Source organism: Caretta caretta, chromosome 6, assembly GCF_965140235.1.
Source record: "Caretta caretta isolate rCarCar2 chromosome 6, rCarCar1.hap1, whole genome shotgun sequence".
In the NCBI taxonomy this organism is placed as follows: domain Eukaryota; kingdom Metazoa; phylum Chordata; order Testudines; family Cheloniidae; genus Caretta; species Caretta caretta.
Genome location: NC_134211.1, coordinates 110,785,431 through 110,895,169, shown reverse-complemented (window position 1 = coordinate 110,895,169; position 109,739 = coordinate 110,785,431). Strand labels below are relative to the sequence as shown.

General features: G+C 40.1%; 1 protein-coding gene across 6 annotated transcripts; it reads right to left on the bottom strand.

The window, feature by feature from the left end:
• Positions 1-680: 680 nt before the first annotated feature.
• Positions 681-89,595, bottom strand: TRAF3 (TNF receptor associated factor 3). 6 transcript variants are annotated; one of them, XM_048853909.2, is made up of 12 exons: positions 89,487-89,595; positions 55,318-55,431; positions 47,424-47,679; positions 45,007-45,058; positions 40,373-40,477; positions 39,370-39,537; positions 33,504-33,584; positions 30,213-30,287; positions 28,228-28,320; positions 21,477-21,617; positions 9,802-9,976; positions 681-8,408 (listed from the first exon to the last, which is right to left on the bottom strand). In XM_048853909.2, exons 3-12 carry the CDS (start codon positions 47,660-47,662, stop codon positions 7,837-7,839), a joined length of 1,701 nt encoding a protein of 566 aa, XP_048709866.1. In that variant the 5' UTR covers positions 47,663-47,679; positions 55,318-55,431; positions 89,487-89,595; the 3' UTR covers positions 681-7,836. The 6 variants fall into 6 exon arrangements, with proteins under 6 accessions (XP_048709866.1, XP_048709867.1, XP_074985988.1 ...); XM_048853910.2 differs by lacking the exon at positions 55,318-55,431 and adding an exon at positions 88,963-89,027 and having other exon boundaries at positions 89,487-89,591; XM_075129887.1 differs by lacking the exon at positions 89,487-89,595 and adding an exon at positions 88,963-89,475.
• Between the last annotated feature and the right edge of the window lie 20,144 nt (positions 89,596-109,739).

The following is a 109,739-nucleotide window of genomic DNA, read 5'->3' as shown; positions in this document are numbered from 1 at the left end:
ATGAGGGGAACGGAGAAATCTGGAGGTCAGGAGATAGAAAGAGAAAGAGAAGGAGGATAGAAGGAGAAAGAGCTAATTGCAGTTTGAGAAGTTTGCATGGTTGACAAAAAAAAAACATGCTTTACCCCTCACTGTTGGTAATCACAATAATTCCCTTTATCATTCAACTGAAACTCAAATGTAAATGAACAACAACATAACTTGCATGATTTTGAGAGTGCATGTAACTTTGTGTAGACTATCTAAATGTGTTACAATATTTCCAACATGCCTGTAGGGGGTCTCTCTGCTTTTCTTTTGGTTTCAACTTTAGAACTCAAAAAATGCAGTAACTTTATTGGAGGAAAAATAATTTACAGTTTTTGGAAATTCAAGCCACACTCTCTCCCTTCAGTATTCTCCTGGGGAGGCAGTTTCATATGAATGCATGAAAACCCATCTTAATTGCTTCTACTCTACTGGTGACAATGCCGTTGTTTTGATGTCAGACTGAACACTAATTTCCTACTTTATTTTACTTATGACTCATCAGGTGGAAGTTAGTATGTTATAAAAATCCAAAGCAAAGGATCTTGTGGGAGAAGAAGGTAAATGTTGTAACAATAATGTGATACAGGTCTATTAGCTATATGTATGCATGGAGCCCTAAGTAGTCATCATATAAATGAATACAAAGAAGGTGAAAGGTTACATTTTTACTCTGTAAGTAAGCTCAAGCCATTCAAATTCCAATACACCATCTCGTTTTAAAAAAATACGATTTCCTACTTAGATTTATTTTTCCTTTAATAACAGATAGTTTAGCATTTCATAGTTTTGCATTCTACACTCTTATACACACTGTCCTTGTATTAGCATTAAAACACAAAAGACATAGCAAGACCTCCAAACACAAATAAATACCAAAAAACACAGTATACAACAAACTGAAGTACAACATCGAATAATGCTATTGGAAAATTAAGACATGTTGCTTCATTATTATTATTATTATTATTATTATTAACAACATGGTTATTGCTGAGCAATAAATTATACATTTTTAAAGTCTGTCCCCACCCCCCGCCCCCTTAAAAAAAAAGTACGAATACCACTGGTTACCAGATCACTTGCACTGTATCCTTACAGCTATTGATAATTAAGACAGGCAGAATATACACAATCAAATGAGGTTGGCCTTCTTTGGTCTTTGTTTTTGGATTGTAAAACTGAACATAACAGGTGTACCATTCACTGAAGAGTATGAGATAAAATGTAAATTACACAAGTTTTATAAACATTAATTTGTACACTATTCTTGATTACTCATGTATTTTCCACAGATATTTCTTAAGAGAATTTCTTGGAAATGTCAGCTTTTAGCTTTTCTAATTTGTATGTTGTTTCGTGTGTTTTAAAGGTTATCCTACTTGTCTGAGAGGAATGGACCTACCTACAACCCATCGCTTCTGAATGGGATATTAACATCCCCTAATCACTAATAAATTATTGGAGTTTTATATCTCATAAGAAATCCTGAACTTTATTCCCCTATAAAACTGAAAAGTTATATAACCCCTAACACAACAGCTACAAGGAAAATAAATGTGTGGATCATATGGTGCATCAGCAATGATAGAAGCCTGAACTTTTCCATTCCACAAGTGCAGATTATACAACTCGCTGCCAGTGAGACAGGTCATAGTTGGAAAATGTATCCTTTCAAAAATGAGCTATAACTGAATTTAAAGCTCAGAACACTCTATGCAGGAGAATGACCTTTACGTATGGCAATGCTGGTTTATCTCAGTAACCCTTAGACAGAGTCAAATTTTCTCACTGCGCATCCCACTGCTAGCAATGGTGCGAGTGGACACTGGCATTGCTAAGAAGTTAAAAAGTCCTCGTGGAACTGGCAACCAAATTAACAGTTTAGTTCCAAAGGACCAAAAGGTAAAAAAAACACCACGAACAACAAACCCTTGCTTAAGTGGGTTGATGAACCAAAACCACAGAGTTGGAATCCAGATCTGAATTTACATAAATCCTGGGATATTGGATCAGGTGTAGCTCTGTGAAATTTAGATGTTATTTGAACCCTAAGGAACTAATCCTAACTTGGAGAAACCGTGGCCTAATATAGACACTAAGATCATGAGATGGAAGACAAACGCTACAGTCTTGCCAATAAATTAGAAGAGAAATAGGATTAAACAGATCCCTTGTGTGCTGTCTCTCTTAACTCTAACAGAATTTAAGGGATGCCTCTGAATTTGCACCCAAAATTTCTCCTTGACCTTCCTCCATTTGCCACTGTCTTGAGACTCAGATTAAAAGGCAGGAAGTAACAGTGAAACCCTCAATTTCGTTGCTCAGCTAAACTGATTGAGAAAGGGTCACAGTAAAGGTTGACATAACCAAAATAAATCCACTTAAACGGTTTTTGGTCCCCCTGCCTACTTGAGCCCTTAAAATCTATTCCCCAAAATGAGGGCACCATAAAAAGAACAATTGAAAAGTACTGTGTTTGGTGACACGTGGGCTGTCACGTGCATGCCCCCAAATCATGACAGCTCGTATGTTTAATTCTAGCCCTTACAGTCTTGACTGTGGGTCTTTAAAATAAGTCACTTTGTTTTTCAGTTTCTTTAAGGGATAAACACATGAAAAGGTGAGGTCCAGTGGTCTGAACATAGTACTAGGAGACAGGAACCTCTAATCTAATCTTGGCTCCAACACAAGTTCCTTTTGTGGCTCTGGGCAAAGTCATTCAACCTCTCTAACTCAGTTTTCCTGTCTATAATACGTGAATGCTTCTTGTGAGGATTAGTTCTTGTTTGTAAAATACTTTGTAAATGAAAAGCACTATGTATTATACAGTAAGCACTAAGAATCATGATCAAATAGACCAAAGTCCAGGGTAGATTTTTTTTTTTGAAGTTTCCATGATTTCTAGGTCAACAGAAGTTGAGAGGTATTGATTGAAGTAAACCGCAGGAATCCCAGGAAGAGGTGGGCAGAGGACTAGCTGTTTTTCCATGTTCTTACCTTCACGAATAAAAAATAAACAATCTTTTGCCCCACCTCTTCCGTCTGAGCTGCCCAGCACCAACTATTTCTTTTTTAAAAAAAAACCCTGAATCTCCTGATTAGCTGAGTGAAAGGAAGGGTGTGTGAACTAGACGCCACTCCCTGGAGCATCCATATAAAGTTTTCAGAAGGATCCAGCAAGCTACCCACTTCCCACGAGACAAAGCAGATTTTGTGTGCAGTGTGCTGAGTCTTCATACCTGGAGTGTGGGAATCCAGGGCTTGCTACTATCCATGAGTCTCCCTTAACAGCAGCAAAAAATATTTGCACCAGTCGACCAAGACTGATTTGGGGGCTGGGGTTATTTTGACCACTTCTATATGGTCAAACAATTCTTTGCCTGATGACAAACCCGGAATATATATAACATTGTAACAGTGAAAACTAAGATACTAGGTTTGTAACTAAAATTCATTAGCTAAGATTATTTTTCTCCCTCCACCTATTAATATATTTGCATAGTTAAACATCAAGGCATCAAGACTGCAGTAACATTTGATATAGTCAGGAGGTGCAGAATACTTCTCTATCATTGCCTACAGGCTTTTCTGTCTTGCACCACAGAGCACCAATGTTATTAGAAACTGCATTGTTGGTGAAATGCCTATTCAGCATGATGGACTATAGTTAACAAATAGGTGGGTTTTAAACTCAGTCGCAACATGCCATAACCAGGGCAAGTTGGTAGCAACTTGAGCAGTACAATCGTACCCTAACATTCATGGGTTCAGTATTTTAAAACTACAACACACACAGATCTCCATTACCTTGCATTTGAGAGATTCATCAGGCACATTTCATATCTTCAACTTTCCTTTTCCAAATTGGAAAACCAATTTGGAAGAGGAATTAAACTGCATTTTATCTTTCTTTCTTTTTTTTTTTTTAAAAAGATAACTAGCATGTTACCCATTACATTTCATTATCACTGAAGTTAAGCTACCCTTTTCTGTTTTCCTATTGCACATTCTCTTTGAGAAGAACAAATTTACAGTAAAAGGCTGAAATCAACATTGCATATAAAAAGTCAGCAGTTGACTTAAGTTGTGAAGGCGTACATGTAGACAACAGCTAAACAAGATCCCTTTAAGATCAACGGAGAAGTAATGCAAACGCGGTCATGTATAAGGATCACAGATTGGTCTTTAAACGCTGAAATAGTTTCATCCTGTTTGGAATGAGACTTTTTTTTTAAAACAACAAATGCATGCATACTGTATGTATAGCATACAACAGCCAATTTCTGGTAGACTTAAATCTTTTTGCTAAATTCTGTTGATGGTAATGATTAGCACTGTAACTCAAATACCATGGACCCTCCACTGCGTTCATGCAACTCTACTGAGGCTCATGGGTTTCAAAGGTGTGATCTGTGGGCAGAATATAGCCCTATGAGTCATTTTTATAGATAGTCCCCAGAAAAGTTCTGAAATATCTGGGAGGAAAAAAAACCTGAATGTTCAGGGGAAAAAAATGTTTAATAAATTTACCAGACTCACAGGGCAGTAAAGCACAAGGAATCTTTGCCCAAAATTTGAATGCCATTCCATGACCTTATTTCTCTAAGTTCTACATACTTTCACTGCTGGGAAGCTGAGGGAACCCACTTGCATATACAGCAAAAATCTCTCAGTCCAGGGATATCTGGCGAGTTCTGCAGATATGGGGATACTGTAATTGATGTACTCCACAGCAGGATATAGTTAAATTTTGCAGAATTAAGGGGAGCAAACTGGAAATTCTGTGGCAGCTTCACATCATTTTTAAAAATGAAAATACAGTTAGTATCAGCTTCCATGTTGATTATCTTGATATTAAAATCAATGCCAAAAGATTTTTGTATTGACAATACATTACTGCATTACAGAAGCTGTCAGAATGAAGCTGGAGGTTTTGGCAGCTGGGACTTCTGGCATCTGAGTAAGCATGGAATGAAGTTTGGAGAACTATGGATTAAATTCATTAGTTGATGTTTCTGGTAAAATAACCAGCAAACAATTATTGTTGACATTTAAATTTTCATCAAGAGGTTTCAGAGTTAACATCATACTGAAATGAATTGGTGATTCAGACATCCTAGAATTATTATAAGCTGTATGCAGACTTAAGAAGATTACACTATAAATTTACACTTGTTCTTATTTCATTTTTTGTTTACGATCTTGAATTCAGGAGCATAATTCTGCTGCAAGACCTGGAGTCTGTAACTAGAAAATTGCAAAACACACAGGGGCCTGATTATAATACAACTCTCACCTAAATCAGTCTCAGAGTCAAACAGGATAGAAACTGTTCTTATGTGACCACACATTTTCATTTAAATTTCACAATACATATATTAGCAATGGGAGCAGAGCCCTTTGGACATTTCCACTTGGGAATCCTGTTTTCAGTAAAATTCTGTGATGCACATACACAAAAGCTCAGCTGCCTACATTCATGACTATTAGAATGGTATGCAAGTTGAGTGAACCTTTGATCTAAAGCATAAGTGATGGGTTTACTTAGGCTGCCTGCATAAAACTGCAAGTGCCATATAGATCTTCTGCAGGAAGTCCTCCTTCTGTGCCACAAGTAAAACATTAGCACATGCCTCCTTACAATAGCCTGCACCTGTTGTCACCTATGTACCATAAAAGGAATATAGTACCTAGACAGTAGAAGGCAAGAACAGGAAGACTGATTGCTATGGAATGTTTTGGATGCCAAGAAGCAGGCAGTATTCTAGCAGGTGCCTGGAAAACCCATGAAGACCACTTAGCATGCACTGTATATTTGTAACAGGAAAGTACTTCTTGCAGGCACAGTTTGTGAAGGCACAGCCATAAAAGACAATGGCAACAGAGACAAGCTGAACTACAAAGGCATGAATTCAACTGAGCCCTAGGTAAATATTGTGTCTACTCCCCCAAAAGTGGAAAACTGAATGGGTACAACCCTGACAGTCAAGAGGACCAGCACAATTCCTTCTCATATGCACAAAGGTGTACTAATTTGCTTCTCACATTAGTTCTAAGCAGCACTCAGATTTTAAAGTAGCACCCAGATGACTGGTATATAGTTAAGCTATGCCACTGGACTCTCTACTTCCAGACTAACAAGCAGAAGTAGATAAACGCAGTGGGTTGCAATCAGCATGTTTCAGGGCTGGGAAATGCTTGCTGCTGAAGTTCAGGCAGTGATAACAAAGAAACCTGTGTATTTCCCGGTTAGGATGTTTGTCAGTCTGCCGTGAACAGACAACAATTAGCGTATACATTAATATCCATTCAGAATTCTCAGATTAGTCAATTTAAAGTGCTGCCACCTTCCATACACAGGATTGGGAGGAAGCATGATTTCTTCCTTCATGTTAGCCTAGGGGCACTGTCAAAGTCCAAGCTCCATAGGAGCAGTGTGCATACAAATTTGGGACCTGAACATGATGGATTCCATAGAAGCTCTCGCAGCCAAACCTGGACTTTGGCTTCTATTCTGCATGTTGCAAATTATCTAAGGGCTCTGAAGACAAGGCTACACATTTTGCCTGAAGTCCAGTTAAAACCACCATTTCGGGTATTATAATTAATCTAAATACAAAGCTATGGTTTATAAGCAGCACATCACATTTAAGGCACATGTATGCATGCAAGCCACCATCATCTTTCCGTTGCTTTCTGATCATATATCCTTAATAAGATGCAATGATCGTTAGTATAGAATGAACTTAGAGGATCATGACTGGCTGTTTTTCTGCACTAATCCTCTTCCCCCACACTGAAAATATTAGGTGTTGCACATTTATGCTGTCAGCAATATATATAGCTTGATTGGAAAGCATGAGGCAGAACTTTAAAAGCGTACAGGATTCCGTTTAGAACTCCAAAGTTCAACAAATGCCCTATTTTAGGGTGAAAACAATTATAAATCTGATAATGATGCACAGCATCCATGAGTGATTTTTCCTTAATTTTGAAATAGTGTCATTAACTACGACATATATTGTAGGTTTACATTTCTAAAGAGAAATAACATCAATAGTTGAATAATTTCTTTTTTTATCACAAGTGATAACCAGTGTTTGATATCTTCTATTTTTCTTCCAAGAAATATCAGTCTATCAACTGCTTTAAAATAAAATGTTTTCTGTAACAATTATTAATATAACTTTAAATAAAAATATGATTCTGATTTAGATACTTTCAAGAAGACCTGGATATTTTTCCAAGGTCTTCTGACAAAGTAATTATTAAAACAGAGACCAGATGAGGCCTTAAAAAGACAATATACTGTATTTCAGACACGATTGCACTTAGTTTTTCAAAGTAATTATATCATAGTTGCAACATTACTTCATCATTTCTTCTTTTACTTAACATGCTGACAGTTTCCAGCTAATCCACATGTGAACTTTTTTGTATTCTAGTCTAAATGAAGAAAAGTCAGGTAATTTATTCAGCACATACTTTACATGTCTTTTCACCTCCAATTGACTAGATGGATAAGTTAAATAAAAAAGCCTCTCCGACTGTAATAATTATCCTCATGAGGGATTAATAATTCTTCAGAGTTTAAGTGTTATGAGTTCTATTAGAAAATATACCATGGTATGATTTCTGAATGTGTTGCTACTTTCGCCATTGGACCCTAAGAAGTTATGCCTTCAAACTCTTCCTTCTGTTCCACAAGGTGGTCCTTTGTGCTTTAGGACCTCTGATTGAAGACAAACTGATAGAAAACCCCCAAATGGAGTTGTCTTCTGTTTAATCTGCCTCCCCATTTGTGTGTCAGGGGTCTGGTAGATCCGAAGTATCCACTATGACTTTAATAAAAATAGTATCATCTTTAATATACGTTCCATTTTCTAGAACTGTTTGAGCCACAAAGACTGGGCAGCCAGATGCAATGTTCATTTCTCCAGTAGGCTTCTTGAAACTACTGCTGTTTGGGTCTGGCTTGAAAGCATCTCCTAAGTGACGTCGAGAAGGTCCCTGATCCATTAGCATCAGAGTCACTTTCTGTTTAAATGGCCAAGGAAGTAAGGCATCATATTCTCCACGCATTATGACGAAAAACAATGACAAGTGCGTCCCTTTTCCCATGCCATCTCCATTAAGGTAAACTCTGGCACACATCTTATAGCCAAAGTATCCAGTATAAAAAGGCTGGCTGTATAAGGACAGAGTCTTCCCCATGACAGCCTCTTGTTTCCGACGTTTATAATCTCGAATTTTCCAAATTAATACTCCATTGTAACTGGCCGTTTCTAACACTTGGAATCGGAGGTCCATGTCAGCCAACCGAATATCATGAACACTCAGCATTTGATCGTGTCTACTTAGCTGCGTCTCTAGTACGGCTAGTAGAAAATGGAGAGGGGGTTTGTGAGAAGAAAAGAATAATTTAACTTTTTTAAAAAAAATATAGAGAATTAATAATCAATAGCACAAAATAAATAAGTCTCACAATACTATAATAGTATGGGGTAAAACAGTATAAAGTTAAGAATCAACTGACATTTAGCCACATACAATAATTTCCACTGCCAGCAAGCAGTGATATTAATTGGAAGCGATATTTTACTGTATTATAGAGGAAGTTGGGAACTGCACTACACTTGATAGAAATGTCAAGCACTCAAAACATCCAGCATAAATATTGTTCATATCACAATGCGATACAGCCAAAGCTAAAAAACAAAATCTGACATTTTTGCCTAATCAGCCGTTTACCAAGGGTCTGATAATATTAACTGTAGATTTATCACTGTGGAAACCTTTGAAAATGATGACTGAACTCGTGATTCCATTTAAATGTAGAAGAACCTTGGGTTGTTTCAGAATCTTCATCTTTGCCTGATCCTTCATCAGGGATCAGCAGCAAATGTATTATGAGTAAAAGCTGAAAATTCAAGCTATGTCCTATTATGGATAAACAGTTTTCTGCATTACATGGTACTAAGTACTCCCTCCTCCCCAAGGTTTTGTTGTTTGTTCATTTTTTAATGTGTCCTTTCTTCCCCTCTCATGGAACATAATAGTCATCACTATTCCTTTGTATTTTACACTCTGGCAACGATAACAAAAATAGGCAGTATGGATTAGTAGAGGTACTTACATGAGGGAGTTTTTTGCTAAAATTATCTTTACATAGTAATTTGTCTTTGAACCAAACAATATTGCCTGAACCCTTAAGAATGGTCTACACTGTACTGCTAACTTGTGGTTTTCATCACCTTGTTCAATGTGTGAGGCAATGACCTTATTATTCAAATAGATCTCACTGTTTTCTTTACATCAAACATTCCTCTGTACTAGACATAAAAGACTGTACACTGACATCTGGAAGCATATTTTCAAGTGAATAAAAATAACTGATCTGTTCACTGGGACAATATTACCCCAGAAAGACTTGTCAATACACTGAAAATATTTTATTAAGAAGCTACTGGAATCTATTAGCTTTCTAAGACCAGCTGAGGAAATATTTGCAATTAACTTTCAGTGTAATCAATACTATGTTCAAGAGAACAAAGTAAGATAGGAAAGAAGTCTAAGGTATAGCTAGGAGGGAAAGTGTCATGTCATTAACAAAAAGATTACACACCTAATTTCCTTTTCAAGAAACTGAAGGATCAGCGTTACCAATGTTTTCAAAGGAAAATCACAAAGGGAGTTACATTCAAAATAGCTCATTTGGCTTTTTTACAGTAGCTGCTGGGCAATACTTTACTTCATTGTGCTTACACTCACCTGTATTTCGAGCTCCTTGTCCTGCAGTTTTATCAACACTTTCCAGTTCACTCACTCTATTCTGGAGGGACTCCACACTGCTCTTCATGATGTCTGCCTCCTCCCAATTCTGTCGGAAGGGGCGGATCTCTTTATCCAGTTCTTTCAATTTCTCTGCTTGATTGTCTATCACTCGCTTTATGAAACAGTAAAATTTAGTTAAAAGAAAACACAACTACCAGGAAAAGCTGGAAATAATGAAGGTTATACAACAATTGTGGTCTGTGACAAAAACCATTTAAAATAAACTCACATCACTTAAATGAACCTTAGTGGTAGCATAATCTAGAGAAACAAGGACGGGACTAAAATAGGAACAGTTTTACTACTGGCTCTGCCCCACTGATCTTCTGGGTAGCTTTGGTTATGACACAACCTCTCAGTTTCCACCAAGCGTGAACAGAGATAACTAATTCACCAGGGTGTTGTGACAAATGAATGTCTGAACAGCACTTTGAAATGAGAAAGTCCTCTGGATGTGCTATTATTATTTTTAGAGCACTGTCAGGATCTCCAGTAAAAATAAGATTTAGGAAAAAGTTAGAAAATTAGTATTTTGGTCTTTGATTACAGAAGCTTGCTTCAATATAAGGTCTTATAATGAAGATTTTATTCATTGTTGAGTTTAATTTGGGTGGGATTTTCAAAAGCATCTAAGTGATTTAAGAGCCAAAAGTCAGTAAAACTCATGCTTCTGGTCACTCAAGCACCCTTTGCTCCTAAATTTAAACAGGCCATGAATCCTGAAGGTGCTCCTTGGTTCAGATTTTTACAGTTATTCATAATTTTAAAAAGCCATGAGGTTTTTGTTCAAGAGAAGTGCAGAAAATCTTCTCATCTCTCAAGCAGGCACACTCATCTCATTTCTCAATACTCTATTTTAATAAAAAAATTAAGCAAGGAAAGAAGAGCACACCCACCAGATTGCTTCAAATCTAATACAAAAAATATGGAATGTTTTATACTGTCACGGCTAATTTAGAACAGCAGGAATTTTAGCCAGAACCATGTATTCAATTATAGAGTTCAAATGATACTGAAAGTATTTGAAACAAGAAACTGCTTTGGCTACCAGCTACAGTTAAATTCCAGATCTGACTTGACGGTTTCATATAATCTATCAGAGTTTATTAAACATCCCCAGCAAATTTCAAAACGTTTCACTTCTACTTTTTTTTTTTTTTTTTTTTGCACTTTAAATATAAAGACAAGTTCAGTTTATTTTTGTGTCTACCTTCTGGGCAGATAACCAAGCATTCAATGTTCTTTGTGGTGATAACCTTAATGTCCCACACTTCATTCACTTCCCTTTTTGGAAGTTTATTTTAACCACTCAGTTTCAATACATACTGGAAATCTGTAATGATTAAATGAATGCTTCAAATTTGACAGTCAGCTAGTAGAATTATTATATTCTATAGGTGTGTTTTATCCTGCTATAGCTAAGAAATACTAAGCTATGTAGTACGTTTCAAGAATAACCGTAACTTTTTTTTTTTACACTGATGCTTCAAAATAAGTATGTATTAATCTTGAAATGATGACTATGTGAAGCAAAGCTCTGTACTAAATCAAATGTGTGGATTTGTGCTCCCATCAAATAGATTAATGTTACTGTGCGTAGTGATACTAATCATAAACTACAAATACAAAAAAAATTATTTCACCCTCTCTTCTGGGGCAAAAGACCACAGAGGGGAATAAAACAGAGAACAGCCTTGAGATGTATCTGTAAAAGGGAGCACACCATGAGATGACCTAACCCAATTGTATAAGAGGATATCAACAAACAGACCAGGAGTTCACAGATTCAGAAGCACACACAAATTTAAAGTATACCCATAAGTTGACTCTTGACTTGTATTCATGGCACTAGAGTTAGACTGCAAGCTCACTGGGGCAGCGGCCATCTTTTTGTTGTATGTTGTACAGTGCCTCACACAATGGGGCCCTGATCTCTGACTGGCACCAATAGGCACAATACAAAGAAAAATAATTTTCAGATGAACCAGGAAGTGCCACTATGGGAAAAATACAGAAAAAAGTATAGGCAAGGTTTTTCCTGGGAACAATGGTGCCAATATGGGAGAAAATGATCCAACTATTGCTTTTTGGGGAACAACTTTTTCTCTACCAAGCCATATTTAATATGCTATTCTTGACCACAATGCATCCAAGTTTACAAAGAGAGTTTTGTTTATTGCCAGAGTGTGTTATATTTTATCCCTCACAATTGTTCAGGATAATTCCAAATACAGTACATGGAAATAGGTCTGTAATCTATTGAAAAGGAGGCTCTGGGATCTTTTGCCTCTCCCCCTGCAGACAGGCAGAGGATTTTCACACTGGGAATACTGACAAACTAAACCTGAATTTAATGCAGCAGTGGAGAATTGTATTTTCTCTAATTATGTCATTAGTCAGCATGCAGATGTCTCACATTGTACTCAAAAATTTTCAAGCAGATATGAATTTTCTATATATGACTTTCTATTTCAACCACTAACTTCTCCAAATTATTAGCACACACAGCTCTATGTCTTCATTAAGCCACACATGCCTTTTCTGAATACTGAAGTTGATGATTTTTAATTTTCTGTAGGTAGATCATTTGTTATAGATATTTTATCCATTTATAAAAATCTTATACATTATTTCTGGACCAGTCCTGGCTACTAAAACTAAGCATCCTTCAGAACTTAAACAGTAGGACTCCAAAAGGATCTTAACAGATTTCATGAAGGAGGAAAGAGACATGTTTTCAGTCAGACAAGGTGGGTGAGGTAATATCTTTTATTGGACCAACTTCGGCTGGCAAGAGAGAGAAGCTTTCAAGCTACACAGAGCTCTTCCTCTGGTCTGGGAACCGTCCTTACTGAGAGTGTCACAGCTAACTACAAGGTCCAACAGATTGTTTAGCATAAGTAATTAGCACATATTCTGAGGGACCATTCAAGGTGAAATGGTGTGTTAACACCCCGGTAATTACAGGACAAAAAGTGGGATTAGTGGGTTACGGACTGTTGTAATAAGCCATAAATCCAGCGTCTGTATTAAGACCATGATTTTTAGTGTCTAGCAAAGTTCTGAATTTAAGCTCCCAGTCAATCATATCAAGGAGCAATAATTGGTTCCTTCATGGTAATTCTTCTTTTCCTTCTCAGTTCTACCATACTATGCTAAAAGATACTACAGCAATTCCCTCATAGAAGAAAGGTGTAAATCAATAAAGTAGTGCCTGTGTACTGAACAACTAGGATCCATCGTTACTGCTCAAAGTGAATAACTTCTTCTTCTTCAAGAAGTGTCCCGATGGGTGCTCCACTGTAGGTGAATCCCGAGCAGTATTCCCGATGGAAGGCTGCGGTTTTGGAGTCGAGACTGTTATAGATAACAATACTGTGGAGCCGAAGATACCATTGGAAGCTAAGTCTCTAGTAATTGCATATTGTTCTGCCACAGTATGGAGGAAATGCCCAAGTCACTGCCTGGCAGATTTCTGGGATGGGAACATTCTTAAGGAAGGTGATAGAGGTGAAAACCGATCTCACAGAATGTGTATGGATTCCGGATGGAGGTATCGAATTGCAAGCACGATAGCAAGAATTAATACAGTATGAGACCCATTTGGAAAGTCTCAGTGATATCACTGCACCTTTTGACCTGTCCACAATTGAGAGGAAGAGCTCAATAGATTTCTTGAAGGCCTTTGTCCTGTCCAAATAAAAGGCCAAGGCTCTTCTAATATCACGCGTATACAGGAGAGCCTACCTGTTGTCACGGTGAGGCTTTGGGTAAAATGTGGGAAGGTGAATGAACTGGTTCACGTGGAAAGAGGAGGTAAACTTGGGGAGGAACTTTGGGTGCGGCCTCAGCTTGACATTGTCTTTAGAACCCTGCGCGGAAACAAAATTTGTATGTGCAAATACAAATACGGTCTGCGGATATCCACATCCACGGATGCAGATATCCACAGACTTCCAGGGCTCTAGTTATCTTTAAAGAAAATTGTGACGTGGCGGTATGCCATTAATGCCGCTATTTGCGCTGTTCTCTGTGACGGTTACCAGGAACGCTGTCTTAATTGATAGATGCGGAGGAGAACAAGTGATCACAGGTTCAAAGGGCTGTCTAGTTAGGCTCTTTAGATTTTGATTTAGGTCCCATGTGGGGTGCCTGGTTTATGGGAATAGGTTTCCTATGCCATTGAGAAATCTGTGTCACTGGATGGGCGAAAATGAAGGATCCATCTATATGTTGGCGGCAGGCTGGTGGCGGGTCTCGTCTGTCTCTGTCTTGAGGTAGCTTAGAGATAGCCCCATCCTCTTGAGGCCTAGTATGTAGTCCAGCACAAAGGGGAGGGAGGAAGATACTGGGATGATTTATTTGGAATTACACCAAACCTGGAATTTCCCCCCATTTTTGTAGGTAAGTGCGGCAGGTAGCTGACTTTCTCCCGCGTAATAACACTTCTTGCACCTTTTTACAGCAGCAATTGTGCGTGTGTTGGAATCATGACGAAGCCAAGACTTGAGCCACAGAAACCGTAGGCTGGGACGGAGGATTTGTCCATCGTTCTGTGAGAGGAGGTAAGGAGTGGGCTGAAGAGGGATTGGTGGACATATTGTTAGCTGTGCCAGGTATTGGTACCACATCTGTCTCAGCCAGGTGGGAGCAATCAGTATAACTTTTGCTTTTACTCTCTATTTTTTAAACAAGATTTTCAGCATCAGAGGAAATGGAGGAAAAGTGTATAGAAGGTCTCTGAGCCATGGGAGAAGAAGAGCGTCTCCTAAGGAGTGTTTTCCGAGACCGGGCTTGGAGCAATAGAGTGGGAATTTCCTGTTCAGGTAAGTGGCAATCAAGTCTACTGTTGGGGTTCCCTAGTGATGAAATATGCAGTGGAGTACTGTTGGGTTCATTTCCCACTTGTGGTCATGTGAGAACTTGCAGCTGAGACTATCTGCTGTTATATTTTGTACTCCTGACAGGTAAGTGGCTGAAATGACAATATTGTGATAAATCCACCAATTCCATAGCTTTAGTGTTTCCATGAACAGGGAGGATGATCTGGTGCCCCCTTGTTGATTTATATATATAAAACATGCACGCTATGTTGTCTGTCATGATTTTCATGTAAGTGTCCTTTATCAGTGGAAGAAAGTGTGCATGAGCATTTCTGACCGCTCTTAGTTCTAAGAGGTTGATATGGAGAGTCCATTCAATGGGGGACCATTTGCTCTGAAGCTTGTGGTTGTTCAGATGGACTATCTATTATGGATGTGTCCACTGTCAAAAGCAATGTTGCATTTGTGGGCTGGCTTGAACTGTCTCTATGAGAGTGGTCAGGGTGTGAAATCTGTGTCACAGGAGGAATGCTCTCGCTTGTACTGCATCAAGATTGGTCCCTACAAACGCCAACCGCTGTACTGGAATCAAGATCAATCTTTTGCATAGATTTGCAAACCCAATTGTGTGAATATATCCACGATCCTATAGGTGGCCCATAGGACGCTGAAGGAGCGGGCTCTGAGGGGACAGTTGTCCAAGTAAGGGTAAATCACGATCCCCACGGTGCATAGATGAGCCGCTACTACAGAAAGGACCTTGGAGAATACTCTAGGTGTGGATGAGAGGCCGAAGGGAAGTACTCTGTACTGGTAATGGTCCTGACCAAGGGTAAACCTGAGGAATCGTCTATGGATGGCTGGATCAATATATGGAAGTAGGTGTCCTAGAGGTCGAGGGTCAAGAACCAGTCTTCCTGCTCTAGAGATGGAATAATTACTGCAAGTGTGACCATCTTGAATTTTTATGCCTTTAGGTAACTAGTTTAGTGTTCTTAGATCTAGTATGGCTCTCCAACCTCCTTTTCTTTTGGGAATTAGGAAATATTGGAAATAAAAGCCTTTGTCTCTGAAGCATACAGGAATTGGTTCTATGACTCCTAAGCATAGTAGGTGATCTATTTCCTCTCTTTACAGTCTCGTGAAAAAGGTCCCTGAAGAGGGATGGTGAGGGAGGGTGGTGACGTGGATAGAGTAACCTTGGAAATGATCTCCAAGACCCATCTGTTGGAAGTTAGTATTCCCAGTGTTGGAGGAAAAGAGCGAGGTGACATCAAAAGGGATGTGAAAGCTTGGTAGGCTGCAGCTGAAGTTGTGGGGAGTGGTCTCTAAGGCCCTCAACCAAGGCATTCAAACTGGTGTTTTGAGGTCTAGGGCTGAGATGCTAAGGATTGAGTGGTGATGGTTTATGTCTTTGAATCCTAGGCTTCTATATCGCTGTGGCTCATAGTAACGCTGTGGTGGCAGGTATTGGGGCGGTCAGGATCTATAGGATGATGGAGGACTGAATTTCTATTTCTGTCCTGGTGTGTAGATCCCTAGTGAGCACAGTGTGGCCTAGAGTCCTTAAGAGTATGGAGTGAGGCATTGGTCTAGTCTTTAAAACGTTTGGAGCCCACAAAAGGGAGGTCCTCGACCATCATTTGTACCTCTTTCGGCAGTCCTGAGAGCGTAATCACGACGCCCATCACATCGCCACCACCGTCGATACCAAGAGGACTGCTGTTTCCGCAGCATCTAGTGTGGTCTGGAGCACTGTTCTTGTTACTAACTGACCCTCATGTATGATTGCTTGAAAAACTGTTTCCATTGTGCTTCTAGCAAATGGTCAATAAATGTATTAAGCTTAGCATAGTTGATGTGGTTGTACTTCCCCATTAAGGCTTGATAATTTGCAATCCTGAATGGCAAAGTTGCTGAGGAGTATCCCTTCCTACCAAATAAATCAACTCTTTTCCAGTCTCTGTCATAATGAGTGGATTTAGTATGATGCTGTTGGCCATGGGAATTCACAATATCCACAATGATGGAGTTAGGTGGAGGGTGTGAAAAAAGGAATTCTGCATCCTTGGAGGACACACAGCACTTTTTATTAGCCCTTTTACATGTTTGTGCGGTAGAGGTTGGCATTTGGCAAATGACCTTTGCAGGATCTAGAAGTGCCTCATTGACTGGGAGGGCAAGTCTTCAGGAGGAAAAGGAGGTGTGCAGTATATCCACTAACTTATAGTGGGTATCTTTCACTTCCACCAGCGGAATCTTGCTGGAGGATTCTCTGCTCCTTGAAGTCTTTAAACCAGGATTTGAGGACTTCAATAGCTCAGACATAGGTGAGAGGTTTATCGCAGAAGTGGGCGGGTGAGATTCTGTGGCCTGCGTTGTGCAGGAGGTCGGACTAGATGATCATAATGGTCCCTTCTGACCTTAATATCTATGAATCTGTAGTGTGTCTACCACTCTTTTTGTGGGATCTTGAAATAGTTTAAAATTATCCACCATGGATGGTGGAGGAGGCATCACCACCTCGTTTGGGGAGAAGGAGGAGATATTCATTGGTGGTGTAACCTCCTCCTCTAGCCTGGCCTCTTGCTCCTCAAAAGTTTCTTGAGGTTCTGGGGCTCTAGATACAGAAGCTGAAGAAGACAGTCTTATCAATTCTTGGTAGGAAACACCAAATGTCCAAGAAGTAGGATGCCTGTGGGCTGCCCATGGGTCCCAGTATGGCCACTGGGGTGATGGAAAGGGCATGGGTGGTGGTTCCCAGGGGCAGCCATACCAGGAGAATTGAGGCTCAGAACAAGGGTATAATGGGGAGTGCCCTGGTTGATGCAGAGATGGCCCACAGTGTGAAGGCTGTGAGAGGATATCACCTTGGTCACTATCTGAATCCTCGCTGTATAGCGGCGGAGTAGACAAGGAGACTGGAATTGAACACCCCATCACTGGTGGTGACTGCAGGGATCAAGATGGGCTTGCTACCAGGGCCCTGAGACCAAGCAGCAGGGACTCTGGAGTCTCAGCCACCATGACATCACTAGAAAAAGGAAACTCCCATGGCACCGCAGTGTGATTCGTACTGACAGGGCTCATCTGTGTTGACTCACTGGTGCCGACTTGCTGGTACAGAGAAAATTGGTAGAGATCTTGAGCGAGATGATCGGCCCAGCAGGGGTTATTTGAAAGTAGTTGGCACCGTAGGTTTTTCCACTTTAGTACCATCGTCACAGAGATGGTATGGTCTTTGCTCTTGCCTTTGACTGGCAATACTGCTGCTTCAGAGCCTGTGCCCTTTAGGTCTTTAGGCTTATAGGCAGTGTCTGCACCAAAGGACCCATCTGACCTATGGTACCGTGTTTCAGAGCTGTTTGTGCCACCAGTGCAGAGGTGACCAATCATGCCATGGATCTCCTCTGGCTGGTCAAGAGCTCAGTTTGAAGGCTTGCAGCCCTCTTTCTGGAGACTTTGCGAGGGTAGTCAGAAGATTTCCTCCTCGTCTCTCTCTCAGAAGTTGAAGAGTCCGGGGACGACCTTTACCATGGAGGAGATTCAGGACTGGGGTCAGATGTCAATTTAAGAGCACCGTCCATGAGGAGGGGTTTCAACTTTAATTCCCAGTTCTTTTGGGATATAACCTTCAATTGTTGGCAGAAGGTGCACTTCTACGGAATGTGAGCCTTTCTGAGGCTCCGAACGCCGCAATAGTGTCCATCTGTAACTGGTACTGCTCCCTACAGGAGAGGCATTGCTTAAACACAGGAGAACTGGGCATGCCCCTTACTGAGGGCAATTCCCAGACAGGGGAAAAAGGGGGAAAACAGGGATAAGGAAATTTTATTTTTTTTAATGGGGGCGGGGGGGAGGAGGGGGAAGAGAACCTAACAGAAACCCAAAAAGCTAAGGAAAAAAAAATGGAAACTCTAGTAGGAGCTAGAAAAGTGAACTCAAACTCTGAGGAAAGAGAAAGTGGACTGCTATGTGCTCTGTCTCTGACCATGGGCGGTTGAGAAGGAACCGAGGACAGTTCGCCCCTCCAGCACGAGTTAGCCTTGAGGCAGAGCACGAGGGAGTGAGAGTGCATGTATGGGCCAAACAAACACTGCTATCTAAAATCTGTGACCAAAGGTGCAGGGACGCAGACACACCTACAGTGGAACACCCATATGGACACTACTGGAAGTAGTTTAAAGTTCTAGAAAGACTTGGCTTTTCTAGAGCATTACCATCCATTGATAATGGAGATTTAAAACACAGGCTGCTTCCATGAAATGGTGGCTGAGAAAATAGTTTGTGACTCCTTTGCAAGCTGATGAAACCGAATCAAAGAAAGTATTAAAATTTACCTTGGAGAACAGTACAGAGAAAATTAGACTGAACCAAAAGGTCCTAAGTGCTGAGATTCCTGCCAGCACCCAGATGCCTTTTGATGCTTTTATGCTCAGAAGAACTGTTAAGAATGCTGTTGCCAAAGTGACTTGCAGAGCAGACAACAATACCAACTGTAATCAATGAAACACAGCTGTTCCCAATACCAAGGAAGGTTGAATGGCAACTAATACTGATATCATACTGAAAGTTATCAGTACACGTAGGACTCAAATGCTGAACAATTAATGCCTGTCCAAACACAGATTGCATAGTACTACACTATAAGTATTTGTGGCTTTGGTACTTCAATGGCTGCTCAACACAGTCTGGAAGAATAGCTCACAACAGGTAATTAACGCTTTTAGCTCCTATTGGATGACAGAGACTGGCCAAAGAATTCATAAGAAATCAAACTAGGATATATTCATAGACTGCCCTTGCAGATTTGATGGAGACCAGGATTTCAGCACGTGGGAGAAATCAGACTGAAGTAACATTAAGCCACTATTTGACTTGGAATAATGAAGGCGATAGGACAAGTAAAGCGAGGTGTGGGGGGGGGAGGGGGGAGAACTCTTCAATCTCCCTCTACCTCCAAAGAGCCATCTATTTGATTTGGATTAAAATGGATTTCTTTAAAACACAAACCCCTTCTAAACAGAACCAGACCAGTGCCATGGCTTGAGCAAGTTTGAAAAATTACAATAAGTTGCCAAGACCTCATTAAACATTGCTATACCTTTTCCTATATTTCCTTTCCCATCCTTACCCATTAAGAGAGAACTGCATGTAAAAAGACTTTCACTTTCAAGATAACCTACCTCATGCTAGAGCAGTGGTTCTCAAACTTTTGTATTGGTGACCCCTTTCACAGAACAAGCCTCTGAATGCAACCTCCCCCCCCATAAATTAAAAACACTTTTTTTATATTTAGCATGATTATAAATGCTGAAGGTGAAGCGGGGCTTGGGGTGGAGGCTGACAGCGCACAACCCCCCCATGTAATAATCTCATGATCCTCTGAGGGGTCCCGACTCCCGTTTGAGAACCACTGTGCTACAGTCATGCAGCAGTGAATACAGAGGCACACATACATTTAAAGCACACCAATAAGTCGATTCTTCACATTTATTCACGGCACTAGAGTTAGATTGCAAGCTTGTTGGGGGCAAGCATCGTATTTTTGTTATATGTTTTTACAGCGCTTTGCACAATGGGGTCCTGATCTCTGACTGGGGTCCGTAGACACAATACAAAGAAATACAATAATAATTTTCCAATGCACCAGGAAATGCCAAGATAGGAAAAATACAGAAAAAGTATGCCACTACCCTGAATTACTTCCACAGTGTTGGAATGCAATATTGCAAGCATGCCACCATATCTTTGGCCACCACCTAAGCAGAGACAGGCAGCATCACTACTTGAACAGGAGAGGCCAAGATACAGGTGTTGTGGGAGGTAGTGCTGATGTTTCAAATAGACGGGACATCTAGATGGTACTGAAGCAATGTCCCCAGCATAGTGGTTTAGGGACACTGTCCTGTTGGACATGCCAACTTTTGGAAGAGACATAAAACTGAACCCCCGTGATATTCTTGTTTGGGTATTTACATTCTGCCTACAATACCTACATTTCTCTTGGAACATCAACTGGATATGACACTTATCTACATTCTTTTGAAAACTGATATATACTACTGGAGTGTGCAGTTAAAGCTGCTATGTTCCACTCTAGAGATGGATGTGTCAGAATGTTGTTTGCAACAGTGCCTTTATACAATAGCTTATAAAGGGATCCTTGGGGGTGAAAAAGGTACTATTTTCTCTGAAAGAATCATGGACGAAGTCACAAGATATATGAGAGAAAAACATCTACTCAAACGCAGTGCACAGACTTGCGCTGACTGTATAGGGGTGAATTTCACCCATAATGAATATCTTCTTAAGTACCAGTAAGGAGAAAGGAAATACAGAGTGAGCATAGGACAGTTTAAAGGGATTTAACTGGCCTTGCTTCAAGTTTGGCAGTGGTCTGTTAAGCAGATTTTTGATTTACATAGCAGCAAAAAGTAATTAAATTCTTAGGATTACAATTGCTTCTCTGACCAAGTGTTATTTAGCTTTAAACTATTCTTTTTAAAAATTAGGCTTTTCATGCAATACAGTTTTTTTTGAAGTGGAGTAGTCAATTTAACGTTTTAGTGAAAACTTTTAAAACCCATCAAGAGATTTACATATGAAAAACCAGCTACTGAGCAGGAAAAAAGGTATATTTCAAAACTTTATTTTATAATATTGTAAATGCCTCCTTTTGAGTGAAACTTTTTTTTTTAATTAGAACACCTCACTTTGCAAGCGTAAAGGCACAGAACAGAAGCTACTGTAATTGTTGTTTTAATGGGGAGAGTCTAAAATTCTTACCTGTAAATGAAGTATTTTAGATTCATTATTCCGCAGCATTTCCTTCTGTCTTTCAATTTCTATTTCAAAGCTACAAATCTGATTATGTAAAGTTTGTATACTCTTGTTCTTTTCCAAACTTTCATTCTGGAGCATGGCCACCTGGAAAAAATTCTACAATTACTCCTGCCAAAACTTGTGAAAAATACCTACAACTTCATTTTTTAAAACTGTCCTAGAGATTTCCCCTTAAGCTCAGAAGAGAGATCCTAGCAAAATCTCTCTCTATGGCTAAAATACTACCAGGAAAATCTGAAGTTTCTAATAATTTTTTCCCCACTCCCACAGTGTTGTACTGATACAACCTGGCCTAATAAATGAGAAAAGGCGATATGCAAAAGCAGCAATAAATCTTACTTCTAAACACAACTGTTTATGTGGGTCACTATTTAATAGGTCAGCGTCCAGGCTTACGCCTCACTCCTCGACATGGAGGTGGTTAGACATACAGAGGAAGCAACCTATTTAGTTCCAGATTGGGGTTGGCGATGCTAATATTGCTTAAAGAGAAATGCCAAAGAAAAGTAGCACTGAAAAGGCCTATTTAGGAAGGAGGAAGATTAGTAAATTCTACTCTCTCAATCTAAGTTCTAATTTAAATGAGCTCACTAACTATGGTAATTGTGTAGCAATGGATGGTTGTGTACTAAAGAAAGGTGGTCAAAGCAGCTTAACTAATATTACTGTAGATAGAATCTGTTCAGTCCAGAGCAAACCCAAAAGAGTCTACTAGCACCCAAAGAGACAAAGAGGATGCACAGAGTGTTAGTGATGATATTCTTTTTCTGTATGGGCACACCTTTTCATAAATAATATTTGTTTGTGACTGGTTTTCATTTTAAGCCATCAGCCATGTTATTGGAATACTGTGTGGAACATCTATCAGGAGCCACAAGGAGCGTATAAAAGAGTGTAAGCAATCTATTCATCACTCGTTTTGTTGCTTGCATGTGTTACACTTTTACACAATTTCCTTCTGTCAAGAAGTATGCATGAGCTATAGTAGACAGTCAAGGTGGGTGAGGTAAATTCCTGGGACCAACATGGCTACAATTACACTGCATATATTATCTATATGTTATTCAACAGTACAACAAAGTATCTGACATCTAGACAATGTTGGACTCATTACATCTCAGCATTGCTTCTGATAGACAGACAATACAAAACACCATTTTTGATCCAATTAAATAAATGTGGAAGTTCCTCTTTCAGACTAATTATTTTACACCGCATTCAAACAATAAAACTAAAAAACCCCAAGACAACCTCTAGTGCTTCTCAGGTTCAGACACCCTTGACTTAAACCATAAGGTGGCCATGACTCTTGGTGCCCCACCACTTCTGCTGTTTTAAAACCTTGTTTCAGTATTTTCCGCTGATGTCACTTCACTGCCAGGCCCAGAGTCAAGAACTAGATCTTTACAAGGCAAGATAAGAAAAAATGATTTCCATTCCCACAAAATGGAACAGTCGCTGAAGACCCATACAAATTAACAGTGCTCAACAGCACTGAAATCTTAAGGGGACAAGATCCCACCCAAAAGGTATGCATGTTGGAACGAGATCCTGTACCACATTTCTACAAGGACACAAGAAGGCCTAGTAGAAATAAGGCATGAAGCGGATTTTTTCTCCTTACATTACAGAGAGAGAAAACTGCCAGTCACTGAAGGAAAGCATGCCCAGTGTACTGGCGATAGTTTTCAAGAACACTTTAACCATGTGAAAGTTTGCCTTCCACATAAATCAGACCTTCTGGGTAGCTACTCTAATTTGTGCATCCAACTTTTCCTTAATGAATCAGAGTTCTTTACTTAATAGTGACATTTCCATTCCCTTTCTTTCATTATTTCCTCTCCATACTCCCTGATCACAAGCCTGTTGCACTTGTGCTGCTGGTATTATATTTCCATTTTTATGTACGTTACAGATTTTCCCTGTCTTGTACTGAGATTTCCCATACAGTTTACAGGGCCATATCCTGCAGTCCTTAGTCAGACAAACCTCTCATTACACCAAATGTAATCTGAAAGTAACTCATGCATGAACGGAGATAAATAAATATACAGGATTCAAATTTCATTTGGCTTGTGCCTTTTGAATTTGAGTATATCAATTTTAAAATAAGGGAGCACAAAAAGAAACAAACCTATTATCAGTATTTTACGTACTGTACCTGAAATCAAGAATCATGAATTTCCTTCACTTACTAGTCATGTTTCAATGTTACAGTGCACACTATTTTGCTGTCTTGCAAAAGCATTTAATAAATTAAGGTATTATTTTATTATTTCAGAATTCTATTCTGGGAACCCAATTCACGCTCCCAAATAAAAAATGAAAACATTTCTCATTCCTTACAAGATTGGATTAGTTATCTCCACATTTAGATCACATGACACAGCTTTTGTATTTAAGCATACATAGCAGGATTTATTAGAGAAGCTACAAAATTTGAATTGAGTCACGATTCCCAGCATCCAAAAATTCCAGGGTATTCTGATTCAGGCTTCTAGTTTGTCCCACTACAAAGAAAGACTCAGATCATGAAATTCAGATTCCCTACTACCAAACTTTTGATTTAAATTTGTTTAATCTCTTTACTTTTTGTCAACAGCAATATTCACTTACTGAGGTGATCATTTAGCAAATGCTTTGGAAGGGACTATATACAGCAAGCCTGAAGGTTTTCAGTTTGTACACCACTTAGGTGTTCTGTGTCATCAAAGAATCATCCTGAATGGGAGCAGTTAACTTTTTATTTCCTTCCATTCAAATCCAGTTAAGTACAAAGGATGAAATTCTGGCCTCTCTGAACTCAGTGGCTAAACTTCCATTGGCTTCAATGAGGCCAGGATTTCACCTATATTCTTCAGCAGAAGTTCCTTCTCTGCCCTAATGCATTCAGTGCCATGAGTTAGTGTCCTCTCCTTCCAGTTAAAGTAAGTCACAATCCATTTTATTACACCTCTTGACAATAAAATCACTGACACGTGATATGTGGTTAGCTATTCTGGTAACTTGGCACTGTCCTGGGATTTCCAGTGATTCAACTCATTTATTATGTATAGGAAGAAGTTTACAAAGCAGGAAGTGCAAAAAGACAATAGTGATAAGCAATTATGTCCTAAGACTGAAAAAAAATTGCACGGAGGCATTTATTTTCTTACCACTAAAAAAAAAAAAGATACAGAATTGCTCAACCGTTTTTAAATGATACAGCACATATCAGGGCAATTGCAATTCTTTTAAAGTGCAGTATGGAAAATAAGAAAAATATACTGTAAGTCACAGGGAAGAGGCTCTCTTTAATTATGTAAAATAAATTTTATAGCTTGACTCAAATTAGCAAAAAAGGAAATAAGAATATGAACCTGTATTTGTTAAAGCTGAAACATTTACAGCACCTACACTACCACTAAATTATGGGAATTTCTTCCTAGATTTGAAGGTGATGGTAAACTGAGATGATGTTCTCCTCTCCAGTGAAACTAAAATTTACACACAGAAATATACCTGAATCAAAGCACACTAGAATCCTCCTGCGCAAAAGAAATTGTTTTCTAGTTGGGCTCTGAAGAAAAATGCTAGCACAACAGGGAAATTGCTCTCCACATAGTTCAGTGAACTCTGGCAAATAAACTTCTGTAGACTGACTAAAGTCACAGGCTTACATCTCCATTTGCCAGTGGGCTCTCATCTGGATTGCTTTCACCTTTCTCTTACTTTAATATATGCCTTCACATAATTCACTCCCACTCAAAGAAAGGCTAAAGAGGCTCCGGACTTTTCTACTTTTAGGTTTAGGAGAATTTGTTCAGAAACATCGGATTTAAAAAAAAAAAAAAAAAAAAAAAAAGGAGTACTTGTGGCACATTAGAGACTAACAAATTTATTTGAGCATAAGCTTTCGTGAGCTACAGCTCACTTCATTGGATGCATACAGTGGAAAATAAAGTGGGGAGATTTATATACATAGAGAACATGAAATCATGGGTGTTACCATACACACTGTAACGAGAGTGATCATTTAAGGTGAGATATTACCAGCAGGAGAGCGGGGGCGGGGGGGCCTTTTGCAGTGATAATTAAGGTGGGCCATTTCCAGCAGTTGACAAGAACGTCTGAGGAACAGTGGGAGGGTGGAATAAACATGGGGAAATAGTTTTACTTTGTGTAATGACCCATCCACTCCCAGTCTCTATTCAAGCCTAAGTTAATTCTATCCAGTTTGCAAATTAATTCCAATTCAGCAGTCTCTCGTTGGAGTCTGTTTTTGACGTTTTTAGGTCTGTAATCAAGTGACCAAAGAGACTGAAGTGTTCTCCAACTGGTTTTTGGATGTTATAATTCTTGACGTCTGATTTGTGTCCATTTATTCTTTTACGTAGAGACTGTCCATGGCAGAGGGGCATTGCTGGCACATGATGGCATATATCACATTGGTAGATATGAAGGTGAACGAGCCTCTGACAGTGTGGCTGATGTGATTAGGCTCTATGATAGTGACCCCTGAATAGGTATGTGGACACAGCGGTCAATGGGCTTTGTTGCAAGGATAGGTTCCTGGTTAATGGCTCTGTTGTGTGGTTGCTGGTGAGTATTTGCTTCAGGCTGGGGGGCTGTCTGTAAGCAAGGATTGGCCTGTCTCCCAAGGTCTGTGAGAGTGATGGGTCGTCCTTCAGGATAGGCTGTAGATCATTGATGATGCGTTGGAGAGGTTTTAGTTGGGGGCTGAAGGTGATGGCTAGTGGCGTTTTCTTATTTTCTTTGTTGGGCCTGTCCTGTAGTAGGTGACTTCTTGGTACTCCAAACTACAATCCATTGGTGATCTTCCTGAAAACACCATCCTGGCCACTATGGATGTAGAAGCAGTCTACACCAATTTTCCACACAAAGATGGACTACAAGCCGTCAGAAACAGTATCCCCGATAATGTCACGGCAAACCTGGTGGCTGAACTTTGTGACTTTGTCCTCACCCATAACTATTTCACATTTGGGGACAATGTATACCTTCAAATCAGCGGCACTGCTATGGGTACGCGCACGGCCCCACAGTATGCCAACATTTTTATGGTGGACTTAGAACAACGCTTCCTCAGCTCTCATCCCCTAATGCCCCTACTCTACTTGCGCTACCTACATTGATGACATCTTCATCATCTGGACCCATGGAAAAGAAACCCTTGAGGAATTCCACCATGATTTCAACAATTTCCATCCCACCATCAACCTCAGCCTGGACCAGTCCACACAAGAGATCCACTTCCTGGACACTACGGTGCTAATAAGCGATGGTCACATAAACACCACCCTATACTGGAAACCTACCGACTGCTATTCCTACCTACATGCCTCCAGCTTTTATCCAGACCACACCACACGATCCATTGTCTACAGCCAAGCTCTATGATACATCTGCATTTGCTCCAACCCCTCAGACAGAGACAAACACCTACAAGATCTCTATCAAGCATTCTTACAACCACAATACCCACCTGCTGAAGTGAAGAAACAGATTGACAGAGCCAGAAGAGTACCCAAAAGTCACCTACTACAGGACAGGCCCAACAAAGAAAATAAGAGAACGCCACTAGCCATCACCTTCAGCCCCCAACTAAAACCTCTCCAACGCTCTCCTGCTGGTAATATCTCACCTTAAGTGATCAGTCTCGTTACAGTGTGTATGGTAACACCCATTGCTTCATGTTTTCTATGTATATAAATCTCCCCACTATATTTTCCACTGAATGCATCCGATGAAGTGAGCTGTAGCTTACGAAAGCTTATGCTCAAATAAATTTGTTAGTTGCTAAGGTGCCACAAGTACTCCTTTTCTTTTTGCGGATACAGACTAACATGGCTGCTACTCTGAAACCATCGGATTAAAAGTAATTCAGTATTTGGTTAAGCCATCAAAATAATGTTTTTATTTAAAACACTGACCCTCTTAAGACCTGTCACTTTAAAATGGGTTGCCTCATTTCACTATTGATTGGGTGCAGCATTGACACATATTTTGAAGTCAAAGCCTACGAAAGGCCTGCTTTAAATGCTCTAAATTAAGTCATTCAAAGGACTTGAAGCTGTTAGTGAGGTGATCTGCCGCACCTTGTCTCCCAATAAATTCCCCTAAGTCCCCAAAACTCTTTTAAAGACAAGAGTTCCAAGGGAGCATTGCACAATGAGAACTTAGTTAGATCCAGCATCAGAACAGAAACCAGCCTGCCTGAGAGTAACACAGAATGTCAATTAATAAAAGTCTCTTCAGGCCAAGAAGCTTGGAGAGCTCTTGATAAATTTAAAATAAAAATGAAGCCGGTTCAGTATGTGGAGTTTTCCAGGATCTGATCTCCAGAAAAATACACAGGTAGATGCAGCTCCTAACATTGCAGTACTTTTCCTAACCGTCTCTTTCATAAGAAAAAGGGATTGAAGGAGAAATTTAATGTCAGCTGGTTTGATAACTTAAATATTAAAATACTAAATTCATAGCAACACGTGAATAAAAATTACATATTTATTCGTGAAGCCAATTTTCTTCTTTTATTGTAATAAAATTGATGTTACACTGACTCATTTTACCGCTTTTTGAGCCTACTAGTGGTTTAGCTGTATTTCCAAACAGCTTCTGAACAAAAGTGTTTTCCTCTATTTTTATAGAATTTAAAAAAATTAATGAAAATTAAAGTGAGTAGAAGATATACCTTATTTTCTAGAGAATTACTCCATTCTTTCAATAAATTTACATGCTGCACTGCTGAGCTGGCTTCATGTGCTTTAATTTGCTGATTTGTTCCCTGTGACAACAAAGAATTTATACATTTTAGCCAATTTCACTTTTTTAAAAAAACCAATAATATAACACAAGACTATAAAACCAGCACTACATATATTTTGGTACACAGATGTACTTTATAAAAAATATAAATAGAGTGGAAATCTACTTGGGAACTTATGAAAGAAGTGAGAGATACATTTAAAAACAAGTGTTTTATCCAACTGCTGTATATTTCCATTGTACTTATTTATCAGAGGAAACAAAAGTGGAGAAAAGATTTACAAAATGAATTGTTTAGAACCATCTCTAGAAACTTTTATAATAAATAAATCAGAAAACAAGTCACATAACTCAAACATCTGATTCCACAAATATAGCTTTAACCATTTTATAAATTACTGTAAAGTTTCCATTGATGTGAATATGAAAGAAAAACAGTTAAGGTACATTTATCATCACTGGAAACTGCCAACTTTGTAGAATCTGTCAACTAAAATAGTTTACAGTGGCTAATTTGCCATTATAGAAAGTTAGCAAGACACATCCATTGTTGCTTTATGATGTTCAGATTTCCTGCCCCCTCACAATCTGCAAATGTTGGTACAAATAACCACTGTAAGTTTACAAAACACACATAGATAATATACAGAGTACATAAGATGCAGATCATGTTACCTTCTACTTCACGCTATACTTCAGCAAATATTTTGCAAAACATTTTATATCTGTTTAGATGTTAGATATGTTGCAAGCAACTGGAAAAGTTTCAATGATCTTCAATGTATATACTCTATATAAAATATTCAAAAATATATATGTGGATATATGTACATATATACACACATATACATACATAAAAAGAATGAACAGTGATACGTAAGACATAACAGTGGGCAGTGCTACATCATTAATTATTTCTACAGTTGAGAGAGGAACTGTACTTTTTGTGTTTAAATTGTTGAATGCTTTCTTTTTTACACTGGCAGAATATTAAGGGACTGATCAAAAGTCCTTTGATGTTAATGGGAAAAGACTCTCTGACTTCAATGAGACTTAAAACAGGCCTTGAGATATCAATGGGAAAGAAGGTTTATAGGAGTGTTGCACAGAGATTGCACATGTACACAAAAATCTAGTTTCATAGGTCACAGTGAGCTTCAAAATTATGGCATTTAATTTGATAAATTCCGTTTTTCCTGTCAGCAGCTTTTAAATTTTTACTGTAAAACTGTCAGAATTCGCTGACACTCTCAGATGCATGGTATGAAAAGTAAGATATTGCAAATATGGAAATAACAGTGTTGAAACTACACAAAGTTTTTTCTTACTTTGTGGTGACTTCTAGGATTTAATCTACAATTTTTATTAATTCTATGCTGCGATTTGACCATGCACCTATAGGCATACACACACATATATACATATGTATATATGAATGTACATAAAACAAACATTCTAAGTGGGCCAACCTATTTTTAATCACATCATATATATTCACAGGCGCAAACAGAAGAAATTAAATTTAATTTGGGAAAAAATTAAATAACTTCCATAGAACAGCTGAAATTACTAGACAGCTTGTGGAGAGAAAAAAAATGACTATTTTTCTCTTATTTCAAAGAAGAGAAAAGTTAAAGTTTTTAATGTAATATCATCTTCTGATCTCAGACATCTGTAACTGGCTAACTGAAATCCCAAGATATCGCCAGTATGTGTATGTGCTTTTTATAATTTTATATATATAAAAATATATGCAAAAACGAACACCTGCTGCATAGTCTTAATCACTCATGCAACTGGATGAATGTTTCTTAACCAAGAGTAGAGAAGTCCAGAACTTTCACGTCAAAATGTTAAATTTTCTTATTGCAGACTTTCATCAATTGGGAAGTATAATTGTTATATACTGACCTGAAAAGTGCAGCCATAACGCTTAAAACTACAGGTACTTGGGGCATTAATACATTCTGACAAATGTGCATTCAACTGCAATAGGAAAAAAATGTGAGTTTTGGCAGAAAACGTTTGCATGATAATGCTCAGAACATATAAAGGGCACAGATTATCAGATTTGTATTGTGTGCCATTTGTAAAACATACAGTACATGTGTGCATATTATCTCCACTCTTACTCAGAGTGCATAAACTGTATATACACATGTAACCACACGCACATGCCAATACAATATACAGAGACACATTTAATATACAGTGAAACATCCACTGAAGACCATTCCTGTAGGCAACCCATTAAAAAAAAATGCCACTTTAAAGAAACCCAAGGCTTTCCATACATTTTTGTTTGACTTTAATTAAAGGTCAATCTTTACTTGACAAATGATTTTTGCTGGTCTGTTGGGTAGTCACTTAAGACCAGTTTCACTGTAGTAACATACGCCTTTTCTAACTCTAGTTTCATTAGGAACAGATTGTCAAAACATGACATGCAATTCTCAATATCAGAATTTAAAATAAAACAAAACTAAACAATGAAGACTGTAAACAAATACTGCATGAAACAGACAAATACTTTATACCAGGGTGCAGTTGAGTCACATTTATAATGCAGTACACAGGATTCAATGCTTTAAAATAGGAAAAGGCCTGTATTTTGCACAGATCCAATATTCTGAATGATAAACACAGAAAATAATTTGTCCTTTAAAATAAAATCACAGAAGTATATACACAGAGCCATAATGAAATGCAGCCGTTTTTAGGGGACAGGGCAGCAGAATGATGCAAACAGCCTAAGAGCTGGAATGAAGGGCCATTTTGTAAAGGACACCATGACAAACCTCATCTCTTCTGACAAGTGCCTTAAGATCTTTATTTCCATACAGAGCAGAGAGGACCTAGGGGCCAGATCCTCACCTGGTGTAAACTCTTATACCTCCACTGAGTTCAAGATATTTAAAAAGACCTGCACACAGTAAGCCCTCTGGTCCTCAATTCATCCACCTCCAGAAAAAGGCCTGAACTGATCCTGCCTGCATATGAAACTGTGGTGCTAAAGAAACAAGGGTTTTCAAATCTAATTTTGAGATGCTTAACTCATCCCCCCCTGGCATATGCAACATCTACTTTGTTTTAACAACTTGCTGTAGAAATTCACAATGAAAGTTCAAAAGAAACATTTCAGAAAAAAAAAATAAAAATCAGGTAAGAAAAAGTACATGTGCTATACAAGATTTCGGGGGGGGGGGGGGGGGCACGGCTTCTTTCACCTCCTCAGAACTAAGGACTGTGTCAACCAGTAACCATTCACACATATTAAGAGTTGCGATTATTCTATAAGATATCATTTTCACTTTTTGTACGCTATTGAGAATGAGAAAGTCGTGTATTGTGCCAAACTGTTAGGCAGGCATTTGCCTATATCACCTTAGAATGATGCAGGGCAAGATGGCAGCTGGTTAAAATCCAACCCTACCAACAACTTTTAGAATCCAATTCCTCCAACCCTTCGCATCAAGACTTGTGCTTATTGATGTGAGTTGACCTATTGTTTTTAATGGGACAATTCACAGTAGTAAGGACTTCATTCTTAAGTCCCTCACTACTCAGGACAGCAATTAAGCATTTCTTATTGACTTCAGTAGGATTTAAGAACATGTATAGGTGTTGTTATGAGAAGGAGTGCTTTCCTGAATCAGGATCTCAATTGGTTAATATATACTGGCAGAACTGAGCCCCAAAGGTGGCTCTCCACTTATATTATTAGACAGATGCCTAGATCATCTTCTCAAGAGCATAATGTTTATTAATAATGCACAAGGCCTAGTATACATTTTAGATTGCACATTCCTTGGGGCAGACAGAGTTGGAAAGTACCTGGCACGCTTTGGGCACTAAATATGATTACTCACTTACTGTAACACTAAAATGATGTATTCCTATGTCAGGAGAACATACTCCATTAGATTTTTTGGGTTATCAGTGAAAAAAAGATACCTCAAAAATGAGTTTAAAAAAAATGACAATATTTTAAGGAGTGCTGGAGACAAATATGTGCTCCCCATTCTAGATCATACAAAAGGATTTATTTTTAGAAAAATATGCACATCAGCCTTTACAGATACTACTAATACTGGATCAAATAAAGGAATACATTCAAACACCACAAGATACAAAAGAAATTTACCGGCTCAAAATATTAACTGAATTTTCTACATATGTTAGAAGCTTTAGTAGCCTGTTGCACCTGATCACAGGACATGCCATACTGGAACAGACCAATGGTCCATTTACACTATAGCAATAGCAAACGTCAAGAGGAAATTTCTTCTTTATCTCAGTTACTGGTAAATTTTACCATAAAGCAGTAATTTTATCCCAATCGTATGAAATACAGACACTAAATATTAAATCCTTTCTTGAATAAGATTAAACTATTTACTTAACATTTATCCTGTGGCAGTGAGTTTCACAGTGTTTCCTTTTAGATGATTTAAACTTGGTGCCTCTTTATTTAATCAAAAGTGCCCTCTTGTCCTCGTATTGAGTATACATTTAGCTGACTAAGCATCAGCTAAATCGGTTTAACTGAAATATTTCTAAAGCATCTATACCACCATGACATCTAAGTGTCAGGCCCTTTATTCTCCTTTGCGAATTTAACAGTCCTAACAATATTTTTAATCTCTTGCATGGACCAACTCCACACAACAGCTGTTCAATATCTGCTATGATCTTTTCTGAGATGAGGACACCAAAATCAAAACAGCATTTAAGGTCAGGATGTACCTCTGGTTTATATGCTATATGATGTCTAATGTCAGTATATGCTACTATATTTTAGATTTATCATTCTATTTCAATATTGAGACTTGAAGAATACATGCTGCCTAACACTACCCAAAAGTTCTGCTCTACTGGCCTCAATAAGTGCTTCTAACTCAGTTTTCATTAAGAGAGATAAAAGCTAATCTTTTTTGACAAACCATGTGTAATAAATACAGAAAATTAAGGAAGTAATTTCTGAAATATAATTTCCTAAGAAATCACTAAAAAAATTATTAAAAAATTATCACACTTAACTGTAGTGGTAGATAAGCCTTTTCTTTAGATCTCACATCGTAATAAGGAAATGGCTTCTGGCAAAATTCTTGCGAGATCTTACTAACAACAAAGTTCTAAGGTGAACACTGTTGAACAGGGATTTATTTAATTTTTAGCACAACTCTGGGCATGACTTCTTACCTCCCTTCTCAAGAGTGATGTAACACTGCATTTATGAGGACATGAAACCGCGACAGAGGGACAGTCTGTATCTTCATGTTTCTAAAAGAAAAGAAAAAAGGCAAATTACAATTTATACTTTATCAATATTTAAAATTACAAACCATTTTATAACAGGACTTGCCTGAAAAAAGAAGTAACTTACCATGCTGTAATTAAAAATATATATTCACATGGTGCTATACAGTGAGCAGTACAGTTAACATGGCTACTTCGTGTTTGTACAATGTATGGAAAGAACAAACACAGATGTTACGTTTTCAGTTGATATGTATTTCTCAACTGTTTTTGATTCAGAAAAATAAGGGATTTATCATATTTTCCTGTGGAAAGAAGAGCAGTTTACATCACCCTTTATCAATAAAACCTCAATAAAATCAAAGTTCTCTATCCCACGAAGCATGTAGGGGAGTGCACATTATTGGAAAAGAGGATAATTGCCAAGACGATATTCCTTCCAATACCACCATACAGTGCATTGGAAAGCTCTTCAGATGTTTATCATAGAATATCAGTGTTGGAAGGGACCTCAGGAGGTCATCTAGTCCAACCCTCTGCTCAAAGCAGGACCAGACCCCAACTAAATCATCCCAGCCAGGGCTTTGTCAAGCCTGACCTTGAAAACTTCTAAGGAAGGAGATTCCACCACCTCCCTAGGTGCCCATTCCAGTGCTTCACCACCCTCCTAGTGAAAAAGTTTTCCCTAATATCCAACCTAAACCTCCCCCACGGCAACTTGAGACCATTACTCCTTCTTCTGTCATCTGCTACCACTGAGAACAGTCTAGATCCATCCTCTTTGGAACCCCCTTTCAGGTAGTTGAAAGCAGCTATCAAATCCCACCTCATTCTTCTCTTCTGCAGAATGAACAATCCCAGTTCCCTCAGCCTCTCCTCATAAGTCATGTTCTTCAGCCCCCTAATCATTTCTGTTGCCCTCCACTGGACTCTTGCCAATTTTTCCACATCCTTCTTGTACTGTCGAATAGAGGAGAATGATCACGTCCCTCGATCTGCTGGCACTTCCCCTACTTATTCAGCGCAAAATGCCGTTAGCCTTCTTGGCAACAAGGGCACACTGTTGACGCATACCCAGCTTCTTGTCCACTGTAACTCCGAGGTCCTTTTCTGCAGAACTGCTGCCTAGTCATTTGGTCCCTAGTCTGTAGTAGTTCATGGGAGTCTTCTGTCCCAAGTGCAGGACTCTGCACTTGTCCTTGTTGAACCTCATCAGATTTCTTTTGGCCCAAACCTCTAATTTGTCTAGGTCCCTCTGTATCCTATCCCTACCCTCCAACATATCCACCTCTCCTCCCAGTTTAGTGTCATCTGCAAACTTGCTGAGGGTGCAGCCCACGCCATCCTCCAGAACATTAATGAAGATATTGAACAAAACCATCCCCAGGACAGACCCTTGGGGCACTCTGTTTGATACCGGCTGCCAACTAGACATGGAGCCATTGATCACTACCCATTGAGCCCGACGATCTAGCCAGGTTTCTATCCACCTTACAGTCCTTTCATCCAGCCCATACTTCTTTAACTTGCTGACAAGAATACTTTATGCTTTATACTTATTTATGCTTCTGAATGTCAGAGAACCCTGTAAATCCATATACTGGTATTCACTCTTTTGATTATCCTTTAATTTTGAGTCTCTTTACCATTTGATACTGAATTCTTGCACTATACATCAAAATACTTAAGCTTATTTAAAGCTCCTTTTGATCAAACCACAGTGCATTTTTTGTGTTCATCTCCTAATTCACTATGTCAGACAGGTCTGAAAGACTAAGGGATAGACTGAAAGTTTACTCGTAGCCCACAGTAAAGGGCACCATGTAAATCACTGACAATTCTCTGGTTTCCCCCCTTGCTTCAGGAGGTGAGTAATCCGCTACTGGTTCATGGCCCAAATCTGTGCTCCCTGAAAGCAATGAGAGTCTTTCCAATGACTTCAACATGCATTTGATTTTGGCCCCTATTCCAGGAGTAGAATACTACTACTTCCATTCTGACCAGAAGAGCTCATTCCTCATCCCTAGGCACCCACTCTCCATGGAAGCTGCTCTCAACTCTTCCATATGATGTGAGATGCAGGTTGCACATAATCTTGCCTTAAATCAGGCTAGGATAACAAGGTTTTCAGAATAGCAAAAGCAGCATGCAAACCCATTTTATAACAATTTTAAAAATTCTCTTTTTCTGTATAATACTTTGATTCTTTAATAATAAAATACAATTTTCACTTCTGTTTTTGCTTTGAAGAATGAGCATTTTGTCTGCCAGAAAGACACACTGGACCGTGGAATACATTGCATTGTACCAAAAGCTTTATGTTTGCTTCAAATAAAATGAAATAAAATTGCATTTAGAAATGAATTCACCTAGAGAGATAAAGCATTGCAGTATAGACTAGACAAATACTTGTGCTTTTTAAAATTTTAATTGCAAGTCCATATCACTATCTAAATAGTCTGTCAGCCATAAAGGGGATTTCCTACGCTGCAGAGCAGGCAGATTCTATGAAGACATGAACCACACATGAAACAAGAAAAATTATTTTTGTTTCCATTTGCATACCTTTGGTTTTTTTCTTTGTACAGCCTCGAAAAAATGTTTGTGCTGCTTTTCATTTTCTGTTCAAGTCCCTGAAATGCCTGCCTGACTTATTAATGTGCTTAAAAACCTGATGGTCTGCACAGGCCAACAGAGATGAACTTAAGCTCAGGGTGAGCAGATGGACTACACAAAGCAAATCTTTCTTTCATCTAACTGAGTGGTCTGGTTACAACCAGACTAAGTCTTGGTACTCAAGTATAGTCAGGTAATATTCCAAAATAAACCCAAATTTATCAGCATTTGTATAATCTCACACACTACATTCTTCCAGGCTTTTAAAAGAATGTAGGCATTGTTGTTTTATGGCATGATCAGTGGCTGATCTCTGCTCCTCCAGGATATTAATGCTGTGGCTATTGTTGCGCCCCTGAAACACCAAAACCACTATGATTGGAAGCTGGTCCTATGTTGCAAATTATTAGTTTCATTAATATTTTGAATATAGGAACACCTAACACTTTTGATTTGCTGATCTGCTACAACAAGCAGGCATTGGTCTAACTCTACAAAGGTTCCTGCTCTCCCCTTTTTATGCTTCAGTGCTTCAGGAAACGTTTTTGCCTTCCCCTACACTAATCACAGAGCATTTGCTTGCCATCTATAACACCACTTGCTACATCCGAAAACTCTTGTCACTCTCCTTTAACCTTACAGGGCCTTTCAATTCTCCAGGATAAGCACTTAAAGTTTTAATTTGAGATCTACAGATTGTTAAAATAAAATGTTGGCTGAAAAGCAAGGGAAGATTTTTCCCATTTGTTCAATTAGCTTGTCCTACCATCTGTGATTAGACCAAATTGGAAACTAAACCTTAGTGACCATAGGCTCTCATGGGGACAAGACACTTCTCAGGGATATCTCAATGTCCAGGACAGTAGCAGCTGGTACAGGCATAAGAACTGTACTTACAAACTTGCTCTTGTTAAGAAGTTCATAAAGAAGCAAAATATGAAAAGGACTGGCTAATACCTCAGATTTTTACTACATGTAAAACCGGGGTTCTCAAACTGGGGGTCAGGACCCCTCGGGGAGGTCACGAGGTTATTACATGGGGGGGTCGAGAGCTGTCAGCCTCCACCCCAAACCCCGCTTTGCCTCCAGCATTTACAATGGTGTTAAATATATTTAAAAGTGTTTTTAGTTTACAAGGGGGAGGGAGGTCGCACTCAGAGGCTTGCTATGTGAAAGGGGTCACCAGTATAAAAGTTTGGGAACCACTGATGTAAAATTAGACCTCTCCGTATACAACTTTATTTAGTATGAAGTGCATTCCCTTTGTGGGCCCTGAAAAAATACTATGGTCTCTGATGAAGTTACACTTTTAAGAATGCTCTCATTTTATCGAGTTTTTGGGAAAATACTTGCTCAAAATTTTTTCCTTTTTTCCCCTGGAACTACAGAAAACAGTATGTGTAAATCAAAAGTAACTGTTGGTCTTGTTAAAGATAGGAATTAAAATATAAAAATACAGTTCTTGAAAGATTCAAGTCTAATAACATAATTATAGACAAAAATGCATAACTAAGTTGTTTCAGGAAATGCACCAAGAGAAGCTGAGAAACTTCTGCTTCTGTTATTCAAATCTCACTTTCATAAGACTAGACCTTTTAATTTTTCTGCTCCCTGAATAAAAAATATGAGATATTCAGGAACCCAGTCTGGATTTGGTATGAACATATTTAAAGAATCACTAAGATTTACTCTACAGACACAATACTTAACCCCTAAAAATTAAGTGCAGAATGGCTTTAGACATTTCAATTTGGCCATATCCCCAACAATTCAAGCCTAAAGATAGCAGACTTTCAAGTTTTCCCGTAACAGTTTTGAGAGCTGAGTGAACAGAAGGAATGACCAGTTGTATAAAAATAAGATTGCACTGCCACAGCTTACAGGAACCCCTTAAATGTACTGGACAGATACGGAAAGATAGCTGTACCAAAGATGAACCTAGGCAGTCACTGCGGGGTAGACCCCCGAGTATTTTAGAAAGTCATCTACTGGTTCATATCACTTACTAAATCTGGACAAACATGTGGGAGAAAGGCAGATGTTGTATATACACAATAGAGATTCTGATGCCTTTCTCCCAGATTTTATTTATATATTTGTCTCCGTATAGTAATGCCTACAGTGTTAGAGGCTAAGATGCCTCTATACAAATCATATTAAATAAATCACCAATGCCTCCTGTTAACATACATATATTTGCTTTGTATTTTCACAAATACACCCTTGTGAGCTTTGTCGTCATCTAACAGTAATAGCTAAGAACATAATTACTAGAAAGTGGAAAGTTCTAGCCATTCACTAAGAGGTCCAGGGAGCTGTAGACATGGAAACATTGCACAAATATATTAAAAATAAACACAGTGAATATATATCAGAGTGGGGCTCAATATCATAAGATGCAGGAGTGCGATAACATACATACAAATCCAAGCCACTGAACCACCACAAATTCTGCCCCACTTGACCATAATGGTAGCCCCAATCTCTATCCTATAGTTCTATCCCACTTATAACACACTGCTTACCAGACACCCTACTCTTGGGCCAAAAATAATAATAATGCTTTCTAAATATGACTGCATATGGTACATGATATGCAGAGACAGTAGGTATTATTGAATTTGATGTTATGTTCATTTTCTTCCTTCTTCCTTGCCAGCTTATACAAGAGTATCTAATTCCCTGGCACAACTGCAAAGGTGACGTAAAGCTGTTCTGGATGACACAGGCACCAAACAAAGGAAAAATGGTAATGTGCTATTCCTCTGAAACACATACTCCTGCTTGACGGTATATTGTTAGGATGGTAGATTTGCACAATATACCAATTTAAATAGGATGGAATAGAAGAATGTATGCCAAAAAATTACTGTAATGTAGCAGTTATTCCCTGCATCATGTGAAGACTGTACTTTAGAAAAAAACAGTTTTTGGTTTTTTTTTAATTTCTGGTGTTCAAATGTTTCCTGTTCAATTTAATTTACACTTGGGTTGTGACAACTTCCTCGACAGCAAATATATCTTCACAGTTAGAATATTTTCCTTTTGAATTGAAAAGTGCTGAAGCAAATTTTGCCTTATACAAGACTGAAAGCCCAATACCTCTGATGGTTGCTGAAAAAGAAACGTGAAAATTGGTCATTCTACATTACATGTAATTTACTGATTTTAGTGATGGAAGAAAACACTGCACCTGTAATGTAATCATTGGGACTTGGCTTTTACAGTATTTACATGTAGTCTCCCGATATTTACAGGTCTTTTCTACATGGTCTGGCAAGTCCTTCCGCAGTATTTTCTCCTTGCAATCAGCACGGTGGCATGAAAGTTCTTCAAACTGACAGTCATTTCTCAAATGCGTCTGTAAGATAAAACAATCAAGTTAATGAAATTTTACATGTTTCTTCTCATCATACCCATGAAAGATAACTCTCCCAAAATAAACTCAGGACCAGAGTCTAATCTTAGATGTGCACCGTGCTGTACCTCAGAACATCTGCTAACGCTGTTGTGCATGTCTACACAGTAATGGATTTACTGAGATACGTATTTCTGAAGTTAGAATCTGACCCTCAGATGACTGCTATGTTATGTCTTGAAGAGCCAAAATTTCAGATTATCTTAGATATTCAGAAGTACCAGAAGCATCACAATTTCAAGTATAAGTGGAATAACCTTTATATTAGAGGCCCAAAACTGGTAACAATGAAATATCAAGCAGGAATTCAAACTCAAAAAGAAAATATATGAAATAGCAAAAAAATAGCACAGTGAAAAACCACATACATATCAGCCTTCCAGGTCTGCAAAGCTACTGCATGTTACAGGTTTTCCAAATGAGAATGTGACATTTGCTCTTATAAAATCTGAACATTATAGCCAAACTTTTCCAAACGGAGAGTCTAAAGTTTAGGCACCTAAATAAGTAGCCTGATTTTCATAGATACTAAGAACACAGGACTCCGGCTGAAGGATTTTTAGGCAGCCCAAACCAAAAATTTTGGTCTATGACGAAGATTCTTGACAGATCAATTAAAAGTAGAGCTTCAAAAACACAATTTATGATAACTTCTATAAACAGTCAGATTAGCTCACATCACTGATTAATCAGGAACTAGGTGGATTAAAGTTGACTTCTGTAGATTTTCCCATTCTTTAATTTGAAAGAAAGCTTGTGATGGCATCACAGTGCTTACCAGTAGTTGTGCCAGCATTAGTAGTTCATTGCAGCCTTTGTTTTCATTTCTGCAATATATCTGAAGGGCAAGAAGCTCTCTCCTACAGCAGTTATCCTTAAATACCTGTAATTTGAAGCCACTTTGCTTTAGAGATTTAAAAACAGTTTAAGAACATAACTTCAAATAAAGTGAAAATACTTTTAAAAACAATTCCACAATAGCAATATTAGTTCATTCAGGCTCGGAGTGCAGGGAGCTGACTGACACTGTAAACCAGAAAAAAAACCACACAATTCACAGACTGTGAGGCAACCTAACAAAGAAAAAAAAATAGGGCCTGCCTCTTTTTTTTTTTTTAAATTCTTTCTGGTATATAAAGAGGACTGAAAGCCTTCCTCTACTCCCACTTTTTGAGTTTTAAATATTTTTCTATTTATCATATTGGACCAATTTTTGTTGGAGAGAGATACAAGAGCTCTGTGTAAGCTTGAAAGCTTGTCTCTCTCACCCACAGAAGCTATTTTTTTAATGGGAAATTAAGTCACTCAAGGCTGGGGGAAAGACTAGGGGTAAAACAAATTTTCGCAAATGAGGAAAGAACTTAGTGATTAAAACAGAATAAAAGAGAGCCTCCTATATGTAGTAACAAAGCATACATCAGAGCACAGCATGCCCAGCAATAAAAATAGATATGCCAAGACAGTGATCAGATAGCTCCCAGTTAGAAAGACCACAAAGGATTGAACTGAGTTGTAGAAAACTGAAGAGAGAGAACAGCAATAATCAGACAATCGTGAAGCAATGTCTAAACTTTTTGGCAGGTACTTATCTATTTAGATATTTACGTGTCTCCAAACCATAGTATCCAAATAAACAATCTTATTTTTTCTTCCTTCCTATTTTATTGAAGATATAGCTTCATTAGTGTGTCCATATATAGAACATATGAGGCTTTGTTAAAATTAAAGAGATGACTTTTGCATTTAGTTCTTAACACAGCGATGTCAGTGGTCTTTCCTGTCTTTTAGAGATATGAGTTCCACAGTTTAGGTTGGCTCCTGTGAAAGGTCAGTATCTTGCACTTGCAAGCCTCTACTTATTGGGCAACAGTTTCATATTCCCAGTGGAACACAGCTGTTGTTGGGGGTCATGGAGGGAGAGGTGACATCTCAGATAGCAGGAACAAGTCCATCAAGGGCTTTGAACATCCATAGAGACTGTGAAGTGACATCTGTGTTCACTTGGAAGACAAGGCAGAAAGAAAGCATCAGAGCAACACGCTCACAGCAATCTGAATTGATAAGAGAAGTTGCTATACTGTATGCCATGGAGACTATTTTTAAAAAAGAACAGAAAACAGGGTGTGGCTTCATTCCTAGATACAAGTTGCAATAAAGCAGGTCTGGAGATCATGAATACACGGATAATTATGGCTAGTTCTGAGTCCAATAGAAAAGAGTACAATCTTTTAATCAGTTGCAGTTTGCCAACACCTCTGGCTACTTTTCTGGGAAAGCAAGCTTATAATGCTGTCAGCACTGCAGAGATAACATACAGTAGAACTTCAAAGTTACGAACACCAGAATTATAAACTGATCAGTCAACCCCACCCCTCATTTGGAACTGGAAGTACACAATCAAGCAGCAGCAGAGACAAGACCGAAAAAAAAAAAAAAAAAAAAGAGCAGCAAATACAGTACAGAGCTGTGTTAAACATCAACTACTAAAAAAAATAAAGCCAAAGCTGCATTTTTCTTCTGCATAGTAAAGTTTCAAAGCTGTATTAAGTCAACGTTCAGTTGTAAACTTTTGAAAGGGCAACCATAACATTTTGTTCAGAGTGCTGAACATTTCAGAGTTATGAACAACCTCCATTCTCGAGTGTTTCTAACTCTGAGGTTCTACTGTAGTTGCATGAAAATTATTTTGCCTATTGCAACAGTAATAAAATTAAAGCAAAATTCTGATCACAGAATCTTCACTGCGGTAGTTAGAGGAAGCAGAAAGAGTTTTGTATGCTTTTCGGACACCAAGTTAAGTTTAATGAGCTGGCACTTTTTCCTCACACAAATAATCTATGTAACATGGATTTTTGCAATTTTTTTTTTCAAAATAATTCATAAACAATTTAATTTGATTTAACTGGGAATTGGTCCTGCTTCGAGCAGGGGGTTGGACTAGATGACCTTCTGGGGTCCCTTCCAACCCTTATATTCTATGATTCTATGATGCTAAAGAGGCTGCAGTTTTGCATATCATAATAAAGATAATGGAATGAGATTTTTGAATAATTTTACAAGGTGTTTCGACAGTTCTGTAAAAGCCTTTGGGCTGCTCCATTTTGTGAAAAGCAGAAGTTAGCGTGGAATTTCAGTTTTACAGAAAATAGTCAACTGACTTGCACAGTAAGTCTGGTATGTGTTCAATAATCCACATTCTCCTTAGTTTCCTCCTCCTGTGCTGGTAGGAAAAGTTGAAGGTATTTGAGGTTTCCCAGCATATATTGCCAGGTGTCTGTCTGTCTGGGGTTTTTTAGGCGGGAGAGATAACGGGGAATGTTACATTAAGGTGATGACCTGGCTGGACATTTTTATTATTATTATAAATCATCTGTCTGACAGCAGCAACTACCCAGAACAGCCCCACTGTGCTTGGCACTGTTCAGAGAAGTAACAGATGACAATCCCTGCCCCAGACACCTCATAATCTCTATGATACACAAAACAGAATGACTGTAGGGATGAGGTAACAAGACGAACAGAGTCTAACACAAAAGCTATTTTAAAAATAAAAAATAAAAATCTGATTTAACTTATAAATACAGAAAATTGGATATAGATGTCATTAAATAGGAGGAAAGCCACTGCGGAAGACCTAAACCTAAGTGTAACAGATGTGTTTCTACTAAGGGGTCGCAGTGGTAGGAAGATACCCTGTATAGTTAGCTACACTGCCTACAACACAGCACTCCACAGAGCTCTCTGCTTCCTGGAAGAGAACAATTTTGTGAAAAGGCTACGGAGAGATTGATATACCCAACATCTCTCTCGAGAGTAAGGGAGTATCTACATCAGTATAGAACTCATCTCAAAGCTTTGATAATCAAGGTGTCAGAACCGAGTAAATGGTCATTACTATCTAAAAAGAACGTTCTTTACACTGATGAAACATTACATAGTCAAGACCCTGTTTAAAGTGTGGGTGAAAAAAATGGAAAAAAGGATGTCAATGAAATAACCTTCTTAACCGTGCATGTAAAGGAGTGGTCTCCAACCTTTTTATGCACAAGATCACTTTTTGAATTTAAGATCAACCCAGGATCTACCCCGCCCCTTCCCCAGGGCCCCGTCCCATCACTCCATTCCTTGCTCCCTCCATCACTCACTGTCCCCCACCCTCATTCACTTTCACCGGGCTGGAACAGAGGTGCAGGAGGGGGCTCTGGGCTGAGCCTGGGACAGGGAATTGGAGTGCAGGAATGAGGAATACAAGGTCTGGGAGGGAGTTTGGGTGCAAGGGTCATATGGTCACACTGCACCTAATCTCACAGAATCCACTGGACATTTCATGAGTTTTACTTTTTATTAGTGTCATTTGTGATTTACAGATCCAAAATCCTTCAGGGATTGTCACAAATTAGTGTAACATTCTCAACTGTGGGGTATGCATTGGCTGAGCCTGGGGCACAGTGTTGGGTTGCAGGAGAGGGTGAGGGGGGTGGGCTCTGGGGGGGAGTTTGGTGCAGAAGGGGGCTCCGAGATGGTTCAGGGGCTTGGGGTCCAGGAGGGGGTGGGGGGTGAGGGGTGTGGGCTCTGGGAGGTAGCTTGGGTGCAAGAGGGAGCTCTGAGCTGTGGCAGAGTGTTGGGGTGAAGGAGGGAGTTTGGATTCAGGAGGGGGCTCCGGGCTGGGGCAGGGCCTTGGGGTGTGGGAGGGGCTGTGAGGTGCAGGCTCCGGCAGGGAGGCACTTAACACAGGCAGCTCCCGGTAGGCGGCGCAGCGGGGCTCAGGCAGGCTGCTTGCTTGCCGTGGCCCCATGCTGCTCCTGGAAGCGGCTGGCTGCTGGCACTTCTCTGGCACCTGGGGGACGCGGGGGAGGGGGGGTCTCCGTGTGTTGTCCCCAGCACTGTCCCTGCAGCTTGGTTCCCGGACAATGGGAGCTGCGGGGGCGGTGCTTGCAAGAGTGGGCAGCGCACAGAGACCCACTGCCCCTTTCCCCTCCAGGGGTCAGAGAGACATGCCAGCAGCCAGCCGCTTCTGGGAGCAGAGTGGGGCCACAGCAGACAGGCAACCTGCCTGATTGAACTGAGCTCCTCGACTGATTCACCTGCAGTGGCACTCAGGCAAGCTTGGAGGAACTCAGGGCCGTTCGGTCAGGATTGGAGGAAACTTAGCTGCCCAGAGATCGCAATCTAATGGCAGAGCCTCCAAGATCAACCAGTCGATCGTGATCGACAGGCATAAAGGCTTCCAATCCTGTATGGTTACTACTTTGTCATGCTATAAGACATACTAGGTTCAAATTGCACAATAACATTTTTCCCCAAGAAACAGTACTAAAACACTTTAAAAAGGATTCTGTAAAGCAGAAAAACATTTTAAATAAATCATAGCAACTGAATATTAGGAATAAGAGACTATTTTAACAACAATACCTTATCTTTAACTATGTTCTCTTGACACGCTGTACATTTTGGACTAGAAGAACTGGAGAGAGAAAATAGACAAATTATTTTCTATTCCACTTTGAATCTTCTGTATTTATCAGATTTTAGATTGGTGCTAGTAAATCAAAGGCGTCTTGTTTAATTATAATTGCTCCAAGTATTTAAAAAGGTTAATGATTAAGAAGGTATGGCTCAATGAAAGTTAGTATAGAATCAAATGGAACAACAAATGCTGCTAACATTAAAGAAAACAAAATATAAAGTAATCCTTCAAGAGAATTTGAAAACTGAGTAAACAGTTAAATTCAGGTTCCACTTACAATGGAAAATTCATTTTTAACGAATAAAAAAACCCTTATTTAATAGCAGCATAAAATGAAGTACAGACTTCGTCTGCCAGGATTTTTCCATCTTTAAAAAGCACCAAATAATACTTTCTTGCCTTGAATATAGTCATTTTAAACATCTACTTATTTCTTCATAAAATACAAAGAGCAATTTAGATGTGTTTATACACCATAAATTATGGGAACAATATGAACAGCCATAATGGATGAAACCATTGGTCCATTCAGCCTGGGGACTGTACCTGGCATTCCAGAGGAAGGGGGAAAAAAAACAAAAAAACCCCACACCATAATGTTTCCAGCCAATTGTTCAATGCTTTACATGGAAAAAATAACATCTGTTCCTAGCTTCTACAGCACACCTGATCCAGCAGCTCTGGTTACCTCTCAGTATTTCAGCATGCATACACAAAGATTATTAGTGTCTATTATATACCTAGCTCTTTTTAAAAATCCAGGCATAATTTGACTCAACCTCCTATGTCAGTGATTTCTACAGCATGATTATATAGGCCATGAAATATTATTTCAAGGAAACCTAAGTTTACCTCATATCCCTCCCCCCACCCCGTCACGTCTCCCACTAATCTTCCCTCGATTATTAATCCCTATTCCTTCCCTTAGTTGCCTTTATTTGTGTTTGGATTGTAATCTCTTGTATAACAGCTAAATTATTCTATTTTTATAAAGTGACTTATACAGTATAAATAAGTTATTGCTGTTGTTAATATTATGGGTCACTGTAAAGGAATGACTGATCAACTGTCGCCGTCATTCACAGGTTGAATATTCCAATCAAATCCCACCCCGTCCCAATTAACTAATCCTACTCCTTGTTATTGCACATGGTATGTAAATCTCAACATGCTTCAGAGTATCTTCATTGCCTCACGGCTTCAATAGCCTCAATATTTTTCTTAAGGCAAAGAGAACAAAATTGGAGTCGGTATTCCACGAGGGTGTATACTGTGTGATACAATTTCATCATTTTCTAGCTTTTATTGAACTCACTCAAGCATCCTATTTGCTCTTTTAAACTACTGCTGCATCCTGAGCAGATAGTTTCACTGAAGTTTCTCCTCAGATGACCCTGAGAGTGCACAGCTCACTAGCATATAATCCGTGTGTTCTTAGCTGTATGTTGACAGTGGATGTGAAATATTTGTAACTAATACCTCTTATTAACCACAGACGACTGCTTCCTAAAAATGTATATTCAGAAAAATTACTAGATTTCTTGGCACAAACAGCAATTTATCAGAAAATAATATACGTATCACAACAACTCTATTTTTCCTATTATAAATGTGATGCACTGAATAGGAGAGAGAAAAGGATGTGTTACTTAAACATATCTAACTCCACTAGCCTTGCACACTCAACCTCTGAAACAATGCTATATTTCCACAATGAAATATAGTCTGTTGCATACACAGAGCCAGAATGGTTATGGGGAATAAGTAGAGGGAAGAAAATTCCCAAATTTTGTCTCTGCTCTGTTCCTGATGAAGGAGGTGGTCTGGGGAAAGTCACTTCTTTCCTCTGCTGCAAGTTTCCCCATCAATAAAAAGAGATATTATTAAATATCTACTCCACAGGTGTGCAGCTTGGATTAAAGTTTGTGCAATATTTTGAACATGCTAAGTGCTATGCATTTATTGTTATTTCAAAACTCAAACTAATGTGTACCGAATACTATCAGCAGCAATGTATCAGAGCTGAGATTCAAATGAAACGTATTGAAATTGCCAGGTACTACTAAAAAGCTAGATTTTTATTATTATTTTTTTTTTTTTACTTTTTAAAGAGAACAGCTGCATTTTTATTCTCATGTTACCATGAATAGTTGCATAACTCAGCATTCTCATGAAAAAATAAATTAATGGAAAATTAATTAGATATTTTGCATTCTTCATCTCAGGCCCTATAATCTTCAAATTGCTCAAAAATTTTTTACATTCAAGACAAGATGGAAAAATAGACATTTGTTTAACCTGTTTCAGAAGGTCAGAATTTTTCAATCATATTAACATTTTTAACATACTAAGAAACACACACCTTAACAATGCATTAATGCAGGTTTCACAGAATCTGTGTCCACATTCCGTCTGTTTAGGATTGCACAATATGAGATGACACTTTTCACATTTATACTTGTCCTCCACTGTATTTACGAATTTCTCTTTGTAACCACCTTGTTCTGGAACGTAAATTGATCCAGGAGCGTGATCAGGGTTCGCCCTTTGTTGTACCATTTCTACAGACACAGGGGGTTCTGTCTTTTTACTCGTGTCCATATTGTAATAGGTAATTTCTGTGAAAGAGAAAAAAGCATAAGCCATAGTGCTCTACAGCTCTAACAGTAACTCATCAGTGCATATATGCATAAACACACTTTCATCTTTCTACAAACATTTGCAATAGCTGTAAAAAAGGGATTAGCTTCCCTATACAAATTTACATATACAAATATAAAACTGCAGGTGCACATATGAACATAGATAGGCAAAGTTAGCATATTTGCATCATATATTAAAATATGGTAAATTTGTAAAAGTATTGTTCTTTTTTCAAGGGCTCTAAAAGGCCAAGAGCCAAATACGGGTGCTGCGAGCAAAACCTTAATTACCCGTGGAAAACACGCTGGGGTTGGGGCAGAGGGAGTGGTGAAAAACACACACTCCTCCTTTCACTCTGCCAGAAAGGTCCCTGGTACCTGCACTGCTAGGCCACAAGCACCACTACTGGCTGCCGCAAGAAGCAGCAGATGCAGGCTGCCTGTGCCCTCAGTTTAAGAGTTTAGGGACAGTGGGTCTACAACGTGCATAGAACCACTTGGCCACACCCTTGGCCCATCAACATCACTCCTCTGTGATGAGCAGCACCTGATCACAGCAGAGCTCTGCATCACACAGCACAGGAGACGTGGAGTTGACTCCTCCGCTGTTCTGGCGTTTCTGTTGCATTTTAGGCCTGGCGCACTGGCACAGTGCAAGCCAGAATTTGTCTGAATACAGGTGAAACCCCATATTTTTACTATCTCAAACACCTTCAAGTTTTTCAACCTGCATTTCCAGGGAAAGAGATCAGGTGGTACAAATCCACTCCCCAGAGGAAACAGGTCCACATAACATGACTGCTCTGTTAATGCAGCGGAACTCGGCACAATTGGCCTGTTCAGGAAAGAATTAACACAGCTGAAGATTGAATTACCGTATCTATTATGGCAGAGATTGTGATACTTTAAGTACACCGTGTACAAAGAATTGGCAGAACCACAGAAGAGAGAATACATTTATTCAATTTAAAAATACTTTAAATAGTTTCCCAACCTATCTTGTGCACCAAAAATCAAGAGATGTTAATGGAGAACCTAGGCAAATACAGGAAACAGTATAACTGGGAGTTAGAATTAAATATGTACCCATAAGAGAGTACCTGCTTATTTATAGGAATAATGTATACACGGTTATCAACATGGAATCTTTCTACCATGCAGAATCAGAAGGTAACTAGCATCTGAAATATAAATGAGCGTTTGGTAAAAGTAAATGGGTATCTCCTAACCCAATTCTCCTCTCTTATGTACTAGTGTATCTCCACCAACTACAATGGCAGTAATATACCTTCAACTCCAAATATACCACACACTGAAAACAATCCCATAAAAACAAAATGCACTTATACCTGCACATGCTATTTATGATTTCCTAGTTCCTTTTGTTAAATATGATATTTATATTTATGATTAAACAAAGGCTCCTTGTGGTCCATTTTAGAATTTACAACCTCACAACCCACATGGCAACAGTGCAGCATCAAACACCTACATAAAACTTCATTGAAGAATTAAGCAGGAGATTGCTTATTGGAGAAAGAGCTCTTATTCAAATACTAGTTTCTAGAATAACTGGAGTAAAAATAAACCAGATGAAGTCTGCTGCACTGAAGTGTTCTTCAGAGATCAGAGGGCCTGGTGTCTTGGTAAAACATGATTTGAAGAAGTATCAAGGAGGAAAAAGAGACGGTGTGTGTTGGATGAGAACTAGAACTCCATGGAGAGCAAACCTGGATTGCCCAACACAGCAAACAGAGCTGTAATCAAGCCAACAGATCAACAAGGCCTGGACAAGGGTCTCAACAGCAGGCATAATGAAGAATGAGCAGATTGTAGTGATACTGAAAAGGAAAGTGCCAGAACTCCATGATGGTGGTTATGGGGATGAGACGAAGAAGAAAGTCAGAGGTAACAGGTTCAGAATCTGAGACAAGAAGGTTAGAAGAGCTTTCAAGATGAGAAAGAAGTTCCGTTTTGGAGACTGTTTTTGATTAGTGAGCAGTACAGCTGAAGATGCACTGCTGGACAGAGGGGGGTGATCGTGTGAATTGAGGACCTATCTGTCTGGAGGTGGTTGCTGAAACCATGCAAGAGGATGAGATCACCAAGAGATAAAAAGAGGAGAGGGTTGAACCCCGGAGAGTGTTTAAAGAAGGACCTGAATGCGCGAAGGAGTTGGGAAAAGGAGCCACTAAAGTTGATACTGAAGGAGCAGTTCTCCAGTTAGGAGGCCCAGGAGAACAGAGCTCCACAAACAGGAGCAGTAGAATGGTAAAGAAAAACAATAGAGAACAGGCAATCAGGCTTTAATAGACAAAAAATGGCATCCCAATGAAGGGAAGAAATAAAACTAAATGAAGATGTTCTAAAACCTAAATAGTACTTTTGCTTCACAAAGAACTGAGCAATTAGCCACAACAAGGGGGGGAGGAGAGGGGGAAGAGGTAATACTCAAAATTCAACAGGAAATGCATACTGAACATAGAACAAGCAGCAGGTGACAGACAGTTTCATAGAGATATGAATCTGCTTGAAGGTTGGACTGTCAGCTGGCAAATGAGACTTCATACTGATATATCTACACAACGCCCCACAGGACTCCACTTTCTGAAATGACATATATTGGACATCTCTTCAAACAAAATTAATAGTGTCTTCCTCGGTAACTCTCCTGACAGCAAGATCTTTTTTGTTTTATTTTTTTCAAGAAAGTTTGTCATACATGAAAAGCTAAAAAAGTGAGCTGTAGCTCACGAAAGCTTATGCTCAAATAAATTGGTTAGTCCCTAAGGTGCCACAAGTACTCCTTTTCTTTTTAAAAAAATTTACAGCATCTGGTAGCCAACTGGGTGAAGAATTCTCTTCTCTAACACACCAAACTAGAAAATTCTTACAAAGAAAAACACAGTCGAAACCATCCACAAAGCAACACAGAACGGATTTAAAAGCACATCAACAAACACTTTATTATACTGTAAGGGCCATATTTCAAAAGGGCAGGGAATTCATATGAATACTTCACATTAGGTGCTCAAACTGACTAACTGCATGCATGGGGATACTTTCACCTGCATATGCATTAACTAAGTGCATATGCAATTAGAGGTAAACACAAATGTGGGTAATACAGAGATCTCAGCTTTTGAAAATTTGGCACTACATTTTTGTTTATACACCACTACAGATCATGGTACCTTTTTCCATTTGGGCGAACTTTAACAGAAGTTATACCCACTATGCAAATTTCAAATTTTTCAAATGAGATCTAAATTTAAGACACAAGGTTCCATCTAGGAAAGTTACTATTGCACCCACAGTATGCAAAGCAGCCGACTTCCAGAAAACAGAACCCCTGAAGCTAAGAGCAACAACAGACTAACTGATATCTCAGTTTTCCTGTGCACCTTATCACCCAACTGAAGTGACAGCTGTTTCAGGAACAAATCCTTAAGGTTTCAAATAGCAGATCTCCATTAGAAAAAACAAACTGGAATCCTGTAGCATGCCTGTGGACAGTATTTTTCAGAAACTAAAATAGAGCCGCTTGTCATTCTATGGCTAATCCCATTTTGCTCACTACAGTTCTGGTGCAAGTTCAATACGCTAATGATTTTCATTTTTGTCCCCATCACAGATTTTACATTTTGCAGATACCTGCAGCTATCATGATAGTATCAGCTAAATCAACATGAAAAGGTGATGTACAAGTAAAACCTTTAGGAGTGGGAGGCTCTTACTTAACTCACAAGGGCAAGTATAATTTTAAATCAGGATTAAAGATCTGGGCAGACACGACTCCAACCTTTGAGCAGCTGAGCTTAAATGACAACATAAATCCAGGGTGCCAAACTAGATTTTAAAATTTATATATGAATGTAGCTTGTACCAAGACCTGTTGGTTACCGACTAGGACAACAGCACAGAATAACCTGGGACTTCAACTCATGCTACTCATTGTGAGGTCAAATCATTAATAAAACCACCACCATGCCAGATGAAGTACTCAGTCTGGCATGTATAGCTGAGCTAGTCTGGATGACTCAGGTGGCTCAGTTTTGGAGGTGATCATTAGTGTCTCCGAAAGGGAGGGCAAACTCCCAATAAAACCTCAAAGATCCAATACTATGGTTCTTGTTCAATAAACCATTTAACACGAGTGTCATCATTATCTATTACCCAGCCTCTAACTTCTCTTTTTGGGGAAAATAATTAAGAAGATAAGTAGTGGAGAAACTTTCCAATCTTTTAACCTCAGACAATCAGGTTTCAGACCAGGACAAGTATGGAAACAGCAATACAAGATGTCTCTGCTAGCTCTGTTACATTTTTCAGCAATCTTTGATACAATCAACTACAAGGTGCTATGTACGTCTCTGCTGGATTTGGCAGAGGTGGAAGTAATTGCCTTAGAATAGTTCAGCTTTTTCCTCTCATAGAAATGGAAGACTGCTCTTTCTCTTTGGGGGCTCACCAGGCCCTATCTTGTCATTCCTCTGATTCAACATGAAGATGAAGCCTTCGGAGGAAGATGAAACATGGGCTACAGTGTCTTCAGTGTGCTGAAGAACTAGACTCTGTTCTTGCTTGAACTTAACACATTTAGCGTTGTTTAACCTTAGGTTTTAAAAAATATGTAGACAACCTATAAAGGCTCACAAAAGTTAGGCATATTCTATAATGCAGGGGGGTTCTCAACCTCTCTCTTTCTGAGGCCCCACTCAACATCCTATAAAAACTCCCCGGCCCACCTGCCATAACAACTGTTTTTCTGTATATAAAAGATAGGGCCAGCATTAGGGGATAGCAAACAGGGCAGTTTCCTAGGGCCCCACGCCACAGGGGACCCCCACTAAGCCACATTGCTCAGGCTTCGGCTTCAACCCGAGGGATGAGGTTCAGGGCCCTGGGTTCAGACCCATGTGGCGGGGCTTCGGCTTTCCGCCTTGGGCCCCAGTGAGTCTAATGCTGGCCCTATTTGGCAGACCCCCTGAAGCTTGCTCACGGCCCCACATAGGCCCCAGACCCCTGGTTGAGAACCACTGCTATAATGGACTTTGACTCCTATTGTATAAATCCATAACTACAGCGCTTTCCAAAAACAAAACAAAAAAAAGGAAAGTGCAGCTTTCAATCTGTAACTTTTAATCATTTAATGTTCTAATTTGGGGGATTCTACCTCAAAGCTAATTGCTAAGCAATACCATTTTATTGCTTTACTGTGTATCCTAGGGCCAGCTTCAGAATCCTTAAATTGAACCTGCCTTAGCAAACATCTAGCACTGACTTCATGCTTATCTGTGCAAGGGTTGAACTGCAGATTATTGAAATATAAAAAAAAAGAAAAGAAAATGAGTGGAGAGAACAAAACTATCTTCCTGAACATACAAAAGAAATATCCTTTTATAATTTAATTCAAGCCTATATTAGCATCAGTGACTAGAAACTGGAAGCAAAAGTTAATCTGCTGACATAAGTGTGTTCCAGGAGCTGGAAAGCACGGGGATTCCCAAACAAGGAACAAATGGGTAAAATAAGGAAAACAGTTCTCACCCGTAAAACGAAAGAGATATTAACAGTATATATATTTTTTAAAAAGGTATAAAAGTAATATCTGTTTAAAAGATCAGAAGAGATGATCAACGTGGAGGCAGAGTTATTTACAAACAAATTTACCTTCCATCTTTGAACAAAACAATATCTAAGAGCAATTCTGTAATTCTCATTTGAGCTAAGACGCCTATATTGGGAATTATAACAAGATTAAGACATGCAGACCTCTCGGGGGGCCAAATCCTGCAGAGGGTCAAGTGTAGAATAGGATACTTCGGTAACAAAAGAAGACAGTTAGATTTTGAACAGAAATCTTTCTATGCAGCAATAATCTATACAAAATGTTTGTGCATCACCTCTAGCAATATTAAAAATATTTTTCAATGTAAAAATATTCATTCTGCATTCACATCAATACTAAGTTTTAATAATTTTCCTTATCCTCAATATACAGAGCCTCTTAATCATGAAATCTTTAAGTAACAGTGTATACCTATGACAATCTCTCTCAAAAATATTATCCTATTACAGTTCCTCCTGAAGGCTTCAATAAAGATTGGGGAGCCAGTGTTTTAGGCACTGTATAAGAATAAAGTTATTTGCAGAGTGCAGTGAATAATAGAAATATTGCAGATACATGTAGATCTAAAAGTCCTGGTCTTACTACTCATGTCCTTTTAAACTGTAACAGGAGGTACATGCAATGCCCAAACATCTTATTAAACTGTGTAAGGAAACCATGATTAGTTGCACTAAATATGAAGAGTTATATTTCCAATATTTAAAGGAAATGTGAATGGTTTCTCTTAACTAACCTGCGATCAGTTGTAAATGGTTACAAAAGAAGAAGAAATTTAAAAAAAACCACAAACATATTAGTTCCAGTTTCCCTTTCCAAATAACTACTATGTACTCCCATCTGAGATAGGGTCATAATATATATATGAAAACAGAAAAATAAAAAGGTATGTAAGGGATAACATGATGCAACACAACGTACAAATCCTAGAGTGTGTTGTCCTGGATACTACTATTATTATAATGAACAATTTTATTATATATACTTTCGTCTTGAATAAAAATAGTCCCTCAGACAAGTTTCTAGTTGTTGATTAGATGTTAAGTGGTATTATATTGTCATAAATATAAAGTAAAGGGTAAACACCTTTAAATCCCTCCCAGCCAGAGGAAAAACCCTTTCACCTGTAAATGGTTAAGAAGCTAAAGATAACCTCGCTGGCACCTGACCAAAATGAACAATGAGGAGACAAGACACTTTCAAAGCTGGAAAGTATGGGGGAAAACAAAGGGTTCTCTCTGTCTGTGTTGCTTTTGCTGGGACCAGAGCAGAAATGCAGGTCAGAGCTCCTGTAAAGGGTTAATAAGCAATCTAGTTAGATATGCGTTAGATTCTGTTTAAATAGCCGATAAAATAAGTTGTGCTGAATGGAATGTATATTCCTGTTTTTGTGTCTTTTTGTCACTTAAGGTTTTGCCTAAAGGCATTCTCTATTTTTTAAATCTGATTACCCTGTAAGGTATTTACCATCCTGGTTTTACAGAGGTGATTTTTTTTTACTTTTTCTTCAATTAAAATTCTTCTTTTAAGAACCTGATTGCTTTTTCGTTGTTCTTAAGATCCAAGGGTTTGGGTCTGTGTTCACCTATGCAAATTGGTGAGGATTTTTATCAAGCCTTCCCCAGGAAAGGGGGTGTAGGGCTTGGGGGGATTTTGGTGGGAAAGACATTTCCAAGTGGGCTCTTTCCCGGTTATATTTGTTAGACGCTTGGTGGTGGCAGCAATAAAGTCCAGGGACAAAAGGTAAAATAGTTTGAACCTTGGGGAATTTTTAACTTAAGCTGGTAAAACTAACCTTAGGGGGTTTTTCATGCAGATGTTTTTTCATGCAGGGTTTTTCATTTCATCTGTATCCTAGAGTTCAGAGTGGGGAAGGAACCTTGACATGTATAAAATGCGTTATCTGCCATGACAGGATTTTTCTTGCATACCCTGACAAGAGCTCATGTACCCCGGTTTGAAAATTACAGAATACAGTAGCATACCTGTATATCCAAACAGGAAAAGGACATCTAAGCTTGGACAGGGAGCAAAAGACAACAACAGAAAAATGAGCAGTGAAGCAGTATCCCTTCAAACAATGATGTGGATCCCTTCATCTACAAAAGAAGCAGAACACACACCAGCTTAACTTCAAATCAAAATAGGTTGTTTACTGTGTTTGATTATCTAATCATCTGAGAGTATTCTGAAAAATAGACTGCTAGATGTTTCTAGCCTTTTAATTTTGTTGACAGATGTCAGTCATATCAGTCTTTAAGAATTACTCTTAGATTGCTTTAGTACCAGGTTACCGTGAGCAAGCTAAGACATTTCTAACTTAAATTTCAGAATTCCTTATTTTATCAGTTATTTTTGTTGTTTTGTATTTCACTGTCATACAGGGCTTTAAGGGCACCTCATCCACATTTTTATTAAATAGAACCCCACAATCTCAGAAGCCTAACTAAATAGGACACTACATATTTTACAAACAGAGGTATTCACAGGGCAGAATGTGCATTATAATCAATGACAACTGATTACAGTGACAAAGTGACAGGAACATTTCATTCAGAGAGATGCTTCCACCACTCTAATCAGTTCAGTACATACAACAGAATACATATGTTTTGCTTAGCGTTTTCCCTCTAGAATCGTCAATCACAAGTGAGGAATTTTTGTATTATAAAGATTTCTTACTATAGATGTCTATTCCTAGGATATCCTACCACCATTACAAAACATACACAATAAAAGATTCTGCCGTGCACCATTCCTACCCATCAACCAAATGACATTCAACTGGAAATCCCACAATTTAGTGGAAAAAAAGACAGAGAACAATGTAAGAATCTTGTTTTGTAGCATAAATATATCTAGTTGATGATGGACACATCAGAGGGAAAGAGTTCCAAAGCCAAAGGATCCTTCACTTAGGTGGTCATATTCTTGTTTAAAAAACCTTTAAGCAAACATCACACACAAATCAGAATCAGGAATTAAAACCAGGGACAACAGTAAGAGTATTCAAGCTGCAGCAAACAACTGCCATGTCATGGCATACAGTCTTCTAAACAATCTGAGATCATTGTTCTATCTTGCTATAATATTTACAGAACCTCAAATATTGTCCATCAGGTGGACCAGAATCTCATACTAAACATACAGTTTTGAAAGTGCATGTTCTTTTCAAAGCTATCAACACAGTTGCATTAAATGTGTCAGTTGGGACAATGTACTTACACATTAACTAACAACTACATACAAATAAATGAAAAGGAGCATTTTCTCTACCCTTGCATTCCAAGTATTAATGGGAAAAAGACAAAAGTTCAGTTTTTAAGACAAAAATACACTGATATTTTTTAAATACTCATTAAAATCCACTCATTAAAATCCACAGCAAAACTCCTATTCCCTTGAATGGGGTAGGGTCAGGCCCCAAGAGGCTCTTCCATGACTTGAAAAAACAGAAGAATAACTAAGTAGTTTGGACACCTGAATGCTCTTGCAAGGGAACACCCATCCAATGAAACAGAATCACTGACACTTCAACTTTGTATGATTCCCATATTTCAGATTACAAAGTGACTGAAATGTAGAAAGTGAAATGAGATTTAAACATGAAAAAAATATTATAAACATAAACTTTGGCAAAGAATTATTTTATTTTCTTGGCTAACAAGAGATTCTGTATTGCCTAACAAATCTGCATGTGGATTGGCTGAATGATTTGTAACAATATTAAATAAAACAGTATCACATTGTGAAGAGCTGTTCTTGGCAAGCCTATTAAACTGGATTTTCTGTTGACCATGGAAACTGTCATTTCCAATACACTTACAGTCATGCTAACCAAGACTGATCATTTTGATATTGTTTATAAAAGAAAGCTTCACATGGACATTTCCAGTAATTATGTTAATAAGAAAGGGTAGGAATATGAATATATATAAATAATTCTTGTATTAATTCTAGCTGGATTATCCAGTAACCCAGAAACTATATAAAAGAGCTTTACTGACCGTAAGACTGGACAACTCTCAAAAACTTAAGTGCAACCCTGGCCAACTGAAATATTTTTTCTTGTTTCTTTCTTAATTTAAGGATTGAAGAAAACAATGGTAGATGGACAAGCAATTTAATGTGATTTAGGAAAGTTCACTTTAAAATATTGTTCAAACATTAGTTTTTAAAAACTGTCCATTTTTATTGTAAATGGTGGCTTTTGCAATGCCAGAATTCCTTAATATATTAAGATTCTGCCTAGGGCAATGGTAAAAAGAATTTTTTTCTATTTCAAGCTACCCTTGCTAACTACAGATCTTTATTAATCATTATTTCATAAATACATAATCTCAATGGGCTATGTTTTTTGACATTCAAAAAATCAAAAGCATTGTTAAAAAAAAATCAGACAAAGATAACTCATGCTTTGCATGTCTGGATCATGGTACAAATACTCATGGATAAAACATCCTGTCCTAGCAGGCAGACATTGCCTTTCTAAGTGTTCCGAACTCCAACTTGTGTTCGTTTGTAAAGCAGATAGGTGGAGTGAGGATGCCTCTCAGTCTCTAAGAAATTAACCCACAGTGGAATTCAGAATACTGTAGAAGACATTTAGTTGAAATGTTTGTCTAAAGAGTTGGAGAAATTAAATCTGATCAGATTATCACAGGACTAGATGCACTTTAATCTCTACCCGTGCTCTTCTGGGGAAAGTCCATGATTGAGTCATGACTGAGGAAGTGGATGAATGCACTTAGCTATTTGATCTCCTGGTCCTGCACTCTAAGGGAAATACTTAACCATTGTGAAACATAAAAAGATCATCATTATACAGATTTATAAAGGCATTCCTTAAGTATTTAAGCACCATAATAGCCTAATGACCATTTCAAGTTGAAAAGTTTCCTATTACTGAAGTAACAATCACCAGTTTAGGAAAAAAAATTAACAATTTCCCTGAGTTCTAAACTATCTATCTGTTACCGTTCATACTTATAGAATCATAGAATATCAGGGCTGGAAGGGAATTCTCTGTCAGATCCCATAAATCTATTCCTACAGCAAGCTAAAACTTTTTCATCACTGTCTTCATTAGGTATCATACAAATCATTAATTGGAGTACCACAAAGGATAGATATTTGGACCTGGATTTTATATGAAATCCTTGCCTTCAGAACCAGATTAACCAATACCACCAAACTCCATGAAATCTCCCTGCAGCAAAGGAACTCCCAAAGTTCCTGCCCAGCTTTGATGTTCTTAGTCTGATTATCTTTTTCACTGAGAGTCAGTGAGTGCAATTATTTTTCTGTTCAGCAAACTGGTTTTTAAGTTTTCATTCTCTAAAACAAAATTTAATTGGCTTCTCATTCTGCCTAGTGGAACAGTAACTGAGATAATATATTATTAATCATTATTATTAATTCCTGGAACAATGTCGTGCTCTTTATATTGCCTGGTGGCATACATAGGGAGCCATCCCTGCACTGTCAATTTCTTAGAATGATGCAAAAGCTGAGCCAATCCAGTCCAGTCTGTAGTATCTTGGAATTCTTTTGTCAATTTAGAGATATTTTAAAAATACAAATACCAGATATAGTATACGAAACAGGGAACTCAGCACTACCACAGATCATACAGCAAGACCACAGAAAAACAGAATACTGCAGAGATACAACAGACTCATTACAGAGATGAAAAATTACAGGAAAATTGTCTCCTCCAAAGTACACCAAAATATTACTAAATCTAATTTAAAAATGCAGGTGATGTTTAACAGAATTGTCCTCCTATGAAATTTTAATATTGCACATTGTAGGGGAAGCCAATTAGTGAGACAAATATTCTTCAACTACATATCTGAATTTGTTTAAATTTAAAATTTAGATGAAGTAATGTATTAGAAATACCTATGTTAAAACCTAAAGTGACATATTCACTGACTTGCACAAGGGGTTACTTCAGCAAAGGCTTCTCGAACCTATATCCAGAGCTCAGAAAATAATGCTGACTGACCCCCATTCTCCCCGGGAAACATTATCTAAGATAGCTCTAGTCTTCCACTTGAAATAATTGGTTACTGAATACTATAAACAGAAGACCAGCAAAAAGAAATATTTAAATTAAACCTTCCATGTTATCTTTCAGGTAGGTTTTTGTATCATTTTCAAGAGGTCTTCAACTTGGCCCACAATAATTGTTTCCACTTTTTCTGGTGTCCTACAGATGTAATTACATCCAACATGATATACTCTCAGTCCTGTCAACTGACTTTTTTCACCACTGTTTCGTAAACACTCTTCTTTTATTCATTAATTTAGCAATATGGCCTGCAAAACCTCCAGTCTCAGCTCCACTACATTTAAATTTATCTTTTGACTGTGCTGCCTTCAAAAATTCAGTTTTGATACTGTGCTGCCGACTATCACCAGTTTTAGTATTAAGAGAACCTGCGACTTCTTTTGTGGGTATTCTAGCAGAATCCAATTGAAATATATTCTTGGGCTGTAGAAAAGAAAAAAAAACTATTATCCTAAGACTTGCTGAAATAAAGTTTCAGTTTCTCCTTTTTTTCCATCTTTTCTGGTGTAGCAATAATATTTTGTTATTGAAGAGCAATTTTCAAGAGAAAAAACAATGCCTTATGGTTTATCCAAACATTAAATTGCTTGTGGATCTTTCAAGAACAGAAATCCCCCTGCCCATTTCTTTTCTTCTTTTAAATTTTCTCTATCGCAAATTCTTCCCTGAACACCAAAACCTATATTTAAAATTAGAAAATATGGCTTCTAAGGTGAAGATTCTAGACACTATCCCAGGGAGAGTGGGGTTGGCTGCTATCTTTGCTAGCATCTGACACAAAGAAGAGAAGTCTTTGTTTTATTTGGTTTAGACATTTGAAAACACACTGTGTTGGTTGTCAGGTCTTTACAAGTGATAGATACAAATTCCGCAGGAAAAGAATTGTTGTTTACACTCCCAGTAGCAAAGATTCAGTAAAAAGAGAGTCTTAGTCCTGAATTGTGCATGCATGTGACCACTTTCCTGCGTAAAGGCATTTTATTATGTGGAATCTCCCTGCCTGACTGCCCTGTGTTCATTGCCCACTTTCTCTTTGGGTCCTGAAGCAGGCAAAGCTTTGCTAATATTGCCTCCACATCCACCAAAATGGGGCTGCCTATATAAGGCTTGGTAATTCCAGGATCTCCTCAACTGTCATTCTGCAGGTTTTAGATCAGTAGATATTGTTGGTGTTCCCAAAGATGCAGTAGCACTCATAGCATTCGTTTTGGACCAGATAAGGACCAAAAGGATTAGTATCTATGAAGGTTCATCTCCAATGTTGTACTTGGAGAGTTAAAGTAAAAATAACAACATTCTTATAGAATCACAGAAATGTAGGGCTGGAAGGGACCTTGAGAACTCATCAAGTGCAGCACCCTGCGCTGTGGCAAGACCACGTAAACCTAGACCATCCCCGACAGGTTTTTGTCCAATCTGCTTTTTAAAATTTCCAATGACAGGGATTCCAAACCTTCCTCTGGAAGTCTATTCCAGAGCTTAACTACCCTGATCATTAGAAAGTTTTTCCTAATATCTAAACTAAACCTCCCTTGCTCAAGATTAAGCCAATTACTTCTTGTCATACCTTCAGTGGCCATGAAGACAACTGATTGCTTTCCTCTTTATACCAGTCCTTAACATATTTGAGGACTTATCAGGACCCTCCTCAGTCTTCTTAAGAAGAAACATGCCCAGTTTTTTAATCTTTCCTCATAGGCTTCTGTTGCACTTTTTGAAAATCTCAAAAGTGTTTTACAAACGTTAATTAATTCAACCTCATGACATCCCCCTGAGGTAAATATTATCCCCACTTTACAGATAAGGAAATTAATGCACAGAAAGGGTAAGTGACTTGTATATGATCACAAAGTCACAGGCAAAACCTTTCATCCCTGGATCCCAATCCTGTGCCATAACCACAAGACCATTCTTACTCCACTCCCTTAGTCTTGTAACCATACATGATGATAGAATTAAAAAAAAAAAATAAAAAAAATCTTGTGCACCTAGACAAGAGAGATTTCAGGATGTTACAATGAATCTTTACTTTTCCGTTACCACAAGGAACTGAGTAAAATACTGCTCTTACCCTCAGGACTGTGTATACTGTTTCCTGAGGGGCTTTGGTTCTAATAAGACAGATGTCCACATAAGGGATTAAACAAATACAAACATAATGGCGGTGGTAGCAGCAGCCATAGAAAGTAAGTATGAGAGAGCTGTATAGTCCAAAAGAAAAGATTGGTTGTAAGAGTAAGTAACCCAAGGCAAATCTGAGAAATCTCTGATGACTTGTAACTATCTGAATATATAAACAAACATTACGTAAAGTCTAGAGAAGCCAAATAGTTGACTTGGCTGATGTCAGCTTGGGTAAAAATTCATCCATATGGGATAAAGTTCTTCCATTTTAGGGCCCAGAGAACATATTTGTAATGGTGGATGTTAAGCATGATTGCTGGATTTCCACCACAGATGCTCAGAAAAATTGTGCTAGCAACAGGCATGTTGGAAAATGGTTTCCAAGTACATTTCTGGGAGAAACGTATTAGACAACCATTTCAGAATAGCTGTGCACAGCAAGCCATTCTGACAAGGCCCCAGAAAAATCATTTGTCCCTCATTAGAAGACCATCCTCAGAAGGCATAACGTTTTATTTATTTTATTTGTGCCTAAAGCCACAGAGGTCTTCTACTAAAACTAATGAGATTATGGTATTTTCTGCCAAATGAATACGGAACAGAGCAATTTTGTTTAATATATTAATGGCAATTTGGCATTTAATAATGCATTTTTATTTTAAAGCATTAAAACCTGAAGGTCTCAAAGCAGTCTGACTAAATCATTACTGTAGCACTTGGAGATTCCTTGAGGATTTATGTTGACAGGCATTTGTCCACTTGTATTACAGAGACCCATAAATCCAGTGGGTGGACCATGACCAGAACCATGTTTAAAACAAGTCATGCCAGTAACTGTTTATAAACTCACTTAAATGCGGTATGGTAGACAGAGACATACTAATGCAAGCAAATTACCAGTTTCATACTGGGAAGGAGATATCTTTAAAAAGAGCCAGATATACCAGCTTGCTGGCTAAGATTTAAAACTTATGAAAGTTCTATGAAAAACTTATGAAAAATTAAGAGGACATGTGTTTGCAGAAATCTTTTTCTAGCCCACAGTAACATGCAAAAACAACCCCACTAGCTTTATGAATGTCTCACCCAGACTAGAATTTTCCTGCACTAAACACTAATGTAGGATCTCAGCAGGAAATCCAAATTCCAAAGTGTTTAAACCCAAGGACGAGCTCTGAGTCATACATGTTCACTGTGGGATGTATAACTTAGAATTTCTAGACTGCTGTCCATTTAAACTCTGAGCAATATAACTGGATTTAATGCAGGATTTTATTTCCCCCCTCCCCACCCCATTGAGTCACAGAAAACTGGACCCTCCAACTTTTGATTCTAGCTATAATCACTGTACTTTGACAGCTAAACAGCTGGAGTTTGTGGCAGTGTTGTATACTTAATATGCATATAACCATGTTAACCTAAGTGAAAACTCTAGCTAGAAAACAAAATCAATAAAAATCATTGGCTATAAAGATTAACGGTAAGAAAACTTACAGTTTCCAAACCAATTCTTCATTAAGAAGAATTCTTTATCAAGTTTTTATTAAATGACAAAACATGAATGTTACATATCATTCAAATGTGGAATTCAGATACACTTAGATAATTAAAGAAACTGACTCAAAGGAAATACATTTGGTGTATATTTGAGATAAATGGCTAGATTTGTCAAAGCGGAAATTCAATCTACTAAGTTCCCTAAACCAATATTTTAATTGGCTACTAGCAACAAAATATGTAACATAAAACTTTGGCTAGTAATTACAAAACAACTGAAGGTAAGTTTTTGTAGCATGTTATGAGATATTGAAAGTTACTTCAATTACTGACAGGTTTCAGAGTAGCAGCCGTGTTAGTCTGTATCCGCAAAAAGAAAAGGAGTACTTGTGGCACCTTAGAGAGACTAACAAATTTTTTTGAGCATAAACTTTCGTGAGCTATAGCTCACTTCATCGGATGCATTCATACTTCCATTCCTGTTATAAATTGTACAAAACAAAAATAGTACTTTACCTTATTCTCCACCATCTGAGCACAGAGAATTAAAAACAAAGTATTATTAGGCACAAATTGTAAGAGTTTTCATATAAAGGGGATATCCCAGCACCATCAGATATGCTGCATGACATGCACACACTAGCAACAGTTTACAGAAAACTATTTAGGTTCTTTTTGGTAAGCAGCCAAACCTCGAAACTTTGAACCTGGAGGCATCACTTCATTATCTCCTTCTCTAAAATGCAGATCTCAGTCAACAATTGCGTAAATGGTGGGGGGAAGAATTACCACAGCTTGGTTTTCTCTGCTAATAACAGCCCTTACCAATTACTGCACTGCAGTCTTTCTGAAGGCTATACAACAGAGAGTGTAAGTGAAAGAACTCAAGAAAGAATCACAAGGTTACAGTAAACTTTCTGTTCAAGACCCACCTAAAGAGAAATGACTTAATGGAATGCTGCACATAAGTTCAGTAGAATCTCCATGATTCTGCCTCCTCCTCTTCCTTCCAGGGCTCAACGTCTCCACCCCCATGTTTAAGAGTGTTTTTTTTGGAGGGGGAGGGGAAATGTTGATTGAATTCAAAGTTGTTGGTTTTGTTTTAGGTTTTAACATAAAATGGTTATTTTAAAATAAATAAATGTGAAATCACATTGATTTGTTTATAGCAATGTCTTTTGTTTTTACAAAACTTCCACTTTTTTTTTTGCGCTAAAAACATGGTGAAACTTCACATAAGCAATTCTTACCACACGAATGGCAAAATCAAGTTTGCAAAATAGTTTTTAATTACAAAAAGCAGCAGTAAGTGGCATGCTGAGGAATAACATTAACATCACAAATAGCATAGGGGCTAATTTCAAAATTAGTTACATGTACTGAAAATGAAAACAAGCAATAGTCAGAACAAAAGCTTTAAAAATTAGTCAAGTTAAAAGTCTTTAAAAATGTGTATCCTTTTTTATTCTAATATTTAGATTAATAAAAGATTTTCAGGTCAAATCTACTTTTCTTTAGCGTGCTTGTTTATTTTGTCTGAATCAGGAGATGCAAAAATGTAGACTAACTGGTTGCGTAACTAGATCCTCACCTACACTAAAGAAATAATCATGCTTAAACATGGGTGTGACGCAAGTTTTATTGTAATATTTATTTATTTACAGTCAAGTTATATATTTTATTGTAATATTAGGATATGAATTCATATCCTAATATTACAATAAAATATATAACTTGACTGTACATCGTTGTTGTTGTTTTTTCCCCTAACAGCACATGGTAAAGCAATGTTAGAGAACTATGTTTTAGCTTAAGCACCTACCAGGCCTCACCTACACTAGCCTTGTTTCTTTAGATTCCACAGTGGTGCACAGGTGGCAGCAACACTGGAAGCACTAATGTAAAAAAAGTCAATTGGCAGCTAGTGAATACGACTGTAACTCCCTCCTGTCTCTACCACATCAGCGGGGATCAAAACCAGCACTTCAGCATAGACCTCTACCCAGCTAAGCGAAAAGAGTAGCCCCTCTAGTTGGCAGAGCCAGTAGGCTATCATCCTCCCATTAAACAGAGATTAGAGGGAGACATGAACCATACTTCGCTAGTGTGTTACACTAACATCAATGAGGACTTTTTGTTTTGTTTGGGGGGCGGGGGGGGGGGGGAAGAGAAAGGCCAGCACTGACATAGCCTCAGAATTACAAGATGGTTCTCTAACATGGTTATAACTTGTTTTTTGCGACCCACACAAGCAAGAAAAAAAGTGGTAACGGATTATTCACAAACATGATATACTACCATATATAATATACCATATATAATGGTAGTATAACTCCACACAAGGCAGAGACGGTTGAGTGAGGTCAATTAACCTGGCAAGCTGAACCCAGGAAAGAGCCAGGGATTGAAAGGCTGGCTGCTGATGAAATCCAGCTAAGAAGGAACAGGCAGGGCTTGTATAAAGCCAGGAAGTTGACAGCAGAAAGGGGCTGCAGGGCAAGGAGTCTGCAGTCACTCCCTGGGAGAAGCAAGGCACGTTTAGGGTTTCAGAGTTAAGTAGTCTGCAATTACTCCCTGGGAGGGGGAAGTTTGAGCTGGTAACCCCAGAGAGTTGGGGAGCCAGAAGATAGAGCAGAGAACTAAGGAGTCTAGGGAAATAGCAACAGGGTCTGGGAGCAAGGAGACACAGGTTGATGGACACAGGGTCCCTGGACAGGAACCTGGAGTAGTGGGTGGGCCTAAGTTCCCCTATCGGCCGCTGGGAAAATGGCACAGGACCTGCCTTGGATTGGAAGACCATCTGGAGCAGACAAGGACAGCAGTGATCCAGCTGGAGGGCCAAGCTACAAAGAGGGAGCCCCCTGACTCCAGAGAGAGAGAGACCATGGGGTGAGAAACACAAGGAGGGGCAGCCGACTGGTTCAGAGTTAATCCTGCAAGAAAGTGCCACAGTGGTGACTAGTGAGTCCCATAACAACATGTTAAAAGTCTAGAGGACTGGAGTGTTTTCCTTTTTAATAGGGTCCCTCAGTTCTCACACACCAACACAGTACTATAATGTTTACACCACAACAGAATTATTTTAAAAAAATTTTCTAATGCTCTTCATACTTCATGGAAACTATTTTAAAATTATGGTTTTGACTTTTAAAAAGACGCTTTAAAGATGGATGACTCAGAAAAATAGTTGTGCAAATATGTGACATTAGTGGTTCCCAAGCTGTGGCCCATGGACCACCAATGGCACACAAACATTTTGAGAAAGAAACAGAAGGGCGTAGAAAGGAAGGTGGGACCATGATTGAATCTCACTCTCAGAAAATGCTTAGCAAAATGGAAGAGTTCAAGATCCTCTGAACACTTTCCAGGAAACATATAGTGCATGATAGTAACTAACCATTCCAACAGATGACGGTGCTTGCCACCCCCCGCCCCGCACTTCCAATGCCAGACCTAGGCTGCCATCTCCAAAGGACTTAGCATAACATTAGGTGTTTGAATCTGCAGAAAGGCTTCTTCCATGACAGAAGTATGAATCCTGCGTGCTGGCCAAATCTTGCATTTTTAAGACGTTCACTACTTTCAAAAGATTCAGTTTTTTTGCTATAGTACCTTTAATTAATATAATTTATTTTTAATTACTTTTTATAAGGGTTTTTCTGCTCCTCTGCTGGGTTTGTAAGAGTTTTATCTGCTTCTGAGGTTCATGCCTTGGAACCTCAAGTTAAATAGTCTGCTCTCCTGCTGCTACCATCCACGTAGGCACAGGGCCTGGAGACTCTAAGCCATGCATAAAATGGACAGGAATCTCAAGCAATGCTGATTCAAAGTTCCACTTCCACTGTCAAACCCTATGCTTGAACTTTCACAACAGCCAAATAGTACCACTGACTCTAGACAGAAAATGGTTGTTCAATAAACTCAAGAAAGCAGGGTCTCGGAAAAGAAAGGGGAGAGAAGTTACAATGAACAGGTCTGCCCATGCATACCCTTCAGAAAAATCAGAGAACTTCCTCCTGCAGTCTAATTGAGGTATTATATAGTTTTCTAAATTGGCCATCACTATGGCTTTGTAAACTAGTTATGGCTTGGATGTTTACAACCAACTTTAAAATCACATCTGCAAACTAACTTTCCTTTTCAGCTGTCTAAAAAGAGACAAACAAACTAAAAAAAACAGATAAAAGGCATCAAAGAGTTTATTTAGAAACAAAACTATTATATCTCCATCTACTTTCAGGAAGGAATAGCCTTGGTTGCTAACCAATGCAAGCAAGCGAAAGACGATATACTTGCTAAATACCCCTGGTAAGATTAGGTGGAAAATAAACAGGGTCAGATCTACAAATTGGCCCAGCTAGAGCTTTGAAGCCACAAACTTCAGTAACCTGTGAGCCAGTGCATTATGTTAACGATCCCTAAAAAAATTCAGTCTACATGCAAGGAAAGAAAATTGAGAAAGTTGCATGTAATCTCATTTTATCAAGCTTCATGCTTGTAGGAATATAAACCCATATTAGGCCTCAGTGAACTCTGGTTTAAAATTGAGTCTAAATCTTGACATGAGTGATAAGCCTGAAGCATGTGACCAAGAAGAATGAGATCATGAGAAGCTACTGTTTGCATTAAACTTGTAGTAATCCTGAAAATACCCATGTTATCTTATTTAAAGGCTTGGGTTAAGAAATAGAAATAAAGAAATCATGTTAATTGGGTACCAGGTGAAGTAATTAACTGGTTAAAAATGTTTAGTCCAATAGCTAGGGGAAAATAGTGGGAAGTGAGACAAGGGGAAAAATCTTGAAGAAAGAGTGCAGCCCTAAACCATTTCAGTTAATATTAGCTAAGGTCCAATAACCAGAATTGACATCACTTGTTTGTTATAGTGTATAAAGAGCAAGGTTTTCATCGCCCCACTGCAATAATGCCATGATGGGAGTGTCTCCTGGGCCTGATCTGGTTGTGAGTATTTGGCCAATGTTTATAACTATATTATTGTTTGGGTATAGAATATAAGGGTGAATATGCGTATTTTGGATGTAACCAACACAAAGTGGCCTTTGGACTAATAAAGGAACACTTGTGTTGAAACTGAGTCATGGTAAACCTTAATAAACCTATTAGGAAAATTATTTCCAACAATGCAAAAGCAAAACAGCATCAAAGTAGAAGACTGATACAAATAATAATAATAAAAGCATAGTATACCTGTCATGAGGTTCCTAAATACACACAAGGTGAAAACATCATGCACACTTAGAGTTCTATTAGAACCTGCTAACATGAAAAACATCTTTCACAACACAAACCACAAAGTGATATGCAAGACTCCACTCTGTGCTTCCAATGGATTAATACATTATCTCCCACTGCTGAAAGCTGGTCTTGAGTCTGCTGAAGTCTAAGCACTCCAGTCCCCCTGCTGGGAAACAAACAAATGAAGCTGGTTTTAAGTGTCTTCTATTAATATACTTAAATAATTCTCACAAGCCTGAAGGCAGAAAGGATCAATAGGAAACTGAGATTGCACTAAATCATGTCAACGTACCAATATAACAGGCTACATGAAGATTTACTAATTCACTAAAAACTTCCTTGTAAAAAAAATAGATCTACTTCCTGCAGGAAGAGACTCCTGCCTGCCACCACTTAGTGAGTCAAGCCAATCTGTAAGATGTTTTACATAATGGGAAAATTTGTATTGGCCAAAAGGTTCAGAATGTTCTTATTAAGTTTCCAGAAATGGCAGATGTAGAGATACATAATGTTAACCTGAACCAAGACCAAGAAAAGAAACTATTTGTGATAGAAGCTCTGTTTCATAGCACAGCAGATCTAATTTTATACTAGCTACTGTACTTCAACTTATCCAGAGTAGGAAATTCCAAAGGGAGGAAACATTAATTTTGAAAATACAGGTAATTTTAACAGCATTTGGGAAATGGTATTAGCACATAGTGGCCAGCATGATGGGGACATTTCCCTATGACAACGTTGAAATCTGAAGTAGCTGAATTAACATTTCTGTTCTTACAAAACATCAGTCTGAGTGAAACATATGGAATGGATTTTTCAATATTACCAGAAAGCACAGTGAAAGAAACAGCAAGGAAAAGAACCATGAATCCCTACAGATAGTTAGTAAGAAATTGAATGGGGCATTTCTTTTCTTCAGCCAAAAAAAAATGTAATACATAGTTAGAGAAAAAAACAGTAGCTCAAACTAAATAAGACAGACACAATTACGGAGTCAGTCCTCATTTCTTTTAGAGGATTGACTATCACTTTAAGATTATAGTGAGAAGCAGACAACTGAAAAAATGAAACAATGGAAGATATGTTCTTATTTCAGTGCTCACCCGCAACCCCATTTTACAGGAATCTTGCCCAGATGAAGATATGTCTCATGTCACCTTCTTCTGCTACAAATACAGGGATTTAGGAATATTGATGGTTAAGGATACAGTGTATATTTTAATGATTCCTCTAAAATAAATACTTATTTTTATTGTGCATTGAGCTCATTTGGATGATTTTTTTTTTTTAAATAGCAGCTCTAGGAAATGAAGATACATTTTGTCTCAGTGCTGTTGGTCACTAATTCTCAAGCAGTGAGCCTTAAATCAAACCAACTTTAAAATTAAACCTAAAATTTTTTTAATCAGATCAAGTTTCAACATGAAACTACACTCTATTATGCATAGTTTCAAAAGAACATAGGCCAACATTATTTTCATACCGAAGAATGAAATACAATGCTGCCACCATTTTCGTGCTAGCTGAGGTTCCTAGCATACCTTAAAGCATTAAAATACACATATACAGAAGGTTCCACTCACAATTTCAAGAAAACAGAGTTAAACCTATCCTGTCACCCTAATCTCCCTCTATTTGGACTACATTCTGCAGTACACGTGGTACTTTAGGGCGTAGTGAAGTTCATGCTGCCCCTTACTCCTCCCACCACATCCCCTTTATAAAAGCTTATTTACCCTGACATTCTTACTTAACTGTGTTGCATGTTAACACAGCTCTACACTTTTTACAATGAAAGCCAATATTGCTATGTACATGAATTATATTTGTATTAAGGATTACCACACCACCATAGATAAAAGACATCTTTGGCCATCTTCAATGGTCACTGTCGATTTCTGATAAAAATCCTAAATCTATTACGAGATCCTTTAAGTGATAAATAGGCAGAAAGGCTCTTCCTCCACTCTGGAAGAGCATCCACCTGGCCATCTGTAAAACAGTCTATGCCCTTTAAAAAACAACAGCAAAAACCACACACACACACAACCTGCTTCTACAGCTGGAAGTAGTCCAAAAATGCTTACAATCACGCATTTCACGGAAGCATCGGCATTCTATCCCAGCAGTGGGGTTTAGGACTGAAACCAGGGACCATTCCTGGTTGAGCAAACTCAGTGGCATCTCCAGAGTGTAACATCCCTCCGGTAATAGGGCCAAGAGAGCCTCTTTTTAACTGTTTTATGGTCTTTAATACACAACTGTCATTCATTTTGGGGTAACAGGCAGATTGTGTCAGAGCTTTCCTCTATCCTCTGGGGAAAATCAGTTACCATCTCTCTCCATCACATCTAGATTACCACCTGCAATAAAGCACACTTCCTCTTAGTTCTAAAATGTCTCACTGTGCCTCCATTTGCTCATTGAAGGTACTAACTCTTCATCAACCAAAGGATCTAATGACCTATTCTTTTCTCTGAACCAGCACATTGCACTCCTTTTGAAATACTGCAGCCAGTATGATATTGGATTTGTGTGTGGGCTGCCTTGGATTTTCCACTTGCCACTGGCAAGAGCTGCACCTCAACCCACATAGATGTGCACAGATCTTCCCTGGTCAGTGTCAGAAATCATACTTGCACAGTTTATTCACCCACTTGGCAAGATGGTCTTGCAAAGATCTGAACCATCTGAGATACTGTAACCATCTGAGATACTGTAGTAAAACATCATAGGTCCATATAAGCAACTTTCACCCACCCAAACAGGGTTTAAGTGTTTCACAGATTTCATGACTACCAGTAGCTCCTGCCTAATACAGTAGTTCCATTAAGTCCATGACAGGGCCTTGAAGTAGTAACCCACCACAAAGAGCAGGAAATGAAAAGGAGAAAAGAATACTAGAAAAAAGTAGGTCTGTGATAAAATGGAAGCTCATGGAGAGTCAAAAATGACTGAAATATTGAGCTCTATTTTAAATTAGTCTTCAAAAAGAAAAATTAAGAAGTTCAGACAAATAGTGCTATTAATATAAAAGCAGGTAAAGTAATATTTGAAAATTAGCACACCAATCTAATCAGTTCTCACTGATGCTATTCAGAAGCTTGGGCCGCTGTGAAACTGACAAGGATCACATCACCTTCACTCTTCCGCTGCTTGGGAAAGCTATCAGACGCCAACAGAGATGCTGCTATTCACTGGTGTAGACCAAACCAAACCAGAGGCTAAGGAAGGAGCAGAGTAGCAGACACACCCACTTGATCTAATTCTCTGGGGTGAGGGTGGAAGGAGGAGAAAGAAAAATTCCCTTTTCTTCTAAAACGAAGGCTCCCCCACCCCCTTCCAGCATCCGGATGCACGGCTGTGCTTGTGGACAGAGTAAGATAATGGACAAAAGCCTCCATGCCACAGATGAGAGCCTGGAGCTGCCTACTAGCCTATAATTCCCAGATAGCATGCATCTAGTCGTACACTTCGGCTTTTGGGTAAAGGAGCTGGAGACGTTCTTGCAGCCTTTGGGGCTTAAATAAGCACCAAAATTCATTGTATTTGGGTGAATTCTTCCTCTTCACCTCAAACAATCATTTACTTCAATGTGCATATCTGAGGCCAGACTGGGGCCCTACAATTTTTGACACAGGAATTTCCACCATTAGACATATCATATTCCAGGGTCTGCTCTCCTCTCAATGCACCAAGCATTAACTTATGTATTATCATTACTGGTAGCATATGAAGAGTCTTACAAATGTACACAAATCCAAAGGGGTGATCAGTCTGATGTAGATTCTCTCCCCCATCAATTTCGAAAAACAAAAGAAGTGATTTTGATTTGTTTTTTTAATTCACAATTGCCACCATTATGGGAAACTAAGGACTTGTCTACACTTACCGGAGGATTGATGCTGTGGCGATCAATGCATCAGCGGTCATTTTAGCATGTCTAGTGAAAACCCGCTAAATCAACTGCCAATCACTCTCCCATCAATTCCTGTACTCCACCTGACTGAGAAGAGTAAGGGGAGTCGAGGGGAGAGCGTCTCCCGTAGATGTTGCGAAGTATGGACCCCGCAGTAAGTAGATCTAAGCTATGTCGATTTGAGTTACATTATTCACATAACTCAAATTGCGTAGCTTAGATCGACTTTTCCCTTCAGTGTAGACAAGGCCTATGACTGATGAACCTTACAGACCATCTGAAAGCACCAAGGCTTATGTTCATTCTTACCATTGGTGGCAGGGAGATTGATAGCCAGGGCCAACCACTGTAATGTCTGTCTCCAGCTCAAAGTAATCTTACTCATCATTACTGAGGATCTTAGTGTGATGGCAGTGGAGCTGCTCTGTAATAATTTGAGCATGATCTGTTGACCTGGTTATTGCAATGTTTACAGTACAAACATACTGGTTTAGTATAATAGGAATAATATAATAATATATAAGGAAATCAAACAGGAAGGAAATAGAATGTTTCAAGACTAAACAGTTCTGCACGAACACTTGGGGGTTGTAAAGAGACAATGTCATTACAGGAAAAGGCTTGGGAACCAGAAGATCAAAAGGCTGACAGCTGTTTAAAAAGTCTCTCTCAAGAGGAGCAGGAGCTGTTCAGGAGGGGCCACATTAAAACACAGGCACCCACTGGGGTATATGAAGGAGTTAGGTCTGCCTAACTTACCATCGAGGCATGGTAAACCTAAGGTGAAACAGAAACATGTCAATTGTGTTGTTTTAAGATCCTTTCCTCTAAATGCTTTGTTCAAATAAATAATACTTTGGTTTCAAAAGGCTGTCTACATGGCTGGTCACACACTCTCAAAGAGAAGAACCACAAGCGCCAAACCCAGATGGACTTGCTGTGTAAACCCAATTGATATACACAGGGTACTGTAGCCTAGGGTCCAGCCTAAGAGGAAAGAATTGCAGAATTCCTCCCCAGGATAGGCAAAAGCACTATATCTGACACTTGAAAGGGCTGCACTGAAAGACACCAGAAAGGAGACAGAAGTGCAGCTTGCCTTGCAACTGTGACTCACGGGTGTTATACCTGGTCTTCATTTTGGAGCAAGGAGCTGCCTTATAAGTAGCCCAGAGCTCAACACATTGAGCTCTGAAGTTCAAAGTCAGTATTAGACAGGTGGCCAGCGAGCTCGGGCACCAGAGCGATGTACTTTCATTGCCATTTTGATCAGAAGACTGAACTGTTGCACCACTTGACAAAAAGCTGACGAAAAGCCAAGTCTAATGCAATGCAGCGATAAATCCTAGAAGCTACAAATGATATGGCCAAGCCTCAGTCTGTCAGGATGGGAAATAGTCCCCTGGTGGAAGAAAAAGGGTGGGTTTTGCTACTGTTATTATTTGGGTATCTAGCAACAACAGGGAGTTAAACAGCACTACCTCCTACCACCCTCTCATCACCACTTTGACAACATTACAATCAGTGCTTGCAATGCAAGGTGATAAGATGTTGGCTACTTCTAAGGCTATGTCTTCACTAGAAGCACTGCAGCGTGGACACTCACTACAAAGACGGGAGGAGTTCTCCCATCACTGTAATTAATTCATCTCCATGAGAGGCAGGAGGTTGGAAGAATTCTTCCATCAGCATACAGCTGCCTACACTGGGGGTTAGACTGGCTTACCTACATAGCTTAGGGGTATGGATTTTTCAAACCCCTGAGTGACAAAGCTGGGTTGACCTAACTTTTTTGGATAGACCTGGCCTAAATATTTCCTTCCTTCCACTAGCATCACTTCCACCTTGTGGTTATCCAAGAGTCGACCTCAGTAAGGAATTAAAACTCAGATAGCTGAGGAATGGCAAGTTCACAGACAGCTGGGTGTTGTCGGCATATTGTTGGCATTTAATCCCTTCAGGGGTTTATGTAGATGTGAACAGAATGAGGAAGAGAATGAAAGCTCGTGAAATATCACAGGCGATATCTGAGAGCAACAGACAGCAGCACTTCCACACTCCTTTGGACACAAGTTTGTGAGGAAGGAAAAGAACGATCCCAGTACCTTGTCAATGCTTGGTCTGCTAGAGCTCAGAGGAGAACCTGCAGCACCGCATAATCAAGGATGAGGATGAATACACAGCTGTCCATGTCTGGGAGGTGGTCCTCCAACAGTGCTACCGCTGTTTCCATGCCACATTCCCATTCTAAAGTACGTTGGGGAGGATACAGGATACTGGAAGTTAGATGTACATGGCTTTTTGCTAGCATCTCCATTTGTCTATTCAAGAATGGAAAATCAGACATCAGGGGATAGAGTAAGATTGTTCGTATCAGTTTCTGAATATCTGCTGGATAATTATGGCTCTAGAAATAGGAGGTAATGCTCTCTGGAGAATATTGACAAATTGGTAATCCCATTGGTTTTACCTGAGTAAAACCCTCTCCTTCCTACTGTGGCAAGGCACCTCTTTTCTCTCACCAGTCTTAGCGTTTCCCCCGCCAGTGATGGCGGGCCTGGGGTAAGCAGTCCCACTCAGGCAGGGTTTGCCTTTCCACTTCTGTGCTCCCTTGGTTATATTTTCAGGGTAGGCCTGAGGGTCGGCCTAAGGGGTGATCCTCCACCAAACAAAAAGCAAACAGCCTCAAACAAAAAACCCCAAGGGGTACCTTTCGCTGCCTCCCTCCCTGGGGCAAGGTGTCATCCAGTTGGTTGCCCTGGGGTGTCAGTCCTTCCCCTCGCAGGAACTCAGGTTTGGCTGTTTCCCCTATGCTAAGGAGCACAGCCTCTCAGCCTGGAACAGCCTATTTCCCTGCTGCCACTAGCGTAACAGCAGCTTGTCTTTCTCACTCGCTCTCCCCTGCTCTCCCCAGGAGGGGTTTTTAAAGGCCTCAGGCAGCCCTTAATTGGATTCAGGTGTCCCTAATTGACCTGAGGTAACCCCTTCTCAACTTGTAGGAAAAAGGGCCTTTAACATTCTAGAGCTAATATATCAGCCTTCCAGGACCCTTTTGCAGCAGTCGGGCCTGACTTTGTCACACTACTCAATAGCCATAACAAAATGGCTCCCACTCCTGAGAGATTTTATCATTTTACTTATTGCATGAGGTGTGCCCATACCAATATGGAGAGTTAAAAAAAAGTCATCCACAAGGATGGTCTCTCAATAATTCTCAGTCTGATTATTCTGCATGCAACATATTTTTGCAAAATCAAAGATGAAACTAGTTCTGCAGCAAATTTTGGTGAATTCTTCTAACCAGTTTGTCACCTGAGAGTTCTGGTTAAACCAAGTGAAACTGCCCTGCTTTATTGCTGGCAAAGTCAGTAGAATTGAGAAGGGCTGAGAGATTTCCAGCTAAGCAGAAAGTTTTGTCCGCTAAAGGCCATTGATTAGATTGTAGACTCATATACTTTACAGCCAGAAGGGACCATTGTGATTACCTCGTCTGACCTCCTGTACATTGCAGGACACAGAATCTCACCCACCCACTCCTGTACAATAAACACAGACTTTAGCAGACCAGCCATCCAATGCAGCCTCTGGATTTGGCTTCCGAGGAGTGTCCTCATTTGGTGCTGAATCCAGAGTTCTATCAGTCATAGTCTCAGCTCTCTTTCACAAGACCTCTCGCCAAACATGTTACATGGCTACAAACAAGGGGAAAAGGTGCTTTTTTAAAATAGTTAAACAATATGATTTTAAACTCCTCCTCTCTTTCACAACTTCATCCAAATTTATCTGAAGTCATTGAAACCGTTTGCTTACCCAAAAATGGGAGTTGATAAGCCATTTACCAAACAGACAAATTCTATAACCATTTCAATGACTATTTCAAGTTACCACAGGGCAGTTAACGTCTGCACTGTGGTAAAGATCATGGTTCAGTCAGGGTTAGTTATCCCTGACCTAACTTCATCCTTTCTTCCTACACAAACACCTTTTAAAAACACCTTTTTTCCCCCCTCTTCTAAACAGGGCCTCTATGGTTTAGGAATATTCAAGGATGCTACTAGTCAGACACTTCCATCTTGCTGTCTTCAGACACAGAGAGGGGCTCACATCTAGAATTGGAAAATCAGGTGTGTTTAGCAAATGTATTGCTAACATGTATTAATATATTTTTGAGCATCACTTCACAACTAGCATAGACAGAGTGTTTTAAAAAGTATTAGGTTTTCACAGTCCACTCTAGGGGACAGTTTAGGTCAGTTATATGTTTTAAAATGTATTAGACCTAGACTACACTAGATACTAAGTGGTATTTAAAAAATGCAAGTTAAAACAAATGAGGAAACACTTTTTTTTTTAAATATGCCTTTTTTCAGTAGTCTAGACAAGGGCTCATTAATGGGGTATTAAGTATTTAGATAAACTAGACTGACCATTACCTAAGGGCATTTAATCAAGGATTTATCCACAGCGGAACTCCTCCAATGTTGCAGTACTTCTTCCAAGTTCACGGTAGCACTGTATCCAAGTAACACACCAAATCGTTATTTAGATAAGAGCTATAGCTAGGGCCCTACCAAATTCACGGCTATGAAAAACGCGTCATGGATAGTGAAATCTGGTCTACCCCCACGAAATCTGTATGGTACAGGGTAAAAGCACACACAAGACCAGATTTCACGGGGGAGATCAGCGTTTCTGGAATTGGGGGTTCTGACACAAAAAGAAGTTGCAGGGAGGTCACCAGGTTATTTGGGGGGCGGGGGGGGAGGAGTGAAGCATACTATTTCCACACTTACTTCTGTGCTGCCTTCAGAGCTGGGCAGCCAGAAAGCAGTGGCTGTTGGCCAGCTGCCCAGCACTGAAGGCAGCGCCCTGCCAGCAACAGCGCAGAAGTAAGGGTGTCAATACCACAACACACACACCCCAGCCCCAATAACCTTGTGACACCCCCCCACACACACACACCCCTCCTTTTTGGGTCAGGACCCCTACAATTACCACACCATGAAATTTCAGATTTAAATAGCTGAAATCATGAAATTTATTATTTTTAAAATCTTATGACCATGAAATTCACCAAAATGGACCATGAATTTGGTAGGGCCCTAGCTATAGCTGCTAAGACCTAAGATCACCCATGTGTGGAACAGCTGATTTACTATTTCTCCTAAAAACTCTGGCTATTTAGCATCCGACCTATTCATTTTTTAAACATTTTCTCCAAACATGACACAAAAATCTTGCACGTCTGCCTACCTATGAAGGCTATTTAATAAATAAAAGAATAGTACGTCATAAAAATGCCATTGCCTATAAATACATACCAATAAAGTCACAGGAAGTGGCCCATTTCCATTCACTTGTGCAACTATTTTAATCCCAGCAGCACCATCTAATGGAGAGCTCACCAATTTTTTTCTCCTGTATGTGACAATGTATTACTGCAGAGGCACCAGCAACAGATAACATTCTATATAACTGATTCAATACACCATGTCTTGCTGCTAATCTTTCTTTAATACAAGGCAGGCTCGATGAAGTGAGCTGTAGCTCACGAAAGCTTATGCTCAAATAAATTTGTTAGTTTCTAAGGTGCCACAAGTACTCCTTTTCTTCTTTCTACATGGTAGATTGTAGTCTACATTTCTCTATGAATAGTTCATAAACATTACATTCATGTGCGGATTTATTTGCATGAAAGATGAATAATGAGGCTTTAGCTTTCTTAAGTTTTAAATATAACTGCTTTCTTAAGTTTTAAATATAGAAAAGCCAAATTTAAAAGAACAGCAAACAAGTTGCTTGAATTGTGCTTACTCCCTCCTCCACAAGCAGCCAGAGAGGGGCATTCATACCTCTGACTGAAGTCCAAGTATTTCTAAACTGTAACAATCCCAGCCAGGAACAGAAGATCCAGAAACCTGGATCTTATCCATGGCAATACAGATCACCAACCACCGTCTTATTTTCACTTAAAACAAAAAGTTAACAAAACATATAACTTAAATTTGTTCTCCTGCTACAGTACATACCAGATAAGGTAAATAGCAGCACACAAGCTCTCAAGAAGAGCAGTGCAACATGTGGCAAGAGAACTATTGGAAGTCACTGTCAGCTATCTTCCTTAGATGTTTTTATCTTATAACAACAAACAAGTCTGGTTTGAAGCCATATAATTGTGTAACTGACCTACTTCCACACATTTTCTTATTGCTTTTCCCACCCCCTGCTCATTCCTATTGTTTTACGTCCATTGTTGTGACAAATTTAAGCCTGATCCTACAGACATTTAAGCATATACTTAGGTAATTTTACTCACACAAGTCCTATCCCACTGAACATGCTCATGTGAGTGAAGTCACACCCAAGCATAAGGACTGGCACTTGAGACAGTAAGATCTTTGGGGCAGGAATTGTCCTGCTATTTTGTATACAGTACCTAGCACAATGGCAATCAAGCCCGATTAGTACTACTGTAACATAAACAGTATATTTACCTGGTTTGCTCTCAATACAGTCAACCAATATACTTCAGAGTGCTCATAAAAATTAGATCATATATAGTGCTGCAAATGACTGCAGAATAACCTCAGGTTATGTACGCATACAGTTGGTACCTCCCAGAGTACCTATTCCTTTTCTACATCCCAGAGTACCTATTCCTTTTCTTCCTAATCATTTTAGAGAATCCCTTCAGGGAAACCAGCAAGAACATGGTATGTGTATTTAGCAGAACAAACAAACTTTGGACACTCAAGCCCCCTAAATGAATTAAAGCCCCAGAAACTACCTTAAACATCCTCATGTAAAATACTGGAAGCGAAATACATAAATTCCACTGTGCTTTTCAAAATGAAAGTGAAGGTTTCATGCATTTGGAAAAAGGAAAAGTCCACACAGAGGTAGTTTATAGTCCCAGATCCCTGATATCAAAGAACAGTTGACATAAATCCCCATGTATAATTTACTAAAGAAGCTGATTGGGAAAATAAAGAGTTTATCACAGAGATTGCCGAGAGCATTCTTCTACATATGTTCCAAAAGAAAAGTTCAAAATACCTCATAATGTGTCCATGTAGCACAGAGAAAAGGAACCGCTAAATAGTAACAGCAGCATTGTAGCAACATCCACTAGCAGAATTACAGAAAAGGGTCTATTGGTATTTCCATTATAAATCCATACCCTTAATGAAAAACAGGGCATTTTTATCAATCACACGGCACTGTGCTGAAGTTTAGCAAAACCAGGTTCTCTAGATAGGTGGAGCATGATCCAGTTCACACAGAAGCCAATGGAAAGACTACTACTAACCTTTATGCGAATCACTGTGGATATTCTTTGACTTACAGAGACGTGCAAAAACCACCAAATTGTTGAGATATTACTGCAGCAGTAGTTCAGAGACTACTAGAGAGAGAGATGCGAGTTAGAAGATGCCATAGCCTTCACCTAGTTAAGTAGGTGACTGTATCTTTACAGCCCTGAATTAACATCCAACTGCTGGCAGCTTGAGAATAAGAGTATTTTGCAATCCTGTACTCAAGCTCTTTATTCTTGGGCAGGGGCAAATGTAACCTTACAATTCAATTGGTGTGGACACAGGAGGCAGGGGAAGTAACGAGGAAGGTGTCAGAGAGGACACAAGCCTGTGATGTCACTGCCCTCCCTGCAAGGCTGGGGGCAGCCCACGCCCAGGGGATTGCTGTCCTTCCTGTGGGGATTCTGCCCTGTGTGTATCCAGCAGGCCACGCCTAGTCCTGCCCCTCCCTGAGCTCCAGCCCCTTTACAAGTGGGAGAAGCATCCCCAACCCTACTCCTGCCTCAGTGCACACCTGTCAGGGCAAGAGACCAATCAATGGCAGGCACAAAACCTGATTGTCACTGCAACCGTGAGCACCAGACAACAATACCAATCACTCAAATTTGGCCTAACCACCACTCCATTCACACGCAATCACACACATGCACATCTCATGATGGAGGGATGGCCGGGCTAAATTTGAGCGAGTGGCATTGTGACCCTGATCGCCAGCTTGCAGTGCCACTCAGTTTGACCTGAGCTGGCCTGGTTTCTGCGGGTGCAATTCCACCCATGGACCCCAGATCAAGCCACCCTTGCTCTTGGCCCCTACTGAGACTAGCGTTGGCAACCCTAATCAATTTCAACCAAAGCAGGCATAATAAAGGCACAGTGCTCCTCTACTAAGGATGCTAGGATAAGCATCAAAGAGAAGAAAGAGACAAGAAAGGGTGTTTGAGGGAAAGACAGAAAGGGTACAATATTTAGAGAGCAATGTCCAAGGAGTGAGTAGGGACTGATGCTGGATTCAGACTTCAGTTAAATGTTTAATGATCTAGAAGAGGCTAGAGCAGAGTATGTTAATTAACTTTGAAAATGATAGTAAATAAGTAGCCACTGTGAATACGAGTGAGGTTAGAGAAAAATGGATTTAGAGGTTAGAAATATCAGCAGGTGGTACACAAATGAGTATAATTCTGGAAAAGCAAGCATATCGGGGAGAAATAAGCCAATATACAGAAATTAAATGGAAGGGAGACACTTGGAGAGCAGTGATGCCAAGAGACACCAAATGGGTAATGTTGGATAAGAACAGCTAATTCAGTATCCATGCAATTAGACAGAAAAGAACAATCCAAGGTACTGTAGTACACAGACCTCTTTCTAGACAGTAAAGAGGAGACTGACTACTCTTATAACACCACATTCAACAATTAATACCTCAAAACCAAAGAGATGTTGACTAATAGGCAGAAATTCAGAGAAAAATCTGCAAAAATTGCTTAAAAGGGTATAGGAACCAACATGAGAAATTAGACGTACTTTATACTGCTTGGCCAAATTACAATTAAGGGAGATGAGGGAGATGCAATGACATTTTTCTGAAAAGCGTGAACAATTACACCAGAGAGAAGTTATTTAAAATGGTTCAAGGGAGAATAATAATAACTAAATGAAATACGAGAAAACATAGGATTAAAAGCAAGAAAAAAATACCAATGATGAGATCTATTAAGTTGTAGAACTCAGTCTAAGAAGCCCCTTCATTAAAGAGAACCTACCGTATGGGAAACTCCTGCAATGGCAGGGGACAGAAAAGATTCTGCAGTACTAAGTTTTCAGAGGGTCACTATTTGGTACAGGGTACACCCAATTTCGATGATTAAAATATTCATTGTATCATATATAATTGCATTCTTAACTACCCATTTCCCCATGAAAATGACTGCACAAATAAAACCAAGACCCTTCATGCTGCCAACTTTTTTTTTTTTGGGGGGGGGGGGGGGGGAAGGGAGGTTGTTAAAATGCATTTTAGGAAATTTTGTTTTGTTATGGATGATGGAAATGTATTATCACTCTAGAAGTCCAAAACAGAAAACAAGTTGAAAATCACAGTTTAAAAGCCCAAACAGATAGCATTTTGACATATACAAGCAGTTACATATTGTTTATATAGCACTGCATATTCACTGTAAAGAACAACAGAAGAATTGCGACAAACAACAGGTTTCCTGCCCCACAGGGCTTACCATTTCAAGGCACAGTCTGGCATAGTACCATAAACAAAGCATGGCAGGAGGTTACTATAAACTGAATGAATACCAAAGCAGCTCTGTGTATGTATCTAAGGCATTTAGATGGCCGCCGTATTATCAGAGCACCTTGCACATCTTCAACATATTTATCCTCACAACACCTCTGTGAAGTAGAGGTTCTATTATTCCCATTTTACAGATGGGGAACTGAAACACAGACACTCAGGCCACATCTATACTATGAGGACTACAGAGATATAGCTACAGCACTGTGGATATGTCAGCATAATCTTGTAATGTGGACACAACCTACAGTGACTGAATGGTTTTTCCATTGATGTAAGAACACCTCCTCCCTGAACAACGGAAGGTAGGTCAACAGAAGCATTTTTTTAATAACCTAGCTGAGTCTACACTGGGGCTAGGTCAGCATTGCTTCGGCTCTCGGGCATGTGGATTTTTCACACCCCCATCGTGCCGTAGCTACGTGGACCTAAACATGTTAAGTGTAGTTTAGGCCTAAATGACTTGCCCAAGATCACACAGAGGTCTAACGGAGCAGGAAATTGAATCCTGGTCTCCCAGGTTTTTAGGCTAGCACCCTAACGACTGGATCCTCCTTTCTCTCATGATGGATTATCAAGGAGTTCTGCATATGCTAACTAGGAAATTATTGTAGGCATAAAGTGGCAGCATGGACGAACATATTTGTATTATGGTACTGCCCACAATATGTTAGTTAAGACAGAACAAAGCAAAGCAACTATTTTGCTAACTGCCTAAGAACACTGTTGAGAATAACAATGTTAAGTTTTAAACACATCTACTGGTCATGTCCTAATTTTCTTATAGTATTCACTATGCTTTGCTTTTCATATTAATGAAGATACTGTGAAGAGACACATGTTCAATATGATTCTGAACGCTGAACTTGTATGGTTATGACAAGAAGTCTCAGTATAGCCATCATCACAGCAGTGAAAAGAACCATAAAGCTTGCAATCATGAGTATTTGGTCTAGAGCACCTGGTGTGCAGATTATACGTGAATGGATCCATTCACTTTAGAATTCATACACTATGTCACAGGATCATCAAAGTTTTGTTCTCATTGCACATGGTCTAAAGGATCGGTTATCCCAATACATTACAAAGAAATCTGTTTCTTAAATGAGCTTATATTAAATACAAAAACATTACACTAAAGTTAAAATTCTAACTTAAATAAGAGCTTCCTTAATGACTTGGTTAAAGGAGTAGAGAGTACGCTTATAAAATTTGAGGATGACACCAAACTGCTGAAGAGGTTGCAAGCATTGTGGAGGACAGGATTAGAACTCAAAACAACTCTGACAAATTGGAGAAATAGTCTGACATAAACAAGATGAAATTAAATAAAGACAAGTGCCAAGTATTATACTTAGGATGGAAAAAATCAAATGCACAAATAGAAAATGCCTAGGCACTAGTACTGCTGAAAAGGATCTAGGGGTTGTAGTGGCTCAAAAACTGAATATGGTTAATAACATTCTGGGGTATACTATCAGGAGTGGTATATGTAAGACACAAGAGGTAATTGTACTGCTCCATTCAGCACTGTTCAGACCTCACCTATATTACTGTTTCCAGCTCTGGGCACCCCACTTTAAGATGTGAACAAATTAGAGAGTCCAGAGGAGAGCAACAAAAGTGATAAAAAGTTTACAAAACCTGACCTATGAAGAAAGGTTAAAAAATGGGGCATGTTTAGCCTTGAGAAAAGAAGAAGGGGCAGAAGATGGATAACAGTCTTCAAATATGTTAAGAGCTGTTATAAAGAGAACGGTGATCAATTTTCTTCCAGGTCCACTGAACATAGGACAAGTAGTAATCTGCAGCAAGAGAGATTTAGGATAGATATTAGGAAAAACTTTCTAACTATAAAGGTAGTTAAGCGCTGGGACAGCCTTCCAAGGGAGGTTGTGCAATCCCTGTCTTTGGAGGTTTTTAAGAACAGGTCAGACAAACACTTGACAGGGATGGATTAGGTTTACTTGATCCTGGCTTAGTGCAGAGGGTTGAACTCAATGACCTCTTGACATCCCTTCCAGCCCTACATTTCTAAGATTTTAAGCCTCATGGTATGGTGGTCTGTAAAATGAATGTTACAGAATAAAGCACAGATGATGTCCCAGGGACACAGTGTAAAGGAGGAAAGTAATTATATACCTCCCATATAAAATGTAGGTCTCCAGAAACATGTTAAGGGTTTTGCCTTTCCTTTGCTGCCACTCACTATATTTCTTCCGATATTATTATTTCCTTCCCATCCTTATGCTTCAGAGCACAGGATTCTAGTAAATGTACATTTTTTACTACACACGCACACACACAGTGTATAGCAGCAGGTAAGAACAACAGAATGGAAATCTAAGGCGTACCATTTTTGGCGGAGGGGTGGAGAAGATTAAGGACCTACTGTTGTGGTATATAAATGAAGATACTTGCCCTGCTAACCTAGTCACAAATCCAACAATAAGCAGTAATTCAACCCAAATCACAAGTGCAAAAATATTCTACCATCAGTGCTCCCCTCCACATCTGTCCAAGTTGACAGTATAGTGGAATGCATTCCCAGAAAAATACAAAGGCATTGAGGAACTTGAAAAAAAAATTAACAGGCTCAATAATGAGATGTCTTTTCTTCCCTGCTTCTATTTTCTTGTCTCCCTCTATTTTCTGTCTATACTGTCATCTGTTTCGGTTTTTTTCTCCCTTCTGTTTTTTCTTCTACTCTTCCTCTTTTTCCCATGTTTTTCCTCTCCCTCTCCCCCCTACTTCTAAAGGCCAGCACAACATCATCTTCCTGTTTTGTGGGTCCTCTCCTTCATTACTTGTAGTTGAACCCTTTCTGCTACTCCTTCTCCCCACTTCCTGTCTCCACCTTTCTTTCTACCCCTTCACTTTCCCTTATTAGTTTTCTCTCTTGGCTTCTCTCTCACTCTCCAACTTTTGTGTTCTCTCTCTCTCTCCTCTTGACATCCCCATTTTTCCCCTCTTCCTTCTTCGTCTTCTTTATCCATATTCACTGACAAGAAGCTTCTGAGTTAAGGATGAGTTTTGCGGAATTCAGCATTCTAGAAGACCATGAGATACCACCAGGCAACCTTAATTCTACATTAACAAGTTTTTTGCCAGTGAATTTCCTAGGTTTTTTTTTCACTGAAACATTCTTGGTAGGAGACAGTGGTCATTTAAGCAATTGTAGTTATGTAGGGTTGCAGCTTAGATGCTACTGTAGCCAAGTAATGATAATAATACCTACCTCTTACATAGCACTTCATCAGCAGACCTCAAAGCACTGTACATCAAGGAAGGAAGCATCATTATTCCCACTGTACAGATGGGGAAACTGAGGCACAGAGACATGTGAAGTTGCCCATTCATCGCATTCTCAACTGAATGAGAACACCCCAATGAGATGTATACAGCCTGAAACAACAGCTCTAAGGCCTGAGAACTGCTCCGTTCATCTCAGGCAGTGTTCTCACCCCACCGCCAGTAACTGACAGTCTGTTCTGAACTCCCTCCAGTCTCAGCAGTGTGTTCTTGGTTCATGCTACCAGAATGCTTGTTCTCAACTCCCCACCCAAAAGGGCAGGGCTTCTCCAGATCCCAGCCAATATGAGGGAGCTGGGAGAGAGGCTCAGCCCTCCAAATCTCAGCTCTCACATGGGGGCAGAGGGGGGAGGCTCAGAAACCCCTGGGGGCAGGACCCGCCAAGATCTGAGCTCCCACATGGGGGACAGGGACAGAGGTTAAGATGCCCCCCCAGAGGGTCAGTGCCCCACCTCCCAGATATCAACAAACACAGAGGATGGGAGAAAATAGGATAGGCACCCCTACCCCTAATCCTCCCCATTCGCCTGGGACCCACTTTCATGTTATGCCTCAGTGCCCCACCCCGCCCCTCCCACTCTCCCTAATCCCCACCCTCTCCCCCAGACCCTTTCCCCTATGCTATCACCCATCTCCATTTATGCCCCTCCCCTCACTGCAACCCTAAATTCCTCTCCCTCAACCCCTCCCAGCATGTATTTTCTTCCTGAAAATAAACTGAACACCTTCTGAATTTTCTGCCATACTCAGATTACACTTCTCCAAAATAAAAAAGGCTTTGAGAAAGACAGATTGCAGCAACATGCATACGTTACACTTCAGCTTTCTGCCAAGGGTGGGGTTGAAATCTACAATGCCTGGGGGCTGCTCAGACATGTTCAATGACCTTAACATGTCCTCTTGAGCCACACAGGTCCTGTTGGTCATGGCAGGCTAGCAACCCCCCAGGACATGCATCCCCATGAAGACAGGTTTCAGAGTAGCAGCCGTGTTAGTCTGTCTTCGCAAAAAGAAAAGGAGTACTTGTGGCACCTTGAAGTGAGCTGTAGCTCATGAAAGCTTATGCTCAAATAAATTTGTTAGTCTCTAAGGTGCCACAAGTACTCCTTTTCTTCATCCCCATGAAGCATACCAAATTTCAAAAGCAACATGAGCAAACATGGATTTTAGAATACTTAGAAGAATCAACCTTTAAAATAGAAAGGCGTTCTCAACCTTAACTATAGCAGAGATGCTGCTATATTTCAGAGGCCAAAAAAATGCCAGGAGGTTTCAAACATAGTACCCAGTTCAAAAAGTACCCATCCCTGGGCATGAAAAAGAATTTAAAACCCTTGCAATTCTTCTGATGGAGTGTCCAGAGGGATATTGACCTCCCAAACTGAGCCATCTTCAGACATCATAAGACTCAAGACCTTGAATTATGAAGCTCTAATAAATCAACAAAACTCTGAGAAATTCAGCTATTGCATCACATAGGATGTTTGAGATCACAATGTCCTGATATACCTGCAACGTCTATTCACAAAAGGGCAAATAAGGACAGTGGATCAGCTTATCTCATTCCTCTGTTTTATTGGTTTAATTCACATTTCCAAAGCTTGGAGGAGGAGAGGGATGTATTTTCTCTGGTAATTTAACAATAACGTAAGTGAAATAAAGATTTTTGGCTTTTAGTATTTTAATCACAATTTTCACATCCATTAGGAGAAGATCAAAAATGCGGCAGGATTTCAAAGCCATTTTGAAAGCCAAAGCAACTATTTCTATCTATGGAATCTCAACAATCATACTAAAGGATATAATAGCAGCAACAGGAATTGAACTAGTAAAATTTTATATATTATTTCAAGATATTAACAATAGCAGAGATGCTTAGAATACTGTTATGAAGATAACCCAAATTTTTGGTCTATTTCCCTATCTATTTGCACTGGAACTCTGTCTTTCAAACCAATATGAATACCAAACTTAATTTCAGGTCTTCAGAAAAGCATAGAGACCGAGACCTTTAACACCCACTTTCAATTAGGATTAACTGCTTTGCTGTTACATGTATAGTTGCTTTTCTATGTTCCAAATCCAGTGACAACTGAAGCTTCCAACCAGGTTGCATTTCAGTGACACACCTTACATTTTAAAGTAAAAACAAGACACCATTTATAACATTGTATTGGTGTCCGCTTGTGCTGCCCAAGCTCATGATATGTCAGTGTCTCCATTATCAACCTGTATTATAAGAGGTTTCCCAACCTGACCATAAAAACTCAGGCTGAAACATGGTATATTTTGTCTCAAGCTGGGAACCTTCTTTCTGTAAACACATTAAATGTGTTCTGCACACAGTGCCATTTTTACATTCCAAACTGTAAATAGAACTGCACATAAATTGCCACGCTTGGACACTTTTAGACTCCTATAAGTTAAAAATGGCTCATTTTATAAAATAAAATATTGTATGTCATTCCAAATATACTGTAGTTTGAAAAAAGATTTGTTATAGTGATTAAAATACAGCTTTTGTGTATAGACAGTAGTATTTTAAATATGGATTTTTACTAAATATGCAGCATTATGATACATGATGTGCCCAGGTTTAGCACTGCTCATATGCAGTCACAGCATACGCTGAAAAATAAAACACCTTTTTCTGGCATATGAATGTGAATTAAGATTAGTACACAACAATTCTAAATACATTCTCTAAATAACAGATCTATCATGCAAAATGCAAAGCACTATATTCAGTAAGCTTCTTTTGATTAAAACATACAATATATACAAGATTCAGATAAATCTTGACAATCTAGAGGAACAACTGACCCGAAGAGATCTCTCATTTCAAAGCATATCCTTGGCACTACCCACATCTTACTACTACAGAAACACAGGAGATGACACAACAATGTTCAAATAGATGCTGAGCAGCCAGATATAGGAGTCTATATAGTCTTCCAAACCATACATGAGCAATAGCGTGGCACAACATGACTGCACACTAGAATGGTAGACATAATTAAGATTTTTTGGCTTTTCTGAAGTTTATTTAGACCCTTAATATTATCTGAAGATAAAAATAAATCACACAGATGTAAATGTCTTGCCCGTCTATCTGACAAGCCACTGCAGTTCTCTGATTATGAGTCAGTCATAGGTTCATCTGCAGAAGAGTGACTCAGTATAAACTTTTAAACAATAGTTATTTTTCCACTAAACTATCAAATGAAACAATTAAAACACTAAACAGTAAATAGTACACACATTTACTAAATATTAAAATCATGTAAAATTAAAGCAGTTGTTGTTTACGCTAGGAAGATCATCTTGTAAAATAAGGCCTTACTACATATGCATTACAAAAATACAGCTCATTTTGTGGTGAGTATGGATAGCTATTTCTCCTTAAATACCGAGAGAGGATATTCCCCAAGAGGGACAGATGAAACCCATATTAAACTGAATTTATTTTACATCCTTCACTAGAGAACCCCTCCTTGCCCACAACACACACACACATCCAATATGGTAATGGTTTGCTAAAAACCTGCTCAACACAGATATTCTACGGTTAACTGTTAAAGTAAAGCGGTCTTTGGGGGTGCAAAGTTAGCAAAATAAGCGTTTGCCACAAGTGAAAAGAACAGCTCAACACACACAGACACTGCCCCTTTAAAAGCATATGGCCCGCCCACACTGCCTATGAGAGAGCCAGAAATTGAGAGAGCTTTCTGCATTCAAACAACACATCAAATGCATGCAAGAACCCTTAAGCACATCGCCTAGCAGAGCGACAAGTGGAAGGGGGTTTTTACATGGAACACTTACTGATCGGCTCCTCCAGGCAGGGAGATGTCAGGCGGGTTTTAGCCTTACAAATACGTCTCCCCCACCTCAAAAAAACGAAAATCAACCAACAGCCCGGAGTATGAATGTGTCTGGGCAGGGTCTGAGGTCTGAGCTGCAGCCCTGAGTACGAATCTGAGCCCCGGCAGCAGCAGGCGCAGCCCGAGGCTGAATCAATCCCTGGGCAGCAGCAGCCGCCAGATCCTGGGCAACAGGCTGAGTCTGATGTGTCTGTCCCTGGCGGGTGGCTGAAGCCGTGTCCCCGCACATGAGCTAGGCAGCAGCAGTCGCCTAAGCCCGTCCCAGTCCCGCCGCCGCCGCCTTTCCCCCAGCAGCCCGACCCAGAGCAGGAGCCGAGCCGCAGCGCGTCCCTAGGTGGGAGCAGGGGCAGCAGCGCGGGTGGCCGCAGCCCTGCCCCTGACACCGAGCCTGAGCCCGGGCAGCCGCCGCCGGGCTCGCTGAAGCCCCTTCCCGTGCGGGTGCGCAGAGCCCCCCGCCGCCCCTACCTGCCAGCGTGTGAGGGGGACCCACTACAGCCCGGCAGAGGCGGCCGCTGCCCGGCTGGAAAGTCCCTGGTGCTCTGCCCCGGCTCCCCCCGCCCCGCACTTCCTCTCCCGCCCGCCCAGGCTGGAAATCCCCGGCGCGGCGCGGCGCGGCGCGCTGCTCTGCCTGCCTCGAGCCCTCGCACACCGAGGGGCGGCTCCCTCCAGCCGGGCGCCTTAGCGCGCAGGCGAGAGGGGGCCGGGCCAGGCCTGCAGCCCGCCCCGGCTGCACCTGACGCGCCGCCCCCCTGGGGGAGCTCGCTGCCCGGCCCCGGCCGGGGAAGGAGGGGCGGGAGGCTCGGCCGAGAAGAGCTGCTAGGGGCCGCCGCCCGAGCGAGCGAGCCAAGGGAGGGGTGAGGGGGCAGCCCCGCAAGGCGCAGCGATGGCGCCGAGCAATGTGGCCGCCGCCGCTGTTGCTGCTCGCGCGGCTCATCGACCGGCCCCACGAGCTCCTCCGCGGACGGCTGGGCGTTGTAACGCGCGGCGTTGCCGCGGGGGTCCCTCGCAGGCTGCTCCCGCCCGCACAAGTGCACATGCGCCCCGGCTGGAGGAGTCGAGCAGGAGTAGACGGTCATGGAGAGCGCGGCTGAAGGAGCGAGAGGTGCAGTTGCCCCCACACCCAGACCTTACTTTGTCCCTGCCCTTAGATTTTTCCTAAGTCTGGCTGCTCCATTAGGTCTTCCACTTTTTGCTCCCTCGCCGACTTCACAAGATGTCATAGACTCACATATAAAGTTCTGTATGCTGTCACATTTTCCCATCCCCTCAGAAATGGTGTCCCAGGAAAAAGTGAAAAGAGGGGGTGAGGGAAAGAGGAGGTGGAGTGTGAAGAGGGAGAAAATCATGGGGAGGACTAGAATGGGAAGAGGGAGCATAGAAAGGAAGGAAATGGATTATCACAAATGAAAATACAATCCATTTTTACATAAAATCACTCCGTCCTCAGCTGTACTAAACTTCTAACCAGTATGGACCAAAGAACCCCACCCAGAATTGAATGAGCTTCAGGAGAGAGTGACTAAACCAAACCCTAAAATACCAGTATACGAATCACTAGGACAGATCATAAAAACAAGCTTCACTGGTAGTTCTCTGCACAAAATTAGCAAATTGCTTCAGTGCAGTGGAAAGTGCAAAACTAAAACCTGCTCTCACCAAATACAGACAGTAAACAATAAACTAGAGGTAGCAACACAGAGTCACACGGCTGTGCAAACCCAGAAAGAGTGTGCAACCACCGTGACAGAGAACAGATTGAAAGAGAAAGATATTTTCTACTGTAGTGTCCAAAAGAAAAGGAAGTACGAGAAATGTATTTACTCAATTATCAGAAATAAGAGATGTCACTTTAAACAGCGGGGGGGAGTGGGGGTGGGAAACGGTACATAACTGGGAAAAAGGAAAGAGATGGCAGCAATAATATCACGTTGTTTAGAGCAAACTGCTACTGAATCAGCAGTCGATAATGTTAACTAAACACAGGGGGTTTAACCCCCAACATGAAATGTTAAACCCTTTTACATGCTTTATGTACTGAATATACTGGTGACAGATAGAAGATTCTCTTTTACACATGGACAACTTTTGTATAGTTTGTCATGTCAGTAAAACATAGCATTGAACTGAGAGGAAGTGAGTGGGGGGGGCGGCGTGGCAGAGGAACAGACAGTTGGGGCCCAGTGCAGGTTTTTATTGTGGACCCCCTCCCACAGCAATGCCACCCCTAATCCCAACTCAGCTCAGGGGTGCAGAGAGAACTGGAGAGCGAGCCTCCCCCACACTTACCCTGCAGCAGCAGCTCCAACAGCTCCTGTGTCCCGTGGGGCTGAGCCCAGCACCTGCTCTCACCCTGCAATGATGGCTGCTGTGGTTCATGTGTCCACGGAGCTGGGCCTGGCACCGTGCTCCATGCATTGCAACATGTTGTGCAAGGTCACAGTGCCACTCAGGTTTGGCCTACCCAACCTCATATGATGGAGGGTCAGGTGGGCCAAATCTGAGGAGCATTGTGACCCTACACATCAGGTTGCAATGCATAGAACAGGCTGCCAGGCCTAGCCCCACAGTTCACAGGAGCCATCCCTAGGGGGCAAGTCATGGACATAGAAAAAAGTCATGGATAGATGTTATCTGTGACTTTTCATGTAATGACAAACCTGCAGCCTTAATAATGATTCAAACTTGCACACCTCCCAGGGCCTGCTAAGGTACTTTGCCCCCTATGCACCAACACTGGCTGTTCCTCTGCCCATGGAGAAGAGGTTCTGTGGCCTTTGTCTACACTAGACTTTTCTGAGAACTGTCTCTCTGTTTCACTACTAACAGTGCAGCCCCTCCAACGAGAGAAATGGTGGCAATATTGCTGTAAACTAGCCACCAATGGTTTTGACACATTATTTAGAACTGCTGAACCTTAATTAGATGGAACATTAAATAGATGTCCTAACAAACAGGAGTGGCTAACAGGAGGGTTTTGCAAGGGAGTTCTCCAGGTGAAGGAGGAGTGATTATGTGATCCTTGGGGTAAGTTTGTTGTCTGTAGTGTGTGTGTGTGTGTGTTTGTGGTGTGCTTGCTGCTTGCCTGAAATATACCATGCGGTCTGTTTGTTTGGGGGACCGTATGCTGACTGTGTGTGTGCTGAACTAGCGGCCTGCTAGGCAAGGCTGAGAGTTTCTTCACGAGGCTGTGATCCCTAAGCCCTTTAGCACCCATCAACCCTTAACCAGGGGGTGAGGCTACTCAGGAAGACCAGAGCTTTAAAAAGCCTGCTCCTAAGTGACCAGAGGAGCTAGTGAACAAGAGTGGCTAACAGGGAAGTTTTACGAGGGGGGGGGGGGGCTAGATATACTGAACATTCTTTAAATTTAAAGCCAAACACCCCCTGATAAAAAAACAAAACAACAAAGGAATGAGCTTAAGGAGTAAAAAGATAATACAGGCAGAAATCCAGCAACAGAGTGGGGGCTATCCAGTTTATTGTATCCATTGCAGCATGTATGATTACCTGCCTTATGGGCAGGTGACATACATGTGCATTCAGTGTATGGCACTTCTGGCCCTCAAAGACCATGTATGAGCTTTGGAGACCAGAGTGGCTGAACTGGAGGAGCTAAGGGAGACAGAGAGCTATATAGATGAGACTTTCCAGGGCACAGTAGAACAGTCCCACCCCTGGTCTGACAACCTCTGTGCTCTTGAGGAGAATGAAAGTCTCAGGGAAGGAGAACAGCCAACTGAAGTAGAGGGAAATGATCCCATAGTTGGGACTCTCATTTCAGATGATGTCGTGGTATCCTCTCGCACTGAGGATACTTCTCCGGGATCGGGAACTCCAGTTATTAGGAAGAGACAGGTAATAGTTATGGAGGATTTGATCATTAGAAACATAGCTGGGTTTGCGATGACTGGGAGAACTGCATGGTGACATTCCTGCCTGGTGCAAAGGTTGAGGATCTCTTGAGACATCTAGATAGACTTATGTGTAGTGCTGGGGAGGAGCTGGTGGTTGTGGTACATGTAGGTACCAGTGACAATGGGAAGCATAGGAGAGAGGTCCTGGAGGCCAAATTTAGGCTGCTAGGTAAGAGATTGAAGTCCAGGACCTCCATGGTAGCATTCTCTGAAATGCTTCTAGCTCCATGCACAGGGCCAGTTAAACAGGCAGAACTGCAGTGTCTCAATATATGGATGAGATGATGGTGTAGGGAGGAGGGGTTTACATTTATTAGAAACTGGGGAAACATTTGGGAAAGGGGGAGCCTATACAGGAGGGATGGGCTCCACCTAAACCACAATGGAACCAGATTGCTGGCACTTAAAATTTAAAAGGTCGTAGAGCAGTTTTTAAACTAAGGTCTGGGGGAAAGCCAACAGGTGTGGAGGAGCATGTGGTTCAGACAGCGACATCCTTTAGGGGAGGATCTATTAATGGAGATTTTCTATGCCCTAGTAAGGAGGAGAGGATGGAAGATGATAAAATACAAGTAGGATCTGATGAGAAACAGTCAAATGAAAAAAAGTTCCATTCAATTACATCACGTAATGGCAGACAGCTAAAAAGTGACAAATTTTTAAAGTGCTTATATACCAATGCTAGAAGTCTAAATAATAAGATGGGTGAACTAGAGTGCCTTGTTTTAAATGAGGATATTGATATAATAGGCATCACAGATAATCAACAGGACAGAGTAATACCAGGGTACAAAATATATCGGAAGGACAGAACGGGTCATGCTGTTGGGGGAGTGGCACTATATGTGAAAGAAAGCATAGAACCAAATGAAGTAAAAATCTTAAATGAACCGAACTGTACCATACGATCTCAGTGGACAGTAATTCCATGCTCTAATAATAAGAGTATAGCAGTAGGGATATATTACCGGCCACCTGACCAGGATGGTGATAGTGACTGTGAAATGCTCAGGGAGATTAGACAGGCAATTAAAATGAAAAACTCAATAGTAATGGGGGATTTCAACTATCCCCATATTGACTGGGTACATGTCACCTCAGAATGGGATGCAGAGATAAAGTTTCTTGACTCCTTAAATGACTGCTTCTTGGAGCAGCTAGTCCTGGAACCCACAAGAGGAGAGGCAATTTTTGATTTAGTCCTAAGTGGAGCACAGGATCTGGTCCAAAAGGTGGCCTGCTTGGTAAGAGTCACCATAATATAATTAAATTTAACATCCCTGTGGCAGGGGAAACACCACAGCAGCCCAACACTGTAGCAGTTAATTTCAAAAAGGGGAACTACACAAAAATGAGGAGATTAGTTCAACAGAAATTAAAAAGATACAGCACCAAAAATGAAATCCCTGCAAGCTGCATGGAAACTTTAAAGACACCATACTAGAGGCTCAATTTAAATGTATACCCCAAATTAAAAAAACATAGAGAACCAAAAAAATGCCACTGTGGGTAAACAACAAAGTAAAAGAAGCAGTGAAAGGCAAAAAGGCATCCTTTAAAAAGTGGAAGTTAAATCCTAGTGAAGAAAATAGAAAGGAGCATAAACTTTGGAAAATGAAATGTAAAAATATAATTAGGAAGGCCAAAAAAGAATTTGGAGAACAGCTAGCCAAAGACTCAAAAAGTAATAGCAAAATTTTTTTAAAGTACATCAGAAGCAGGAAGCCTGCTAAACAGCCAGTGGGGCCACTGGATGATCAAGATGCTAAAGGAGCACTCAAGGATGATAAGGCCATTGCGGAGAAATTAAATTAATTCTTTGCATCGGTCTTCACAGCTGAGGAAGTGAGGGAGAGTCCAAAACCTGAGACATTCTTTTTAGGTGACAAATCTGAGGAACTGTCCCAGATTGAGGTGTCATTAGAGGAGGTTTTGGAACAAATTGATAAACTAAACAGTAATAAGTCACCAGGATCAGATGGTATTCATCTAAGAGTTCTGAAGGAACTCAAGTGTGAAATTGCAGAACTACTAACTGTAGTCTGTAACCTATCATTTAAATCAGCTTCTGTACCAAATGACTGGAGGATAGCTAATGTGATGCCACTTTTCAAAAAGGGTTCCAGAGGTGATCCCGGCAATTACAGGCCAGTAAGCCTGACTTAAGTACCGGGCAAACTGGTTGAAACTGTAGTACAAAACAAAATTGTCAGACACATAGATTAACATAATTTCTTGGGACGAGAATATGATTTTTGTGAAGGGAAATCATGCCTCACTAATCTACTATAATTCTTTCAGGGGGTCAACAAGCATTGGACAAGGGGGACCCAGTGGATATAGTGTACTTAGATTTTCAGAAAGCCTCTGACAAGATCTGTCACCAAAGGCTCTTAAGCAAAGTAAGCTGTCATGGGATAGGAGGGAAGGTCCTCTCATGGACTGGTAACTGATTAAAAAATAGGAAACAAAGGGTAGGAATAAATGGTCAGTTTTCAGAATGCACAGAGGTAAATAGTGGTATCCCCCAGAAGTCTGTACTGGCCCCTGTCCTGTCCTATTCAGTATATTCCTAAATGATCTGGAAAAGGGGATAATCAGTGAGATGGCAAAAGTTACAGATGATACAAAATTATTTAAGATATTTAAGTCCCAGGCAGACTGCGAAGAGCTACAAAAGGATCTCTCAAAACTGGATGACTGGGCAACAAAATGGCAGATGAAATTCAATGTTGATAAATGCAAAGTAATGCACATTTGAAAACAATCTTGAGTTACCACTCAAGAAAGAGATCTTGGAGGCATTGTGGATAGTTCTCTGAAAACATCCACTCAATGTGCAGCGGCAGTCAAAAAAGCGAACAGAATTTTGGGAATCATTAAGAAAGGGATAGATAAAAAGACAGAAAATATCATATTGCCTCTATATAAATCCAAGGTATGCCAACATCTTGAATACTGTGTTCAGATTTGGTAGCCCATCTCAAAAAAGATATATTGGAACTGGAAAAGGTTCAGAAAAGGGCAACAAAAATTATTAGGGTATGGAACAGGTGCCATATGGAGAGAGATTAATAAGACTGGGATTTTTCAGCTTGGAAAAGAGACGACTAAGTGGGGATATGATAGAGGTCTATGAAATCATGACTGGTGTGGAGAAAGTAAATAAGGAAGTGTTATTTACTCCTCATAACACAAAACTAGGGGTCACCAAATTAAATTAATAGGCAGCAGGTTTAAAACAAACAAAAGAAAGTATGTTTTCACACAGTGCACAGTCAACTTGTGGAACTCCTTGCTAGAGGATATTGTGAAGGCCAAGACTGTAACAAGTTTCAAAAAAGAACTAAATAAGTTCATGGAGGATAGGTCCATCAATGGCGTCCCTGGCCTCTGCTTGCTAGAAGCTGGACATGGGCGACAGGGGATGGATCACTTGAGGAGTACTTGTTCTGTGCATTCTCTCTGGGGTACCTGGCATTGGCCACTGTCAGAAGACAGGATACTGGTCTAGATGGACCTTTGGTCTGACCCAGTTGTGCCCACCTATGTTAGCATTCCCACAATCAGTGCCATTTATGGAACTGATGTTGTGAAAAAGACTGTAATCTAAAGTTGTCCAAAGTAACAAAAGTCCAACTCAGCCTGTTATATAGAATTGTTCATGAAAGTCAGCAAAAGTTGGAGACAAATAAACTGATACAAACTAGCTTGCTTAAGTTAAAGGAACTGTGCTAAGGTGGCTTCAAGTCTGCTGGTAAGGTGATGGGCTGACTTGGCAATAAACTGAAAGACTCTAGAAAGGGGAGAAGATGTTTATAGTTGAAATCACTGAAATGTGTTTTGATTGGTTCATTTTAATGAGATGAGGTCGCCAACTCTAGTTGGACATTGTTTAGTGAGGGGGGTCACTAGATTGGAGCAGCAGGATAAGTGGACCAGAAGCAGCAAGATTTACCATCATGGCTGTCACCCCCTCTGTGTCCTGGAACCACAGAATCTGCCATGACACCCGTGGGCCTTCATTATCCAGATCCTGAAAGGCATCCTGTCCAGGCCGGGGAGAAGGAACCAGATGACATCACCACCTCAGTCAGCCTCAGTGAGGTCCTGACCAACACCTGGGATATGAGACTTTGTTTTCACTGTGCTAACCTTCCTCATGTGTTACTATTCTTCCCCAGTATACTTCTCCTCTTTCCTACAGCTCTGTCCAAGAAGGGTCTGCCAAGACAACTATGCCTTGTTCAACAATACTGAGTCTGTGCCCGGAAAGGCAAACGAACTGCAAAATTTTAAACAGCCCCTATGCTGGTACAAGTTTCCCAGGTCTCAGAATAGCTGATAAGACTATCCCATGCCTGTGTTTCTCCAGTAGCAAAGTTGCAAATAAAAGTCAGCACCTGCTTTTTCTTTTTATGCAATTTTTTGTCTTCCCTTTTGTGCATGGTTCGTCTTAAAGAAATAGATTTGGACTCCCAACAGCTCCGTACCATCTATGCTAACTTTTTTCTTTTCCCTGAAAAAGTGAGTTAATACCATCTAAAAGACTGTTTGCAGTGTTGCTGTTGCCCAGACCTGAAGAAGAGCTCTGTGTAAGTTCAAAAGCTTGTCTCTTCCACCAACAGAAACTGGTCCAATAAGAGATATTACCTCACGCACCTTGTCTCTCTAAAAGACTGTCAAACAAAGAGTTTCCCTATTAAAAAAATCTTTATACAGCTAAAGGGAAAGGAAATTATTATTGTTCAAATGAAAGCCTTACTTAATACTTTACATTTCAAATGTTTTAACTGTTGTTCCTTCTTTTCTTGAATCTTTATAATAAAAGATTACAAATATTTTTAGTGGCGGGTGTCATAATGGGAGGAAGCCAGTGATAACTTGACACAAAACTCCAAACCACATTTCACTATTTAACGTAATAAATGAACCAGGGTTTTGTTAACATCTTGTCTCTTGTTGGGCCCATGACACCCTTTACCAACACAGCGCACAACTGCAACAACAACAGTGCATTTTTTTTCCTGATGTTTGCGATAGGCTACTGAGTGCAAGAAAGGTAAGGAAGTAGAGAATCCTTGTCTCTAGTGCAGATGGGATTGTTGCAATTTACAGCAATTCATGTGAACTGTTGTAACTTGAATGTGCGGTGTGTCCAACCCTAGTTCTCCTGTTTGGGATGCATCTTTGCCCTGCTCCTGTGCGTGGCACTCCCTCCAACCACTGCATACTAGTGATTTGTGCATGCCTATCCCACAGTTTCTATTCCCAAAGAAGGTGCTTGAGTTTTCATTCCTAACTGACATATTGGTTATTTGGATAGGACTTAACTGGCAGAACCCAGTTCCTGCATTTTTTTTTACTACAAAGTCTTCAGGCGTATTGCCTCTTTGCCTTGTTTTTATGATACTAAATGCATATGGACACAAGGGGATTATGAATTTCTCTCCAGTTCAATAATTTGTGAGTTAAGATAATGTTTCAAACTCCAAGGTTGGAACATGTGTGCAGTGTAGTTTCTCAGGTATTCATCTTTATGACTTTCTGTTTCACCTTCCTGATACGTGTTTTGAGAAATAACTCTCATTGTAAACAGCATATTCTTCCAATTCACATCATGAAGCTGTTGCTTACACTACTTCTTTACTGCTGTGGGATAGCCTGGGAGAACTGCTGTTTTTCCTGGACCTTGTGACTGCATTCATTTATTGCATTCCAGGAATGGTATAAGGATTCCCATGGGCTTATTTCAGCTGCTGCTAGGGAATAATCTTTGATGTAATAGCCTTCTTGCTTGAGAAAAGATTTACCCATTTTGGTGTCTTTCTAGTTTGAAATTCCTGGAAAGTGATGGCTTCCTAAGTGAGAAGAGTATCTGAAGTGAAACTTTCCTCAAGTCCTCTGGAGGTTACTTATTTAAGCAGCATGTTTAAGGGGTATGTTATGTGAGGTTCCCTTTTTTTTTTTTAAGCTAATCTGACTCCTGAGTTGCCTTATGTGTCTCTTTCACAATAGTAGTTGTCATCCTGCTGAAGGTGCTAGCATTGCACATCGAGACTCAGTGATCTTGAGGCCTCTCTTTACTACATTAACTAGCTAACTAATCATGGTAGAATCTCCAATGTCTTGAGACTATTGAGCGAGGTAATGAGCCAGATCCCCAACGCCACAGCTGCTGGGCTGATTCAGCCCGCAGCATAACCTAGTACATGATCCAAAGCCCATTGAAGTCCAAACAAATTTTCCCATTTATTTCAATGTACTTTGGATCAGGCCCTTAGAGATGGTCTAAATTATACCTGGCTGCAATGGCCCTAAGAGGCAGTTTCACAGAAGAGAAATCTATGAAGCACAGCAAGGCTCCAGCCAAACCTCTTCTCCCTCAGCCCATCCCCTAAGCTGGGGTGAGAGGGAGAGTGGTGCAGAATTAGCAACAATTTCTCTGTGCCAGCCGGAGAGTCCCCTATGACAGCTGAATCTGCAAGTAGCTGGCGAGAGCATTTTTAAGGCTGCCTTGCACACTGAAGCAGCACAAAACACCCTTAGCAGGAACCAGATTTGGCCCAAAAGCTCTCCCCAGATATAACATGCCTGTTGTACGTAACTAACAACTTCAATGACTCTACTAAACACCTGGCAGAGGAGAAAGGCGGACAGAGCGTAACAGACCATCTCTGTAACTCTATTTATTGATCCTGATTTGCTCATTTCATGGGTAATACATCCATCCCTGAACAAATCTTTAGGATCTGCTGTCCATCAGATATCACAAGGCCTTAACTAGAAGCAAAATAACTCACCCAGTGCTGGCATAAAGATCAGAGGTATTAACTGGGTATATACTCAACACTGAGAGTTGTTCATTAGGTATTACTATGGATAGAATAGGATCAATAGCAACCTCAGCCACTGAAGAGTTTTTCTAGAAACCTGGGGGAAGGTAGTCTATATCCTCATCCCTTCTCAACTCAATGCCCTGAGAGCAACAGAGCTTTTTTCAAAATGGCACCTACGTTCCGATTGTTGAATTGCGTTGAACTTGACTGAATACTAGATACAGGTCATGATCCTAGGCCACTGGGGAATCTTCCACTCCCAAGTCAGTTTCTCAGACAGGCTTTTCTAGATGCTTCTTTATTAAGCTGACCCTTTCCTGCCAATTTTTAAGAGCTCTGTGTAGCTTGAAATCTTTTTAGGTGTCTAATATAGTTAAGGCTTCTGGACCATTTCACAAGTGTCTTATCCAAGACTTTAATCTGTGCTAATACAAAGTAATACATTTCCTTCTGTGTATCTGCCTCATAGTACAAGCCTTGTATTGTCCTCTATTTGGGGACCGTATGACCCTGCCTGTGACTGTTCACCATGATTTCAAAATTCCCATTCAACCACCCACCTCCTATTGTGGGTTGCAATTCACAAAGTCTCCATGTTCTTTTGGAGACAGTTTATCCTGCCTTGTACAATTTCATGATCTTGTTAGGATTAGGGTTTGGAGAGACTTCCCTTCGGATGTTTAGACTCCAGACAATATAAGCACTTTAGAGGAGGGATAATAACACACCAGCAGTTCTTCTTCTCTGAAGGTATCTTTTAACTGGATTCTACTACAGAATTTGGGGGAAACATTTTCACAGACTGATTTTTTTATTCCAGATGATTTCACCCTAGCATAGAAATGTTCCGTAACAGTTTGAGGAGCTCTCTGCTTTCTGCAGATAACTCAAGGAACTGAAACACAATGCGCCAGAGCTCACTGAGGAACTTGGCCTCAGAATGAGGTGGGCATATCTCTGCCACAAAGGGCTAAAGATCTTGGAGAGCTATAGCTCCAGTTTCTCCAACACTGGGAAGTTGAGACCCAACAATGGGAATCCAACACTGCGGAGTTGAGACCCAACAATGGTCTTTATATCAAATGTGCTCAGTTTACAATTTTTAAAACCTAACTGCCAGGTCTGCAATATGACAATCAAGGTGATTTCTTTTCTTCTCATAAATCACCACCAGTTGCAGGTCAAATGACACCCTCACTGGCACCTGTGCAATCACTGCTGTCTCCAATTTACAACCCTCACTGACACCTGTGCTGCCCCACTAGCCATCAACAGGTTTGCGCAAGTGTAATTGAGGGCATCGTCATTCCAAACAAAAAGGTCCAAAGGGTCAAGTCAGAGATTCCCCCCCCCATCCCCACTCAGTGGTCAAGCCAACCAAGATGAAGAACATACCAAGAATATACCAACATGTCACCTGGAGGTTCAAGTGATGTATCAACATCTAAGCAGTCCAAAGCACAAACACAGCTACCTACTGAAGAAACAGTGTCTCCACAACCTAAATTCTGTTCCTGATGTTTGTTGGTCAAACTTTTCCCATGTATTGAAATTACAAAAGACGGCTACTGGTACACCTCTTGCAAATAAGCTTATGAAGAAAGAAAGCTTCCTACTGCTACAATTGGTAAAACTGGAGGAGCTTGGTTTGCCGGACTGATCAGCAAAGCCAATGCTGACAAATTAGATGAAAAGGCTACAAAACAGCAAGCCTCTGGACTGTATTGATATGCAGAAAGCCTTATAAGCCAGTCAGTGTCAAAGCCAGTTTTAGAAGTACTTTATGAGTCTGTTAATAATGCTGGAGACACAACACAGTTTATGTGAATAAACATGCCTGTCGCATCATACACCTCTTCCCTGATATAACGCAACCCGATATAACGCGGGTTCGCAAAGAACGCGGTAAAGCTCCGACACACTGCTCTGAGCAGCACGTTAAGAGTGCCGTGCTGGGGGCGAGCAGTTGGATAAGGGGCAGAGGGTCTCGGGGGCGGTTAGCGGCTTCCCCCCCTCAAGGTCTGGGAGACAGGAGCTGTGGGGGGCACTTTTGGGGCCCCGCAGTCCCAGAGTGGCCCGGGGGATTAGCAGGGGGCCTGGAGCAGCCCACTCTGCTTCCCTCGCCCTGGCCCCAGCATGTCCCTCAGGGGAGGGGACTTGGGGGAAGGGATTCCCTCCTGCACTCACCAGCAGGGTGGAAGCAGAGCAGCCTGGCCCCAGCCTGCTCACTCCTCCAGCTCCCAGCCGTGGCACTCCACTTCCTGCTGCGGGTGAGTGCGGGACCTTTCCCCAACACACACCCCCAGTGACACAGCTGGGGCCGGGGCAAGGAAAGCAGAGTGGGGTGGGGCCGCGTAGCTCTGCTTCCCGCTGCAGGTGAGTGCGGGGGGCGTTCTTTCCTGAACCTCCCCACACTCACCAGCGGCGGGAAGTGGAGCGCCACGGCTGGGAGGTGGCAGAGTGGAGAGGGCTGGGACCGCATTGCTCTGCTTCCCGCTGCTGCCGGTGAGTACCTGTCAGAGGGCGGGGGGTGTGGATCAGGGTCAGGGCAATCAGGGGACAGGGAGCAGGGGGGTTGGCTAGGGGGTGGAGTCCTGGGGGTGATTAGGGATGGGGGGTCTCTGGAGGGGACAGTCAGGGAACAAGGAACAGGGTGGGCCAAAGCAAGTTCGATATAACGCAGTCTCACCTATAACGCGGTGAGATTTTTTGTCTCCCAAGGACCATGTTTTATTGGGGTAGAGGTGTACTTTCTGTTTAAGCAAGAGATGCCACACACTACGAACTAGAGGCCAGTGTTAAGTGCATTGTCACTGGTTAACCCTGGTTGGACTCTGGTTCCAAACAAGACTGGCAAATGCTCACTAGCTTTCTGCAAGAAACTCAACTGACTCGTTAGAAGAATGGGTTTCAACTGTGAAACACTCAACAGTTGAAAAAGTGAAAAACTCTCTCACCACTTTAAAAAAATTTGCATACATGGCTGAAGAAATGCACCCATGTAAATGGGAATCAAGCATTAAGTCATTGCGTACATTATCATGATGTCAGAGCTAGGCGAGTAGATGCATTTCTAGATGTTTAGGTTATATAAGACACATTGGCTGCATCTGTGACCACCCACATCTTAGAAGAGTTAATTGCTTGTAAATTGGACACCAAACAGATGGCTGCTTGTGCATTTGATGAAGCTGCAAACTTCTCTGGAAGACATGGTGGAGTACAAGCCTTGCTCAGAGAAAAGTGTAACCCCAATGTCTCCTATTTTAACTTCAGTACCTGAAAAGATAATGGAGCAAATAATTAAGGAATCAATTTGCAATCACTGAGAAGATAATAAGGAGATAAGTAATAATCAGCATGGATTTGTCAAGAACAAAGCATATCAAACCAACCTAATAGCTTTCTTTAACAGGGTAACAAGCCCTGTGGTAGGGGGGATGGGGTAGATGTGGTATATCTCGACTTTAGTAAGGCTTTTATTATTAAATCACATGACCTTCTCATAAACAAACTAGGAAAATACAACATGGAACTACTATAAGGTGGGTGCATAACTGGTTGGAAAATTGTTCCCAGAGAGTAGTTATCAGTGGTTCACAGTCAAGCTGCAAAGGCATATGGAGTGAGGTCCCACGGGGATTGGTCTTCAGTCTGGTTCTGTTCAATATCTTCATCAATGATTTAGATAATGGCATAGAGAGTATACTTATAAAGTTTGTGGACGGTAGCAAGCTGGGAGGGGTTGCAAGTGCTTCGGAGGATAGGATTAAAAGTCAAAATGATCTGGAGAAATGGTCTGAAGGAAATAGGATAAAATTCAATAGGGACAAATGCAAAGTACTCCATTTAGGAAGGAATAATATATTGCACACATACAAAATGGGAAATGACTGCATAGGAAGGAGTACTGTGGAAAGGGATCTGGGGGTCCTAGTGGATCACAAGTAAAATATGAGTCAACAGTGTAACACTGTTGCAAAAAAAGCAAATATTCTGGGATGTATTAGCAGCAGTGTTATGAGCAAGACACAAGAAGTAATTCTTCCACTCTACTCTATGCTGATTAGGCCTCAACTGGAGCATCCTGTCCAGTTCTGGGTGCCACATTTCAGGAAAGATGTGGACAAATTGGAGAAAGTCTTGGAGAGCTCTTCTTGACCTGCTGCTCACAGAGAAGAATTAGTAGAGGAAGCAAAAGTGGATGGGAACCTGGGAGACAGTGACCATGCGATGGTCAAGTTCAGGATCCTGACATAAGGAAGAAAGGAGAGCAGCAGAATATGGACCCTGAACTTCAGAAAAGCAGACTTTGACTCCCTCAGGGAACTGATGGGCAGGATCCCATGGGAGAATAACATGAAGGGAAAAGGAGTCCAGGATTGCTGGCTGTATTTTAAAGAATCCTTATTGAGGTTGCAGGAACAAACCATCCCGATGTGTAGAAAGAATAGTAAATATGGCAGGCGACCAGCTTGGCTTAACAGTGATCTTAAACACTTGCTAATCTTACACACAAAAAAGCAGCTCACAAGAAGTGGAAGATTGGACAAATGACCAGGGAGGAGTATAAAAATATTGCTCAGGTATGCAGAAGTGAAATCAGGAAGACCAAATCACACTTGGAATTGCAGCTAGCAAGAGATGTTAAGAGTAACAAGAAGGTGGTCAAGGAAAGTGTGGGCCCCTTACTGAATGAAGGAGGCAACCTAGTGACCGAGGATATGGAAAAAGCTAATGTACTCAATGCTTTTTTTGCCTTTGTCTTCACGAACAAGGTCAGCTCCCAGACTACTGCACTGGGCAGCACAGCATGGGGAGAAGGTGACCAGCCCTCTGTGGAGAAAGAAGTGGTTCGGGACTATTTAGAAAAGCTGAACGAGCACAAGTCCATGAGGCCGGATGCGCTGCATCCAAGGGTGCTAAAGGAGTTGGCTGATGTGATTGCAGAGCCATTGGCCATTATCTTTTCATGGCGATCTAGGGAGGTCCCAGATGACTGGAAAAAGGCTAATGTAGTGCCCATCTTTAAAAAAGGGAAGAAGGAGGATCCAGAGAACTACAGGCCAGTCAGCCTCACCTCAGTCCCTGGAAAAATCATGGAGCAGGTCCTCAAGGAATCAATTCTGAAGCACTTAGAGGAGAGGAAAGTGATCAGGAACATTCAGCATGGATTTACCAAGGGCAAGTCATGCCTGACTAACCTAATTGCCTTCTATGACAAGATAACTGGCTCTGTGGATGAGGGTAAAGCAATGGATCTGTTATTCCTTGACTTTAGCAAAGCTTTTGACACAGTCTCCCACAGTATTCTTGCCAGCAAGTTAAAGAAGTATGGGCTGGATGAATGGACTATAAGGTGGATAGAAAGCTGGCTAGATCATCGGTCTCAATGGGTAGTGATCAATGGCTCCATGTCTAGTTGGCAGCCGGTATCAAGCAGCGTGCCCCAAGGGTTGGTCCTGGGGCCAATTTTGTTCAATATCTTCATTAATGATCTGGAGGATGGCATGGATTGCACCCTCAGCAAGCTTGCAGATGACACTAAACTGGGAGGAGTGGTAGATACACTGGAAGGTAGGGATAGGATACAGAAGGACCTAGACAAATTAGAGGATTGGGCCAAAAGAAATCTGATGAGGTTCAACAAGGACAAGTGCAGCTAGGCAGCAGTTCTGCAGAAAAGGACCGAGGGGTTACAGTGGATGAAAAGCTGGATAGGAGTCAACAGTATGCCCTTGTTGCCAAGAAGGCTAACGGCATAAGTAGGAGCATTGCCAGCAGATCGAGGGACGTGATCATTCCCCTCTATTTGGCATTGGTGAGGCCTCATCTGGAGTACTGTGTCCAGTTTGGGGCCCTACACTACAGGAAGGATGTGGAAAAACTGGAGAGAGTCCAGCGAAGGGCAACAAAAATGATTAGGGGGCTGGAGCACATGACTTATGAGGAGAGGCTGAGGGACCTGGGATTATTTAGTCTGCAGAAGAGAAGAATGAGGGGGGATTTGATAGCTGCTTTCAACTACCTAAAAGGGGGTTCCAAAGAGGATGGATCTAGACTGTTCTCAGTGGTAGCAGATGACAGAGCAAGGAGTAATGGTCTCAAGTTGCAGTGGGGGAGGTTTAGGTTGGATATTAGGAAAAGCTTTTTCACTAGGAGGGTGGTGAAGCACTGGAATGGGTTACCTAGGGAGGTGGTGGAATCTCCTTCCTCAGAGGTTTTTAAGGTCAGGCCTGACAAAGCCCTGGCTGGGATGATTTAGTTAGGGATTGGTCCTGCTTTGAGCAGGGGGTTGGACTAGATGACCTCTTGAGGTCCCTTCCAACCCTGATATTCTATGATTCTATGAAGTCCAGAGGAGAGCAACAAAAATGATTAAAAGGTCTAGAAAACATGACCTGTGAGGAAAGATTGGTTTTGTTTAGTCTGGAGAAGAGAAGACTGAGTGGGGAGGGCATGATAACAGTTTTCAAGTACATAAAAGGTTGTTACAAGGAGGGAGAAAAAATGTTCTTGTTAACATCTGAAGATAAAACAAGAAACATTGGGCTTAAATTGCAGCAAGGGAGGTTTAGGTTGGACATTAGGAAAAACTTCCTAACTGTCAGGGTAGTTAAGCATTGGAATAAATTGCCTAGGGAGGTTGTGGAATCTCCATCATTGGAGGTTTTTAAGAGCAGGTTAGACAATCACCTGTCAGGGATGATCTTTGATCAGTAGATCTTTGTCCAACAATAGAAGTTACACTTGGATCAGAGAGATAGCCAATGAAAAAGTACTGGAAGAACCAAAGACTTCAGTCCAGAAGTTGACTAATGAAGGCACTTACACTGAATGCTTAACTGAAGACAAAGAGAAGTATTTGTTAAGCCGGCTGAAAAAGTACACAGATTTGATTCTTTCAAATCTACAACAGCAACTTCTGGATTCTACTCAAACTCTATGTAACTTTTACAGATGCCTGTCTTATAAAACACTGATACTTGAATAGAATGAGGCACTACCAGCAATGGGGCTGGTATGTGATCAGGACAGAACAGAGAATTTGAACACAGAGTGGAATGTCATATGACAAATGAAGATTTGACTTCAACTTCTTTTTTTATCATCGCTAGTGGCTTGACCTGATCTTTGTGCTATACTTCCTGGGATGAAAGAAGCAGGAATTCATCTCTTGCTACCCCCAGTTACAAAAGCTACAGTTGAGTGTTCTTTTTCATCATTGACTAGAATTGTGTGTTCTGGAAGAAGTCGAATTCTGCCTGATCATGTGAATGAACTAATGAGCATATCTGTTGATGGACTGGAAGTACCATACACACAAGAAGCCACCAAAGATGAACACATTGCATTCAGAAGTACATTAACAGAGTTATACAAAATTACAGCAAGAAACCAAGAAGGATGTAGATGTAGTGTTTCACAGAAGGCTTGAGTAGCCAACTTTAATTTTTTTTATGATTTTAAAACATGAGTTAAATCTAATAAAATGATTGTGAAACATTTTTCAGTTTTTACTATGGTACTATGCAGCCCACCTTCTCCCTCACGATCTCACCCCTTAGCCCTTGCCCCCATCTAAATTTGAACAGCCTCCCCAAATTTCAGTTCCTGGGGAAAATACTGGGTCAAGTCCTCCAGTGTACATCCAGAGTATGTCCGATTAAATCTGTTAAGTCAGTTGACTTCAGTGAAGTTACTCTAAATTTAAAACAGTGTAATGGAGAACAGAATTGGGCCTCGAAACTGGACCAACATGTATCAGACAGTAAACAATCTTACAGAAACCATAAACGGGGTCCCCAAATATCCCTTAGGCATTAGGGCAGATTCTGATCTCAGTTACATGGTGGAAATACGGAGTAACTCCATTGACTTTAATAGAGCTACTCCAGATTTATATTGGGATAACGGAGATCAGCATCTCAGCTGAGATTAGTGTCTGTTTCCATTAGGTGGGCTTCTCACCACAGTGGTTGCAGAGAGTGTCTTTCACTGAATGAAGATGAAGTTATTTCCATTATTGTTATGGAAGGATATCTTTCTTATTATCTTTCACACATTTCAAGACATGCTGTCTTTGTAGCAAGAAGGCAGCTCTTAGAATGGAGCACCTTTTGGGAATTACAGATAGACAATGTTGCCAATTCTCAGAATTTTATCACACTTCTTGAAATATTCGGTATTTTGCTCAAGGTCTCAGCTCCTGGAGTTTTTTGTGATAATGTGAAAAGCTCTCTCTCTCGTGCACACGCTCTCTCGCACACGCTTTCTCTCGCTGTCTCTTTTCAAAGTAATTTCTAGCCCTCATGGTTGCAGAGAAAAGCTTGAAAAATGTGAGCTGAGCATACCCAAAAGGCTCAGGAACCAGAAGACAAAGAAAAAGAACCCAAAACATATTGTTTTAAATCTCATGATTTTAAAGTCAATCTTAAATATTTTTCAATATTTCCAATGCTGGGGTGGCAATACTGTATAGATCATCTTCGCTGTTGAATAAAATTCTTCACCACATTGAAAAACTGAATCAAGCCAATAGTACATTCACTAAAAATGAATCATACTAACTGTACACTCTTGGCTGCATTAAAATATCATCTGCTGTTTACAACATTTCTATAGTACAGTCAAGGCTCATGGAAAATCATAGCTTTCATCCTGCAGAGACCCAATATGTGACAGCTTTAAGAAGTGAGAGGCATAACAAAAATAGAAGCTAATGCTATTTGAGATAGATGAAATTTGTTTCTTTAGCATAAACTTTTCTAGATCCATGGAGCCAAATTCTTCTTTCAGTTACACTAGTATATATCTAGAGTAAATCCACTAAATTAATTGACTCCATTGATTTCAATGGATATATATGCTAGAATTAATTCATACCAGTTTTAGTGAGCAAATTTGTCCTTCAGTTTCAAGAGTCAGCATTCTTCTTTAGTCAAAACCTAGTAATTCAATATGAGGTAGAAAAAAAACCACCAGTGCAACAGTTCAGATTGTAAACTCTTTGAGGCAAGGAATGTGTCTTGTGTTTATTCTGTACAGTACCATGGTAGATTAAGGAGCTAAGAGTTCTAAAATAACAAATGCCCTCATATTTGTGCAAATATAATAATTTGTGTGCGTTTGCGCTACCAAAAGAACATTCAGGTTGCAAAGTCAAGCACTCAAAAGATAGAAAATGCCAGAATTAAGGTTGCCTGTGTACATTATATTATAATATAGTCTTTAATCATACAACCACAGTATTTTTCCACAGGACCCTGCCTAATTCTTTTAACATAGGGTTCTAGTTGTGTGTGTTTACATATATCTATATACATATAAACTTCCTAAGCTTTTAAAAAAGGAAACTCAAAAATATCCACCATATGGAATCATATTGACACCCACAGGGTTCATCAGCAGTGTTGGAACCTTTGGAATCACCACACAGAACTTTGGAACTTCAGCTAATGGAGTAACTCATAGAGGATGACAACCTACCCTTGCTATGTGGACCAGCACTAGTGAGAGGTAAGACATACAGTTTTCCAGTGGGTTTCACAGACATTTGCTGACAGCTGAGGAACAGTGAGACTCAGCAATCTTGGGTTACATTCTGGGCTCTGGAGGGGAGTGTACTATATTGGTCAGACTCCTCTGGCAACTCCCACCAAGCTTGAACCTTTCAGCCCCACCGCCTCCAACCTTTCTGTCCCAGTCATATCTCTTCTCCACCCGTGGCTTACCTCAACCAAGTTCTTTTTGCCACTCCTCATCCCAACCCCCATCTCCTTACTCAGTCATAAGAACATAAGAATGGTCATACTGGGTCAGACCAATGGTCCACCTAGCTCAGTATTCTGACAGTGGCTAGTGTCAGGTGTTTCAAGGGGAATGAACAGAACAGGGCAATTTATCGAGCAATCCACCCCCTGTCATCCAGTCCCAGCTTCTGGCAATCAAAGATTAGGTACACCA

Bases quoted from the DNA above. Each gene is read 5' to 3' on its own strand.
- TRAF3 (XM_048853909.2), bottom strand. From the start codon at position 47,662: ATGGACACGAGTAAAAAGACAGAACCCCCTGTGTCTGTAGAAATGGTA. The intron at 39,538-40,372 runs GTAAGCACTGTG...TTTATCTTACAG, and splicing joins TAATGCTGGCACAACTACTG to ACGCATTTGAGAAATGACTG. The intron at 30,288-33,503 runs GTAAGAAGTCAT...TTCCTATTGCAG, and splicing joins CATCACTCTTGAGAAGGGAG to TTGAATGCACATTTGTCAGA.